Here is a 122,134-nt window from a genome sequence, read left to right as displayed (position 1 = left end):
CCTGGTAAAGTCCGCTACAGTATTCTAAACTTTTTGTCAGTGAAAAAAATCTCCATCGTCGATGCCGAAACGTCAATACTGCATGGTTACTGGTAAAGCTGACCTTCAAGTCTGGAAGAAATCATTCGAAAACGTCCCCAAATCTATATATCTATTTATCTCAATTTCTAGTAGGAATCACTCCAAGTTGGTATTTCACGAGTAGTTAGACATTTATATCATCTAAGTTTATTCCGAATTTCAGCTTAATCTGTTGTTGCAAATGCTAGTGTTACATCTTGAACTATATCCAAGGAAAATTTCGAAGAGGATTTTTTTCCGACCCGAACCCACGTGGATGGTTTTCAGCAAAGGCTACTACGCCGTAGGCGCTACGGTTGACCGATTTCGGCCCGGCAACACAATGACGAAAGGCATATTAGCACATTCATTAGTGTCCCTCGGCGTTACTTATCGTGGGTCTCGGTATCGACCAATGGAAGCCGGCGAAAGGGTGATACTTATCAATTAATAACTCGTGAAGGAGGCTTTTCTCCAAATTTTTACTGCACACCATAATGGATAGGAACCTAATTAATATCGTGAGGCATGAAAAAAAGATTGACAGATATTACAAACACCAGTGTTACACTAAAAATGCACGTAGACAGGCCTATATTTCAAATTTCAACGAAAAGTAATGAACATATCACAACGACTTTTAGCACATACTTGGATTATTATAAGGGAAATCAACCCCAAAAGTTGCATGAAGATACTGTCTTCCAAACCGGAGAAATTAATTTTCAAAGATTTTGCCCGCCAACATGAACATGTCTGTGTGCATGTAGTTTCATTAAAAATAAAGTGTTACGTAACCTTTAGTAATCGCCCTTCGCAATCACACTACTGTGTTACTGATGATGAACTTACAGTCTTTGAACATAAAAAGCCTGTGATCTGAGAAAACCAAACTTAGGAAGATGATGTATGAGTGGATTTGGTGTGGAATCGCCAACTTGTTTAACAAAAAATGAGGAAAAACGTTTTACGTATGCAAAGACATTCAAGGTGTGGACATAAACACGACACCAACCTATGGCGAAAAAAACAGACCGATGTGAACAAACAAAAAGGAAATGAATCAATAGTCCATCTGGGGATAGTTTACTGATCAGTTTTCGATAAATCAGCTGACCATGATGTTTGATTCACTCTTTGCGGTTCCATGTGTCAACATGTCAGAGGGGGAAAACGACCTTCCCTGGGCGTAGTACTTTTAAAGACCATGGTATTGAAGAATTAAGATATAAAACTGACATCCAAATTAAGACAACTGTCAAGAGTTTTCAAATGAATTAAAAAAATAACTGCAAATAAAAAACTAAAATATTGGCCACGAGTATTAGTATCTTGAAAATTCTAGAATGGCGAGGCCCTTCTGGTAAACATGTTTCTCCATTACAAATGGGATCATTATTGTGCTGCTGTCATTAATAATGCAGTTACTCCGGGGATGATACACAAAAAGAGTCACAATGTTATTACTGCCCTCCTTCTGACTCTCCTCCTTCTCGCCCAAATGTCAACCGAGTTTCAATAAAAAAAAACAATATAAATAAATGAACTTCTTTTCAATTATGAATGTATAGTTCAGTGAAGCGCAGTGCCGATATTAATGACAAAAAAGGGGGCGGCTATTTGGAGTTTGCTAAAACTGTAATTTCTTCTCATTGTCTCCTCTCTACAGGTTTCAGGCGGGCGAGCTACAATACCTAGGGCGCTTTTGAGGAATCCTTGGTTTCATTACCAGAAATAAATAAATAACAATAACAACAACAACAACAACAACAATAATAATAATATATAAAATATCGGTGTAGAGAGTTTACCCACTCCGAATAGCGCCCTCCTGTGTCCACCATGTCTAAAACAAAACATATCGTTTACAAAAATACCCCTTAATTATGACTTCAGACTATCTGCTATTTAAAATGAAATAATGGTTATAATCATGTAAAGACTACAAACATTTTTCATACAACGAATAAAAAAAAATAAGATAAGTACCAAAATCAAACTGGAATTAATCTAAATTGAAACGCTTCATAGGTGACGCTTTTTAGTTTCAAAGAAGTCTTCCCTTTCACCTTTGGAAAACGTCAAACGGGTCGTCATCATTTATAATTTAGTAACAGCGGGAAAGGTTCTCAAATAAACACATCCATTAACTGCGTGCCGTATGTCTCGTCTTCTCTGGCCACATTGTTTATTGATTTGAAATGAAGAGGAATAATGTTAATGCATCAGCACTCCATTTAGGCCTGAATAAAGAATCACTAAAAGCAATTGCTCTCGCATCTTTTTTGGCACCACAAAGTGCGCACGTGTACCTGGTTGATATAGTCTGGTACATGCAGAGACTTTGCATTTCAAGTTCAACTCACTTTTAACGATTGAAATCAAAGTGTCGGTGTTAAGAACAGCAGTGAGCAGCCATTGTAAAAGGTATATAAGAGGTCACCAATGGTCAAAATTTTCTTCCTCGCCTCCTGGCCTACTGTGTACAAACCAATGGGGGTCTTGACCAATATTGACCCAAGTAATAACCAGGCTGACAATGCATGTTACCATAGGAGGGTTAAGGTTACACACACCAAAACCTCGTCTTGTATAATTAACCAAAAACATAGCTTTACTATCCTGATGAACCACAGTCTTTAAACATGAAAAGCTTGTAATCTGAGCAAACCAAACTACAACTCTTTCTCCCAAAAGGGTTTTTCGCGGGTTTTTCGCCCCTCCCGTAATCAGCGAATACAATTATATTTTTTTCTTGATGTTACAAGATAGATCCAAATTCTTCGTGTTAACTGAATTCACCTTATAGTAAAGCCTGTTAGCGAGGTTGTTTCACACTGTACATGTAGTTATAATAGTTTTACAATATAGTGTATTTATACTATTTGCTAAACAATTATGCATTAGTCAAATAATGCTTTTATCCCATTGTATTGTATTTGTAATGTATTGTATTTGTTTATATACATGTTTGTAGTCATTTTGTTATTGTATGCAAGGCCTCAATGGAAACCAGTTTTAAACTGTTTGGGCAAACCCTGGGTAATAAATACATAAATAAACTTGATGTATGGGTTTATATGGTCTGGAACCTACAACTTGTAGGGAATAAACGAGGAAAACGCTTTACGTATGCTTAGACATTGAAGGTGTCGAGCTGGGCTGGAAAATGTTTGCTTGTGTAATTTGATGTACAAATAACGTAATTGTTATTCAAAACGGAATGCACACCCTGGCCAATGAAAAAAAGTTTCGTTGAATTAAACAGGGATCGAAGACGTGTGAATGAACACTTGGCCAAAGTCTTGGGAACACTACTTTGTAATTTGTCAACTTAAGCGCTGAGAGGTAATAATCATCCACTCTGAGAATGTTCAATGATTGACACAAACACTGCAAGTACATGTATACAAAACAGAATGACGTTTTCACTATTTTATCTCTCAGTGTTCTATTTCTTATTCATATAGTCGATCAAAAGTGCACCTCAAAAGTGCAAAGGAACTGTAGCCCAGAAGCATGTAGAGAAAGAAAAACGTCAAAGAAGCGAAAATTACTGAATGATGTTCCAGGGAAAGCCACAGAAATTAGGCAAATTAGGCAATGCCAGGCTAAATGGGATTCCAACCCGGGTCACTTCTTTAAAAAAAAAACACGTTGCCTTCTGATACGACGCCAATTGAAGTGAAACTGCTTCAGTCTGTACCATAGAGGCTTAGAGCTATCAATATAGCTCTATGGTCTGTACCCTATCACCATATTGCGTGCGTTCGTTCAGCTCACCCGGGTCGACACGCGGGTCAGCCCCGTGTCGTTCGATTAGCTCTGACGTCATTCTCGGGGCTCACCCGACCCGGGTCAGCCACAAGCAGACCCAACCTAGTCCCCAGTGCTTACTTTGTTTTCAACAGTAAACCCTGGATATGAACCTTTCTTACTGTATCCTGATTCAATACCGCAATTGGCTAGTAATGGATTTATGTCGTGTAGTTGGTGTTGTTATTTCCAACGTGCATTTCGTGTTTTCAAGATCATTGTAAATATAACCTCCACGCCTTCTCAAAAATACTCTTTTCCTTTCCAATTTGCTCATATTAATATGAAATGTGATATATGCATTTTGGCAGGATAAGATTGTAACATTTTAACTTCGAAAACAATCGTGTTTTCGTAACGCACGGTGCGACGAATTGATTGTGTTTTTATACCAGACACCGCATACAGAAACAAAAGCTAATGTAACACACAGGCAGCCTGAGGCAGGCACCAGACTATTCCTCATTTGCATACGTGTGCAAAAATGATGCAAATGATCCAATACCAGGGTGAGAGAGTAGGTAGACGCGTACTGCTCAACACCCTGAAGACGAGGTTGCCACAGACCGGCCTACTCGAGGAGCAGGGTCACTGGTGGAAGTACGTCACGCCTGCGTAGTGTTCATTCCCCAAAACGGACAAATGTGGTGGCCGGACAGCGGAAATCTCAAGTGAACTTAAAAGTTGACTTTATTTGAAGTCTAAAGGTAATCATTTATTGAGTTCATTGCGACTATAAGTTTGAGGCTATACAAATAAATTTCAGCCCAACTTTGTTGAAAGTTTTGCAAAAGCAGTAAATCTCTTGCTAAGACCCAATCCGAAACGGGCCGTTTGTCAGTGGCTCTGGATTGCGGCTATGGATGACCCGTCTGCCTTTACCCGTGTCGCGACCCGGGTGAGCTGAACGAACGCACCCATTAACAAAAAAAAAACTAATGACAGTTTTTCTTTAATGCAATCTGGCAGCAATGAATATTGTGGAATTTTTCGGTGAGACTAGTTGAAAGATAGTAATTCTTAGCTTTTCATACTTTCCATAAAACACGTCCACCCCTTAAATATGGGTGCATTTGTAATTTTACAAGTAAACTTACTGGCGCTGTATCTCACGAGCGAAAAGTGAACCGTGCGCTATGGCGTTAACAAACTTTAGTCCCTTGAGGGCGCATTTCTTTTGTTTACTATGCATGTGCGCTACATATGATGCAACATTTGAGACCAGGTTCACAGACCGCATGTCATGTAGTATACACTACACGCTACACACTTTTCACAGACCGCACGTCGTGTAGATACACTACACGCTACACACTACTGAGCACCCGAAACATCCCTCCTTGCTCTCATGCCAGAATTGGTTTCTTGCAACGTACACCTACAGATACAGATACAGATATAATATTAATTGGAACTAGTTTCCGCCACAGTGCCAAAGCTTTGATGTCTACAGCATCGACACAGTGATAAGGAGGTCTACATCATCTACACAGTGGTTAAGAGGTCTACAGCATCTACACAGTGGTTAAGAGATCTACAGCATCTACACAGTGGTTAAGAGATCTACAGCATCTACACAGTGGTTAAACACATTGTTTTCCGAGTAGAATTTGATTGTTGGCGTATTCCTTAAAAATCAAGGAATGTCATCTACTAGTGGAAAGGTAAATAAGGGTAGGTCTAGTATAAAATACTGTAAAATAGGCCCAGTTCAGTTGCTGGCATGCATGGGGTCGAGGGCACATTGCGCGTACCATATGCGGTGGCGGATCTATATCTCACAGTGGTTAATATTATCGCAGTGGCTATTGTTACGGCAGCCGTAACGCATTTCCCATTTTCTATCGTTACGGTAGACTGCAACTTTTATAAAAACATGACAAGAAAATATAAAATTAGAAGGAAAAAAGTGAATTTGAACATTATGATATTCGAACTTTATTTCCCTTTTAAAAAAAATCCTCCAAAGCCTCAGGTTAGAAAAGGAAAAAAATTCGAGTGCAAAATTGAGATTCGAACCCGCAACCTCGCGGTGCAAAATCCTACCCTCTATCGACTGAGCTGTCGCACTGCTCGCTAAAACGTGTGGAAACAAATAATTATATACCTGCGTGCGTATCAAACAAGTATCGTAGAGGGCGCTAAACAATGACTGCCGTAACGATAGCCACTTCGTAATATTATAAAGGGTGGAAGTTCGGGACGCCCTGCTAGCTCCTAGGTGGGTCTGGGGCGTGCCCCCGGAAAATGTTGAAGTCTATGATGAATGCTTTCTCCTGTATTTTAAAAGCAAGCATTGTCAGATAATAATATACATTTGACTGTTTAGGAATGTTAGCATGATATAATTTTTCATGTTTTTGCCCCTAGTACTACTAGTAGTACATGTACTAGTAAGTATCATAGTCAGCAGCTGAACCCGGGGTATGGGGAGGGGGCTCTAGATCTGTGGAAAGAAGTTATATCCTTACACCACTTTTTTCCATCAAATATCTCAATGAAGGTCAGTCAAAAAATATTGCAACTTAGACATCAATCTGGAACTGAGAAACATTTCCAATTTTGTTTGGAAATACTTTGAAAATGGTCTTGACTCTCCATAGACTTTGTACACAACCGCTGAAGTGGCATTTGGATACTACATTCTTTCCAGATCTTATGTTTCTTTTTTTTAATATTGGGACATATAATGAAATAGGTTAAGGAACTAGACAACATGGACAAGGCAACAAAAGAAGATCCCAGATGTCCACGCCCGCATATAATTTTTTTCTCACGGTTATAAATATCTAAAAAAAAATGTTCGATAGTAAAAAAAAAAAGAATTTTAATCGTGCATTGGTAAATGTTCCTTTTTGTTGCCTGCTGTAGCGTGGGAAAAGGGAAGTTCATCTCTCAAAGGCTTTGACGTATGTGCTTCGACATAACGCAGTGGAACTAGGTTTTGATATAGACTCAGGTAGGAACAAGTTTAAATATTCCATTTCTTCATTCTGTGTCTGATACAAGGGCGGATCCAGAGAGGTTGCTGCCGGAATTTGATTTGATTTGATTTGATTTGAAATTATTCAACCATAGCAGCCAAAAGCTGAATTGCGGTTAAATTTCATTAAAAAAACATTAAGAAAGTTGCTCATAAAAAACAAAATGATGAATAAAAATAGTAAGGACAAACATTGAACATTAAGTTAAACTAAATCATGTGAAGATTAAAATGTGTTACTGCACCAGGCAGATTTACAGGGATCAAATTCAAGATGAATCACTGTTCGTAAAATGCATACTGCTAAAGAGAAAAAAAAACACTGTAAAAAAAACCTTTTGAAAAAAAATTTGGTCACTGCCATGGGTGGGGGGGGGGGGGGGGGAGGGCGCCCCTCTGCACCCCCCTCTGTGATGATCACTAAGTGAGCTAAACTTGATCCTATAATTCCAGTTTCCTGATTTGGACTATTTGTGCATGGTAATATAACTTCACTCAATAAATTTGCACAAGAAAGGACTGTTAGAGGGCAGTATGATCATTTGTGTATTGTATAAATGAAAGTTGGGCAAGGAAAGAAAAATGATTTTCAATACAATCAACATATTTATAGCAAATTTGCACCTCAAGAAGCCTTGATAAATAACACAATGGCTAAATTTTTGCCTCATTTGATTTTATTGACAACAAAATTTGTTATCAATGATGAATTTTCCTGAGCTGTAACTTTGTTAATTGTGACTTTTTTAAGTTTTAAGCATTTGAAAATACTCATGTTTATGGACATTTTTTTTTTCATTTTGCAACTTTATTTCCTTCCCCCCCCCCCTCTTTTTTCATAAGGGGGTTTCATCAATGTTGAGGATCTCTTGTCCCACTCGATGTTTAGGCAGTTCACCCTGGACGACATCAAGACAGTAGTTACCGACAACGACAAACAACGCTTCTCACTCCGTGAGCATCCTGATTCTGGGAAACTTCAGATCTGTGCGAATCAGGGACATTCCTTCTCGGTTGGTGTCCACTCTTTGGAATCCAGATTGACTCAGACCATCACATAGGGTGCAACCAAGTAAATAAATCCCCTTATGCCAGTGATAAATCCCCATACTTCAAAATTCATTTAAAAATACTCAGAACTCACACACGTGTTCATCAGGCTGCACATAAAAATGATTGACAACAATGTCGTCTTTTATTTTCCATTCAATTTTTGGTGCGTTGACCAGTTACTTTTTATTTTCTCACCCAAAGAAGACCACCCCTAAAACGAATAATTTCCCAAACTGGAAAAGTATACATGCATTTTGAAAGAGGATCTCTCCAGGCCTCCACAACATGGCTAAATAGCGCCACTTTCGGACCCAAATGCATCAGAAATTCTCAGAATTGGAAGCCCCAAGTCCAGGTCTTCAATCCCCCAATTTCAGCTCTCTAATATAATTTCAATGTATAACAGTCATTCATGAGACACACAACTTTATTCAAAGGGCCAAGGAAAAAATTGATTGCCAGATAACAATAAGGTGGTTAAGTACTTTTGTAATTTTTTGGGTTTTTTTCCAAGCATTTGTAAAGTTAACATGTAAATCAACTGTTCATTCTGCATTTGTTGTACTGTTCAAGGCATCACTGCAGTACAGTGCAACAAGGCTACACTGCCGACCAATAATAATAATACTAAAACATGTAGGCTTAGGTCCTTAAAAACTAGGTTTGGGGCAGCACAATATTATTTTTCGAATAACAATATTTAGGTTCTGCGTAATTTTCTAGGCTGGGTGGGCAACCAGAAACACACATTTTTTTTTCTTGGCCCGGTTGCTTTTATTACAGAGCTATATCAGAGAGAGTCACAGATGTAAGTCACAGATTCAAGATGCAGACTCGCGTCGGTGATTGAAGTAACAGACTAAAGTCTCAGACACTAGGCAGAGACTTGAAATGGCGTTTGCATTCTATACTTTACAAATCCTGAAAAGAATATAATGAATACGTGAAAGAGTTTTGATGTATAATCTTAACTGCAGTTGCCTGACTTGGAGTTAGCAGCCATCACTGATGCAGCCCAGTATCCGACAGTCGTTCATGGGACTTATCTGAAGAACTGGGAGGCCATTAAAAATCAGGTAAATGTTCTAAAATGAGAGAATAACAGATGACCACATTGATAGAATATCAGTACCATTGTTTAATTGATGGATTTTGTTTATTTTGGAAAAACAGCATGAGATGAGACATTGGGCTCTGCAGTCGAGCAAAAACATGTTTGGAAATATGATTATCTGGCAGTATACAAATAATGAATGTTTGTGAGTGCAATGGTAAGAATACTTTCATTCAGTGACAGATGGAATGTTCCATTCCACGAGGTGAAGCCGAGTGGAATGGAACATTCCATCTGTCACTGAATGAATTTATTCTTTCCATTGCACGAATGTGAAACATTCATTATTTGTTTACAACACCTGAAAAAATCTTCATCATCTGACTTGTCAGAGCCACCAAAAGTGTGACCGTGAAATAGAACTTCTATTTCAACGGTGTGGCCACGGACTGCGTTGGGACGAATAATTCAATGACACGTGATCAACAACCCACCAATCAGATGACGGGGATTTCTTCAGTCATTGTATAAAAGGTACCAATTAACACCGTTGAAGCCGTCTGTAGCGGATACCGTGTGTTTGTGTAATGATGTATGCAACCTCTGTCAGCTGCCAAAATTTCCTTGGTGTTATCAAAGTAGGGGATAGCATTTATTCTCATAAAGTTCTTGGGGAAGTGCCCGCCCAACCCTCCAAGAACCTACATGATTTGGCCACCAATGACCTTATCTACAAGGAAATTATCTTGTCATCCCAGGTCGAAATAAAATAGAGAAAAAATATATTTATTTCCTATTGAAAATACATTTTTTAAAAATCTTTTTTTTTCCATTGTATTTCGACACCCCCAAAAATAGCGACAAAATAGAATAGTGAAAAAATGTCTTTTAAAAAAATACAGGTAAAATAGAGGTAAAATAGGTTGCTTTTTTTAAAAAATAGCATGCTATTTAAAAAAAATTATGCTATTTTTAAAAAATACAAAATGGCGTCTGTCCAAACAACTGTTATAATACGTGGACATCCCATGTTAATAGTACACATGTCCTTGTGGACAATATAGGCATCTTTAGCAGTCCTCAATGAAGTGAGCAAGCAATATGACTGCATAAGAATGGAATAATTGAGAAAAAAATTCATGTCTATTACCATGAACAGTTATAATGCTGTGACAACACAGTGTCCACACAATTAAACATACACATACATCATGCACCATCAAGTTATTAAAACAGTTTAGTTCAACATGCTACGGTTGTGCGTGATTTTTCAGCAAAATACAGCTTGAAACGGTACAAGAATGTTACTCATAATTGTCCTGGAAAATCTACTAACCATGTGGTGCACTTGTCACTCCATTACAGTGATTTGGATGCATTTTAACCCCAGATATACTTGCCCCCATTGCACACATCTCTACTGCAGCTGTGCTTCACAAACGGCTCTCAGAATGCAACTGACAAAATTCAAACTTGCCACACACACAGGATGTTTATCTGGTATGCAAATTAAGTGCTTGGCCTTCAGATTGTGTTGTACTGAGCATATGTCTACAAAATAGCAAAAAAATAGTCCATGGTTCTCATAAACATGTGTAAGTGTCCAGAAAATAGACGAAAAATAGACTGCGGACCACACAAAAATGTCTAAGTCTCCAAAAATAGTCATAAAATATCGTGCAGTTTTAAAAATAGAAATAAAATAGAGTGGCAACATGTACTCATTTTGACGTAATAGAAATAAAATATATTTTGTTCCTATTTTCTAGGAGAAAATAGCTTAAAAATGTATTTTCAATAGGAAAAACATAGGATTTTGCCAGAAATTTTCTATGAGGGATTGATAGATACTAGTTTGTATCCATTTCCTTTTCTGTTTTTTGTAAGGGTTTGAGTCGCATGAACAGGACCCATGTCCATTTTGCGCAGGGTGAACCAGGGGAAAGTGGAGTGATCAGTGGTAAGTATTGACGAATGGTGTATTGTCATATCAGGGAGCAGAACACCTCAAATATTTGTGACAGACTGCCTGTAACTAACTAAATAAGTACATATGTATGGCACAATAATGTGAAGGTGTTTTTATCAGTGAATTGGATTTGGGTTGCTTGAATTTGGTTGGACCAATTTTGTTGGGTTTTCAAAAAGTGTTCACTAAGATTTAGGGGCCTATTCGAAACCCTTTTCTCAAGTGACCAGCGAACAGCGCGTGTGGAGTGCAGCTGGACGAAAAATCAAGATGGCAACCGTCATATTAAAACACCGAATGAAAAGAAGGGAAAACTAATTATCTTACAAAAAAACATTAATCCCGGAACAGCTAAAAAAATTGGCAAAGACAAACCCACTCCACGATCACGTACAATTTTATTTTTTATCATTAATACTCCTGCACTGAATGAGTGCTTTCAATTTCATACACAGAAAATAACGCAATTTGCGGAAGCGGCCTAAGTCCGCCATCTTTGTTCTTGACGTTCCTCATCTACTCCCCAATAAAGTGAGGAGTGAAAATCCTGTTCGCGAACACTGTTGGCATGTTGGTTCTCGTCATTCGAAAACCTGTTCTTGTGTTCATTTAACACGAGAATGGGGTTTTGAATACGCCCATGAGGTACACTGTATGAAGGGGTTTATGTCAAAGAGCAACGTTAAGGCCAAAAAAAAAAGTCTCCGGTTTCTGGTATGGAGCTTGTCCAAAAAGTGGTGCGGCGACGCGGCTTTTTTTTTTTTTTTTACCTGACTTTTTTGCTTTAAATGTCGACTGATGACTGCAAATGGTGCCCGACTAAACTTAGTGCAAATATATGGGAGTCCAGAGAGGCCACATAAAGCTTATTCTCGATCATAACCCCATCTAAAAACACGTTAAAATTGTGCAGCAGCAGGATTCCAGTCAAACCAGTGAGTTTGGCGGTTTTGAGACATCATCTTTCATTGAAAAATTTTTTTTTTCATTTTGCCGACGCGCATGGCTACGGCGACGCGCGCGCATACCAGAAACCGGAGACTTTTTTGGGGGGCCTAATCTACCAAGTCCATGAAAGTTTATGAAAAATTCTAGCAGTGTTATTTGTTAACAAAGGTGATCATGTATAATTATTTTGATCGAAGTTTCTGAAAACTAAGGCAATGTACATGTATGTTTATTATTTGCCATTCGCTATCCTCACAATAGAAACATACACCTAATGTGCACTTCAAATGTTTCATGTACAAATACTGTAGTTTATGCCATAAAAAAAAATAACTCGGTCTCTGGTCAGCACGCGCGTCGATTTTAATGATGCGCGTCAACCTTTTTTTTCCCAAAATGTTCCGCGGTAGCACCAAGGAATGGGAAATTGCACCAAGGCAAATGATCGAGGGCACCAAGGCAAATTATGGAGGACAGCAATGTACATGAGGACACAAAAAAAAGCAAAATAGTACCCCACCTTGTCCGTACAATCCAAGCTTGAAAAAAAAAAAAAGCCGCGTCGCCGCATCAATTCCGGAACTTTGGCCTGACCAGAGACCGAGTATTTTCTTTTTTTGCCTTAAGTGGATGATTTATTTTGATTGTATTTGCTTGCCAGGAATGAGGCGGTCCTGTGATCTGATGATTTTCCTGGACCTTGAAAAAGCATTGAAAGGTAGGCTGCTTTAAGATGCCCCACCACAATATGCTGTACTTTAAAACTGATGTACGCGTAATTGGCTTTTACTATTCATAAGATGGAATTTGCGTTGGGGTGATGTAAATCAATGTTAGGTTTTGCCCTTCACCGACGTACAAACACTGTATACTCAGTGTGTTACCTCCCTTGTGAAAGTTGAAAAAACTCTAATCTAAAACTCTAAAGTAATTGTTTTTAAATGGCTGTATATTTCTAAGAATTTCTTTTCATTGCACCCACAATTTTAATAATAACAAAAAAATGCAGCTCTAAAATTTGTTTGTCTTGATGAGAAATTGGAACGTTCTGGCACACTAAAATATTTATAATTTAAATGCTATTTCCCAGGTTTGCAGCATTGCTAATGTTGCAAGCATTGTGACTTTGGGCGTGATCCCTGGCTACATGGCATATGTGGGTTAATGGCATCTGACTAGCACCCCTTGAACAAAGACATTGACATAAGTGGGGAACTGCCAACATAAGGCTGGATAGCTCAGTTGGTAGAGCACCGGAATCCCGCTCCAGTCAATTTCTTTGTTCAATTTTGAAGAAAAAAAAAATTGATTTAAATAAGCAAAATTCAGGACATTTTTTTTACTGGCTGTCAAGTTTATTTACAGCTACACGAGAAAAACCTATAATACATATGTAAAATAAAATAACTGAGACTCATAACCCTAAGTGAAAACAAACAAACTCAAGGTACCTGTGTAGGCCTATGTCATAATTTTATACTGTTTTGCAAAGTATCAAATTAGACACAACAAATGCTGACAAAAAAATGGTACATGGTAACAGATCAGCATAGAATGTCCGACGCACAGTACAACCCTTAAATTCACCCCTTGGTAAAATTTCACCCAGGAAGTTAGATTTGAGACAGCAACTTTGTAAGACATCGTGACAGAAGTTACTTCGTAATCACAGCAACAATCACTTACATAAGGAAGACAGGTGTATTTCCACTTTAAACATTTTAAAGGGGACTTTAATTATGACCTGTTGTCTTGTCTTTGCAGAGGGTTTGTCATTTTTTCTATCCAAAAACGGAGTTATCCTGTGTCCAGGAGACCAAAATGGTTTCATTCATCCCAGGTACTTCAAGCAAGTCATACAGACTCGACCACGTGAGTGTCAGTTAATTATTTCAATGTAAAGGCATATAGGATCATGTGCATTTTGTTTGTTTCCGATAATAACACCAGTGAAAATCTAAAGAAGAATGTTGAAAACCTAACCTGTTGAACTTTCAGCTCGGTGGATGTTACACTTTTCGAGGAAAAAGTGAAAACCCCTGCACAACCTTGGTTTGTCTTTATAATTCCTTACTTCCAAAAATCAGCCAATTGACTGATCGTTGGAAATCACCCACACTTCTTGATTTCCTTAAATGACAGCAAGCCAGATGGAATAATTTCATAGGGTGTTTATTACCAGTATGATCTTAAATCCAAATATACTTTTTCAAAATAATTCAATAGGTTGCTTTTCTGATAAATGCCAATGATCCTATATGCCCTTAAAGCAACAATGACATTTTGGACCAGTGTTTCACAAAATCAGACATCATTCATGTATCATTAACAACTGTAAATGTCATCAATAAATGTTTAATTACTTGTACACCCAAACGTGTGTTCACCGTCGATCGTGGACGTACTATTGTCCCTCTTTTGTTTGTACTGTAACTTTTTAGGAAGACTCCCATAGGTTTTGTACACCACCCCAATCGCGGACGTATGCTGGGAATCGTGGACGATATTGTTCTCTTTTGTTCTCTGGTATTTTTCGTCCACGGTTTGAAAAGATGAACACGTACACTCATACAAGTTGATTGAGCAGAAATATGATGCACAGATAACTTAATACTGTTAAGAAATAAACACCAATTTGTTTCCTTTGTTGACACAATCCTGAACAAAAATACACAACTTGACACACTGTATCGTTTCTGAAGTCGTGACACCAGTCAAGAATCTATAACCTAGATGTTGAGAATCTAATATCATATTCAACTTGATTTCAAGCTTTGAGTGGTGGAGTAGAGAGTGGGGGCTTGCATTTGCTTCACCTAATAATCTCTTCAGGAGAAAAAGCAGTGACGACATAAAACTCAGATCCTGTCAACATTTTGAAAAGAATGTGCAAGTCATTATTCAGACATGTCAGAAGGGCAGAACATTATCCTAATAACTTATTATCCACTTCGCGTCTGATGACGTTTTAACATGATCTGGCTGTTTCTACATACAGGCACAGCTGACGGGTTAAAATGTCAAGAGTGCCTCGACTTGCCTCCGGGTGATGTCTAAACTCGCTAATCCACCATTTGTTTTGTACACACACACAAAGTCCGAGAAGTCTGTGGAGGCAGACTGTGTGTTGTACTTGAACTTGGCCACTGTGCACTGCCTGTTGTGATACAATTTACGCTGAAAAATTTAATTGAAAAATATGAGGTTGCGGTAAGAAATATCCGCATACAAATACCGTTGAAATGACTCTTGCGAATCATTAGTTGTGGTGTTTGGCTGTAATAGTGTACATCAAAAGTTGGCTGCTACATTGTATATCATGCCTTTTTTTTGACAATAAAAATGTTCAGCAAAAATAACCCCGGCACAAACTGATTAGGAAGATGTCACGTTGTTACCGCAGACTGATATACTAACAATGTACTAACTTTGTGATGTAACCTTTGTGTGTTTGTCATAGGCCGTGTGATGCCTCTCTGAGAAGCTCTGGGCTGGGTCTCATCATTTGGATTGTAACCATGCACCATACGGAGCAAAATGTGGTTTATCCACAGCAGCAGCGAAGTAGCCACTAAGACCACACACTGTAACTGGTTAGCACAATAAGTAAAGACCTTTTGGTCCACTATAAAGCTAAAATGATTTAGACTCAGAAAGTTATACAATATGCATGATTTACATGTATGTCAAAACCTGAAGATGGTAGGGCACAGTTAGGAAAGTACATTTTGAACACAAATTTAGAGATTTCAATCACATAATGTAAGGTTTTGCATTTATATTAATCACCAAGGAAAAGAAAGTAAAGTCTGTGCCGAGCCAGTATGGCCCATCAGGCTCTCCTGTATCTCCGGTTTCTTAGACATGAAACAACTGAGAATATTTCCATGCCCCCTGGATGGGATGCCACTCTGTAGATCTGCCATAGGTCTGACTGTGTTACTTGTTGGACTCTGGTACGATGTCTTGCTTCCACAGGAACTCTGGCAGATAAGCAGAAGCTCCGTCACAACTCTTGGCACAGGTGTAGATGAGGAGTGTACCCCAGTCTATGCTGGCCTCCAGACTGTCAACATCTAGGTGTATTAAGAGTTGAGGCATCACCTAGACCACACAAAACAAATGGGTACAATAACTGGTATGAAGAGCACATAAGATGGCTAAGCCATCTGGTTATGGACAAGTAAAACAAAGGGGGGTGTCTGGCTAAAACTCTGGCTAAAAATTAAAAAATAAAAACAATTAGGTAGGTGATATGAGACATATAACATTTATCACTTTCTGTGCAAACCAAAGTAAAAGAGTATCAAAGGTTCATGCATATAAACATTTATAGACAAGGTTCAATGACATTTATAGAAAAGAGAGTATATTTTCTGCAATTTTTTTGAGAGAGCCAATGTAGCGTGGCTCGAGTTTGCTTACAAAAAGTACGAGAGTCCATGATGCACTGCTGCGAGCACCAGATTTTACTTAAACTTGAATTGCTTTCCTCATTCTCAAGCAAGGTAAATTTAGCAGGACAACTCACTGCTTTTGATTATCTTAATTGGAATAGCCAAAAAAAAGATGTTTTAAATCTATTTAAATTCACTTAAATGTATTTTCTGTTGTAAAGCCCCAATTCGGATAGAATGGGCATTAATTTAGATGCTATCTGAGGCTTTGGAGAGTGAAGAGTATAACTTGAGAAAGTTGCCTAAAAAGAGAAAGTGGTTCTGAGAAAGAAACTAGCCTACATTTGTAAATGTTTTCATATCAATCCAGAATGTGCCCAAAAAAAAAAATTCAACACCTTCTGTTCCTCTAAGAACCACTTACTATTTTCGAGTCAAACTTTGAAATGTATTATATGGATATATTTTTACCCAGGAATAAATAAAAGTTTATTATTTTTTAAAGAAAATAGATGAATGTGGGTTTGTTTTTAATAGTCTTGTCTCTGACTTGTGCTGTGGCTGTTTTACCTGAAATTCAAAGTGTCTTTCAGAACCACAGCTACTGCAGGGTGGGATGTCTTGTTGCTGTGGCTGATTCTCGCATGATATCAGAAGCGGCTGGCCTCCAAGCTGATACCTGATGACCTGTGGGGATATAAAGGGCATTGCTTTCCAGAAATGTCATGGTTTGGGATTGAGGAAGGAACAAAAGTATGGCGCTAACTGGACAATAGACCTTGCCCATTAAAGCAGAGTTATAGGACATTGGTTTTGTAATGCTTGCATAGGCATGAGTAAATCTCTTGTGCATCATTGTTACTGAATTAAAATGACAAAGAACACCCGCTAAGGTACCTGCAATGCACAAGTTTCATTAGTTAAAATGTTCATAACACAGACTCCCTAGCAGCGTAGGCTAGAGTCGTCAGTCCCCAAGATGGCAATATTCTGTTCACACACATTTTGGATCTCTGTCAAACTTTAGCAAGTATAGTTGGAGGAGTTATCAGATTAGAACATAGGCCTTGCCATCTGTAAGTTGCCAAAGTCAAATTTGAATGAGTGATGTATACAAGCACTTCAGAATCTATAAATGTTCAAGAAGTTGGACTACAACAGATTTAGAGGATAGTCGTGATCACTGTGTATAAGATTACTTAACAATTGTCACACCTGAAGAAGTGTTAGTGCTTATCAAGAGCCCATTATATTTTGTTGAATGTAAGTACATGCAATTATGTCTTAACAATGGCATCTCCATTTTTTCTGTATTGATTAATACAATACCAGAGTGGGACCTTGGGTGCAGAAAAAACATGCAAAACAAAATCAGGCCAACTTAACTCATTCCTTAGCTGACAAAATTCTCAAACATTTTCATGAGGCGAAGACAAAATCCTCAGTATTTCACCAGCCAAGTATGAGGTCTCAATTCAATTTTTAAAGGATATTTTTCTTCAATGTTTCTCACCTGAGAGTGAAGCCAAGTAATTTCCATTTGAAGCCTAAGACTAGACTGGTACATGTCCAATTGTTTGAGGAGATTGACGTTTCAGTAGTCTGGTAAAATGACTAGGGAAATGTGTAGAAATAGAGATTAGGTACCAGATGTTTCTTTTGACACAGTTAAGTTGATGCAGTACTAAAGGGTTGTTGGACTTGTTGTTTCATGTTGCTTTTCACTTGTTGTTTTTCTTTTGTTGCATGTTTTTTCTATCTTTACTTTTACAGTACCTGATCTGGCTCATGATCAGTGCGCTTCTTGAACTTGGCAAACTGTCGGTCTTCCTTGCTCTCACTCAGTGCCATCTTCTCAAGTTCTGCCACGTTGATTTCACTTTTGTCTCCGGTGTCATCCTGAACATGGCTTTCCTCTTTCCCACCATCATCCATGTCTTCGTGATGGTAGTCTTCTGACTCTGTAACCAGCTCAAACTCTGGAAAAAGGATCTGTTTGCATCCATTGGCTATAGAACCTGTAAAAAAAAAAGCAATTTATATCAAAATTAATTTCACTTACAAGTTACAATGAAAGAAGGTTGTACTGGAAACCCAACTAACAATGCATGGTTACAAAAACATAAAAATTAAGTGTGGAAAGAATTCCATTCCTTGACATCATTTGACACCCTGTGCACAAACCCTATGAGACTGGTCTTGAAAAATGTAAGTGTTTTCTTAAATGCATCCATATTTTCCCAGCTAAAATTTGACTTTTTAGGACATGTTATCGCTTTCTGACATGTCTGATGGCTGATGATAGGTCATTGCAGGAAAGAATTAGTGATGTCAATGTATGGAATTCTTTCCATTAGTATTTCACACTTTTCTTCTAACTGGCATTAGTTTAGATAGTTAATTTTCCTTCTTTCTTTCTTTTTTGCAATAAACTGTTCAGTTCTTGTTTTATTCTATTTATTTATTTTTTTATAAATAAATATACATGTATACTAAATGGTACCTGTTGAGCCACACTCTTTTCTATGCCCAGCTTTCCAGTCAATTAGCTGATGCTCCCGGCAGCAGTAGCTTTTCATATGGCACTTTGCACATTTCTTTCCTCCGAAACAGCCGCACACTGCACACAAACTATCATCGGTTACGTCACCACCACTACTATTGCAGTCTTTTCCTTCTCCTAGAGGAACGTCCTCATCTGGTGGCTCATAATCATAAAATTCATTCTCTCTGGGCAGCTGGCTTCTGAAAACAACGAAAGCTGCGTTGTCAGAGTGTTTGTGACAAGTCGGATCTCTGCAGCAAAAGATAAACAATGTCCTGTGGAAACACGTGCCCTGTTCGGTAATGGGGCAATACACTTGCATCAGAAATACGCAAACAGCGCCACACTTCCTACAGTTAAGCTTCTCACTGGTTGGGATATCCGTCATCGATAACCAAGCAGGCTTACCACCTACTTTACTTGGGAAAAACTGTCTGGAGAGTCGCCAGTTTTCAGTCCTTTCTACGAAGCCCAAAGTGGTTTCCTTGCAGGCCCTGGGCGCCGCCATCTTGTTTGGCACGGGGATTTAAATTGGCTCTTTCATAAAAGTTGAATTTTGAGGAACTGAACTCTACATTAAACACATGTTAATAATTGGAAATTTTCTCATCATTACTAATTACTCTTAAAAAAAATCCAGCATACAAGCGTTATAGGTAAAGTTTCACTAATTGAAGAAAAGAAACCGTTTTATAGAAGTCTATGGTCCTTATAGGGCGCCCTCATGTTGTTGTTGTGAACAAGTTTTGCCCTCAATTTTCCAGTGTAGCAAAAAAACTAGCAAGCTTTGATTCTTTGGAAATTTGTCGGAGTTATCGAGGCCTTCATATTAAAAACTATGAGTGCTCAATCAAACGAATCATGGAGGATGAATTCACCAGAATTAATACAGCAGGTATGTACATGTACTTTTACTTTTTGGTAGGAAAGTTGTGGACATGAGAAATGTTTTGGAATCGGAATCATCCGCTCGCAATTGTTGCCATTTTCTGTTTGTTTACACCTGATTGGGTGTGTGACTCATTTCTTCCTTTTATTTAACTAGGCACTGCACGTTTACTATTTTATAATACAAGTACAACTTACAAGGAAAATTCTTGACCATACATTACTAATTGTCAGGCCTGTAGGCATCATTTATAAAAAAAAAAATTATAGTTTAACATCAGGCATTTCAGGTGTAAATAAAAAGTCCCAACAAAATTGGCAGTGTAACGTTATTAATTGATAGTGGATATTTTGCCGGAGGTAATGACGGCAAACTAACGATTACTAAAGGTTTGCCGGCGGCAATCCATATCAACAGAGGGCGCTGTACTCTTTAAAATAGGGCTGAATTACATGTATTAAATTCCCACCAAAAGTTGTGTAGCACGTTTGGTGTAGTGGTTAAGCAAAGGCTCTAGTAAGCGCAGCGGGATGACTCGCGTTCGAATCCAACCGCACCACATTTTTAAGTTTTTTTGTCTCATCCCCAAATAAATAAGAATATTCTTCTTTTATTATTTTAACATGTCTCAAACATTTTTTGCAGAGTATTACATTTTCTTTTTCAGATTTGTGGCTCTGGAGGATTTTTTTTAAAAGGGAAATAAAGTCCGAAATTATAAAATGGTCTGAATCCCATCTTGTGAATACGAGGTAACAACGATAATTTTGGCATGGAGCCAGACTAAAACTTGTCACCGGAAAATGTTTAAGTACAAAAAAACAGTAACTGCGCATGTTCAGTGCATATCCGGCAAACTAACGTTTACTAAAGGTTTGCCGTCTCCGGCAAAATATACACTGCCTTATTAATTTGACCATGGCAGTGTAACGTTATTAATTTGTCCCCGATTGTTTATATTCTTAGGAAAGAATTCCATATATGGACGTCACTTGACACCGGTGTACAAACTCTATGACGCTGGTCTGAAAAATTCTGTGTTTTCTCACTAAATGCTTCAATATTTTCCATGCTAAATTTGACTTTTTAGGACATGTTATCACTTTCTGATGGCTGATGGGTCATTGCAGGGAAAAAATAGTGACGTCCGTATATGGAAATCTTTCCTTTACTTCATTTACAACAATGTACTAGTATTGTACTACCATACCGGCAATGAACTGAACATGTGCAGTGACTGTTTTGGGGGACTGAGAATTTGTTACCGTGACGAACTTCGGAAAGAATGTTGCAACCTGACGCCACTTTTTTCTTCACATATCATCTCAATGACATGATCTTTGGAGTTATAATGGTTGGGATATTGTGAAGTGAATGTCCTCATTCCTGCAAGAAAACAACATTTCCTCTTTTTTCTGGCCTCTCCTACATAAAAAAGTGTGTCCTATATTATACATCATAGCCAGTGATGTTGAAAAGCAACAGGAATATCATTGAAGCAGGCTGGGGTTTTGATTGATTTTTTTTTCTCAAATGACAACAAAATGCAAAACCACTGCTCCCTTTGCAATGCATCGTGAATGCACAAAACTGTGTTAATTCACATAGCATCAACTAGAAATTTGGGTGGCCAAATCAAAATTTCTACCCAAAATACTATTCAAAATTACAAAAACTTGGGTCACTTGAACCATGGAGGCCTTGCTTGAACATAAGATTGATTAAGGTAGCTGAGATATTTTGAACAGATAAAAACACTATAAGAGCTACATGTAAGGAACAGGGCCCTTCAAGTTGCAATCGCCAACAGTTGCCACAGGTCAGCTACAACCATGACAACCTTGATTCATCCCCAATGCCTGAAAGGTGTTGTGATCAGAAGATTAGATACACCTAGACAGAAAATATTTTCAAAAAAAAACACATGAGTTTTTAATTGTTCCTTGAGATGGGCTGTTTCTGTGTTTCTGTAACAAATTGATAAGAACAGTGCAACGTTTTATTACTCAATGCCTCCGAAATAACTATTTATCAATTAAACTACAAACATGTTCTTGACACTACAGATGGCACTGCTGGCCTGGCTGAACAAAAAAGAGGATGGTGATTCGTTCTACAAGTTGGTCTCCACAGCCAGGGTGTGGTATGAACTATACCAGCGGGTCAGCCACAGTGATGAGATTGATGCTTATAAGGCAAGTACAGAAAGTGAAAGAATGTAGGAATACCGTAATTTCCTGCGGATAAGACGCGTCTTATCTGACTTTCTAGACCACAAAAACATCGCTGCGCCTTATCTACAGGTGCGCCTTATCTGGTGTCGCTTGAGTTCAAAGTGACGGTCTTTGTGTGAAGAATTCTTTCAATGCCGCAATCAATAATGCGGTCAACCAAGGCTCAACTCTCCAGACATTGTGACCGTATTTTCATTCCGACAATGCCGCGATGTGTTGATCCCCAATGATCGTGCTTTCATTCCAACAATGCCGCAATGCGTTGATCCCCCTTAGTGATCGTGCTTTCGTTCCAACAATGCCGTCATACAAACGTTTTTCTTTGTGGCCGTTTTTTCATTCCGAAAATGCTGCAATCAGAATTACTTAAACGTTTGGAAATCGCATTCACTCAAGTTCTATTGTGTGAACGTTGAGGGTGTTTATTGTACAGGATATCTTCGAAGTCTGCTTTAGACTTAGGATAATATGAAGTACTAATGTTTATTTGTTGCACTTTCGTTTGTTTCATTATTTTATTAGTAAGATATCAAATAAGTTTAATGATCTTGAAAACAAAACTAACACTAAGAGAAGCGATGTATTAAACAAATATCTTATGAACGTGATTAACAAATTATAGGTTTGAAATAAAGGAAAAGAACTTTAAATACAAAAAAACATTACAACAATTTTTTAAAAATATAAAAAATCATTTTTGTTACGTCTCCCCCGGTGTGACGGGATTATTTTCGTATGGTATATACATATAGGCGACGCTAGTTTTTGTATTAGTCACCGGTAGAGGGCGCAACATCTGGCTCGGAGGGACTGGGCAAGTCTACGAATCTGATCCAGCGTGCGTGTTGCAATATCTTCAGACAGCGCGTGGACCATCGTTTCTGGCCGCTGATTGGGCCGCACTGCATTAACAAAAGGCCAAGGAAGGCCAGGATCGGAAACCGCAAGCAAGCATGCACAGCGCGCGTTGGCTGAATGGATGAAGGTCGGTATCAATTTACATTGGTCTTTTCTTCATGGCTCTACATGTGACCAGCCAATGTGGTTACGGTTTAATTCATCCTCTGAATAGTGTGATCGTTCTAAGGCAACACAATGGCCCCTTTGTGGCGATGTACCGACACCGGGTGACGCCTGGTGTTCTTCTGTGTGCGGTCAAACATGCGTCTTATGCGGCGGTGCGCCTTATCTGTTGGCGTTTGAATTTTTTGGGGGTGATTTTAGGGACCTGCGCCTTATCCGCCGCGCGCCTTATCCGCAGGAAATTACGGTAGTTTCATTGCGGTACCTGCTGCTAATTCTGATTCAAACCAGCCAGCTGACCCCGGCAAGCTCAGTGGTCGAGTGGTAAGACGTCTACATCAGTAAGTAGGAGGACGTGGGTTAGAGTCCCACCCAAGTGATTTATTTTTACAATCACTCAGGGGCAACACTGAGTATACAGTGTTTATAAAAAAAAAACCATATTGAACTGTCCACATAGCAGTGTGGCTCAATCAATCATCTTGACAAGTGTTTATTACACCTGAAATACCATTTCGTATTATTTTTATCTCTTGATGTTTGGGATGCAAAAGTGTAGTTAACTTTTTGAACGTTGACTCTGTGCACATCTTTACCTCAGTTTGTAAAACTGCATACATGTTTCAAATAAACCATTATTGAATGCAAATAATTTACCTGTACAGTGTAACCATACATTTCTCTTGAAATTCAAATTGCCAAACGTTAGTGCCAAAATAAGACACATCAAACATAGAAAAGCTGGTCCCAGAGTGCACAAATCCTATTCAATGGATTCAAACTTGAAGTCTTTTGATGCATCTGGTCTACACAGTGGGCCGGATGTAGCCCGTTCATTTGTGTTACCGGGTAATCCTACACGATAGCACTGCCCAGCTCACTTCACCGGTCTAAGCCAGTCAAAGTCACAAGTGGCAGTCACATGTCAGTGAGACTGGTATGAAGAGGTGACTAGGCCGCCCTCTGAGACCAGCACAAATCGGCACTTGGTTAATTTCGTCTTTCCGTTATTTATACAGGCGGAGACTATCTTGGCGATTGCAAGCTATGTGAAGACCCACCCTCGTGCATCTCAAGATGAAATGGCCAAAGAGATCGGCAAACAGATCCAGACATTTGCTGCCAAGGTAGAGGCCCTATGAGAGATCTTCTCTGGATGTGTTTGTATATAAAACAGTAGTACTGCATAGAGTCCTTCAATTTGTATTATTTGATGTCTTTTTTTATGTCCTTTGCCTGAGACCCTAGTCTATGACTTCGGTTGAATAAGGCTGCCAGATGTATGAATTGGTAAACAAGACTAGATTCTTTAGATCAGAACTTTTTTTAACGAACCAGGGCCTTTTCAACATACCTGGCTGCTACACCACACACCTCAGTAAAATCAGGCTTGGAAATAACTTAAATTCTAGAATAACTATAGACATGTACGATGTATATTATGCTTGGGCCTATCTTGATTTGTAAGAACTTAAATAATCAGTATTGCCTTCTGCATATTCTTGAAAACATTGACGTGGCTATTTGTAATATGCATGCATTGTTAGAATGTATGTTAACACATCCAGAATGGTTACATGAAGAAGCATTGATTCAGTGGCTTGTGAATGCATTAGTCAGTTGATGTGCTTATTATTGGTGAATTTGTGTGAAGCCAAGATCAATATGGAAATAAATGATAACCTCTTAAATCATTCAAAGCATTGCAACTACCTTTAGTTGGGCTGCTGCTCAAAAGTCCTATCAACAAGAACCTGATCGCAAGGTTTTGCTTTAAATTATTCAAATGAGCGTGCTAGTGATTGATTACATTATTACATATATCTCTTTCTTGTGATATTTTGTCCATAATATATAAATAATTTTATCTTTTGTTGACATTCACATAATATACATGTACATGTATGGCATGTTGTGTTAATTGTTGTGTGGGCTTTTTTGGGGGGGGGGGTGGAGTTTTTACTATTGTTTGTGTAAAAAAAAATCAAGTTGTATTTATTGTGAAAAAAGTAATCTCCCTTGCATCAAAGGGACTTAAACTTTTTAATGTTTTAGAACCAATAGTCTTGATGCAAGACATCCTTAGGAGTGCAAAAGTTACTGTACAGGCTGGCAGTAGCAGCCCGAAAAAGAGTTCCATAGCTGGACATCACTTGACACCCTGTGCACAAACCCTGTCAGACTGGTCTGAAAAATTCCAAGTGTTTTCTCAGTGTCTGCTAAATTTGACTTTTTAGCCAGGACATGTTATTGCTTTCTGACGGGTGATAGGTCAATGCAGGGGAAATTTAGTGATGTCCATGTATGGAATTCTCCCCGCAGCCAGTGCATGTCTTGAAATTACTGCACCAAGGACGTCTTGACTATTTGAGTTTAACATCCCAATATATATGATAATTAAAATTTTGTTAAACTGTCTTAAGCTTAAATCAACATGGGAGTTTATTTCCATAACGCGAAATACCCATTTGAAAAAAGGTGAAAATTTTGTAGAGTTTTGGAAACTTTAAAGAATAAACAAATTTCTACAGTAGAATGCCACTATAACTGTTTCATTTTGCCAACGCGCATGGCTACGGCGACACGCCTGCATTCCAGAAACCGGAGACTTTTTGGGGGCCTTAATAGTGCTTGTTTGTTATAGTGCTTGTGCATTGTAATAATAGAATTTACTATTTCAGGAGCCACAGGGGATGTTCATTATAGCCAAACGTTCATTATAGCGGTGTTCGTTACAGCGGCATTTCACTGTAGCAGCTGTTTCTAATCTTAATTTTTCACTTTATTATATTCTCAAATTGTGTGTAACTGTATAACAGCCAAGAGAGGGCGGCATTCTAAAAAGTTACAAATGGCATTTATCACGTTTTTGGAAATATGGTCTTCACATTTAATTGGTATTTTCAGTCATTCACATCAAATGTTAAACAGTGAAAGTTGACATCGAGGGACCATTACAAACATTTGTTTAAAACCAAAGACATTGCGTTCTTGCTTGGGACATACATGTAGTCAAAAAGCGGTTTACATGTATTCAACACTGTTTTCTCAAGCACTGTGTCTATAACTCCCATGAGTTTGAATAGTCAATGATTCAACTTTTAAGCTTACATGTAGACCTTAATGTAAAAAAAAAATAATTGTTGAGGTTATGGTTTGGTTTGTACATGTAATTGAGCGCACAGACGCCGCCACATTAAAAAAATGTAGTGTTATTTTGCAAGTTTATATTGCTGTAATTCTTTATATTTAATTGTTCAATATTCTAATATGTTATATGTATGAAACTGAACTAGTTTCTAGTATTGTATATTATTAATTATATATGCTGACAGAAAGCAAAATTAAAACAAATACAAGCAAATTTCAAATCAAGTGAACATTTTGTGTCGATACATATCCAGAATTGATTTGGTTTGTGTTTGAATTTTTCCGTAAAACTACACTGGCTTGTCAATCAGCTTTTATAATTTCATCAACAAAGTGGTATCCAGAATAACAAATTCTTTTGTTTTTATCGCTTGGTGATTTATTTCTCTCTAAATATACTGTACAAATCAAGAATAGTATCTTACAAGTGAATACAGGTAGAATCATAGAAAAAGTACAAAAGCAGAGTGCCTTTAAAAATAATAATTCAGTAATAAGTTGTAATTGCCTAACTAAAATTAACGATTGTCACAAAGACCATCTTCATCACGAACAGATACGAGGCAAAGTCAAGTCCAACACATAAAGAAATGAACACATTTACAACGGTAAATAATGCAGTGAATTTCAGTAACTTTGTCTTTGGTCTACATCTACATGTACATATGACGATAAGCATTTTATACATGCCACCTTTATGGCTTTTTTTTTCCTAAATGTAATTTCTTGAAAATGGAACCAATATGGCACACGTATATTAAAAACATGGAGAACAAAAAAAGTAAGGCTTTTTCTTTGTAATGGAAATAGCAAACAACATGTGGAAAGATAGAATACCTTTGAAAATTCACCTTAAGTACTTATAATCCCCCCCCCCCCAAAAAAGAGCAATTTGACAACTTAACAAAAAATATCCAGATCCAAATATAATGCTGTTTGGAATTCTACTTTTGCCCAAAATGGAAGCACTTGAATATAAAGATATAACGTCCCTGCACTTCTCTAGTTTCACCCGAAAAATATAAATTGCCATTTATGTAGCAATTTAAAAGTTATTCACTTTTGAATGAGACACCAAATAAAAGCAATCAGCCCATTTTTAATGATGACTTTACTAACTTCCAATTATTCAGCTCTCACAGCTGACGGTTGCCAGCTAACTATCAGAATTTGCAATCTAGGCAGTGAAAACCAGTCTACTTGCAACACAGATCTGTTTGTGGGCAAATGCAATTCAAAATAAAAGATGGTTCAGATTATAATTAATATAAAACAAACAAGTGAAGAGAAGTGCAAGGACTTTACATCTTTATGGATGGCATCATACATTTAATCACTTAAATTCCTTTTCGAATAAATATTTTTGTTTTAAATTGAAATTTAGTTACTGTTTGAGTTCTACTGTTGATCTTTTACAAAAAATATTGGTTTTAAAATTCTACTCTACAATTGCAATATTCATTAACGCAAACACTGAGATGTTGAGATGTCATGACGCCATTACCATGGTTACTGTTGTTTAGAAAAACCCTCTTCCTCCAATACATGCAGATAAAAAAATTAATAAATAAGTATATTATTTACACATTAAGTGGGTGTTTTTTTAAACAATAGCCGAGAATGTTTCACTAAAAAAAAAATGTGTCAAAAGTGCATTTAAGTACTTGGGTAGTTTCAGGGATTTTTATGGCAGGACAAATTCTAGGTGAAACTTATCCCTATCTTACTACATATTCATTACAGAGAAAATAGACCAGATTTGAAAAGAAAAGCATAGTTCATTTTTTCACAAGTGCTTTTGTGGACACAAACTGTGGCGTTTTGGGGGGGTTTGTGTCAATTTTTTTTTAGTCTCACGATTTGACTGTGGTGATATGTATGTGGCCTATTTTCGAGTAGTATAATAGGGGTGTAAATGCCGTCAAAATAATCCGTCCCCCCCCCCCCCCCGAAAAAATTTCCCCCCAAAAAAATAATCCGCGGCCAAAAATTTTGAGCAAATTTTTTTTTTTTCAAATTTCTAAAAACAGTCTGTCTTCCCATCTCAGCGCAATCACGTCATGAATTGGCATTTGCATTCACTATTTGCTCAAAGTGCGAACTAGCCTTAAAAGCTTGTCATTCAATGGAAAAATTCAGCAAATGGGGGTAACCTCCAATTAGTGCAAGCTGTGACAATAATGACCATCTCCTTTATTAAGTAACAATAATATTACCCCTGAAGTGTTGCCATGCTGTGGGAACAAAAATAGCTTAAACCGTGGGAAAAAATATCTCTGTAACTCTACAAATCTCTGAACAGATTTATATTCTCGCTGAATGAGCACATAACATTTCTAGAAAATATATTTACAAATAATTTGTTTCATTAATTTATTAACATAAAACAAGTACTTATGTAAAATGAAAACAAAATTAAATTGATAACTTTAAACAAACACTTTTACGAATGTGAATATTCCACAAATAAAACTACCCTCCGTTTCCAACAAAAATTATTCAGGAGTGAATACATATCATATTCCAATGTGTTAAGGTAGAAAAGAGCACTAAGCATGATATGTCATGCATCTCGATTAATATATTCTGATGTCGATGAGGAATGTTTCAAGAAAATAGATCTCGCGAATTTGATAAGGCAATGTAAGAAGTGTCCACCAATGAAACCCTACATTTCACCACATCACGAAACACTATAACAATATGGTGACCCTTCTGCCGAATATTGACAAAATGGTAAAATAAAAATTAAAATGACAAAGCTGATAATATATGACAACCAACTGGTTCTTCGCAGAACCACACAACTCAAAAGAGACACTATTCACATGGTTTTACCGCAAACCTTCCATTCTTTATATGACACAACCATATCGTCGGTTGCACCATGAACCGACGTATCGCATTTTTTTGTGTTTCGAGAAAAAACAATTTAAAGTTGGTCATTATTTTGTAGGCTCATTCCATATACTCCCTGTGTAAGAATTCAAACTGTTTCGTTTTTGCTATTAACATATACTGTAGGTTGAACTTTATTGCATGCAATCCGTGTGCATCTGAGTTGCTTAGTTTTTGAGAAATTCAGTTCTAAAGTTATTCGTCACTTCGTGAAACAGATTTTTATCATGTTTATCGTATGTCATACAACGCGCGTAATAGTGGCCGTGTGCCAGATACGGAGATAACTCAGTTCGTGAAACGCTAAATTCCAATTTTTCATGTCAACGCTCCTTTGTGATGTCATAGCACTATGGGAATTAGCGTGTAAAGTGGCGTATCAGGATAAGCCACTTCGTGGTGCACCATTTTTCATTTTTTAGAGATACGCCACACAGTCTAATTAGCGTTCTTAGTTAATTAGAACTCCGATCGGAATAAAACTTTCTGAGAATGAGCACTTTGATGAAATAATAACGTTAATGACAAAAACTCAATTTGGCAAAAAATCGAGAAACGCCGGTTCGTGGTGCGACCGACGATATAAGCAAATGCTTGAACATTCAAAGTCTGTGAGGTCCATGAGGATTGTTGGAGTAGGGAGGATCTAGCAGTGGAGGTAGGTGGATAGATAGTTCCAGCTGAAGTCAGAGTTTTTGGAATTAGTTTTTAAGTTTAGCTTCAGCAAGTATAAACAAAACTTATAAGACTGTCATTGAACCCAAATACTCTACACTGATATGTATCGAACATGGCAAATGTCAAAAGCATCATGCAGTGAAAATGTGTGTTCTTGTTAGATAGCTGGCATGAGAGACTTTTAACATGTTTAAGGTTTAAATTTAGAAAAGAAAACACTTAATAACGAAATAACTTTCAAGTATGAACATTTTGAAGTGCAATTATTCACAGGGTTCAATAATGTTTTTGAGTAGTCTAATGCTTGGACATCGAGTTCAGCATTTGTAAGTTGCATTAACATGTAAATAGAACATGCATTTTTTTAAAAGTGAGTGTCTTAGTATCAAACATTGACTAGTCGCAGACCCCAGTGTTTTAGTCATCAATTTTCCATTTCCATCAATTTTCCATAAATGGTAATGCTTTGGTATCTTTCACGGAACCTCTTTACCACTCTGGACCCGGTAAGCCCAGTCAGGAAACAAAATAAACACAAAAAAATACGGCATTACCCGCCTCGTAGTTCCTAGACAATGTGCCCAGCAGTACTGGAGTCCCATAAAATCTCACCAGTTCTCATCTCACTTGCACACTCAATAGATACACGTATCCTACAGAGTGTTTATTCTTTCTTTTCACTTAATCCATTGGTATGACGTCACACTATTGTTAAAAGTGTGGATTCGGATCTAGGAATCTCTTACACTGGTCACAAAGTGTGGATTCGGAACTGGGAATCTTTAGTAAAGTGTGGATTCGGAATTATGAATCCACACTTTGAACACATCGGACAATTGTTCTCCATAATAAGCATGAATAGGACCATCTGCGTGAAAATTACCAATGCATCTTCACTGTCAGATTCTCCGCCGTCACTGCAAAATCTACTTTTAGTCAGAAAGAAATCGTCGTCTGAACTATCCATTTTGACGTAAGGAGCCTATACACACAAAATGACTTGGTTGTACGGATGTGTGGCGATGCACATGCTAAACACGCCAGGAAAAAAATGTTGCAACCTGACGCCACTTCCGCGCTTGTGTACAAAGTCTATGGAGAGTCATTTCAAGCATTTCCTAACAAAATTGGAAACATTTCTCAGTCCCAGATTCATGTCTTATCATCATTTTTGCAACAAATGACCTTCATTGAGATGATATATGAAGAAAAAGTGCCGTCAGGTTGCAACATTCTTTCCAATACTTCTGTTGACGCAATGGTTTAAGTCGAAGAATACACTCGCAAGTGTGGATTCTTAATTTACGAATTAACTTGTCGCTTCGCGCCTCGTGAATTCTTAAATTACGAATCCACACTTTCTCGTGCATTCTCCTTAACTTAAACAGGCTCTTCTCAATATAATACCTAAACTTGTACTCATACTGCGTCTGTTCTGTCACGTCTTCAGCAGACAAGCGAGTTGATGGAATTTCAGACTGCGATAAGACAGAATCTCAGTGATGTTTGAGGCCCTTGGAGGAGATTTCCCACCGCTGTGTCCTCCTCGATGGGTCGCACGTTGTCATAAAAAGCTCTTTACTAGTTGCCCTGTGATCTAGACACAAATTTTGGTCTGTGATATAAACTGCTTGAGTATCCTGACAGAATAGGAAAAAAGTAGAAAGGAGAGGAAAAAAGAGATAAAATACATACATGTAAGCATTTATTAATACAATCCTTATTGGGCTTTCAAAAATTAGCACGCATGCTAAAAAATCCCAATCTATATTCAATTATATAATTGCACTGACCAGATTTGTTTTTAATAACAGATCATATAATCAGGTTTTGGGCAATTTTCACATAGATAAAAACACTTCAGACAGCTGTATCAAAGATACATGTTAATTGCCTGCTTCTTGTGACTGACTTGTGACTGACTTGTGTTCAACTTGTGACTAACTTATGATCAACTTGCGACTGACTTGCGATCAAGTTGTGACTGACTTGTGATAAGCTTGTGACTGACTTGTGATAACCTTGTTACTGACTTGTGATCAACTTGTGACTGACTTGTGATCAAGTTGTGACTGACTTGTGTTCAACCTGTGACGGACTTGTGATCAACTTGTGATCAAGTTGTGACTGACTTGTGTTCAACCTGTGACGGACTTGTGACGGACTTGTGATCAACTTGTGATCAACTTGTGATCAAGTTGTGACTGACTTGTGTTCAACCTGTGACGGACTTGTGACTGACTTGTGATCAACTTGTGACTGACTTGTGTTCAACTTGTGACTGACTTGTGATCAACACGTGACTGACTTGTGACTGACTTGTGATCAACTTGTGACTGACTTGTGTTCAACTTGTGACTGACTTGTGATCAACACGTGACTGACTTGTGACTGACTTGTGATCAACTTGTGACTGACTTGTGATCAACTCGTGACTGACTTGTGATTGATATAATTACAAAGAATGGAAAGCATTACGTACTGTATTATAAGCCCAATTGTACTTGGTTGTATCGCACCGTCGTAACCTGATATCTGAGGAGGCTTTGTAGGCACACTGGTCGTGAATACGGAACTGTCCATCTTCCGTCATTCTAAAGAGTTGGTTCCCACCGGCTCCATGGCAGTACGACATGCCTATCTTGCCACCATCCTTCTGGCCCATGGAGTCTACGCATAGACGGGCACTAGCTGTTTTAACCTGCATAGAACAAGTTTTTGAGGGGGAGTTTTCAAACAAATCACATGAGAGGCAGCCATAACTTGGTTTCTTGCTTGCTGGCGACAATACTTGTTGATAACTTGACGAGTGGCCATAAGCCATCTTGCCATGACCTTGAAATACAACATGGACACAGTTCAAAGGCAAAAGTGGCATTGAATAACTTAGTAGAAGCAAAATTGAATATATGTGAGACTGTAAAACAAATCAAAGCTGAAAATAATGCTTCTGTTTTAGCCTCTGAAGAAGAACTTGCTAAGTTCGCAACGTCAGGCCACATTAATTTTAAGATTCTGAAAATAATGCGACGACTTGTATCGGACGATTTTGTTTTTCCCCCTCAAGCTCATTGGTCAAGTGGTTGAGACATCTGCACTAGAAAGCAAGAGGTCATGGTTTCGAGTCCCACCCAAGCAAGTGTGTGATGTTTTTCTCGCAAGCTCTCAAAAGCACTGTGTATACAGGGATGTAAGTCTCTACGACATTTTGCAGAAAATGTGAGCGATACAAAATAGTGTATGGGTCGATCTATAAATTCAGGTCTCCAAAGTGTAAAAGTTTTCCTGTCCCTGTTACCTTGATTCTTTGTAATTTTCCCTTCAATTATCATTAAGAATGACGTCAAATAAGTTGGAGAACGACTGCATTAAGGAGTACATGTGAATTATACAATCCTAGATGTCAGATGTAACTGGGACAGGAAAAAAAGTGGACCCCAAATTTATAGAATGACCCTCAGTGAAAAGTGCACTTCTTTGAGCAATTAAATTTTCCATATTTTTCCAGACAACTGAGGCCACTGGTGCTGTGGTGTCATTTCAGGAAGACATTGTTCAGTTGAGGGGTTTTCTGTGCACCCAAAATTTGCTCATTAACAACATTTGTGAGAAGGGGTTGCTCATTGGCTTACTACCTTGTACACAACAACAAATCACCAAAGAAAAGAAGATTTATGACGGCAAAATATTCAAAATTCTAGCAACTTTTTGTGCTGAAATAGCTGCAACATTGAGGTTCCTGCCTGGAATGACATCACAGTTTTGCTCATGAATATGGAAATTCGCATCAGCATAAAAATCAAAAAGGCACCAAAATACACTTGAAAATGGCAAAATGAAAATTGAAAATAAGGTTAAATGGACACAAAGGTGAATGTTCAAGGAGAGAATTTAAAAAAATGACATTGTATGAGCCCTTTGAGGTCCCACAAGGACCAACCTACCTCTCCCCAATGCGTATTAGCGGACGGCAGGGGATACTTGTCCACGATGTCCGGTGCGATCTCAGACATATACCAGGAGAAGGACCGGCATTTCATCTTACGCCGGAACGCCAGCTGCTTCTCCAGATCACCCGCCGAGACCAACATGGCTTCTGGCTTACTGCGGTAGAAATACTCCTTGTAGTCGTCAAACCAGACTTCTACGACTCGCTTCAGATTCTGGATGGAGAGGCATCAAGTCAGAAAATACAGTAGAATGCAATTTTGGAGGGGGAAAACGTATATTATTTCAGAAATCCACAGAGAATGTTATTGAAGTTTGTTGTAATTTTGCAGAGGTTGTCTTTCTACTGTAAAGTAATTGCTGGAAATTTATTATGCACTGTTTCAGTTCTATCAAATTAATTCAGTGCTCGGAGAGTTAACCGCTACCTGATGCCCATAGTACCCAGCCTACAAGATGTTGTTCCGTAGAATACGCAACGTAGGACCGCAGGATCATTTGCAGGTTCTTCAATTATTATTATTTTTTTTGGAAGCAAACAATATTGTGCATAACAACTACCATGCTGGGTGGCTACTATACATTATGAGAAAACAGAGAAAAGATACGCACAATTCCTTGAGTCTCGTAACTGGATTCCGTTGCTAATGCATGTATTAGAGTTTTTTAGAGACTTTTTAAAACCACCATCAATTATTGTTTTCTTCCAAATGATACCATTTGAGGCTGAATAAGTTCTCAGGGTATTTGGCACTATCCATTTCCTAGTTATTGCCAATGTTCCACGTGCCTTTAAATTAATGACGTCGATAGTGTAACATTTATCCCAAATTCAATTTGGCTTTGGAACTTTGTGTGTGATGCAAACACAATGAGATTTTCAACAAATCTAAAAAAAAAATATAAATCAAAACTTTCCTCAGCAATATTTTGTTTCCAATCCGTTTGTTTTTTACTCTCAACCCACGTCTTCCCGAAGTTAATAATTACATTAGACGATCTGGGAGGACAGTTTTCTGGCATAGGATATTATATATCGATAGGAAAATCCGACAAATCAGGAATAAGTTTGTGAGCTTTTTAGACACTTTAAAAAGAAGATCATGTTTTAAAGTACAGCGTGTCTCAAACAATGTAGCAGTCAAACAACATTTTTCTGAGGAAACTAACTTTTGGGGGGGGGGGGGGTAAAAAATTACCATGAGATGATACAGTGTTTCATTACCCTTGACAGGATTTTTGTTGTGTGTGATTTGGACCTTTTGTTTAAAAGTTACGGCAAAGCTTGTAAAGACTGTCAAAATCTGGTATCTAACGGCATCTAACAAAAAGCATTCACACACCTTCTTGGTATGTGAATGCCTTTCATTAGATACCAGATAATCTGAAAAGTGGCCCAACTTGGAATTCAAGTCCTTTCATTAATTAGCTGTATCTCTGGACTGGGGTGTCCAAATGAGACGGGATAAAGACCATTGTGCAGAGTATTTACTACACCTTCAGACTCTACAGATAAGTTTTGCAAAAAGAGAGTGCTGGTATTTTAATATTTATGAATTGACAGCTAAAATTTTATTGACACACGCTGTATAGAAAGAAAATGGCTTTAAATGAAACCCGAGCTACATGTGCACAGACAGGCAGAGAAATGTGTCGACTATTGACTAGTGCAGAAATAACCACCATGGGAAGCCATGTGATATTGACGTTAATTAAATCAGACAAGATGGGGATGGTATTGAATGTCAATGAAAGGTCTGGTACCTGTACCCGTGTAGAGTCTGGATGAATACCAATAGCCCATGTGTATGAATTGGTCAGGATGCTCAGTGGGGGTGTATAATGTGCATGAATGTTGAAAATATTGACTGGCAATGAGGGCACTAATGAAGAGCTACATGTATGCACCCAAAGGGATTTCAAGTGACCACAAAGAGGAATAAGGTCCTCTTGTGGTCACTTGGAAATTGTCTTGATCAGCATCAAGATGAAATATAGAAAGCTGAAATATAGAAAGCTGCCATTTTTCACTGTACTCAAGAGATGGACCTAATGCCATAACATTAATTTAGTATGTGGGCAATTCCACGCAAAAGTGGACAAGGCTGAACAGTGAAAACTTTATGAAATCTTCCAAAATACAAGCCAGATCACAACCTCCGATGCGGTATAAAATAAAAGGGGCAACAAGACCTTTCATATGAGTGATGTGGTAGTAAGATGGAATATGGTTAACTGTATATTGTTTTGTAGAAAGAAAAAAAACAGTTTTGAGAGTTAAATTAAGGATTTTAGATAATGTTGGCACCTTGTTATTTACATGGCACGCACAAGTTTTATTGTGAGTGTTTGTTTTTAAGGCAGAGAGAAAGGTTCATGTTTTATGAGAAAAGAGTTTCATTATGTTGCAGTTCATCAAACTCATACTTTATGCTGTGTTAGAAACCATGAAGAGGAAGTAACGTGAGTGACGTAATGCGAGTGACGGTAATCTAATGTTCCTTGCATCTAAATACACACTGATTTGATTCAAAACAGGTTTTTATATCTAGCTACGTGGGTTGAATAAAAGGTACATGTATAACAATGCATAGAGCTATATTAAATTACTAGAGCGCTAACTCGCCATTCTGCGCGCGGAGACGCTTTGAAGCCGTCCTGGGCGCAGACATTTTGAATTCATGTGCGTATTTGTAGAACACAATGAAATTAGATGGATTGAATTTTGAAAGTGTACTCTACATGCAACGCGCAAGTAGAACACATGCAAACAACTTAAGTGCGTCATTGACGATTCAAAAAACGTGACAGCAAAAAGCATCTGCAGCGAATACGCGCACGGGTTGCACTGTTTGCGTAGAGCAAAATGAAACTCTCATTTGCTGATCGTGCGTTTCGGTTTTGGGCGTATTGGCTTCGATAACGCACCGGTATGGAATACAAACGCAAATATGCAAATAGCCATACAAAAGCCGTACAAAATTTCTAGGTCTCCATAGGTTTGTGCACAAACATGGATGGGCCCAGCAGGCATTACTTTGTACACAAAGTTAGCGCTCTAGTAATTTAATATAGCTCTATGTAACAATGTTACTTCTGCATTGCAGACTACAGTTTGAGGAGACTTTAACTACGAAATTGCACAAAAATTTTCCTTTTTTTTGTCATGTGAGTGATGACCAACAAAAACTCATGTGGGGCCGGTTGAATGATTCTTTCCGTTTTTGAGTACACCCGACCCCAAGGTTGTTGTATGGCTGTTTGATTCAGCTTGATCAAATACTTATGAAGCAGTGAGAGGTCAAAGTAGCGTCATGACATATAAATGTAATGTGAGGGATGGTGAAGGCGCACCTATTGTATAGATGTACACACCGCAGCTCTATGGTATGTAACAATTCTTGCATGTTCTACCACTAATTAGACACAATTCAGTTAAAGGTACAGTCCATCATTTGTAACTTGTGCATTTTGTTCGTTTGAAGCAACAAACGAGGTCCAAATCTTGAGAAGGGTGATAAACAACTAACCTGACAAAGTTCAGCTCAGCTTCAGCTGTATATTTCGAGAAAAAAAAAACATTCTAGGATCTCTATTTCAAATAAAAAATTACTCAATCATGTTTTGAATTGGGCCTGAATTAAGCGTCCGAGACAGCGTGGGTGTAGCTATGCGATGTCGCGCACTAAACCGACGAATTATAGTAACCGCGTTTCAACACTTGCGCTTACTTCGCCGAATAAAAAAACAAACTTCTAACGGAAATTGCATTCTTTCGTAGATTTCTTCAAAATGACAGCATGCCAGAAAGAATATCTTCACAGGGAATTTAGTCCCCTTACTATCTTTCACCCAAGAATGTTTTCCAACAACAATTACGTCAGTTTCTTTTTGGATAGCTGCAAATGATGGACTGTAGCTTTTTAAGTCAATGACATTTAGCCTACAAGACCTACACATCAGCTTACTACACTACACCACACCACCACCATTTCATTCACTATAAGCTACATGTGTGTAAAAATTAGCTCTGTGAAAAGTATTGGTTTTAGGATGAAAACAGAGTGAATGGTGTGTTACGACGAAAGATAGAGCTCCATGTATCCACCACAATACATGTAGATGTCTTACCCTCTCGCTTATCATCATCATGCTACCGTTTGGTGCCGAGTACGGTACCTTACCGTGAATTCTGTACACGTGACCAACGCGCGAGCAGGGCACCCACAAAAGTGAGCCCCCGCACATCCACAACTGTAGCAACACAGAGCAAAATAAAAACAAATCTGATTAAAGATTTTTTGGGGGGAGGTTTCATGCTTCATCTTACCCTTTCGCTTAACATCATCATGCTCCCATTAGGAGAGGAGTATGGTACCCTGCCAAGGATTCTATAGACATGGCCCACCCTGGAGCAAGGGACCCAGATGAGAGAACCACCACACATCCATATCTGGAGGACAGGAATCACACTGACAAGATGAAGGTATGGGGGGAACGACACAATATCAAAGGAACAAACTATGTGACGTATGACCTTTTGCAACTTGTTTTTCACTAACCTGGAGTGCTTACACTTACGCAAACGCTGCGAACAATGCTGACGTTTGCCATGGATGGCAACGTGTGCGCAGTGGGACCGACTTGTTTGCCACCAACTTTGCTGAACGTTAGCAATAAAGGCTAACTGTTTTCCCGAGTCATTCACTATGTTTTCCAAGATGGCCGACTCACACATCAAAAATATATTAGAAATTCATATAATGACTGGCGAAATTTCACTTCAAGTCGCAATTAGTTAACAAAGATTTGATTAGCTGCTAGCTACACAATGACACTTATAGTACTGGACACTGCCATTTTTTGCTGCATAGTCATGATAGTATACAAATATTGACTGCTTCAAGTGGTGTAGTAAAACTAGCCTCCCTTGGTGATCCATGAAGTATTTTATTTGGCCCGAGGTGAAGCCGAGGGAAAATAGAATGCTCCATGGATCACCGAGGGAGGCTAGTTTTACTACACCAAGAGATAAAGCAGTCAATATTTGTTTTATAACACCTCTCCCACAGATTCTGCTTGATTTTAAGCGATTACTGATTAATTAAATATAAATTAATACAATATAACGTCGTGTGCCCGGCAGAAGGTTTTACAATTACCCCGGTATAACTTTGGGTAGCTAATTACGAGGAAGTTCACACAAAAACTATGACTGAAGTGGAGCTCAGTAAAAATGACTTCTGTTTGACAGCACCCACTGTACAAGTACAGTACCTTGAAGGAGAGTTCGAAGTTTTCACCTCCCCAGATCTCCAGTCCATCATCGTAGGTTCCGAGCTCAAAGAAAAACTCCCGTCCCATCGCAAACAGGCCTCCCGCCATTGCAGGGGACCTTACAAATCAAGAAAAAGATATGTACAAAATTTGACGACTTGTTGAGCATTTATTTATTTATTTATTTCTTATTTTAACTGGGTAGCCAATTCAGTGGAATCCCCTGGTCTCCCATGGGGCCCAGTAAAGAGAAGACAATGTGAAGACATTACAGTTTTAGATGTGGGAGGAAAAGCCCAGAAGAGTATTCTGAGGAAAACCCACGGAATCAGGCAGGGACTGAAAACCCAATCCACATATTGGCCCAGGCGGGAATCGAACCCGGGTCACAGTGGTGGAAGGCGAGGAAAGTACCGCTACGCCAACCTGACTCCCCAAGGATTATCAAGTACAAACAAAAAAGTTGTAAATACGGTACCACTGATTTATATGCCTCAATTTCGTGTCTAAGATTTACCTGTAGGGCTCTGTCTCATACTTTCTCCGTTTTCGCTCAAACTCCGGGAGGGGGAAGTGTTTCCAGTACAGGCTCCAGTCAAACCCGCCTCTGTCCTGATCCCCAGTGCCTTGTGGGTACACCTTGTAGTTCTGATTGTCAATCACGTCAATGACAGGGCACACTGCTGTTGTCCTGTAAAACAAATGGGGGGAAAAGACCTTTAAATGACCATGCTGTGTCCACTGAACATGCTGAAACTACCAATATTTTATCAAAGCAGCACTTTCTCACAGCTGTTTTATCATCTACTGGGTTTTGGATTTCGATCTGCTGATGAACTGGAAACCTTGGATATCTCGTAGTAAGAGTTAGCGTAGTTATAGCCCAGGTTGGACTCCTCCGTTGTGTACACGCAACGGAGTCCAGGGTGTGAACTTCTGCTGCTACAGCAAAAAAAATTACGATTTGTTTTTTTCATATTGTTATCTGATGGAGGAAGCTGAAATTTCGATTGCATATTCATTGTGTCCAGAATAAAGATGCTCGGTTTAGAAAAAGTAAATATATCTGTGGGCAATGTGTTAACAGAAAATAAATTGCAGATCCACGCTTTCGTTGTAAACATTTTCAGTACTAACTTCCCGTGTGAAAACTTACATATGTACGCGTATTGTGCAACACAGTTGCTACATGTGGGGTGTGCATGCCCACGTGTAAGTCTTCACACAGAAAGTTCGTACTGAAAATGTTTACGAAGAAAGCGTGGATCTGCAATTTATTTTCTGTATTACAATGTAAACACGTTGCCCATGGACACACGAAATATTTCCTTTTTCTAAACCGAGCATCTTTGTAATTCTGGAAACAATGCATGTAAAGGAATTTTCAGCTACCTCCATCAGGTAAAAATATGAAGAAAAAAAATTGTTGTATTTTTTTTCGCTATGGCACCAAATTTCATACATGTACCCTGGACGTCAGTGGTAATGTAATTAATACTTAGTCAAACCTGGGCTAGGGTAGTTAAAACATTTGTTGCAGCAAATTCATCATTATTTTGTTTCTACGTAGCAGTCAGCGCTGCTACAAGTAATCATTTTTGTCTGAAGTAGAACGGTATTTCTTTTTTATTATGGTACACTAAAGCAATTTTCTTTATGTTGCACATGTACATGTACATGTATGAATAAATAAAGAATTAGAGAGTATACATGTAATGACATCATCATCATCTGCGAAATAGTAATTACTGCAGCCCGGCAACACTCATCATTCATTGCTCAAGGTTATAATTGGCTCAAACAAAAGGGCCGTAAAACCTTTCATCATCAAATACCACTTACAACTCATTATCAATAATTGAACCCATTAGTCCCTGCACAGCCATAAAGCACCCCGCCTGTTCCTCCTTATACAATGTACTGCCCTAAACCACTCAACCCTTGATGATTTTATGTATTCATTAAGGAGTAAATGCAGTGTAGTACAATGTAATACAAAAGCTGAAGGGTTAATAATGATGCAATTTCTACCTTTCTTCAATTTGTGCATGAACCGAGTGCGCAAGTGCAAAAAACCAACTACCTGAATCGTTGCACCACCTTTTTCAATTTAATAGATCCATAGATGATTATAATACTAGGTCCTCATCCAAATTGCATATACCTCAAGTCAGAACAACTCTTTCTCAACACACCATTTCTTTCTCTGGACCAAAAAACTGGAATTACCTTGCACCATCTATAACTAATTGCCCTTCAAGTAATACATTCAAATATAAACTAAACACATTCCTACTCAGAGTGCCTGATTCATTATAACGTTAAGTTGATTTAGCCGTTATTGAAATATTGTTTAGTGTTGTGTCTACTTTGTTTAACTGTTACATATTTAACATTTGTTATTATTTCTAAATTCTATAATTAGTGTTGTTTGTCTTGTTTTGTGAATTGTATTGTTGGGCACACCCACCACCAGCTTCGGCTCCACAGAATATAGGCTACATACATGTATACCCGAAAAAATGACGGAAATGTCTTCGAGCATTCCACAACCTTTTTAAATGTACATTAAATTAACAGCAATAAGACTTCCTACATGTACAAAAATGTACATGCAGCTTGTCGTCGTCTCTCTTTTTCTTCTTCTTTTTTCACTTTTTTTTTTTTTTTTGCTTTTCTAGGGGGAGCCTTCTTGCCCCTCCCCCTCCTGACGACACCCATGGTAATACTACTGACCTATTGCCGTTTGTGAGTTGGCCACGCCCCTTAGACAACCCAATGGAATTTTTGTACACTAAGTTTTGTTGGTCTACGATGATGCACGATCCGCGTCAATTGTATATCATATAATTGGACAATATATCACAAGCTGTGTTGGCCCATTGTGTAGGCCAAATGCATGAAACGACCCCCAGTGAATAGTCATTCTGAATCAATTGAATACCATTTGGGACCGGCTCTGGGACCGGCTTTACTAGACTTGCCCTGTCTTGTTTAATCTTTTACACGACAGACATATGTAATCTATACATGGAGATCTAACCATTTATATGTGTTTGGTACCGGTATACTGCCATCATCAAAACCTCAACTCATCAAAACACGCCTCATATACAGAGTGAGTCAAAAAAAGCGGAACCCAAACCCCAAAAATTATATTCCATATTTAAAAAAATATGTAGCACCAAAAATAATAATGGCTGGAAAGCCAATTTCATAAGCTACTTTTGGATGAAACAATTACTGAAATTGGTCAATCCGTTCAAAAATATTTAAACACAATGACCCTAAAACCTGTCTCGTCCAAAAAAAAGCGATTTCAACAATCGTCGTCACAATTGTCTTCAATCATCACCAGCGATGAAATCTTAGTTTAAACGTTATCAATATGCAACAAAGTCCTTTTGAAGGCCCGTCTTTTAAAAAAAGTTGCCTAACCAGGGTTGTTAATTAAATTATTGTGTGCTACAGTTAGTGACAGTTGTTGAAACAAGTATTCTGTGTCATTTTCTTTGTTGTTCCAAACAGTCAAAACACCCAATAAATTGCTTTTTTGGACGAGGCAGGTTTTAGGGTCATTGCGTTTAAATGGTGATATTCTTTGAACTGATTATACAATTTCAGTAATGTTTTGATCTAAAAGTAGCTTTTGAAATTGGCTTTCCAGTCATTATTATTGTTGGTGCTATACATTTTTTTTTTAAATGAAATATATTTTGGGGGTTTGGGTTCCACTTTTTTTGACTCACCCTGTACATGTAGTACGTATGCTGATTGATCCATATTCTCCCTTACCGGTATCTAATTTGTTCACGGTACACAGGGTCTTCACTTTCCAGCGGCAAACCCATGCATTGTCAATACCAATAACCACGAGCGCAATCAGCAGTTCACCTCAGACAGCTTCACAGACCGACACCCTCGATCACTTGCCAGGAGAGCTCCGTGGCAAATGTTAAATGGCGCAGAACACAGAAATAATAAATAACCCCGGGCCGAGACGATTATTTTCCTTTTGCAGTCAGGCGGTATTGCAATGTACCTGCCTGGCTCCTAGATATTAAAGAATTCCCTGAGTATTTAGGTAAGCATACAAGATGTGCCCCTAGATATTTGTCTTGGATGTTTTGATCTGGGCTGTGCATGTACGACAAAAAAGTCACCGGTTTCACGAAGGGACGGGCATGTCAATTTGAAAGAGAAACATGTTTGAGATCATCGCAAGAGTGCAAAATGTACCATAATGCGTAGATGCATATGATTCTCCCTGCCCCCACATGTAGACCCCCACATGATTCTTAGAGAGCTTAGTTTTCTAGTGAGCCCAATAATAATAATTGAAACTGTGGTTAATTTGATAAAAGTACCAGCAAAGATGCGCCTCTCTTCTTGAAAGGAAAAATTCCAGTTGACCATCTTTTGTGTTTTGCCATAGGAAAGAGGCGTGCATGTTTACGCTCACGTCTGAAAATGTATAAAATGCCCCCGTCTAGTGATGAAAATGGAAATCTCACATTCTACATGTACTTCCACGCCTTTTTTTGTTATTTTGTGCACAGCATGTTAGCATCTCTTCGTGAAAAGGCAAAATGCAATTACGGAGATGTCGGCTCCTTACAACAGTAACGTTATTAAGACATAACATGTACGTGTACGCCAGTTTTGCATCAGAAAGCAAGTCAGAATTGTTGAAGTGCGATGTTTTCAAGCCAAAAACCTACAAAAATCTAAATAGAAAAAAATTACACTTTTGACATGCCCGTCCTTCAAGAGGGTGACGAAGAGTGCAATTCTGGTGTATTCCAGTGTTATCCCGACACTTACTTACTCACACGTACAATGTACATGTATGATAGGGAAATGAGGACTAACAGAAAACTGAAGGCTTGCATAGTAGTCAGATTGTACCTTTTTTACAATTTTTAAATTAGTAGAGAAAGAGAATACTTTGAAGAAAAAAAAACTATTCTTAACTTATTCCCCTGAAGTTGTAGTTCTAACTAATTACACTTAAAAGGGAATATACATCATTTGGTTTTGCTGTAATTTTCAGAAATGGATGGAATTGGGGGGTTGGAAATATATAGCAAATATAGTCATGATAGTTACACTGACTTTTTAGAGGTTTTGGGTTCGAAAATGCTATAAAAACCAAGAAAAACAATCATTTTCCTGTAGTCTGGTTCCCTGACTCCATTTAAGAAGAAACAGAGCAGTTTACATACATTGGGGAATTGTAAGGTCAGGGAACCAGTCTAGCTGGCTAATACCCCTTCATAGGTGTGTAATCGATTGCAAACAAGTGCGATGGTCAATTGGGGCCAGTATTTGAAAAAAAGCCAGTGTTTTCCAACGCTGGTCGGCCGACCAGCATTGGAAATTGATACAAAAATACCACTTTTCTTGAAAATGACAGTATACCAGGTGCCATGATTTTACAGGATGCTTTACACTGTCATTCACTAACAGTCCAGCAAGGTATTTCAAAATGATTTGGTAGTTTTATTTTTTGATGTTTGCAAATGTTGTATTTTCCCTTTAACTGTCTTCCAAAATGCTTATAAGCACTTGTGAGTCAATTCTGTAAAAGAAGTGCACCGGTAAACCAAGCACATAAACATAAACCCTATCAATCCAACAACAAATATTAGTTTCAATTTAACCCTGGAAATAGCTCCATGATCTAGCATTACCTTATTCGAAAGATTTCTAATCCATCCCACCAAGTGACAATTGATATGTCAAGCTACTTTAAACTGCTTGATCATACCCCTCACCTAATCACACAATCAACAGGGTTCGAAATTAGCGGTAGCCCGCTAGCCAAATGCTAGTCAAAGCAGCGGCGGGCTAGTCAATTATTCCTTAAGTAGCCCAGCTGGCGAGTCAAAAAAATTATTGAGATACGGCAAAGATGAGCGGACAGGAAGAAATAAATCATGAAATTCAGAAAGAAAACCTCATCAATTTGTGTCTAACTTTATCAACTGTTTTGAAATGTTAAATCATTAGATCTGTTTAATAAAAACACTAGCAAAATTGCCTCATAATTGAGCCTGAAAATACGTCATTTTGTATTTGAGCTAAAAAAAAATGCGGGCTAGTGAAAATGCCTGTGGGCTAGTTAAGGGTCTGTTTCAGTAGCCCAGCGGGCTAGTGAACAAAAAAGTTAAGGTCGAACCCTGCAATCAACCGTTTATCTTACACATCATCGGGGCTGTGGTACCCATTTCTAGATCCATACCAGCTACGTACATGTAGCTGAGCCCAACAAGTGTGGTGGTCAAGTGTTTAAGAATCTGCACAAGTACCCAGTACTAACTATCTACATGTAGGATAGAATTTCACGTCAGGGAGATGAATTGCGAGAAAAAACTACAAAGCTTACTCGGGTTGGACTCGAACCCACACCCTCCTGCTTACTAGTGCAGACGTCACAAGTACATAATGTAATGTACAAAGGAAGTTGTTGCCTCTGATCCAACCCAAGCGGCCTTGAATAGACCATTATCATGCTGCGGCCATCGTGACATTTTCCCATTCAAATCAACGTAACCAAAGCGAGGCTGGAAGGAAAAATAGTCTGGTTCCTTTTTGCACAAAAAACATTATCATTCAGTACTATTATTGGATACAGGGAACACGACTAAAATGGTGGCAGCATGATAAAAGTCTATTACAGGGCTTATAAAATAGAACTCATGAAGGGCAAAGCAAACTTAAACATAGATTCCCCCACCCCCCCCCCCAGCCAAAAAGAAAACAAATTAAAATCCACCATGCAAGTACTGTAAACAAGAGATGACATGGATTTTATCATCCCAATTCCATTCAACACCTTTCTCCTCCTTTCACCAGCCACCTATCCTCTCCCCCCCCCCCCCCCCTTACTGATCCTAATTCCTCCTCACCTATTGACAGCGATAGGTGCGAGCAGCGGCGGCAGCCAATTAATGCCAACCTCACAGTGTGCGTCCAACCACAGCAGAACGTCCCCTGTGGCCGCCTTAGCTCCGATGATGCGCGTCCTGATCAGACCTTCCCGACGCTTGTTGTGGATGACTTTGACTTTACCCTTGAACTGCGGAGACGTCGCATAGTCATCCAGTTTCCTTTTTAAATGCTCTGAATATTAAAAAAAAAGATGAATTCCCAAATGTTGGATGTTTAAAATGGGTTGCTAGGTGATGATGTTAAGGATTTGTCATGGATATGGGAGCTGTGGTGTATTGAGTCAGCAAAGAACTCAATTATTCAATATATTTTGTCTGTGCTCTTCAACAAATTGGAATTTTTTTCAGATGATTTTCAAAATACAAGATTTTTTTTTCCTCACTAACTTTCAATTTGTATGTTCTATTTCAACGGAAAATACTACTTTTTTCTATTTTTATATTTTAACCTTCTGAAAATATAGTCCGCTTTAATTCAAAATCTGGAAAGTAACTACTCTTTAAACAAACGTAGGTGGAAGATTTTTTGTTCTGATGTCTCATTCAAAAGTGAATAACTTATGAATTGCTAGAAAAGTAGCAATTTTACAAATATAATCTATTTTACGGGGTGAAACGTGAAAATAGCACAGGAAGAGAAACTTTGAATGAATTTGGGTTTTTTCTATTTAGGGGACTTTTAGTCTGTGTTGCTATTATGCCTCTTACAAGATCTGTACAAAGTTGGTCTGAACTACCATCAGGCTGCAAATATTTCAAATTTGAAAATATAATAACGGAACAGAGTGTTTGGTTTGGTGTGTCATTTAAAAGTGAATAACTCTTGTATCGGAAAAATAGCCACTTCAAAAAAATTTGGAGCAAGACTCATGATAACAAGTACATGTACCAAGTGGTACAACCCACGACGGTTCCACGAACCGTACAACCGCGAATTTTGCCATGCAATAGGGCGTGACCTAATAATGACCAAATTTGATGCATGCGCATCAGTGTCACAAAGCTGCAGGTATTCCATAGAAACTCACTGGCAAAGCTGTGATACACGCGTGGCATGGAACAGTATCATACACCCTGAGTAAACTGTCCAGCAACCAACCAACCCACCCATCCACCCACACAAGTGTGCATTTGCGTGCAATCGGGGACCCCCTATTGTCCCTCTTTTGTTTGTACTCTGACTTTTTAGGAAGACCTCTCATATGTTTTGTACACAAATCGAAATTGGGGACCTCTCAGGAATCGGGGACCCTATTGTCCTCTATTGTTCAATGTCCCCTATTGAATGCAGAAACAAACTCATCAACCCACAAACCAACCAACATAAGCAGCTCAAGCCCACAGCGTGTTTCACACCGCAGTGGGAAAAATGGGTGGACAGTATCCCCAAACAAACGAACCTACATGTACATGTACATGTTGACAGTATCGCATCACGGACAAGAAACTGTTAATAAAATGCAGCATTGTGTTCATTTCAGCCATGACGTTCTTCATTCAGTTCTTCATGGACAGCATTCATTTAAATTTAGGCGAGTGGAATAGAACATCAAATTATCAATCCAAAAGTCTAGAGTCTATATGGCAATGCTGTACAATGTACATTAAGATTTGCAATATTGTGTATATTATGACATTATTTCAGCCACCCCACCCCGCCAAAACTCCCCTTGAATGTACCAGTATCATTATTAGCATGAGGAAAATCTTGAATTTTACAAGATAATACTTTCGAACACATCCATGTCTGATTAATTCAGTGCACTTATGGGGAAGTGCATTTAGGCATGCAGGCTGTCACGAAAAAGAGTGGTTGATTGAAACATTGGCATGCATGACAAACCGGCGTGATCAATCTCGCTGAGGATTTTAGGAGGACCCGCAAAGTTCAGGCTTTTCCCTGGGAAAAAAAAAACAGCACGCAGCAATAACTGATAGCTTCACTAGGGACGGCTGTCATTTGCTTCTGGCTAAGCTTTCACAATCCTAGTACAGATTTCAATTGAAATGCCTGACGACGCTAAGCCTAATTTCCTGTATACAGCATACGAGTTGACCTCAAAAACAGGCGAGATGTTATGAGGCTTCCGGGCACATCGTACATGTTTGTATATGAGCTACAACATGTGCAATGTCCTTTATTTGTTTTACATGTATTTTGTGTCCTGACTGGGCTTATTTGGTTAAGGGTAAGAAATAAGTTCGGTGACAAAAAATACAAAGCATTACAATTGACAAATTTTGAAATATTGCCAACTGACACAGTGACTGATGACCATAATAAAATGCAACATGTTGAGCTCAACTCCATGTCAATGGATCATGCACAATACTATTAGGTGAAGCCAAACACAGAAAAGTCCAGTGGTTTCCACTAAATAAAATAATAAATAAACAAATAATCAGTGAACAGAAAAGTCAGCGTTCAGTACCAAGATGTTCACATAAAAAAGTGGACATGAACTGGTGAGACTTGCACGTTCTACTCTGCTTATCCACTTCTCTGTCAAAATCCAATGGATGTTTTGATCAATTAATTAATTAATTGGGCAAATGAAAGATCCACGAAATAATCAAAAGGGGATTTGAGGGTCGCTGAGGGCTTGAGAGCAATGTAGGGTCTATGGCATGTGTTTGTAATGTATTTGCCTAAAAGGCAGCCCTTAAAATACCAATTTTGTTTCTACATGTACATGTATATAAACATTTATACATGTAGGTAAAACCTCAGGAATTTCAGATTTCAAAAGGGATTTTTTTTAAATCCTGACATCAGGAACAATCCTGAGGAAAAAAAACTTTTGAAATCAGGGGGAAATCCTGATAAAGAAATTCTGAAATCAGAAAAAAAACACCTGAGAGAAAAATCCTGAAATCGGGAAAAATCCTGAGAGAAAAAAATTGGGGAAAAGTCCTGACAAAAAAATCCCAGAAAACAAGAAAATTCCTGAAAAAAATCCTAAAATCAGGAAAATTCCTGAGAAATTTCACCCCTATGTTCATTAATACAATCTTTCCAACTAAGTTTTGACCCAATTAAGAAGTAGCGCAATTGTTTACAAAAATTCAAACAAAAGAGTAAATTTTGGAAATAAGTATCCATTTAATCTCATCAGCAGTATTAGATTGAATTGATAGAATAGAGTCACAGCCAAATACAGCAGCAACATTAACATTTCAATTATAATTATGTCCAACAGTCAAACACTACAAACCATATTTTCAGAATTATTCAAGCATTATAACGAATTTTGAAGTGGACATTTTTTTTTCATTAATTTGGTGGGAAAATTGTAAATGCTCTACTGTAACAGGTGTTTTTTATTACCACATTATGGCCGTATGAGGGTTTTATCAATAAGTGCATACTTCACTTCAGATCAACTGAAAAAAATCTATACCTCTAAAGCCATCAAGGTTTGAGCCACCTTTTTTCAATGTCCTATTAAAATTTGATCAAGGCAATTATATTTTTGTTGTTTTAAGTTTCCAATTTCGGAAATTTTGTCTTTTCTCTCATACATGTCAAACTGGCAATTTAATGGCAGTCCTGGTGCAGCTTCTTAACTATTAACAAACATGTTGTCTTACGATATCAAGTAATAAAAAAATTGTTCATTCGCCTAAAGAATAAGTTTTCAAAGTATTTGCGACCATCACACCACAAAATTGGAAAAAAATTATAAAGGTTTGGAAAGCACTCTCTGTGGAGGTCGGTTTATACTGTACATCACGCAAAAGTGAAATTTTAGGTAAGACTTGAGCAAATTTTATGATGTCATAAACTGAAGTTTTATTGTGATGCTTGCCATAAACATTACAAATTGGCTTCACACTGAAACTGGCTTGAAGGATGAATCGGCCAGTACTGTTTACAATGTAGGTACAATGTATGTAAGAGGTACTGTCAGTCAGCAAATAAGCAATTGGGCTGATGATCAGCAATTGGGTAAATGATCAGTGATAGAGCTAATGATCAGCAATCGGGCCAATGATTAGCAATTGGGCTGAAAGTCAGCAATTGGGCTGGCAATCAGCGTTTGGGCTGATGATCAGTGACTGAGCTGATGATCAACAATTTGGCCAATGGTCAGCGATTGGGCTGAAAGTCAGCAATTGGGCTGGCAATCAGCGTTTGGGCTGATGATCAGTGACTGAGCTGATGATCAACAATTGGGCCAATGGTCAGCGATTGGGCTGAAAGTCAGCAATTGGGCTGGCAATCAGCGTTTAAGCTGATGATCAGTGATTGGGCTGATGATCAGCAATAGGGCCACTGATCAGCAATTGGGCTGATAGTTATCAAATGGGCTGACGGTGGGCAATTTGGTTGATGATCAGCATTGGGTTGACCATCAGCAAGTGGGCCACTGATCAGCAACTTGGCTGATAATCAGCGACTGTGGATGATGATCAGCAGTTGGGCTGATGATCAGCGATTGGGTGGACGATCAGCAGTTGGGCTGATGCTACGGGCCCTGCCATGATTTAAAGGGGTCTTCTCCTCACCTTTAGTGCTGAAATCGTCCACCATGATGATCTCATGCAGTAGTTCTGGGGGTGATCTGTTCATGACGCTGTGTACAGTCCTCAGTAGCGTAGACCAGCCTTCATTGTGAAAGACTATGATGACACTGGTGGTAGGCAACTTCTCCGGGTAGTGCCAGTATTTGCATCTGAACAAGTCATTTGAAATCATGGTTCTCAAAAATAGATACATTCCCTTAATACAAAGTGGAGGATTGGAAAGTTTGCCTTTCTAATCCTTACATGTATACATGTAGTTGTGAAACACGCTATACATTCAGCTGACGGGAATTGTAATTTGCAACATCACAGACATTACATGTACATATGAGAGTTTTTTAATGTACTTTGGGAGCTCGGTGAATAAACCTGAAAATATATCTTTCAACTCTTAAATACATCCATCATCTACATGTAGTAGGCCTAATGGTCAAGGAGATTATACACTACAAGTTTTGAATCATTTCTCTGAATCATTGATATCGTAAATAACGTCTCTGTCACAGACATTGCTAGTTTCTGCAGACATCGTCCTGCACTTGTTTGAATTTTGCATTTCATTTTTTTGTAAGTTGGTCGGCAGAGCGGTCTTGTCACGCTTCTTTTCGAAGCCTATAAACAGCGCAGCAAATGCAGAATGATAAGAGAATTCACACATTTAGTACTGTTAACTATTATGCAAAAAATGTTTTTAAAAAAATGTATCTACATGTACCATTTAATCTCAACCTTATTTTTCCTGACAACCGTTAGAAAAGGTTTAAAGCAAAAAAAATTACCCAATCTCCCACCCTTTATTTTGCCAACTAAATATGAAAAAAAAAATTGGCCTCATCATCAATGTGAATAAAACACTGGAGTAATAGTTTCTTCATCACTATACTGATGATTTCATCAATTACTGAACTGTGACTCAGGTAAAAATAATCAGCCTCCAAAATAGAAAACGGGCAAACAAAAATGATGCCCAACAAGTTTATTTTTCCACTTCAAAGCCAATAGACAAGGGCATGTTCAACGTATGTATAATTTACACAATCCTCCATGCCCTACATGTATTTCCAAATTTACGTGCATTTAATGAAGGTGGCTGGCAGGTGTAGAAAAGCAATCAAACCTCAGGTGTGCATGTACTATAAACCACCATAGGGTGTTTGGAAATATTAAATGAACGTGGAATCCACTAGTAACTCTGGACGCGCAAACGTGCGACGAAGCCGAAAATCTAATAAGACAGATTTTTTCAAGTTCATTATTTAATCAATTTGCCAAGAGGTTGCATGTACTGAAGCTGGTGGAGATTACCGGCTGGGCCACCGTTTTGCTTTATATTTGCTCCTGCACAGAAAAAAATATTGCTCTTAAACATTGAAAAATTAAATATGGTTTTTGCAAAGTGCTGATGCTTCATTGATAACCAGCTTACATGTATTCTAATGTTCGTGATGGGCCGAATGACCAATGCACTATCAGTGAAATGTCATTCACACAGAGCATCTCAGTGTATTACAGGTCAAGCAGATGATGTACAGGGAAAAAACACATTCACTTCAGGCACGTCAGGTTGTTTTGTTATTCAGGAAAGAAATCTAACCATTACCTGTTTTCTTAGAGCTTGAAGCTCATCAAACTATCATGTTGGATGTACAATGAAGCCTAAAGAGAATTGATGTGAAAAAAATTTCGAACTCTAAAACACAGGTTGCAAGAATGTCACAATGTCTTCATACAGCGATATGAAGATGAATTTCAAACATGAACTTCAGACATACATGTGTAAGTGTTCCTCATTTCAAATGCCAAATGTATACTGTACATGTATGTACAGTCTACAGTGTACATAAGATTCATGCAGTTGACTTGGAATGACTTACTGTGAATTCCTGAGATCTGGTATATTCCTGTCCAGGGATATCTTATCACTCACGAACTGGTTGAAGCCATATTCCTTGATACTCCTCTCAATCGCTTCTTGCTCCTTTGGCCCGGTTCGGACCGGTATCCCGTTTTCCCCGGGACCAGTCTTACGAGATGCCTGTTCTGGCTCATAGTTTCCTAGGGATGATTTCAGCGAAGCTCCCTGCTGAACGGAGCCAAAGTTATGGGCTGCCTTGTGTATGGGAGGCCGGTCGATGCCAACCCCTTGCACATCAAGGGCCAAATCGGCAATTTTCTATGGACGACAAGAATAAACAGCAATAACATGAATTTCAACACTCAGATGACTTTTCAATAAAATATACTGCAATTGAAAAGATTGTTAAATTCCAATCTCTTGATTTAACACAGGTTCAATCCCAAACAGAGACTATGTACATGCAGGAACAACTGATACACTGTATGTGTCCCGACAGGTACATATACATTGTACATGTACGTACATTGTACGGCTAATGAGGGCTCGGCGTAGGTTTACAGTGTTTTTGTGGGTAGTGTGGATCATGAAACCGGGTACCTGATTGAGAAAACACGGGTGTCCGTGTACCCGCCACCCCCAAATTCAAATCTCAGAAGTTGCTGTTCAGATTGTTCATAAAGGTCTGTACGATAATACTACATGTACCACTATGTACCATGTTGGTGCGTCAATATTATACAGCAAGATACAAGTGTGTACAGTGAGCTTTATATACAAAACTGCAACTTTCGCAAGCGTCATAAATGTGAAATTATATGTTTTGTTTTCCCATGAGGCATGCTTTTCATTTGAAATTTGCCACAAATGGCATCAAAACCTTTCTTTTTTTATTGTCTGAGAAGTTACTAAGTAATACATAAATGTATGTAAAGTTGGTTATCTAGATGGGTACTCGATTCGATAATCTGGAATCGCTTCCTGACATCCACGGTCGGGTTCTCAGGTACCCGGGATCCGATGCACAGCCCTAGCTCAGTAACTACACTTTTTTGACAATGATGGTGAACAAATTGATGCATGTGAATGGAGCACTGAGCACACAATTATATTCCAACTAAAAAGTAAAATGCCATTTGCACTGTACAATCATACATGTACCTCTTGCCAATATTTGAGGAAAGGATTTGGAACACACCCAAGCAGGACATACAGTGAAAACTGGTGCTAATGATAAAGTGTCTGCAACTATTGCATACTTTGCATGTATTTGTAACCTCATGATCATCGCTCTATGACATATAAATTTGAAAGGGCTTCAAGTCCCATGCGAAGTAATAACTAGTGGCTGGGATGTATGCATCTTCTTCAACCATCAACCCTGCAAAATCCTCCAGAGCCTCGTGATGGAGTTGGAAGAATCTGGGAGGATCAGGGTTTAAGAAACATTTCATCACTCATTCTCACATTCTAATCCTAATTTGGAAAAAAAAGTCGAATTCACACATCTCGAGTACACTTTGCTTCCAATTTTTTGTGACGTTAAACCACTATTCAAGGCCCATGCTGTCGTCAACACAAAAATTGCAATGGTACGATTTTTGCCCATTCATCATGTTCATGTCAGCACCTCTTGGTACCGTATTTTGATTAAGAATCAATTTGGGAAAGAATTTACTTCGCAAAATTTACTGAAAATACATACATGCACACGCATACACTTATCATTGAACATGCTTTCTGATAAATAGACTTTGACTGTTCAAAGCACAATTGTCAGTTCTCACAAATTACACGCATGTCAACAAATCTGGCTACTCCAGGACATAAAATGAATTTAAACCTGAAGTACTCATCATAGCCAGTGCTGCAGTATCAGCAGCTGCACATTTATTTAATTATCTCCCCAGATACCCCTGCCTTATTGATTTTGAAGATAGGTGTATGCACAATGAACACATGTGTTCTTTGCAAGGAAATGAGGAAATATACGCAACAGATAAATTTACGTGGCTTTTAGTGCATGCTGGCTTAAATATTGTAGTCAGTTCAATGTTCAAGTTTAAAAAAATAACCTGTGTCATGGAGGCTTCCTGAATGTTTTCCACAACTACATTGGATATGAGTACTGGATATTCATGAGTACAAACACAAAAGAATTTCAGCTGATATTTTCTGCGAAATAAGTGTAACTAATATGGATGTTTCTCATGTATTCAATTTGAAAAGAAAAGTGTGGCAGTGTGATATTGCAAAAAAAGAAAAAAAAATATTCAACAATTGGTGGCACCGATAATAATTTTTGAGTTGACAATGACAGATACATCAATTTTGACCCATTTGTGTTTTCACCTCTTTGGATGTATACATTTTTCCAGTACATTAACAATTTTTGACCAACTCTCAAAACAAATTAATTAAGACTTCATCAATTGTAGGGTTTTGTTCTTCTTTTCTCTTTTTCATTTTTGTGTCTTTTTCTTTACCTTTTTTTTCAGTAAATTTGCCAGATCCACCACCGCAAACATCAGTAGAGTTGAAAGATTACACACATTTTGCATTGTCTTAAAAACAGGGATATTAAGACAAATGCTGTGAAAACATTGGGGAAGAATTCCACACATGGACATCACTAAAAAATTTCCCTGCAGTGACCTTCATGTATCAGCCATCAGAAAGCGATAACACCTCCTAAAAAGTCAACTTTGGCAGGGAAAATATTGAGGCATTTACTGAGAAAACACTTGGAATATTTCATACCAGTCTCATAGGGTTTGTGCACAGGGTGTCAAGTGATGTCCAGGTATGGAACTCTTTCCAAATTTGTGATGTTGCAAAATGAATAAATTTGCAATGACTTAGAAGAAAGTTGTCCAACAGTTGTAACAGAAATCCATGATGAATCAGATATTTGCAATGTCAAAAAATGTGCATCTTAAATGCCACCATACATGCCATAAAAATCAGAATTGCCAAATTTTGAACGGAACACATCATCAGCCTGAAAAAAGAACATCCCTTTCCATCCAAAGCATTATTCAAAAACTCCACTGATATCTGAGATTGCATACATACATGACATACATCTGGTAGTTTTTCGGCTGTTTTGGGATGAAGTCTGACGATTTTGTTAACTTGTGTTATGAGCAATTTCATGTTTCAATTAGGCATCATTTGTCCTAAGATCCTTATGACCTTATCCCAAATCATTTAAACATTCAAATATTAAAAAATAAAACTGCTGTTTCTATTTTTACAGTAGCGAACCATGAGTGAATAACCAAATGATTCTCAATCCTTTCTGTACCTCCCCTTGATAAAATCCTCAAGAGCCATGATAAATCAGAAGAGACGATGCAAAGAAGAAGTAGATCTTAATAAAACACAATAAAACTTTTTAAACGATGAAAATGTTTTGTAAACTAAAATAATTCTCCTCATGGAGGATTGAACATGTGTGACCTGTAACAGTAGCCACTTGGCACTTTGTTTTGATTAGAAAATTTCAAAACTAAACACAATGACTATCGTTGTGGCAGTCAACCTTCTGGTTCTCTGACCCGACATTAGACAATATTCAACGTCAGGATCTCTGGCTCTTGGAACCAGACTATCAACCGAGGGTTTTCAGATTATATTTCCCTTTAAAAAATCTTCAAAGCCAAGAATAACGAAGAAAAAATGAAATCTATTTCAATAAAAAAGTAGGATTTGAATTTTGATTGAAAACATAAAAGTAAGGCAGTGGATATTTTGCCGGAGACGGCAAACCTTTAGTAAACGTTAGTTTGCCGGATATGCACTGAACATGCGCAGTTACTGTTTTTTTGTACTTTCATAACATTTTCCGGTGACAAATTTTAGTCTGGCCAATATTATCGTTGTCACCTTGTATTCACAAGATGGGATTCAGACCATTTTATAATTTCGGACTTCATTTCCCTTTTAAAAAAAATCCTCCAGAGCCACAAATCTGAAGAAAAAAAATGTAATACTCTGCAATAAAATGTTTGAGACATGTTAAAATAATAAAAGAAGAATATTCTGATTTATTTGGGGATGGGAAAAAAAAATTTAAAAAGGTGGCGGGGATCGGAATCGAACCCGAGACATCCCGCTTACTACTACTAGAGCCTTTGATTAACCACTACACCAAACATGCCAAATGTGCTACACAATTTTTGATGGGAATTTAATACATCTTATAATTCAGCCCTATCTTAAAGAGTACAGCGCCCTCTGTTGATATGGATTGCCGCCGGCAAACCTTTAGTAAACGTTAGTTTGCCGTCATTACCTCCGGCAAAATATCCACTATCTAAAACTAAAAGTAAATAAACCTGTTATTTGTTAGTAATACTTGTTATTGTTAAAATGTTAAGAACAAAAACAATTCTGCAACTCTAGTAATTATTCACAAAATGTTCAGTATTCTTTATGATAACAAAATGTTGACATTTTTCTCCTATCCAAATGTCCGCAACATACCATTCTGTTTCCGCCGCCGCCGCCACCGCCACCGTCCGGGTCCGGCTGTTTATTCGCATCCTCTCCGCTTCCCGACATCTCACCGGCCATCAAGAAAGTTTTCACCATGAAAACAATCACCACCGTCACACTGACCACCAGTATACATTTTTTAGTTTTGAATCGAGCCATTTTTAGTTAGTAGTACTTTCACGGATCGCGAACGAATCTCATCTCACTCTCAGTTCGGTGGGAGAACTGAGCGGGGGCTAGTTGACACGTTGTGCCCCACTTTCACTGATCGATATTTCACTGTATTTTTTACACTGATTGTTTACATCAGCTGACTGACTGAACATAAAATGCAAAACACCAATGACAAATCTAGAAGGGATTCAGGGAACTATACTACTGTAAAAGCAAAGAAAGCCGAGTCTAAACCGGGCAATTTTGGCTACGACTTTCACGGGTTTTTTTGCCATTGAGACACGATGTTGTAAGCCATAGCCTTTTAATATAAAATTGACGGTTTTTAAATTCAACAGAGGGCGCTAGATAAAAATTTACTTTACTCATACCGTGCAACCGTGCCTGGGGTTTTCTTATTTCAGAACAAAATCTGCCTGCTCAATTTAGACAAGCCGGGTTTTTTGAGATTCCAATTATCATTCAAGTGTATTCAGTTTCAAAAGATAAAAGATTCGAAATTGGACAGTTCGTTATTGTTTTATAGAGAACATCTGCAGCAATGAAACTAGGCCTAGTACAAATTGTGGGAGAAAACAGCCCCCTCCTTCTCCCCCCCCCCCCCCCCCCTGAAAAAAATTCCTCCCCTAATACAAATGAAACCCCCAATTTCGAATTACCTAAAGGAAAACACCTGAACTACATATCCTCTTATATTTTATTCACATGTATGTCAGACAACTATTAAAACTTTCATCATGAGAGGTAAAATTCCAATTGTTTTGTAAAGGCCCCCCCCCCCCCGCAATAATATGAAACGGGGGTTCCAAAAACCTGTTAAAGTTTTCCCTTAATAACATGGTGCTAGCTGTCCAATTAATGCTTTCATAGGATCCCACACCCCATTACATAACTTATTCATTCTTGCAAAACATTCTTCTTCACTGCAAAATCAGTTGTAATTTGTTGACCATACCCAGTGCTAGGCTTCCCAAATCCAAGGGTAGGGTTGTGTACTTCTAGGGGGACATCTGGGGTTGCATCAATTTTTCAAGGGGGGGGGGGCACTGAAGACGAGTCTACCCGATGTTCCCCAATACCTATTTTCCCCAAAATCCTTAGGGTTAGGGGTTAGGGTTAGATGGTTAGGGTTGGGGAACATAGCCAAGGTATTGGGGAACATGGATACTGGGCAACATAGGTATATGCATCCCTAAGAGCGTCAACCGATATTTTGTTTTTGGTACTTGGTACTTGGTTGGTGGTCCTCCTTTCTGTAATTGATTAGTACAACTTTGGCCAACTTAAAGACAAAGAACCAAGCCTACAAAAATCTGGTTTGCATTCAAGTGCTAGCCTTTTATTTATAATAAGGTTGCCAATTGTTTCTGCAACATCAATGAGCACCATTTTCAACAAAATCTTTGATCTTCAGCTAGTTTCCATAAACCACAAGGATAATTAGTTGTCAGCAATTCACAAAATCTGAAAACAGAACTTCAGAAAGAAATTTGGTTCTCAGTGATCCCTTGCAACATCATTTCTTCAAAATCTAAATAATAACACTTGTAATAATACTGAACTTCAACAAATGCTAAGGAAATTATTTCCAAAATTAAACGCAATTAAGTTGTAACCCTTATTAGAAATGGACATTGAACATACTGGGCAAAATCATCAATAAAATAATGAATGGTAAATATATTTACTTTTTTCACTTCTTGGGTTCTGAAAAAAATTATTAATTTTCCTATTTTAATACTACGTATTGCATGATCAGAACTTAAGCTTTATTGAAAAATGTCTTTAACTTAAAAAAACGTATTGAAAAGAATTATGAAAACAACTGATGTAATGAACTGATTAGTAATGAGTGATTCTGAATGACTAGACATGCAATATTTGCAGTAATATCGACCATAGGCCTATTACCTGTGACTTCATGCCCATCACTGGGCTGTCAGTTACTGACCAACCAAAACAACACTGAATGTTTTTCCTCAAGTTTCTCCCAATGAAATTCGTACAAGAATTTTTGACCACTTTCAACACCCCCAAGTTCGAGGGGCACACCACATGCGCATACTGGTTTGAGTGCGTAGATTTTCTTTTTAAATTTTGCACAAACCAGTAGCGTCTTCGCACAAGCATCAGGCGCAGCGGGTGATGCGTTTGAATGTCCCTGCCAGTGGTCTCCGGTAGACGGAAAAGGAGGCCATCTAGAACGATGTGCGTCATACCTTATTGTTAGAATTCCCACTTGCTTTGTTTACGTAACGTTACAAAGCCAACAGTGGGAATTATTTCGAGTAAACTTTGAAGCACGTTGTTCTAGATGGCCTCCTTTCCCATCTAGTGGTACTGGTTTCCCCCATCTCTCCCTTTGTAACCTGTAGAGGGGGTACTTGTGCACCGAGTCCATACTGCACAGAAGTGTCCATGAAACCTATGCATAGACCATTTGCACTGCGGCCATCTTTGAAGCGTGTGCTTCTGTTCAACAGGGATACGCATGAGTAAACCTCTTGCGTATTCATTGTTGTATATCAAAATGTACCTCAAACATGGCTGAATGCAATGGATCTACATGTATATAGCATACATGCACAATGGTCTCTGTCAATGTAGCAATTAACTTATCTTTGTCATTTACTGTTACTTATCTTTGTCATTTACTGTTATGTTTTGTTTATCTATTAAGTACTTTATATGTTTTCATTATGAAGTTATGAAATAAACTAGATTGATTGATGATTGAACATTCTCGGTGGAGGAAATCTAAAATCGCAGCGTTGGGAAAAGCAAAGGGTGGGGAACTCTTCTGCAATGGTAGAGGAAGATGTACGTAAAATGGTTCTGTGCGTGTGCTAGTAGTGGGAGCACCACGCTCAGGTATGCCTAGTGAGACCACTATGAGCTCAGTGCACAAATACCCCCTCTATGGTTTACAAAGGGACAGCTGAGGGAGACCACCGGGACATTTGAATGCGTTGTTGATTATTACGAGCAAATGTTATGGGTGTTTGCAGATTCAGAAGAAAATGGGTCATGCAAGCTGCTGTACTCTTCTGCAGTACGAACTAGTGTGCACAGGCAAAACATCCCTCACGAAGTGCCATCTCTTGTATCATGCTTGGAGTCCAACGGCATTAAAGTTTTCCTGGTCAAAGTCAGTGTAACAGCAAACATGCAATTGTTGTGTTCTAAAATCCATTCTAAAATATGTTAACTTTATCTTCTTTGCACTGATGTTTCTGTTACATAAAAGCATATTCCATAAACTTAAATTAACTTAGATTTTCATTTAAATAATTCATTTACAATACTTCACTGATGATGAGAGACAATCTCACTGGCAAAACAAGAATTGACAATGCAGGTAAACGGTTTTTTTTTGTTTTAAAGTTTAAAACCAATCCATTACCTACTTAGTCATTGTTTTATAAATGTCTGCTTGTAATTAATATAAAATATTTAAAGTAAATGGCACAAATACTGTGTACATATGTACGTGTACAAATTCGACTTGCATTTTATGAATTCTTACAAGTGCTTTAATTTCAAACAATAATTTAAAGGGCTCATGCATTGTCATGCGGCAATTTTTTTATTGCTATTCTTGAAAATGATGTGTCGCATTTAACCTTATTTTGCCATTTTCAAGGGTATTTTTGTGCCTTTTTTGTTTTTATGCTGATGCAAATTTCCATATTCATGAGCAAAAGTGTGAGGTCATTTTAGGCAGAACCTCAATGTTACAGTTATTTCAGCACCACAAGTTGCCAGAATTTTTGATATTTTCTGCTGTTGTAAATTTTCTTTTCTTTGGTGATTTTCGTCAGTACCGTACATGGCAGTAAGCCAATGAGCAAAAATTTCTTACAGATGTTTTCAATGAGCAAATTTTTTAAACAGTGGCTTCCTGAAATTACATCACAGCAACAGTGCCCTCAGTTGTCCGGAAAAGTATGGAAAATTTTGAATGTTTAAAGAAGTGCACTTTTCAATTAAATCGACCAAAAAGGGATGTCAAATAGTTTTCATGCATTCAAGAGGACAATGTTGCACAGAAAATGTTCCTAAGAAAAACTTTTTGCATCTATGGACCCTGAACACTTTAATGTTGGTGTCATTAGGAATTCTAATTTACATAAATATCAAATATATGTTATTATTTTCTTTTGACAAACTTTGTGCTTATTATTGAACTCAAATGTAACAAGTTGCCTGGATTTCGAATTTCCGATTGAAGCATTCCCACTAGACATTCTGATAAGATTGCTGAGTAATTGCACTTTGGCCAAATCAGATTCACAACAGCATTGTTATTAATACAAAATACGCATACAGTGTACATGTACAAGGATACACTTCTATTCACCCAGTAAAAAGTTTCTTTTGAATATTTAGTCTACTGATACGATGCAAACATTTTCTTTATTTAACAGCGGTTAACATGAACTACGCACTGCTTGTCACACAATACAAAAATAGAATACAACCTTTTTGAGCATTACAGCTTCGACCATTACGTTAACCTACATTGAACTGTTTCCTTGTCCTTCATAATTCATGTATTTCCTGAGTGAAAATTCAGGCATGTTTAGGTTTACACACATACATGTACACTGTACACTGGGAGGTGTATACATGTACCAGTAGATGAAGACAACAATTGTATAGTTAGTTTTTCTTTTCCTTTTTTCATATGATATACAGTGTAACAATCCTCATTCAAATGTAGGAAACGTGGCAGGGCAAGACACAGCCATAACATGACACAAAGTCCGTGACGAAGACTCGTTATATGCTTCATGCATATTTTGTCAAATACATATTTTGTAGTCCAACACAACACTGGTGTTTAACACTTGGTCTGGACAGGGCCATTGCGTCCACATGTTTGTTAATATAATGCACGTTCAAATTGTTCACGCGTCTTGCACTGAAGGGTTTTAAATATCGCTTGCACTACCGCCCCGGCAAACTACTGGCAATATTCTTGTTAAGTCTAATTGAAGTTCATGCCACACAGCTCAGCAGTTAGTGCTTCTCACTCATTAACAAGCATGCCAGGTTGTTGGTTCCAATAAACATTTTGGGATGATTGCACGGACATCCAACAATTCAACACAGTGATAGTCTGTTAGACATACAATACTCTGTAAACATACAGACACAGAAGTCCTTAAAGCGCTTTGGTTACGTTGAGATTGTAAACTTTTCTTGTTTTTAACAGGATCAAGGTTTCCTTCATTCACAAGAATCTGTGATACCCTGCAAATTATTCCCTTGACAATGTATGTCACTGCAGTGGTTTGACCATCACCTGCAGTACAACGTTATCATTCACCAAAAAGCGGGAATTCGGTGATGACAGCTCGTCCACCGAAACCTTCTTGTCCAGATCCGAGTCAGCAGTATACCTCGACTTTGTGAAGTTCTTCTTTCCAGAAACAGAAACCAGGACGCCCTCCTTATTCACCATTGAGATCATGTATTCCATGGGCCGCGGCAGATCAAGCACCACGTTGGAGTAGAGCACGACGCGGAAGTCCTCGTTATTTGTGGACGAACCCTTCGGGTATATCTTCAACTCCCAGTCCCAGCTCGTGTGAGGGTAGGAGGAGGAGCGCGTGGAAAACCTGGGCATGACTTCCGAGAGTCTTCCAAAGTGGGAGTATCCCGACAGAACAATGCGTTTGTCCCAGCGGAGGTCGGTGTAATTCCTTAGCAGGAAGTTGGAGGAGGTGAAATCCTTATTGTTGGACCTGGCCTCCAGGTTGATAGCATTGAACTTGTAGGCCTGAAGGAGGTAGGGTACAAACATCTCCGGATTCTGCTCCACCACGCGGTGTTTCTCAAGTTGCTCCAGTTGCTCTGGGGTCATCATGGGAAATCGGATGTACTGGATGAACTGCTGCAGTAACTCCTTCTGTTTGCTCTGCCGCTCAGGATGCTTGGGCGAATCGATCCACTTGACCAGGGCGCGGAACAGGGTCAGCTCATTGCGGATGGTCAGGTCTGAGCTCTTCAGGAACTGGGTCAGCTGTTCAATGTCCAGTGCCAGCCACTCCACGCTCCATTCAGGCAGGGACATGATGTCATCGGCCTTGGGAGACAGGGCTGCAATGCAAGAGGTGACGAGACAGTGGTGGTAGCATTTGGTGGCATACTGGTACCAGACATGAAACACGTCTTTGAGGGGTAGCTTCGGGATGATGCTCCTGGTGGCAAAGTTGATGCAGACTTTTCGTAGATCGCTGACGTTGTACTTGTCGGCAAGCATGAGGATGGGCAAGGTATTCTCCACGGTGAGGACAATGTGACAGCTGTACAGAAACTTGAGAAATGCCTCAAAGACATCGCAGCACTCCGGCTCCTCAACTAGCTCCACTTCCTGCATCAAAATGAGAACACACAAGACATGATTATAAGGAGGTTTCATTTAAACTTTGGTTTACACAAAAGAGCATCCTGCTTTATAAACAACGAGGCTTTGTCTCGCCCACGGGGGGAGGGGGCTTTGCTGTCTTGCCCGTAAAGAGAGGCGGCATTGACCGCTTCACGATCAAGCGCCCGCTTCGCAGTTAAGTGACCACTTGGCGGTCAAGCGACCGCTTTGAGATCAAGCGCCCAGTTCGCAGTCGGGCAACTTGTGAACAACTTGTGAACACACTAACACACGACCTTTCTTCTTTATACCGGTAAAATAGCAGTGATTTACGATGCATTGCAAGGAAAGCAGTTGACACTTCTCTTTTTTTTTCTCTTTGAGTACGTACATATAGTTACATGTTGTTGCCTTAATTACACCAAATTATAATCTCCAATGGGGCCAATTTGAGCTTACCTGTATGTACATAAACGCTTGCCATTTGGACATCCCATTTCCCCCAAAAACTTTGGAACATACCTTTTTGTTTTTCTTGTGGTCAGTTTTGTTTTTTTAATGCCCTTATGTTAAATTCTCATCATTCAATTTGCTTACTTTGTTTGTACATGTGTACAAACTGATACACTGAAATACATTTAAATTCATAATTTGTAAAACTAAGAAAATGTCTTTTTTTGTGCAAATAGTGTAACAATTTTCCTGTCCCCGTTACGTATAAATTGTATCGTTTTAAAGAATGATTCAAAATGGTTTTTAGTTTGTTGGGTAGTTTGCTATTCATAATCACTCCTGGAGGATGACTGCATTACCGTGATTACAGGAGTGCATCCAGGAGTACAAATTCATAGATGATAGATGTAACAGGGACAGGAAAAAGTGGATCCCAAATGTATAGAGTGGTATCAAATTTATAGAATGTCATCATTTACATGTACAAATGTAAAAGAATGAAATTTAAAACTACATACATGTACCGTATACCACAGTAGGATATGTCCCATTATTTTTATATAGTCAGAGGCATTGATTTCACAAACTACCGGTACCAGTATTTCAATTGATTTCATGTCCCTAATGTTCATGAGCATAACCTTATTTTGGTGAAATTCGGCAACTCCAAGTGCCTTTGTTTGCTGAAACTTCAAACGTTTCCTGTAAGTACAGACACAAGGAGATGCAGAGTTTAATGTCAGACTGCCTATAATTGTACATGTGAAGGTCACAGGAGGACGATCATAAGTGTGTAGTCATCACTCTTGGCACAAAGCCAACTTGTGACACAGAAGAATAACATCCTACTCGGCTACCAAGAAGTCTTCCCAATCATCATCTTCGTTACTGTCCTCATCCTTATGGGTGATTTCCCAACCCACAGGGCAGTAAGGTCAAACACAGTGTCACAACATCCCGGGGGGGGGGGGCATAAATGATAAATTGTTGGTCTTATCATCCACACTGGAGACTAGATGTTACCACAAACCGGAATAACAAGACATACCGGGTAATAGTTCATGATATCTGTGGTTGTTGCACAAATTCACCAGCCGATTTCAACCAAAATTCTTATCAAAGAAGACAAGTGATGGATGATGGAGTATTAGGAGTATACATCATACCTTGGCATTAATTGTTTTTGTTATACCATGTATTAGCATAGGGCAAGGGTCCTTGCTCTATGGTATTAGGTTGTAACATTTCATTAGTCCTGAAATGTTTACAATGTATGTGAAGTACCAGTACAGAAAAAGTTCATGTATGACAATCTGATGGACTCTGCTGAGTACATGTACATCACCCCATGTTACCCGGGTACCGGTACATCAACTTTTATCATTCTCAAAGACTTTAAAACATTTTCATCCCCGCTGTTTTGTACATGACACAGCTCAAAAAGACCCAAACAATTTACAGTGAAATAACTGCAATTTGCATTCTGTTTCCCTTTGCCATGTCATGACTACATGTATAATTTTAAGTGCAGTTTTTGCAATCAGATTTTTGTTCAATTTCTAGTGCCAAGTTTTCCTTGAAACTTCAATAATGCTGAGCATAATATACATACCGGTATGTTAACGAAATTGCTTGATGAAGTTTCAAAATGTGATTTTGAAATGTCTCACTGGCAAAATGATTGCGAATGCTGCCGTACATGTATGTACTTTGCATTCAGCAATAACATGGATGAGAAACCTGGCTCCTGGCCAGATCAGTGATGCAGGGGAAAAATTGCATCTTGAGATGTACTGCACTGGCAGCCATCTGGTTTTCAGTTTTATTTAAATGTACCATTAGATGAGCGTGTACAATGACTTGGATGTAAAATATGTGTACATGTGTATCAGAATGTTGTAAGTTATGTACATGTTCCAATTACATGTAACATCTCAAAGAGAAGTGCAATGAACACGTAAATTGTAGGTATTTGCCAACAAAAACATGGGTCACAAACATAAATGCACATGTATGCATCATCACAAGATGTATTTAAATGGATTATTAATCAATACTCTACGATGTTTTATTGGCTATTGATAGCATGTGGGTTAAACGTTACATACAACCTATTATCCCCCTGGTTCCTAGTGTACAACAGGTCCCTGAAAATCAACCAAATTATGATATGATTTCACCTCTGCTATGTCTACAAAAATCATTTTATTGTGAAAAAAAGATTGACTCGACTAAATCATCCGTTTAAAAAGACCACAGGTTCTTTAACATTCCTATGCAAACATACATTCTGTGCCAAGTTGTCCTTGCAGTCAAAATCAATCACGTGACTGTTAACAACCCGTCAGAATTCCCAGCCCACATAAAGCAGGACTGACTGCCTTGGACTGCTTAAGTAACTTGAAATGTTTTGACCCCACGAGAGTGATAAAACAGCTGTGACCACAACTTGCCTGCTTTGTCTGTTGACCAAATGACTAGACATGGTACTTGCTTGACATGTGATCTGACTGCTGGTGACTAGCCTTTGTTAAAAGTATAGCAGGGGAACTTGTACTTGTAGAAGTGAGTTTTGACTGTCTGTGACTGCTTAAATAGCAGGAGGGTTAATGTACACATGTACATTGTATAAGTACACGAAAGTTAATATGTACTGTACAAGCTATAGGATATGGACAAACCTGATGCTCACAGAAATATTTTTTTTAAACATTCCCTCAGAGGGGTGTACCGGTATATTCTTATATGAGCTACATGTAGTGAGAAGCTGGGGACTTCCTGTTATTGGTACATGTACATTCCATCTTGAGCCAATCGGAGAAGATGAATCATATGTACCGGTATGATGCATGCATGTACCAGAAACACTGCAGGAGCTTTGTGGCAGAGTCGCATTTCATTTTGATAAAGATACCTAGAATCATTTGCTTCTTCTGCAGTTTTTTTTAGGCAACAAAATTTCTCAAAATCTATACAGTACGGTGTATATGTACATGTATATTTTAACAACTAATGCTATGTACATGTCAGATTTTAACCAGCCAACCGATCCCGTTAGCTCGGTGGTCGAGTGGTAAGACATCTGCACTAGAAAGCAGGAGGTCGTTGGTTTGAGTCCCACCTGAGTGATTTTTTCCCAACTTTCACTCGGGAGGTAACACACTGAGTATACAGTGTCTATACGTCGGTGAAGGGCAAAACCTAATTTGAATTGAATCAAGGAAAGAGGACACATTGTTGTTTCACATGATCTTTAACTTATTAGAAAATTAGATTTTTTATAATCTACATTTACACCTTGGCTTCCTTTTTTTTGATACGCCCTTTTTACACATGGGCGTTGCGAGGGGGGGGGGGGGGGTAAGGGGGCACTCCCCCCCCCCCCTCCAGAAAAAAAGCAAAAAAAAAAAAAGAAAAGGAAATTAACAAAACAAAAAAAAACAAGGAAAAAGAGGTCCGAAGCCACATAATTTGAGGGGGAGGATAAGGAATTTTGGGGAAAGATTTGCTTTGCCCCCCCCCCCCCGAAAAAAATCATGGCGACGCCCATGCCTTTACAGTACAATGCTGACTGGAATTTTTACTCACCATCTTATTAGGGTCGGTCCACTCTGAGCTGAACATTCTCTCAAAGACCTCACTGGACCGCACCAGGATCAACTTGTGGGCGCTGTAGCATTCGAACCCCACCCTCAGCTTGATGTCGCTCAGCAGCGCGTTGTTGAAGAAGCGGGCCATGTCGCCCAGGGTCTGACGCTCGTTGCCGTAACAGTCCTTACCGCTGGGCGGAAGGCTCTCGTCCGTGTCCTCTTCCTTTGCTGAGACGGTGATAGGGGCTTGGAGTTGGCTTGCGGCTGCCATGTAGAGGGCCTGGATTGGGGGGATGTCATTCGGCGCTGCACCCCCACCTGGAGGACCTGCTTGCATCATTCTGTAGCCCTGGGTACGAGGATCTGCCTGTGGTAGTACATGAGATAAAAGGTCAGGAACAAAGAGATGATGTGAACCGACTCTTTGGAAAAATACCTGAACTTTTTTAGGTTTAAAACACCATCAATAATGCAACAGGGGATGCCAACAATTGTACATGTACCTGGTATAGCAGGGCCCAAATATTATTAAATGGTTGTCCAAGAATATTTTGCTAGAGTGGCAACTGTTACTTTCAGGGATGTAATACATGTAGATATACATTAACAGGGGGATGCCTTTTCCAAAATGTGCGCATTAATTATCCTTGCAGTTGGATCTGATATAAACTTGCAAGTCTCCTATCCAATTTCTTTAACAAGAGCAGCTGAAAAACCTACTATTTAGGTCAAAGATGATGGCTGAAAATATTGTCAAAATATATGCCCTGCAAAAATGATCAGTCAGTCAGTCAGTGAGATGGTTACAATGAAGACTGTAGGGTGGCCTTTTTGGGACCAGCAAAATAGACTGTTGATGGACCATTTCACCTGTAATGTCATGACTGTCAGTTGCTGACAAGCAAATTATCCATCCATAACTAAAGTCAACACTTCCAAGCCAACGCCAATTTCAAGTGACAAACACACAGTGAAGAGTAGAATAGTTGCTTACTCCAACTGAAAGTCAGTGTCAAGTGAAAGTCTGCCATGATCTAATGATAAACCCATTACTTTTTAATCAACGCTTCATTACACGGGGGTAGAAGTCAATTGCCAAGAATCTGACTCTTTTCACCATTAGCCATCAATTAAAGAGTCTTCAGAAATAAGAGACCTTGACAGTATGGTTACTGATTATCACACTGAGTAGTGAATTTTTGTATATACATGTAATTACACAAAAGGAGCCTCCATCGCCTCCTTTTTTTCAGTCACAAAATCTTAAATGCATGATGCATGCACTGCTAATGCAGAACTCCAGATGTTCACCGATGCAGTTACACACGTAGAGTGGTCATCGATTCTCGAATTAAACCAAATTTTGGAGGCTTGAAAACAACCCTCTTTTTATGTCATACTATAATTATTCTCCCAGCAAACATTCTCAGATTTTCTGCAAAAAGAATCCTAGCCTTGAAATTCAGACTTCAAATATTTTGCAGTTTCAAGTCATCGGTGTTTTTCTTGTCGACGTCTGTTTCCAACATGACTACAGTAGCTTCAACGCAAATGATGACGGACTTCGGTTTTTATGCCTCTCCATTGAATGCATCCATGCCATCTGAAACTGAGGCCAGAGATTACGTAACGGAAACCGATGTTATACGCCTCATCTTTCTCATCATAGAAACTGCTCTACTCCTTACGCTGAACCCACTTTGTCTCCTGGCTCTAAGCCATGACGGCTGCCGATCTGGGAGTGGGGATTTTTGGGGCCATCCCAATGACTCTTTCAGTGATTAATGGGACTTGGCCATTGGGGCAAGCATTGTGTGGAATGCAGTCATTTCTGTTTATCTCCTGTGCCCTAGGATCCCTCCTTTCACTGCTCTTGCTATCTGTAGACAGGTACATATCTGTTGTGTACGCGCTCCGTTATTATTCCTTAGTGACGGTGAAGCGAGCCCGAATTGCGGTATGTACTGCATGGGCGGTTGTCTTGGGCATAGTGACAGGACGTGGTCTTCTCACAGATTGGCAAGTCAGATACAGTGACAGTACACTGGGGTGTGATTTTTACCTCAAGGGCGTGAATTTGGAACTCTACCTGCAAGTTATCGGCATGCTCATGGTGCTCAGCTGTATGTTGACACTTGCTGTTGTGTACACCAGACTTTTCCTGATTTCGCGCCAGCATGCACGACGCATTCACGTTGACAACCAGCCTGCTGGACAGGGAAACCGACTCGCGAGGCCTGCTACCAAGACTCTGCACACCATGCTGCTCATTGCATTAAGTGCACTTTTTTTCAATCTTCTGCCCATCATATACTTGTCATTTCAAATTCAGAACAATGCAACGCTGTCGTTCTTTCTGGCTGTGCTACCCATACTGACAAACAGTTGGGTAAACGTTGTCATCTATTACCTCAAGAATGCGGAAATTCGCCGAGCGACAGTCAATCTCCTTGTATCATGCTACAACTTTTGCAAACGGTGCCCACACTTCAATACAAACTAAGGAACTCGAAAGACAGATTTAAACAAGAATCCATCGTTTTCAGCTCAAAAGCAACTTATAAGTCTCAATTTGCTGTAACACCTGTGTGATGGTGAGTCACTTTTGTGACTCACCATCAAACGGTGATGGGGTGATCTGATGAGCCGGTTAAATTGGACAGGTGTGCTCTGGGCTTTAGGTTAGACTTAAACAAGTCTATTTCACAAGTGAGAGAGAGTCAGTCAGTTTGATGAAGACTGTATCATGACCCTCTGGGACCAGCAAAAAGCTTATCAATCTATGGACCATTTCACCTGTTATGTCATAACTGTCAGTTGCTAAGTAAGTTGCCTGTCCATAATGTCCCTCATATTGCACTGCGCTAAGTCAACACTTCCACGCCAATGCCAATTTCGTGTGACAAACACACAGTGAAGAGTAGAATAGTTGCTGCCCCCAAAGGAAAGTCAATATCAAGTGACAGTCTGACATGGCCTGATAAACCCAATGCTACTTTTTAATCAATGCTTCATTACACGGATTTCATTTTGGCTAGAATCTGACTCTTTTCATCTTAACCATCAATCAAAAGTCTACAGAATGCAATAAGAGACTTGGCAGTACGATAACAGAGCCACACCTTTTTTTTTAAGTCCCCAAATCACAGTGTAATGCATCATGCGTGTATACTGTTAATGCAGAACTCCTTTGTAGAGTGGTCGTCGGTTCTCGAATTAAACCAAATGTTCGGGGCTTGAATTGTGCATCAAACCAGCTAAGACTTCTCCACATCGCACATATTTCGTCATCCCTTTTATTGTTCTCTCAGCACACTGTCAGATTCTCAGCCAAAATAAACCCTGCCTTGAAATTCAGACTTCAAATATTTTGCAGTTTCAAGTCATCATCAGCGTTCTGTTTCCAGCATGACTGCAGTAGCTTCAACGCATACGTCAATGGACTTGGGATTTTACAATGCTTCTCCATTCAATGCATCTATTACACCAGAAACTGGAACCAGTGATTACCTTACCGACGTTATACGCCTCATCTTTCTCATCACAGAAACTGCTCTACTCCTGACACTGAACCCACTTTGTCTCCTGGCTCTAAGCCATGTCCACGACACGGTCCAAGACACCACCAAAGTGTTTCTCCGCTCCATGACGGCTGCTGATCTGGGGGCGGGGATTTTCGGGGCCATCCCAATGACACTTTCGGTGATTTATGGAACTTGGCCGTTGGGGCAAGCATTGTGTGGAATGCAGTCATTTCTGTTCACCTCCTGTGCCCTAGGATCCCTCCTTTCACTGCTCTTGCTATCTGTAGACAGGTACATATCTGTTGTGTATGCGCTCCGTTATTTTTCCTTAGTGACAGTGAAGCGAGCCCGAATTGCAGTCGGTGCTGCATGGGCAGTTGCCTTGTGCATAGTGACAGGAAGTGCTCTTCTCACAGATTGGCAAGTCATATACACTGGCCTTACACTGGGGTGTGCTTTTTACGTCAAGGGCGTGAATTCATACCTCTACCTGCAAGTTATCCTCACGTTCATTTTGCTCAGCTGTATGTTGACACTTGCTGTTGTGTACACCAGACTTTTCCTGATTTCGCGCCAGCACGCACGACGCATTCATGTCGACAACCAGCCTGCTGGACAGGGAAACCGACTCGCGAGGCCTGCTACCAAGACTCTGCACACCATGCTGCACATTGCTTTGTCTGCACTTTTTTTCAATCTTCTGCCCCTCATATCCTTCATTTTTCGACTTTATGATAATGCGATGATGACCTTTTTTCTGGCTGTGCTACCCGTTCTGACAAACAGTTGGGTAAATGTCGTCATCTATTACCTCAGGAATGTGGAAATTCGCCGAGCGACAGTCAATCTTCTGGTATCATGCTACAAATTTTGCAAACGCTGCCCACACTTCAATACAAACTGAGGTATTTAAACGACAGATTCAAACAAGAATCAATAGTTTTCAGCTCAAAAGCAACTGATATTTCTCAATTTGCTGTGACATCCTGTGATGGTGAGTCACTTTTGTGAGTTTGTGTGGCTCCAAGAAGTACCTATGGAAACCCAATTCTTTTCAAACTATTTCAGAATTTCAAACTGTATTTTCAGATTCGTAAGAAAAAGGCTTATTTTTTCAAGTTCATCAATAACGGAACAATTCTTTGTGGGATTCATTCTGTTATAAAACGTGTAATCAAAACTTGTGCATCTTATTCAAACATCAAACACAGTTTGTGGTAAAGACAGTTTACGGTGAATCATATGCAAGATGTACAAACATGTAATCGTCAACAGAAGTGACAAAGGATGTCAATTTTCTGCAACATTTGCCATGGTTGCCCGACTGATTTATCTATGTTTTTCCTCTCAGGTAGGTAAATCATCTTATTCTCTACGTAAGAGATTTTTGATTCAGAGGACCGTCTGATACATTTCTTCTGATTTGTAATAAGTGGTTGGTGTATTTGAGTCCGTCTAAGCCTCTGTGTTACAATGTACATGTCAGATAATTGATATCAATTAACAAAATTATTCTTTTGGTGTTTTGAAAACCAAGTTTTTGGGATGTTGTATTTCCAGTCTATATTGGTGTTGTAATTTCATTAACGCCACAAATTTCATAGTAAAGAATGAAATAATTTCTTAAAATGATAAATGCTGTTACATGTATATGCAAGTTTTGCCATCACCTGCAATTACATGGAATTACTGAGATTGTTTTTATTGTTGTACAATGTATGTACGTAGGCTGAACTGGTGGAAAACACTGTAATTCCATCAGCCAGAGTTGTGGTCACGTCCACCACTAGTTAATAATAGTCTGAACCCAGACTCAAACGGCAGGCCATGACAGGCCTTTTAAAGTCTGGCCAGGGCACTGATTGTCATACATGTACCTACCAGTATGGCACAGGGGACAACCTCATTTACATATTCTGAAGAAAAATTACCTTAAATATTCTGAAGAATTTTTTTTTAATGGAATATTGTATCATTTTCCAACAATGGTTCAGCTGAACTGCCCCCAACTGACCAAATTTAGTACATGTATGTAATTGGTTGCATATCCGTGAATGGGCGCAAGCCATCTAGTCTGGTTCCCTGACCTAACAATTCCCTGAGGTCTATAAATTGTTCTGTTTCTTCTGAAGCATCAGATCAGGAAACTAGACTACAAGAACAGCATTTTTTTGTCTGGCATTCATGAACACAAAACTTTAAACAGGTCAGTGGAACGATATTTGCTATCAAATTCTAGATCTAACCCTCAAATCTGTCCAATGCTAATAAATTACAGCAAAAGCAAATATTGTATGAGGAGGGGTCTACGTATTCATCTGATTGGGCTAAAGCCCGGCGCACACTTTTCAGATTTTACCAGTTCACCGAATCATCGGGCCATCTCAGATGTGTGCTGAAAATTTGGTGATCTGACCGTACACTGGTCAACCAGGTGAACATGGTGAAATGAAACTTTTTGATTTTGGTCACATCCGATTTCACCGGATCCGATGTCACCGGACAGGTGTGCAGGCAGCACTCCCGATTTCACCAGAGCAATATTTATGTTAGCCAATCAGATTCAAGAAGTAAGTTGCATGAATCAAACTTGACGGCTGCCTTTTTGTCATCATGTGAGTGGTCGTCATGTGACTCATCTCCTTGTGACCATTATAGAACAGAATCTGCATGTGTGCGGTTAACTTTGCGGTCTTACCGCAACGGTGACAAAATCGTACTGGTGATGGGGTGATCCAGTGAACCAGTGAAACCGGACAGGTGTGCTCCGGGCTTAAGGTTAGACTTAAACAAGTCTATTTCACAAGTGAGAGAGAGTCAGTCAGTTTGATAGGTACAAAGACTGTAGGATGGCTCTCTGGGACCAGCAAAAAGCTTATCTACATGTACAGTGTACATGTACATGTACGGACCATTTCACCTGTAATGACCTGTCAGTTGCTGACAAGCAAATTATCCGTCCACAATGTTCCTCATATTGCACTGCGCTTAGTCAACACTTCCAAGCCTACGCAAATTTCATGTGACAACCACTCGGCATGCTCAGTGAAGAGAATACTGGGGGTAGTCATGGTAGTTGCTTAATACTCCAAATGAAAGTCCATATCAAGTGACAGTCTGACATGGTCTGATAAACCCATTACTTTTTAATCAATGCTTCATTACACGGCGGATGTCACTTTGGCTAGAATCTGACTTTTTTCATCATAAGCCATCAATCAAGAGTCAACAGGATCCAATAACAAGAGACCTGGCAGTTTACCGAGCCACACCTTTTTTTTTTTAAGTTAAAAAACCACAGTGTAATGCAACATGCACATGAACCAGTACATGTACCGGTACTGCTAATGCAGAACTCCAGATGCTCACCACTGCCGTTGTAGCGTGGTCGTCGGCTCTCAAATTAAACCAAATGCTCGGGGCTTGAATTGTGCATCAAACCAGCTAAGACTTCTCCACATCGCACATATTTCGTCGTCCTTTTTATTGTTCTCTCAGCACACTGTCAGATTCTCAGCCAAAACAATCCCTGCCTTAAAATTCAGACTTCAATAGCAGTTCCAAGTCGTCAGCGTTCTGTTTCCAGCATGACTGCAGTAACTTCAACACATACGACGATGGACTTGGGATTTTACAATGCTTCTCCATTCAATGCATCCATGACACCAGAAACTGAAACCAGTGATTACCTTACCGACGTTATACGCCTCATCTTTCTCATCACAGAAACTGCTCTACTCCTGACACTGAACCCACTTTGTCTCCTGGCTCTAAGCCAAGTCCAGGACACGGTCCAAGACACCACCAAAGTGTTTCTCCGCTCCATGACGGCCGCTGATTTGGGGGTGGGGATTTTCGGGGCCATCCCAATGACACTTTCGGTGATTTATGGGACTTGGCCATTGGGGCAAGCATTGTGTGGAATGCAGTCATTTCTGTTCACCTCCTGTTCCCTAGGATCCCTTCTTTCACTGCTCTTGCTATCTGTAGACAGGTACATATCTGTTGTGTATGCGCTCCGTTATTTTTCCTTAGTGACAGTGAAGCGAGCCCGAATTGCAGTCGGTGCTGCATGGGCAATTGCCTTGTGCATAGTGACAGGAAGTGCTCTTCTCACAGACTGGCAAGTCATATACACTGATCATACACTGGGGTGTGCTTTTTACGTCAAAGGCGTGAATTTATACCTCTACCTGGAAGTTATCTGCACGCTCATTTTGCTCAGCTGTATGTTGACACTTGCTGTTGTGTACACCAGACTTTTCCTGATTTCGCGCCAGCACGCACGCCGCATTCATGTCGACAACCAGCCTGCTGGACAGGGAAACCGACTCGCGAGGCCTGCTACCAAGACTCTGCACACCATGCTGCTCATTGCTTTGACTGCACTTTTTTTCAATCTTCTGCCCATCATATTCTTCATTTTTCGACTTTCTGATAATGCGATGACGACCTTTTTTATGGTTGTGCTACCCGTTCTGACAAACAGTTGGGTAAATGTCGTCATCTATTACCTCAGGAATGTGGAAATTCGCCGAGCGACAGTCAATCTTCTGGTATCATGCTACAAATTTTGCAAACGCTGCCCACACTTCAATACAAACTGAGGTATTTAAACGACAGATTCAAACAAGAATCAATAGTTTTCAGCTCAAAAGCAACTGATATTTCTCAATTTGCTGTGACATCCTGTGATGGTGAGTCACTTTTGTGAGTTTGTGTGGCTCCAAGAAGTACCTATGGAAACCCAATTCTGTTCAAACTATTTCAGAATTTCAAACTGTATTTTCAGATTCCTAAGAAAAAGGCTTATTTTTTCAAGTTCATCAATAACGGAACAATTCTTTGTGAGATTCATTCTGTTATAAAACGTGTAATCAAAACTTGTGCATCTTATTCAAACATCAAACACAGTTTGTGGTAAAGACAGTTTACGGTGAATCATATGCAAGATGTACAAACATGTAATCGTCAACAGAAGTGACAAAGGATGTCAATTTTCTGCAACACTTGCCATGGTTGCCCGACTGATTTATCTATGTTTTTCCTCTCCGGTAGGTAAATCATCTTATTCTCTACGTAAGAGATTTTTGATTCAGAGGACCGTCTGATACATTTCTCCTGTTTTGTAATAAGTGGTTGGTGTATTTGAGTCCGTCTAAGCCTCTGTGTTACAATGTACATGTCAGATATTTGATATCAATTAACAAAATTATTCTTTTGTGTTTTGAAAACCAAGTTTTTGGGATGTTGTATTTCCAGTCTATATTGGTGTTGTAATTTCATTAACGCCACAAATTTCTTAGTAAAGGATGAAATAATTTCTTAAAATGATAAATGCTGTTACATGTATATGCAAGTTTTGCCATCACCTGCAATTACATGGAATTACTGAGATTGTTTTTATTGTTGTACAATGTATGTACGTAGGCTGAACTGGTGGAAAACACTGTAATTCCATCAGCCAGAGTTGTGGTCACGTCCACCACTAGTTAATAATAGTCTGAACCCAGACTCAAACGGCAGGCCATGACAGGCCTTTTAAAGTCTGGCCAGGGCACTGATTGTCATACATGTACCTACCAGTATGGCACAGGGGACAACCTAATTTACATATTCTGAAGAACAATTACCTTAAATATTCTGAAGAATTTTTTTTTAATGGAATTTTGTATCATTTTCCAACATTGGTTCAGCTGGACTGCCCCCAATTGACCAAATTTAGTACATGTATGTAATTGGTTGCATATCCGTGAATGGGTGCAAGCCATTTAGTCTGGTTCCCTGACCTAACAATTCCCTGAGGTCTATAAATTGTTCTGTCTCTTCTGAAGCATCAGATCAGGAAACTAGACTACAAGAACAGAATTTTTTTATGTCTGGCATCCATGAACACAAAACTTTAAACAGGTCAGTGGAACGATATTTGCTATAAACTTCTAGATCTAACCCTCAAATCTGTCCAATTCTAATAAATTACACCAAAAGCAAATATTGTATGAGGAGGGGTCTACGTATTCATCTGATTGGGCTAAAGCCTGGCGCACACTTTTCAGATTTTACCAGTTCACCGAATCATCGGGCCATCTCAGATGTGTGCTGAAAATTTGGTGATCTGACCTTATACATGTACCTGTCGACCGGGTGAACATGGTGAAATGAAACATTTTTGATTTTGGTCACATCCGATTCCACCGGATCCGATGTCACCGGACAGGTGTGCAGGGAGCACTCCGATTTCACCAGAGCAATATTTATGTTAACCAATCAGATTCATGAAGTAAGTCGCACGAATCAAACTTGACGGCTGCCATTTTGTCATCATGTGACTGGTCATCATGTGACTGGTCATCATGTGACTGGTCATCATGTGACTGGTCATCATGTGACTGGTCATCATGTGACTGGTCATCATGTGACTGGTCATCATGTGACTGGTCATCATGTGACTGGTCATCATGTGACTGGTCATCATGTGACTGGTCATCATGTGACTGGTCATCATGTGACTGGTCATCATGTGACTGGTCATCATGTGACTGGTCATCATGTGACTGGTCATCATGTGACTGGTCATCATGTGACTGGTCATCATGTGACTGGTCATCATGTGACTGGTCATCACGTGACTGGTCATCATGTGACTGGTCATCATGTGACCATTATAGAACAAAATCGGGCATGTGTGCAGGTAACTTTGCGGTCTCCAACCGCAACGGTGAAAAAATCGTATCGGTGATGGGGTGATCCAGTGAACCGGTAAAACCGGACAGGTGTGCTCTGGGCTTCAGGTTAGACTTACATGTAAACAAGTCTATTCAAAAGTGAGAGAGTCAGTCAGTTTGATAGTTACAAAGACTGTAGGATGGCTCTCTGGGACCAGCAAAAAGCTTATCTACATGTACGGACAATTTCACCTGTAATGTCCTGTCAGTTGCTGACAAGCAAATTATCCGTCCACAATGTTCCTCATATTGCACTGCGCTTAGTCAACACTTCCAAGCCAACGCAAATTTCATGAGACAAACACTCAGTGAAGAGAATACTTGGGGTAGTCATGGTAGTTGCTTAATACTCCAAATGAAAGTCCATATCAAGTGACAGTCTGACATGGTCTGATAAACCCAATGTTACTTTTTAATCAATGCTTCATTACACGGCGGATGTCACTTTGGCTAGAATCTGACTTTTTTCATCATTAGCCATCAATCAAGAGTCAACAGGATCCAATAATAAGAGACCTGGCAGTTTACCAAGCCACCCCTTTTTTTTTGAAGTTACAAAACCACAGTCAGTGTAATGCAACATGCACATGAACCAGTACATGTACCGGTACTGCTAATGCAGAACTCCAGATGCTCACCACTGCCGTTGTAGCGTGGTCGTCGGCTCTCAAATTAAACCAAATGCTCGGGGCTTGAATTGTGCATCAAACCAGCTAAGACTTCTCCACATCGCACATATTTCGTCGTCCTTTTTATTGTTCTCTCAGCACAGTCAGATTCTCAGCCAAAATAATCCCTGCCTTGAAATTCAGACTTCAACAGCAGTTCCAAGTCGTCAGCGTTCTGTTTCCAGCATGACTGCAGTAACTTCAACCCATACGACGATGGACTTGGGATTTTACAATGCTTCTCCATTCAATGCATCCATGACACCAGAAACTGGAACCAGTGATTACCTTACCGACGTTATACGCCTCATCTTTCTCATCATAGAAACTGCTCTACTCCTGACACTGAACCCACTTTGTCTCCTGGCTCTAAGCCATGTCCACGACACGGTCCAAGACACCACCAAAGTGTTTCTCCGCTCCATGACGGCTGCTGATCTGGGGGTCGGGATTTTCGGGGCCATCCCAATGACTCTTTCAGTGATTCATGGGACTTGGCCATTGGGGCAAGCATTGTGTGGGATGCAGTCATTTCTGTTCACCTCCTGTGTGCTAGGATCCCTCCTTTCACTGCTCTTGCTATCTGTAGACAGGTACATATCTGTTGTGTATGCGCTCCGTTATTTTTCCTTAGTGACAGTGAAGCGAGCCCGAATTGCAGTCGGTACTGCATGGGCAATTGTCTTGTGCATAATGACAGGAAGTGGTCTACTCACTGATTGGCAAGTCATATACGATGATCGTTCACTAGGGTGCTTGTTTTATAAAGAGGGCGTGCGTTCACATATCTACCTGGAAGTTATCTGCACGCTCATTTTGCTCAGCTGTATGTTGACACTTGCTGTTGTGTACACCAGACTTTTCCTGATTTCGCGCCAGCACGCATGACGCATTCACGTTGACAACCAGCCTGCTGGACAGGGAAACCGACTCGCGAGGCCTGCTACCAAGACTCTGCACACCATGCTGCTCATTGCTTTGTCTGCACTTTTTTTCAATCTTCTGCCCCTCATATCCTTCATTTTTCGACTTTATGATAATGCGATGATGACCTTTTTTCTGGCTGTGCTACTCGTACTAACAAACAGTTGGGTAAATGTCGTCATCTATTACCTCAGGAATGCGGAAATTCGCCAAGCGACAATCCATCTTCTGGTATCATGCTATAAATTTTGCAAACGGTGCCCACACTTCAATACAAACTGAGGAATTTAAATGACAGATTCAAACAAGAATCCATCATTTTCAGCTAAAAAAGCAACTGATAAGTCTCAATAGGCCTGAGACGTAATGACGGCACGCTTTGTTTACATGTGCGCTTTCTATGTGGGAGACGGGGACGTCCCCTCCTCATCTGGCGCCCCGACTTCGCTCCCATAGGAAATCACATATGTTAACAAAGCCATTACGTCAGGTCTCAGGTTTATTTGCTGTGTTGGTTGGTGAATGTGATGATGATGTCTGTTGTGAGTTTGTGTGGCTCAAAAGCAAGTGATAATTCTCAATTTGCTGTGACATCCTGTGATGGTGAGTCACTTTTGTGAGTTTGTGTGGCTCCAAGAAGTACCTGTGGAAACCCAATTCTGTTCAAACTATTTCAGAATTTCAAACTGTATTTTCAGATTCGTAAGAAAAAGGCTTATTTTTTCAAGTTCATCAATAACGGAACAATTCTTTGTGGGATTCATTCTGTTATAAAACGTGTCATCAAAACTTGTGCATCTTATTCAAACATCAAACACAGTCCGGTAGGTTAAGTGACGATTTTGCCAGTACCCTTCAAAAGGGAAATATGACCTTTTGATAGTGTAACCGAAAAAATTCAAATTGTAAGCAACGTACCGGTAGAGTAAGAAAGCATATTTGACCTTGCAACGTACAACAAAACAGGCATATGTGCTCTCATATGGGTAAATATTACCCCCTAATGAGTAAACATTGCCCAATGTTGCCTAAAGAACGTTCTCGAAATAGACAGTAACATTCAAGATGGCGGTTAGTGGACTTAATGAACGTGCTGCGAGATTGGGTTTCAAAATCACCGATTCCTTTATGTAGAAGTAATCATTTACTTTTCAGCATGTACTGATTAATAAAATACGTCACTGAGAAAACGTGGGCAGTATGAGGTACTTACAACATTGGATATTTGTGACAAATATGTCGATGATTGAATTTCAATGTCGCGATGTGTGTTGTGTGTATAATCGTATACGTACGAGCACAAAATGTACATGACATTTGTAACAATCAAACACGGTCAGTCTCTTGGCCTGCATGACAGCACTATTTGTTAGCAGAGCATCCATGTTTGGGGGGAGGGGGGGGTTCAGGTGATTGGTAATTGTTAATAAATTATGCAGAAATGTTGACAGATCGAGCCCCACCCCCCCCCCCCCCACCCCCTACCCCCTGCCCCTAGGGGTCAAAAGAAAGGGTGATCATTTGTTGGGTACAATTTTGACGCAACACCATTGGGTAAGAATTTTGACTCAATGTTGGGTAAACGTTTTACGCAGGAATTGAGTAAAATTTGACGCAACTCCTGTTGCGTAGCGTTTTAAATGTTTTACCCCGCCAACGACCATGTTCCCTTTTTACCAACACAAAGAGAACAATTTTACGCAACATTGGGTGCTTTTTTCTAAGAGTGTAGACTACAATTGACAGCTGCTATTTTGTCATCATGTGACTGGTCATCATGTGACTCATCTCCTTGTGACCGCTATAGACTGGAATCGGCATGTGTGCGGTTAACTTTGCGGTCTAACCGCGACGGTGAAAAATTTGTTACTGGAGATGGGGTGATCCAGTGAACCGGTAAAACCGGACAGGTGTGCTCTGGGTTTAAAGTTAGACTTAAACAAGTCTATTTCACAAGTAAGAGAGAGTCAGTCAATTTGATAGGTACTCAAAGACTGCAGGATGGCTCTCTGGGACCAGCAAAAAGCTTATCTACATGTACGGACCATTTCACCTGTAAGGTCCTGTCAGTTGCTGACAAGCAAATTATCCGTCCACAATGTTCCTCATATTGCACTGCGCTTAGTCAACACTTCCAAGCCTACGCAAATTTCATGTGACAAGCACTCAGTGAAGAGTAGAATACTGGGGGTAGTCATGGTAGTTGCTTAATATTGCAAATGAAAGTCCATATCAAGTGACAGTCTGACATGGTCTGATAAACCCAATGTTACTTTTTAATCAATGCTTCATTACACGGCGGATGTCACTTTGGCTAGAATCAGACTTTTTGCATCATTAGCCATCAATCAAGAGTCAACAGGATCCAATAATAAGAGACCTGGCAGTTTACCAAGCCACCCCTTTTTTTTTGAAGTTACAAAACCACAGTCAGTGTAATGCAACATGCACATGAACCAGTACATGTACCGGTACTGCTAATGCAGAACTCCAGATGCTCACCACTGCCGTTGTAGCGTGGTCGTCGGCTCTCAAATTAAACCAAATGCTCGGGGCTTGAATTGTGCATCAAACCAGCTAAGACTTCTCCACATCGCACATATGTCGTCGTCCTTTTTATTGTTCTCTCCACATACTATCAGATTCTCAGTCAAAATAATCCCGGCCTTGAAATTCAGACTTCAAATATTAAGCAGTTCCAAGTCGTCAGTATCATGGATTTGGGATTTTACAATGCCTCTCCATTCAATACATCCATGACACCAAAAACTGAAACCAGTGATTACCTTACCGACGTTATACGCCTCATCTTTCTCATCACAGAAACTGCTCTACTCCTGACACTGAACCCACTTTGTCTCCTGGCTCTAAGCCATGTCCACGACACGGTCCAAGACACCACGAAAGTGTTTCTCCGCTCCATGACGGCTGCTGATCTGGGGGTCGGGATTTTCGGGGCCATCCCAATGACTCTTTCAGTGATTCATGGGACTTGGCCATTGGGGCAAGCATTGTGTGGAATGCAGTCATTTCTGTTCACCTCCTGTTCCCTAGGATCCCTTCTTTCACTGCTCTTGCTATCTGTAGACAGGTACATATCTGTGGTGTATGCGCTCCGTTATTTTTCCTTAGTGACAGTGAAGCGAGCCCGAATTGCAGTCGGCACTGCATGGGCGGTTGCCTTGTGCATAGTGACAGGAAGTGGTCTTCTCACAGATTGGCAAGTCATATACACTGGCCATTCACTGGGGTGCGCTTTTTACAAGGGCGTGAATTCATACCTCTACATGGAAGTTATCTGCACGCTCATTTTGCTCAGCTGTATGTTGACACTTGCTGTTGTGTACACCAGGCTTTTCCTGATTTCACACCAGCACGCACGACGCATTCATGTCGACAACCAGCCTGCTGGACAGGGAAACCGACTCGCGAGGCCTGCTACCAAGACTCTGCACACCATGCTGCTCATTGCTTTGTCTGCACTTTTTTTCAATCTTCTGCCCATCATATTCTTCATTTTTCGACTTTCTAATAATGCAATAATGACCTTTTTTATGGCTGTGCTACCCGTTCTGACAAACAGTTGGGTAAATGTCGTCATCTATTACCTCAGGAATGTGGAAATTCGCCAAGCGACAATCCATCTTCTGGTATCATGCTACAAATTTTGCAAACGGTGCCCACACTTCACTACAAACTGAGGAATTTAAACAACAGATTTAAACAAGAATCCATCGTTTTCAGCTCAAAAGCAACTGATAAGTCTCAATTTGCTGTGACATCCTGCGATGGTGAGTCACTTTTGTGAGTTTGTGTAGCTCCAAGAAGTACCTGTGGAAACCCAATTCTTTTCAAACTATTTCAGAATTTCAAACTGCATTTTCAGACACTTAATGCAAACATTCTTAGTGGGATTCCTTCGGTTATTTGCGTTATCAAAATTTGTGTATGCAATCTTATCAAACATCATTCCAACATAATGTGTGGTACTAGTTCATGGTGAATATTCAAGATGTAATCGTCAACGGAAGTGACAAGGGATGTCCATTTTCTGCAACATTTGCCACGGTTACCTACCTAAATTAACTATATTTTCCTCCTACATGTACATTACAGGTGGGTAAATCGTCTTATTCTCTGTTTGTGACTTTTAAGTCAGTGGAAAATCTCACAAATTTCTCCTATTTTGTAAAAAGTGGTTTGGCGTACATGTACATGTATGTTACGTCGTTTAATTCCGTGTAGCTTCAGATATTTAATTATACTGCAAGCAATCCACAAAACTTAATTTTTCCTTCTTTTTTTTTTGAAAACCAAACGATTGACTTTTGTATTTGTATACATTGGTGTTGTAATTTCATTAATGCAACACACACAAATTTAATGAAAGGTGATATAATTTTGTAAAATGATAACAAAAGCTGAATATGCAGATTTTGCAATCACCTGCAATTACATGGAATTACTGAGATTTTTTCAATTACATGGAATTACTGAGATTTTTTCATCGTTGTATATTGGCTGAACTGGCGCAAAACACTCAGTGATTTTGTCAGGCAGAGTTGAAGTCAGGGACACCACAAGTTAATAGTCCCAGACTCAAAAAAGGCAGGCCATGGCGGGCCTTTTCAAGTCTGATACAGGCCAGCGCATTGATTGTCAGGTTCACATGTAGGGGTCAACCTCATTTAAATACGTATCTACACGCATACTAATAGGGCGCTGCGTTAATCGTGACGCAGAGTGTACAGGAGAAGTAAGCCAATCAAACTGCAGGGCATGTGGCACAGCCAAGATGCAACGCTACCAATAAGATAATAGAAACATGCTGAGGCCGTTGCCTGTCTTCATTATGAGGTCTGTTCTCACTTAGTCCTAAGTTTCTTGGAGGTGAATTGGGTTTTCATCATTTTCTTGAGAGAAAAGCATCCATTGATGAATCACAAGCTTGAGCCATGGTCTTTAATTTTTTAGCAGATTCACTGATTAATTATGCAAGACAACCGCAAAATCTAGAGGTCAAGCTCTAGATTTTGACCAATTAGTGGGTGCTTTCTATATCGGGTCTTCGGTCATTCACCCATTGTCGCATCATAGACATGAATAAAAAAACCTAGACACAGCATTACAAAGGCTGTGGTCATGTCCTCTGTATTATGTTACACGAAATGCACCCCGCTGTTGTTATACATGTATTACAAAACACTGCATTCGAATTGATCAATCAAATATTTAGTCCTGATTTGGGAATGAAATGACGTCATGATTTAGTAAAGTCGACTCCGATTGGCTGAGGCGCGAGATCGCATAAATCTGCATGCTTGATCAGACGCTACACAGACACTGGCTCGGTGGATAATGGGTGATACTCCTGGACTGAAGTTTTTCTTGCTTTCAAAAAATTCTGACAAAACCCCTTGATTATGTCAATGATGAAGTTTAGAAAAAATGAATTGGGAAATTCCACACAATAAACTTATGCTTTTGTTGTACAACTATGTTACCAGTTTTGTTAGAAATTGGAAGCTACGGTAATTTCAGTTGTAAATAAGATTTTTTTCACAAACAACAGCATCAAATTACCAGTAATATCTGTGCCAAATTAGGTGAACAAATCAATGTATTTAATATTCATGGAATGTGAAGAAAAACACATTTGTCTAAGAAGATGATATTTTTGTGTAAGTGGGGCCCAAATTTTACAACATTCCAAAGTGGATGACCAAATATATTTTGCTAGAATGGTGACTGTAACATTCTGGTTTGACTTTTGATATTGGACCAAAGCTCTCAAAATAATCAAGCATGTAACAGGGGGATGCCACTTCCAAAATCTACATATCAATTCTTACAGTTGGATCAGAAATTAACTGGCAAGTCTCTTTTATCCAATTTTTTCTCTAACAAGATTAGCTCAAAAAAATTTACAATTCAGGACAAAGATGATAGCTAAAAATATTGTAAAAAAAAAAAATTGTAAAAAAAACTGTTAAAATGACCTTAAATGGGACGTCACATGTTACATCATTAAACCTCATTTTTGAGGTGCAAACTTATTTATGATTCATATATAAATGTACTATTTAGAATACCGGTATATTTGAAACTTTGTACATCTTCAAACAATTAAATGTAGGAAGAAATCATTTCATATGCACAATTTTAACTGTTTATTTTTAATATTTTACTTTTGGTTGTCACACTTTTGCTCATTTTTTTAGAATCTGAGAGATAACATTTTACAATAAACAAATATTGAGTGGCTCAGAGTGAAATGGGAGGAATATTATCGCAAGGTAAAATCTGGACTTTTCCATTTCACGAGACGAAGCCGAGTGAACTGGAAAAGTCCAGATTTTACCGAGCGATAATATTCCTCCCATTTCACAATTTAAAGTCACTCAATATTTGTTTTATATAACTGACATGTACCGTAGATCCTTGTCATTTGATATATTTGAACTTTTATTTCAATACAAAATTGGTGGAAAATGTACTTCTCTCTTCCAAACCACCTCTTCACGAAAATGTTTGAACCCAACTCTGTAGCGCTGGCTCTTTGGAACAATACGCGCTAGCACACAAATTGCACACACATACTGCGTCATGGAACAAGAACTGTTGAATAGTATTTCCCATTCCCCATGGGCGAATGGGACTTTTTGAGCCCCGGCGTGAATGGGAGCAATAACAAATGTCAGGTAATTTGAGTTCCACCAATCAAATGACAAGGATCTAAAAGATCGTCTATGGACCATAAAACCCATAGAGTCATGACTGTCAGTTGCTCCATATAGAGCTACTGTACATTGCTGACAAGCAAATTATCTGTCCATAATTTTCCACATATTTGCACTACGCTTTATCATGTTTATAGTAAACACTTCCGAGCCGAGGCGAATTTCTAGTGACAAAAACGCAGTGAAGAGTAGAATAGTTGCTGCCTCTAAATGACAGTCAATATCAAGTGAAGGTCTCGCACGATCAGATAAACCCATTACTTTTTAATCAATGCTTTTAATCAAATTGGACACCATTGGTGGATCTGTGCTATATCCCCTGATCACGCTGCACACTATAAATCGATCGTACAGCCACCGATCGATCGCGCTATGTCACACCTCCAGGACTTCTTTTTTGTCACGCTACTTCAGGGCTACTTCAAAATATCCCGACCGACCGATCTTTAATTTGTTTTGGCCTTACTGATCAACTTGCTAGTAAATGTATACACGTGTAAGGTGCCGCACCCTTTTAAAGTCACAAAATCACAGTGTAATGCATGATGCATGTACTGCTAATGCAGAACGCCAGATTTTCAGGACTGCGATTGTACAGTGGTCGTCGGTTCTCGAATTATAGGCCTACCAATTTTTGGGGCTTGAATTGTGCATCAAAACCAGCTGAGACTTCTCCACATCACCCATTTTTTGTCGCCCTTTTATTGTTCTCTCAGCACACTGTCAGATTTTCTGTCAACATAATCCTTGACTTGAAATTCAGACTTCAAATACTCTGCAGTTTCATGATCAAGTCATTAGTGTTTTTTCTGCTGACTTCTGCTTCCAGCATGACTACAGTAGCTTCAACGCAAGCGACGATGGACTTGGGATTTTACAATGCCTCTCCATTCAATGCATCCATGACGCCGGAAACTGGGACCAGGGATGTCCTCACTGACGTTTTGAAACTCATCTTTCTCATCATAGAAACTGCTCTACTCTTAACACTGAACCCCCTTTGTCTCCTGGCTCTAAGCCGTGTCCATGACACGGTCCAAGACACCACCAAAGTGTTTCTCCGCTCCATGACGGCTGCCGATCTGGGGGTGGGGATTTTCGGGGCCATCCCAATGACACTTTCGGTGATTTATGGGACTTGGCCATTGGGGCAAGCATTGTGTGGAATGCAGTCATTTCTGTTCACCTCCTGTTCCCTAGGATCCCTTCTTTCACTGCTCTTGCTATCTGTAGACAGGTACATATCTGTTGTGTATGCGCTCCGTTATTTTTCCTTAGTGACAGTGAAGCGAGCCCGAATTGCAGTCGGTACTGCATGGGCAGTTGCCTTGTGCATAGTGACAGGACATGGTCTTCTCACTGATTGGCAAGCCATACATGATGGTCGTTCACTGGGGTGCTTGTTTTATAAAGAGGGCGTGCGTTCGTATCTCTACCTGCAAGTTATCGGCATGCTCATGATGCTCAGCTGTATGTTGACACTTGCTGTTGTGTACACCAGACTTTTCCTGATTTCACACCAGCATGCACGACGCATTCACGTTGACAACCAGCCTGCTGGACAGGGAAACCGACTCGCGAGGCCTGCTACCAAGACTCTGCACACCATGCTGCTCATTGCATTAAGTGCACTTTTCTTCAATCTTCTGCCCATCATATACGTGTCATTTCAACTTCAGGACAATGCAATGCTGTTGTTCTTTCTGGCTGTGCTACCCTTACTGACAAACAGTTGGGTAAATGTCGTCATCTATTACCTCAGGAATGCGGAAATTCGCCAAGCGACAGTCAATCTTCTGGTATCATGCTACAAATTTTGCAAACGGTGCCCACACTTCAATACAAACTAAGGAACTCGAATGACAGATTTAAACAAGAATCAATAGTTTTCAGCTCAAAAGCAACTGATAATTCTCAATTTGCTGTGACATCCTGTGATGGTGAGTCACTTTTGTGAGTTTGTGTGGCTCCAAAAAGTACCTACAATGGAAACCCAATTCTTTTCAAAGTACTTCAAAATTTCAAACTGAGTTTTCAGACACTTATTATGTAAAAATTCTTTGCGGGATTACTTCACTTATTTGTGTAATCAAAATTTGCGTATGCAATCTTATAATTAGTAGTAATGACTGGTTTTAGTTTACAGTGAATTTTATGTGCAAGATGTACGGTAATTGTTAAAAGAAGTGACAAAGGATGTAAGTTTGTTTCTGCAACATTTGCCACGGTTACCTACATTTTCCTATATACCGGGTAACTACACCGTATATAGAAAAATTCTTATTAACTATATTAACTCTATTTTCCTCCTACATTACAGATGAGTAAATCTTCTTTTTCTCTGTTTGAGACTTTTAAGCCGGAGGACAATCTCATAAATTTCTCCTATTTTGTAAAAAGTGGTTTTGTGTTGTTAGGCCATTTAAGTCCATCTTATTTCAGATATTTTATTATACTGCACGTAATTCTTTTGTGTTTTGAAAACCAAACGATTGACTTTTGTAGGCCTATATTGGTGTTGTTATTTCATTAATGCCACACACAAAATTTAATGAAAGGTGAATTAAAGGGAAAATACAACATTTGCAAACATCAAAAAATAAAACTACCAAATCATTTTGAAATACCTTGCTGGACTGTTAGTGAATGACAGTGTAAAGCATCCTGTAAAATCGTGGCACCTGGTATACTGTCATTTTCAAGAAAAGTGCTATTTTTGTATCAATTTCCAACGCTGATCAGCCAATCAGCGTTGGAAAAAACTGGCTTTTTTCAAATACTGGCCCCAATTGACCATCGCACTTGTTTGCAATCGATTTATAACAAACACTATGAACGGGTACAAGCCAGCTAGACTGGTTCCCTGACCTTACAATTCCCCAATGTATATAAACTGCTCTGTTTCTTCTTCAATGGAGGCAGGGAAGGGCAGGGAACCAGACTACAGGAAAATGATTGTTTTTCTTGGTTTTTATAGCATTTTTGAACCCAAAACCTCAAAAAAGTCGGTGTAACTATATTTGCTATATATTTCCAACCCCCCAATTCTATCCATTTCTGAAAATTACAGCAAAAGCGAATGATGTATATTCCCTTTAATTTTGTAAAATGATAACAAATATTCAGTATGCAGGTTTTGCAAACAGCTGCAAATACAGGTACATGTACATCAAGGGCAGATCCAGAACACAATTGTTTTTTTATTCACAAGCAACAAGGGAGAGTCAGTCAGTCAGTCAGGGAGTCAGTCAGTGAGATACATGTACAGAGAATGCTGGAACCAGCAAATAGGACTGTCTGTGGACAATAAAACCCGTATTTATTAGTCCCGATTTCATCAAACTCTTCATAACTTACGATGCATCGCAGCAATGCAACGCGTCGCATCTCTACGATGCGTCGCAGCTGCGACGCATCCTGCGATCCATTTCACAAAACACATCGTAAGTGTGACGCGTCGTAGGTGTATTCATAGCACAACTCGGTGACTGTTTTATGTATTAAGTCAGCGTACAGTAAATAGTCGTCTGATATTCAGCAAAGAGTCGTCGGATCTCAGCTCGAAATTTGTTAAAACGTAAAACAAAATGGCGGCCGTGCGATGCAATTTTGAAGGAAAACAAACTCTCATTGGACTGTATACCGTAGCTACTTTGAAATTTCAATTCTAATACATGTACTCTGGTCTAATTCATAATCAGTCCATGAATTTTCTATAACTTACAACTTTACACACATTGCCTCGGTATTATAATCTCGTTTATGTAATGTTTATGGCATATAACTGGCTTAGAAAATTACTCTTCTGATTTTGTGATGACTACTAGACACGCCCTAACTTGCAACACGTTTTAAGCCGTTGTCAAGGAACTTACGACACGTCAACACATCGCAACCTTCGTGAAATGGATGATACGACGCGTCGCAAGTTGCGACGTGTTACACGTCGTAACTCGAGTTGCGACGCGTCGCAGCGCTTAGTGAAATCAGGTGCTGACTGTCGGTTGCTGACAAGCAAATTATCTGTCCATAATTTGCCTCATATTGCACTACACTTACACATGTAGTCAACACTTCCCAGCCCAGGCGCATTTCTAGTGACAAAAACGCAGTGAAGAGTAGAATAGTTGCTGCCTCTAAATGACAGTCAATATCAAGTGAAGGTCCGACAAACCCATTACTTTTTAATCAATGCTTCATAACACAGCAGAGTCATTTTGACTCTTTACACCATAAGCCATCGATCAAGAGTCCCCGGGATTCAATAAGAGACCTTGGCAATATGATTAGGCCAACAAAAAAAGGCTGTGTTTCCAGTAACCCGACCGACCGTAAAAACAAATTGGCTGTACGTAGAGTCAGCGATTAATATTTTATTTTTCTAGCATGAAAAAAAAGGAATACATAAATTTATCAATCATGTCAATAGAAAAAAGTCTAAACATTTGTGAAAATGTATTTGGAACTCAAATTGCCATAAACGAAACACTTGCTATAGCGTTAGGTAAGTCATATGATCATCCTTGACGGCCTGGCGTATGTACCTGGCGTATGTACCGGTACATGTATTTCCAGGCGAAGCGGCAAACTAAACATGGCCTTAACTTGCGCAATCATCGGTTGCTGTAGCCTTATAACCAACAGCCATCAGCGATTTGCTGCCATAAAAGGATCTGGAAGTTGTGGGAAATCATGCTGTCCTTATGTTCTGCTTGACGACACGATGTGCATTTCCTGTTCCGCGGAAGAAAATGGGCCATGGACATGATGGAATTGTGTTTTTATACCGATCTAAAGGCGCTGTCACACTGTAACTTCCATGCCGGGCGTTCATATTGTGTTGTTGAAATTCTTAAAAATGTAACAAAATGCCATATGAAGACGCAGGATTCATGGCACCAGTGGCTTGCAATGCGTCTCTGTGAAGTCCACCGGAAGTCTAAGACGTCCGTGTGGCGTTCTATAGCGTCCTTGTGGTGTTCTCTCTGAGTTCCATTGAAGACCAATAAGAGGTCTGCGCGGCATCCTCTGCGTCCTCGCTGTGTCCTCATGGCGTCCAATAAGTTCGTACGACGTTCTTGGAGTTCTTATCGCACGCTAATAAAACGTACGTGTGACGTCAGCAGCCAGGAGCGCGGCGTATATAAACACTCAGGCCAAAACGGGCGATAGTCATTGAGTCTACACATTTTGAACGGCATAGACGCAGGAGATGCGCAGTCCTGATGCATGCACATCCATGGAGTTCTAGAGACGTCACTCCCGTCTGCCTGCACATTGCCATTACGTCACGGCCGTTCGCGAGGAGTTCGCGCAGAGTCCTTACCGTGTTCTGGTCAAAACGCCAAGGCGCGGCGTTTGTTTTGTGCATGTCCAAAACGAACGTGACAGTTTGGCGTTCAGTGAAGTCCTCGGAGTCCCTCTGAGATCCTTATCAATGAGTCCCCATGCCGTAATCAGCGTTCTCACTGCATTTTAGTCAATTTTCTTGGTCGCGATACGAACTCCATACAAGAACGTGACAGTGTGACAGGCCCTTAAGCAAGATGAAGATCAATTTTTAATCAATTTTTACAAACATGAAAGTATAAAAAGTCATTATAAGGACATTATCCTAAACAATTTAACCATGTCCTGGGTTTTGTGTACATTTTTAATGAAATAAAGAATGATCTACATTGTACAATGTACAAATACGGTACCTCAGTGGAAATACCGGTACAAATGTACCGGGTACATGTACAGGGGCAATTCCACACCAAAGTGGACATGACACCAAAAAATTCAAATGCATGTGACTTAAACAAATTTGGCATCAAATGAAAGCTAAAAGTCTATATTTTCAAGATTTGAAGTCGGAATTTTATTTTTGACACATTTTGGTACCAAAAAATAGGATTACGTAATAATCCTGTTTTAATCCTAAAAATATGATTAACAGTGATATGAAAGTATTCTACCAATACACACACAAAACTATGTACTAATGCCATCAATTTCTGTAATCTGGTAATGAGAAAGTATTGGTCATGAAAAACCGACTGAAACATTTTTTTTACATTTTGCGTAATTTGTTTCGCTTCAGTGACTTCTAATATTTCAGCCTTCGAAAATGTCCTTCCGTTACCGAAAATATACAGATATTTTTAATTTATTTTTCAAACTTGCAGTATGAATGCAATGAAAGTTATTGTGTAAAGCAAGTTTAGGTAGGCCTTCAATATGACATTATAACTGACACTTCTACTTCTCGTTTTTTAATTACAATTAATTAAATCACGTCCTTCCGTTACCAAATTGGTAACAGAAGGACGGTAACGGAAGGACAACTGGTATTTTTATCAAATGTTACGACATTTGTGCTCATGTTTGAACAATGAAAATCACTGGCAATACATGCATGTATAATGAGCATAGAAAGGACATTTATGTGACCCACCTTCACAAAAGCGGGATAAGCAGGGCAAGGTGTTCATTACAAAAGATGGCACAGGCATGTACAACATGTACTATGTACTATGTACATGTACATGTATGTCGATGTACCGGTACCAGTACTTGTACATGTATGGAATTGTTGCAGAAAATCAAATCATAAAGTTGCTGCCATCACCATTCATGAACAATATAGAGAAAGATACAATTTCTGTGAAGTCATTCCAGAAGCAAATTAAGTCAAAAAAATGAAATGGCAGAAAGTACCGGTACTATTGGGCACTTTCATTCAATTTACATATGTGTAAGACATGTGAGTTGCAATTTTTGACAAATTATGCCTACAATAAGTTAACAACTTCAGTTTGGATGTTTATTTATAGTTAATTATTGGTACTACTCTAAATCATAATAATTTGATTTCAAACATTGAATTTAGAGTTCAATTAAAAGCAACACTTAAAACATTTTTATAAAGCATAATGATTCTAAAGCCATTAGTTCTCAGTAGATGTTTTTAACTTAAATGTACATGTAGGCTGGTCGCCCCCCCCCCCCTCCCCCCCCCCCCCTTTTAGGTAAACCGCTGATTCTACCGGTGTTATTATTAAAAGTTGTTGGTGAACATGTAACCAATATACTCAAGTGTTCAAATACCGTGTGGCTGGGTTTGAAGTCTATTTCTGTAGTAGTCTTGTGTTCGTGAATTACATGTATGTGCTTTTGGTTGTTTTTGTTTTTCATTTAGTATCATTAATTAGCAGTCACCTATCTTTATCTCAATAGTTTCTTGGGTTTAATTATTTATGCCAGGTCTGCATACTGTTGATTTCACATTCAGTTACACATTTCAGCAATTTGTTTCACTTGTATAATAAGTGTAAATTCACATTTTGTTCATGCTATAATTGAGTAAACCTTTTGTCCTTCCGTTACCGTCCTTCCGTTACCAAATTATAATCCACTTAAGACGTTGTAATTATATTACCGAAACACTTAAATTCAAATGAAAGGTGGTATAGTATAGATAAAGCTTCAGGGATTCCATTTCCTACCTTTAAAATAAAATTGCCCCATAAAATTCACAGAGTTTACGCAAAACACGTGTAAGTTGGAAAACCCCTGTCCGTTTTACTGTCCTTCCATTACCGACCTCAATAATATTCATAATTCATGAACGAGAGGTACACGTGTATTCATGCCACCCAAAAGTGTGGAAAATGAAAGTAGCATTATAGCAATACAATTGTGACATTTGTTTGCTGTAACTACATTTGTATTAATGAACAGTGTCTGTGATACACACATTTGAAATTTTGTTTCATGAGTGAAAACGTCCTTCCGTTACCGTGGAATTGCCCTACATGTACGGTATAAACACTGGCATGTTGCACATGTATTATTTTCATATAATGTGAACTTCATACCACATGAAAAAAAAATGCTAACAAAAAAATCCTGACCGACCGACAATTAATTTTTTGGCAAACGTAACATTTAATTTTGCTGGCCTTACTGATCAATTTGCCAATAAATGTACACGAGCAAGGTGCCGCACCCCTTTTAACAGTTTAAAGTCAGGAGATCGCAGTGTAATGCATGATGTATGTACTGCTAATGCAGAACGCCAGATTTTCACGATTGCGATTGTAGAGTGGTCGTCGGTTCTCGAATTACACCAATTTTCGGGGCTTGAATTGTGCATCAAATCAGCTGAGACTTCTCCACATCACCCATTTTTTGTCGTCCTTTTATTGTTCTCACAGCACACTGTCAGATTTTCTGTCAACATAATCCTTGCCTTGAAATTCAGACTTCAAATATTCTGCAGTTTCATGATCAAGTCATCTGTGCTTTTTCTGCTGACTTCTGCTTCCAGCATGACTGCAGTACATGTAGCTTCAACGCAAGCGACGATGGACTTGGGTTTTTTCAATGCCTCTCCATTCAATGCATCCATGACACCGGAAACTGGGACCGAGGATGACCTCACTGACGTTTTGAAACTCATCTTTCTCATCATAGAAACTGCTCTACTCCTAACACTGAACCCCCTTTGTCTCCTGGCTCTAAGCCGTGTCCACGACACGGTCCAAGACACCACCAAAGTGTTTCTCCGCTCAATGACGGCCGCTGATTTGGGGGTGGGGATTTTCGGGGCCATCCCAATGACACTTTCGGTGATTTATGGCACTTGGCCGTTGGGGCAAGCATTGTGTGGGATGCAGTCATTTCTGGCCACCTCCTGTACCTTAGGATCCCTTCTTTCACTGCTCTTGCTATCTGCAGACAGGTACATATCTGTTGTGTATGCGCTCCGTTATCATTCCTTAGTGACAGTGAAGCGAGCCCGAATCGCAGCTTGCACTGCATGGACAGTTGTCTTTTGCATTGTGACAGGGTATGGTCTACTCACTGATTGGCAAGCCATATACGATGGTCGATCACTGGGGTGCGCTTTTTATAATGAGGGAGTAAATTCATACCTCTACCTTCAAATTATCTGCACGTTCATTTTGCTCAGCTGTATGTTGACACTTGCTGTCGTGTACACCAGGCTTTTCCTGATTTCGCGCCAGCACGCACGACGCATTCACGTTGACAACCAGCCTGCTGGACAGGGAAACCGACTCGCGAGGCCTGCTACCAAGACTCTGCACACCATGCTGCTCATTGCTTTGTCTGCACTTTTTTTTAATCTACTGCCCCTCATATTCTTCATTTTTCGACTTTATGACAATGCAATGACAATCCTCTTTCTGGTTGTGCTACCCATACTGACAAACAGTTGGGTAAACGTTGTCATCTATTGCCTAAGGAATGCGGAAATTCGTAGAGCGACAGTCAATCTTCTGGCATCATGCTACAAATTTTGCAAACGGTGCCCACACTTCAATACAAACTGAGGAACTGGAAAGACAGCTTTCAGCTCAAAAGCAACTGATTAGTCTCAATGTGCTGTGACATCCTGTGATGGTGAGTCTTTTTTGTGGGTTGTGTGGCTCCAAGAAGTACCCACAGAAACCCAATTCTTTTCAATATACACTTGTACATGTATTTCAGACTGCATCAGACTGCATCAGACTGCATCAGACTCACAAGAAAAAGGTTTACTTTTTGGAAGTTAGTGCTGGATGATACGACAATATTGCCGCGATACCATATACATGAAAAAAAATGCTGCAATGCCGTTACGTACCCCAGTACGTAAATCAAAACCTAAGCCAAATCTCAGGATGGCTCCTGGCAATTTTAGAAATGTATAATGCAAAAATAGCACGAGCAGCTAGTACCATGCAACGGTGCACGGACAAAGAAAGGAATAAAATCTTGCTGGTCCCATTTGCACTACATGTATGTACCAATTTGATAACAATCGCGTAACACCAGTGATTTTCCAGAAAAGTAAGCACGTCGGCAAACTTCAACACAGCCAGTGGTGTGTTAACACATCTCCTGTCGATCGATGTACATGTAATAATGTGTTCGTAAACGTAAGCACACAATGTTTACCGCTGCTGCTTTTGCATCTAGTACAGGACAGAAAAATGTATTGTCACACCAAATTGTGGATCTGATTGGCCAGAAGAATCCAAAATAATTCGGGCTTCATCTGCAGCAGGCAAGATGGCTTAACGTGCATTGCACCGCATCAGGAGGTACGTAATGCATTAGGCCGAAGAAAAAAAACCCAGATTAAACGAACAATTCAAACCTTCGTCGCCATAAATTGACAGTTTAAAGAGGCAAAAATTAAGTTAATAAAATCAAACCATACGTCATCGTAAAATTCACTGTCCGGTATACACAAGGGTTATGCACTATCCAATGTTAATTGTCGATCGTCTGTTGTTGTGAATATTCAACAAACTGTCTGTACCTTGTGTCATTATTTTAATCGGTAAATTTATGTTTTTCATGTTCAACAACCTTATCCTTTCCTTTAAACGAGTGCTTTTCGGTAGCATTCCCGACAACAAGGACTAACTGCCATCTTGATTACCTTACCCATTATCAATTTGCATTTAAACCAATTTTTCATATTGATGCAATAAAATTGACCCCAGAGCTGAAAAAAGTCCATATGAGGAGAGGACTACACATGTACCGGTACGTGTCATACATTGTAATTATAAATGCTAAGTTAAGTTGGACCAGATACAAGTAGCAAACACGTGCTGCGGTCAGCATGCGTAAGCTGTCAAGCACGGGCTTTTTCATGAAGAGGAGTTTATTTATTTTAGCCTGCTTAGCGAGACGTGAAGCGTGCATTTAGGACTCTGTTAAATATGGACTCAAACTCCTTACTTTCTCTTGTACATAAATCGAAATAAGTTTTTCATTTCTTCAAAGCGTATTTTACTTTTTTTAGACATATTTATTGATTTTGTTATCTAGGCTTGCTATTTACTAGATTTCTTTTATTTATGGATGTATTCTCAAAAGGAGTATGGAATAAATGTCCTCTGGAATTGAATTGAATTGAATTGTAGTATTGGGCATGCCTAACTATGATAATCAGGAGAGGGACCGGTCACATGAGAGGGTTTAACCAATAATAGGCTAAAGAGTTTGATTTTCATAGGAGTCCGATTTTCATATGACACCGGCCCCAGGCGAAGGGCCGCACAGCGCGGCCGGGTGACAGGCAAGCTCGTTCAAGGGCATGCAAACATGGCAAAGGTACATGTACATGTACATCCCAACGGAGGGACGTACCGGTACTTATGAATTCAGCCGCAGGTCATGGGAACGCATGGAGAACCAGTACGTGACCAATAAACTTTACTTATCGAAACGAACCAAGCTGTATTTGAAGCTGAGAGAGCTTTCTATGTTGGCCCTTCAAGAAGATGGCCAAGTGGTAATCCTAACCCTACAGTCACCTGTTACTACCTGGGTGCACTCCGCTAGCTACATGTACATGCACCCAAGTCTTGTGATTCTACACAAACGAGCAAGCTCCGGCCGTCCTACTAAAGTGCGTTAACAAGCGTCAACAAGCCTCAATGGTCGTCAACGAGCATCAACAAATTTTGTATATGCTTTTGAACATTAAAAGTAGCTTTATATGGTAGAAAAAGCAATAAAGAACATCTTCTGCATATCAATTCAAGTTAAAATTATTCAAAAACTTACTTGGCAACCAGACAGAAGGTGTAATTCACCGTAGGAAGACCAAAAACAACCTTGAGAAGGACGTTTGGTAAGGAAAGAAAGCTTGGAGGACGTAGAATGATGCCAAGGGATGGGCACAGGACAGAAACAAATGGAAACCGAGCATGATGGCCGTAAGAGGATACGAAAGGTAATTTTCCTCATATTGCACTGCGCTAAGTCAATAATTGCAGGCCCATGTGTATTTCACGTGACAAACGCACAGTGAAGATCAGTTTCTTCCTCCAAATGAAAGTTGGTATCAAGTGTCTAATAAACTAATAACTTTTTCATAGCTTCATTATTTTTGTTGATGTCATTTTTATTAGAATCTGACTCATTTTACCAATCAAGCATCAACAGGATTGATCATCAAACTTAGCAGTAAATGTAAATATAAGGAGCCACACCTCATGCAGAACTTCACATGTTCACCACTGCGGTTGTAGAGCAGTCGTTGGTCCTCGAATTAAACCAAATATTTGAGGCTTGCATTGTACATCAAACCAGCTGAGACTTCTCCACGTCACCCATTTTTGTTGTCCTATTGTTCTCTCATCTCTCAGCAAACTGCCAGCTTTTCTGTAAAAAAAGAATCCTAGCTTTGAAATCCAGCCTTTTAAATACATTCCGAGTCATCAGTGTTTTTCCTGTAGACTTCTGCTTCCAGCATGACTGCAGTAGCTTCAACGCAAGCGACGATGGACTTGGGATTTTACAATGCCTCTCCATTCAATGCATCCATGACGCCGGAAACTGGGACCAGGGATGTCCTCACTGACGTTTTGAAACTCATCTTTCTCATCATAGAAACTGCTCTACTCCTAACACTGAACCCCCTTTGTCTCCTGGCTCTAAGCCATGTCCACGACACGGTCCAAGACACCACCAAAGTGTTTCTCCGCTCCATGACGGCTGCTGATTTGGGGGTGGGCATTTTCGGGGCCATCCCAATGACACTTTCGGTGATTTATGGGACTTGGCCATTGGGGCAAGCATTGTGTGGGATGCAGTCATTTCTGTTCACCTCCTGTTCCCTAGGATCCCTCCTTTCACTGCTCTTGCTATCTGTAGACAGGTACATATCTGTTATGTATGCGCTCCGTTACCACTCCTTAGTGACAGTGAAGCGAGCCCGAATTGCAGTCGGTACTGCATGGGCAGTTGCCTTGTGCATAGTGACAGGACATGGTCTACTCACTGATTGGCAAGCCATACATGATGTTCGTTCACTGGGGTGCTTGTTTTATAAAGAGGGCGTGCGTTCGTTTCTCTACCTGCAAGTTATCGGCATGCTCATGATGCTCAGCTGTATGTTGACACTTGCTGTTGTGTACACCAGACTTTTCCTGATTTCCCGCCAGCATGCACGAAGCATTCACGTTGACAACCAGCCTGCTGGACAGGGAAACCGACTTGCGAGGCCTGCTACCAAGACTCTGCACACCATGCTGCTCATTGCATTAAGTGCACTTTTCTTCAATCTTCTGCCCATCATATACGTGTCATTTCAACTTCAGGACAATGCAATGCTGTTGTTCTTTCTGGCTGTGCTACCCTTACTGACAAACAGTTGGGTAAATGTCGTCATCTATTACCTCAGGAATGCGGAAATTCGCCAAGTGACAGTCAATCTTCTGGTATCATGCTACAAATTTTGCAAACGGTGCCCACACTTCAATACAAACTAAGGAACTCGAATGACAGATTTAAACAAGAATCAATAGTTTTCAGCTCAAAAGCAACTGATAATTCTCAATTTGCTGTGACATCCTGTGATGGTGAGTCACTTTTGTGAGTTTGTGTGGCTCCAAAAAGTACCTACAATGGAAACCCAATTCTTTTCAAAGTACTTCAAAATTTCAAACTGAGTTTTCAGACACTTATTATGTAAAAATTCTTTGCGGGATTACTTCACTTATTTGTGTAATCAAAATTTGCATATGCAATCTTATAATTAGTAGTTATGACTGGTTTTAGTTTACAGTGAATTTTATGTGCAAGATGTACGGTAATTGTTAAAAGAAGTGACAAAGGATGTAAGTTTGTTTCTGCAACATTTGCCACGGTTACCTACATTTTCCTATATACCGGGTAACTACACCGTATATAGAAAAATTCTTATTAACTATATTAACTCTATTTTCCTCCTACATTACAGATGAGTAAATCTTCTTTTTCTCTGTTTGAGACTTTTAAGCCGGAGGACAATCTCATAAATTTCTCCTATTTTGTAAAAAGTGGTTTTGTGTTGTTAGGCCATTTAAGTCCATCTTATTTCAGATATTTAATTATACTGCACGTAATTCTTTTGCACGTAATTCTTTTGTGTTTTGAAAACCAAACGATTGACTTTTGTAGGCCTATATTGGTGTTGTTATTTCATTAATGCCACACACAAAATTTAATGAAAGGTGAATTAAAGGGAAAATACAACATTTGCAAACATCAAAAAATAAAACTACCAAATCATTTTGAAATACCTTGCTGGACTGTTAGTGAATGACAGTGTAAAGCATCCTGTAAAATCGTGGCACCTGGTATACTGTCATTTTCAAGAAAAGTGCTATTTTTGTATCAATTTCCAACGCTGATCAGCCAATCAGCGTTGGAAAAAACTGGCTTTTTTCAAATACTGGCCCCAATTGACCATCGCACTTGTTTGCAATCGATTTATAACAAACACTATGAACGGGTACAAGCCAGCTAGACTGGTTCCCTGACCTTACAATTCCCCAATGTATGTAAACTGCTCTGTTTCTTCTTCAATGGAGGCAGGGAAGGGCAGGGAACCAGACTACAGGAAAATGATTGTTTTTCTTGGTTTTTATAGCATTTTTTAACCCAAAACCTCAAAAAAGTCGGTGTAACTATATTTGCTATATATTTCCAACCCCCCAATTCTATCCATTTCTGAAAATTACAGCAAAAGCGAATGATGTATATTCCCTTTAATTTTGTAAAATGATAACAAATATTCAGTATGCAGGTTTTGCAATCAGCTGCAAATACAGGTACCGGTTCATGTACATCAAGGGCAGATCCAGAACACAATTGTTTTTTTATTCACAAGCAACAAGGGAGAGTCAGTCAGTCAGTCAGGCAGTCAGTCAGTGAGATACATGTACAGAGAATGCTGGGACCAGCAAATAGGACTGTCTGTGGACAATAAAACCCGTATTTATTAGTCCAGCACCCGATTTCATCAAACTCTTCATAACTTACGATGCATCGCAGCAATGCGACGCGTCGCATCTCTACGATGCGTCGCAGCTGCGACGCATCCTGCGATCCATTTCACAAAACACATCGTAAGTGTGACGCGTCGTAGGTGTATTCATAGCACAACTCGGTGACTGTTTTATGTATTAAGTCAGCGTACAGTAAATAGTCGTCTGATATTCAGCAAAGAGTCGTCGGATCTCAGCTCGAAATTTGTTAAAACGTAAAACAAAATGGCGGCCGTGCGATGCAATTTTGAAGGAAAACAAGCTCTCATTGGACTGTATACCGTAGCTACTTTGAAATTTCAATTCTAATACATGTACTCTGGTCTAATTCATAATCAGTCCATGAATTTTCTATAACTTACAACTTTACACACATTGCCTCGGTATTATAATCTTGTTTATGTAATGTTTATGGCATATAACTGGCTTAGAAAATTACTCTTCTGATTTTGTGACGACTACTAGACACGCCGTAACTTGCGACACGTTTTAAGCCGTTGTCAAGGAACTTACGACACGTCAACACATCGCAACCTTCGTGAAATGGATGATACGACGCGTTACACGTCGTAACTCGAGTTGCAACGCGTCGCAGCGCTTAGTGAAATCAGGTGCTGACTGTCGGTTGCTGACAAGCAAATTATCTGTCCATAATTTTCCTCATATTGCACTACACTTACACATGTAGTCAACACTTCCCAGCCCAGGCGTATTTCTAGTGACAAAAACGCAGTGAGGAGTAGAATAGTTGCTGCCTCTAAATGACAGTCAATATCAAGTGAAAGTCTCGCACGATCCGACAAACCCATTACTTTTAATCAATGCTTCACAACACAGCAGAGTCATTTTGACTCTTTACACCATAAGCCATCGATCAAGAGTCCACAGGATTCAATAAGAGACCTTGGTAATATGACTAGGCCAACAAAAAAAAGGCTGTGTTTCCAGTAACATGACCGAACGTAAAAACAAAGTGGCTGTACATGTACGTAGAGTCAGCGATTAATATTTTATTTTTCTAGCATGAAAAAAAAGGAATAAATAAATTTATCAATCATTTCTATAAAAAAAAATCTAAACATTTGTGAAAATGTATTTGAACACAAATTGCCATTTAAACGAAACACTTGCTATAGCGTTACGTAAGTCATAGGATCATCCTCGATGGCCTGGCGTATGTACCGGTAGTCACGTCGGGGTCCTGAGGGCTAGACACAGACAAACCATGTGCCTTGTCTCTCCTGCAGTGCGTGTATTTTGTTGATCACAGGTTTCCCAACTCCCAAGCCACATGCGCGTACAGGGGTTGAAAAGTTACCCAACTGGACCCTCCAACGCATGCCATTATGTGCCTTAAGAAAATGGCATATGTTTTTTGCACGGCCCTCCAATATCTGCCATGTCATTTCAAGGGTAACTGGACAGGCACTCCAATACATGCCACAGAGAACAATGAGAGTCCTCTGATAACAAAGTGAGTGCCCCCAGCTGGTCAGTATCAGGCAGCCTCCAGGGCCTCCAACTCCTGCCAATTGGATCCTTCACTGTTAAGACAAACTATCTGCCAATAAACTGCAGCTGGAGGGCATTGGCATAACCAACTGACATGCAGTAAACTACCCTCAGAGAGTAAGGGTTAACATGACCAATTAATTAGATGGTAGATTTTGTTTCTCCAGTTTTTGACATTTATTTTGGTAAAGCATATTTTCTTACTTGATTTTGTCATTCAATATGTCATTCTAGATCAGTACAATGAAATGACAACCACATTGCACCAACACAGTTGCTGCGTAGCCAGCTTGAAATTGCAGTACATGTGGCACTTTTGGTTTGTAGAGTGTAGGTATGGCCTCATTTGCGCGCAAAATAGCTAAATGCAGCGCCTGTTGAAAAAGTCATGAATATGCATGATGGACGCATTGTATTCAGCTTGGGATTGGATTGACAGTGGAAATCGACGAGTGGATCGGCGTTACGCATGAGGACGTCGTGACTGTAGATATTCATGACTTTTTTTCTATTGGACACCATTGGTGGATCTGCGCTATCCCCTGATCACGCTGCACACTATCAGTCGATTGCACAGCCACCGTTCGATCGTGCTACGGACTATGTCACCTCCAGGACCTTTTTTTTGTCACCCTACTTCATGGCTCTGGAAGGATTTCTTTGCAAAGAAGAAGACACTATTTGTCCCAGATTTCATACAGGATTGACTTATTGTGCAATGTCATTTCTGCATGATCCAGTGAAAGCACACTGATCGCTCCCATGAAAAGTACGGCTGCCAGACTTCATGGTTCAACGTGAATGACAGCGGGGGAGGCAGGGACCAGGCTGAAACTACATGTACATGTAGAAGGAGATCATCGATCAGATCGCACGTACATGTACAATGTACACATGTATTTCCAGGCGAAGCAGCAAACTAAACATGGCCTTAACCTGCGCAATCATCGGTTGCTGTAGCCTTATAACCAACAGCCATCAGCGATTTGCTGCCATAAAAGGATCTGGAAGTTGTGGGAAATCATGCCGTCCTTATGTTCTGCTTGATGACACGATGTGCATTTCCTGTTGCGCGGAAGAAAATGGGCCATGGACATGATGGAATTGTGTTTTTATACCGATCTAAAGGCCCTGTCACACTGTAACTTCCATGCCGGGCGTTCATATTGTGTTGTTGAAATTCTGAAAAATGTAACAAAATGCCATATGAAGACGCAGGATTCATGGCACCAGTGGCTTGCAATGCGTCTCTGTGAAGTCCACCGGAAGTCTAAGACGTCCCTGTGGCGTTCTATAGCGTCCTTGTGGTGTTCTCTATGAGTTCCATTGAAGACCAATAAGAGGTCTGTGCGGCATCCTCTGCGTCCTCGCTGTGTCCTCATGGCGTCCAATAAGTTCATACCACGTTCTTGGAGTTCTTATCGCACGCTAATAAAACGTATAAGTGACGTCAGCAGCCAGGAGCGCGGCGTATATAAACACTCAGGCCAAAACGGGCGATAGTCATTGAGTCTACACATTTTGAACGGCAAAGACGCAGGAGATGCGCAGTCCTGATGCATGCACATCCGTGGAGTTCTCGAGGCGTCACTCCCGTCTGCCTGCACGTTGCCATACGTCACGGCCGTTCGCGAGGAGTTCGCGCACAGTCCTTACCGTGTTCTGGTCAAAACGCCAAGGCGCGGCGTTTGTTTTGTGCATGTCCAAAATGAACGTGACAGTTTGGCGTTCAGTGAAGTCCTCGGAGTCCCTCTGAAGTCCTCTACTAGTATCAATGAGCCCCATGCCGTAATCAGTGTTCTCACTGCATTTTAGTCAATTTTCTTGGTCGCGATACGAACTCCATACAAGAACGTGACAGTGTGACAGGCCCTTAAGCAAGATGAAGATAAGCTTAATCAATTTTTACAAACATGAAAGTATAACAAGTCATTATAAAGACATTATCCTAAACAATTTCACCATGTCCTGGGTTTTGTGTACATTTTTAATGAAATAAAGAATGATCTACAATGTACAGTATATACATTGTAAATACGGTACCTCAGTGGAAATACCGGTACAAACGTACCGGGTACATGTACAGGGCAATTCCACACCAAACAAAGTGGACATGACACCAAAAAATTCAAATGCATGCGTCAAATGAAAGCTACGTAAATGTCTATATTTTCCAGATTTGAAGTCGGAATTTTATTTTTGACACATTTTGGTACCAAAAAATAGGATTACGTAATAATCCTGTTTTAATCCTAAAAATGTGATTAATAGTGATATGAAAGTATTCTACCAATAAACACACAAAAATATGTACTAATGCCATCAATTTCTGTAATCTGGTAATGAGAAAGTATTGGTCATGAAAAACCGACTGAAACATTTTTTTTTACGTTTTGCGTAATTTGTTTCGCTTCAGTGACCTCTAATATTTCAGCCTTCGAAAATGTCCTTCCGTTACCGAAAATATACATATTTTTAATTTATTTTTCAAACTTGCAGTATGAATGCAATGAAAGTTATTGTGTAAAGCAAGTTTAGATAGGCCTTCAATATCATGAATATGACAGTATAACTGACACTTCTACTTCTCGTTTTTTTAATTACAATTAATTAAATCACGTCCTTCCATTACCAAATTGGTAACAGAAAGACGGTAATGTAAGGACAACTGGTATTTTTATCAAATGTTACTACATTTTTGCTCATGTTTAAAAAATGAAAATCACTGCAAATGTATGCATGTATAATGAGCATAGAAAGGACATTTATGTGACCCGCCTTCACAAAAGCGGGATAAGCAGGGCAAGGTGTTCATTACAAAAGATGGCACAGGCATACAACATGTACTATGTACATGTACATGTATGTCGATGTACCGGTACTCATACATACATAGAATTGTTGCAGAAAATCAAATCATAAAGTTGCTGCCATCACCATTCATGGACAATAGAGAAAGATACAATTTCTGTGAAGCCATATTCCAGAAGCAAATTAAGTCAAAAATGAGATGGCAGAAAGTACCGGTTCTATTGGGCACTTTCATTCATTTTACATGATGTGTAAGACATGTGAGTTGCAATTTTTGACAAATTATGCCTACAATAAGTTAACAACTTCAGTTTGGATGTTTATAAGTTAATTATTGGTACTACTCTAAATCATTATAATTTGATTTCAAACATTGAATTTAGAGTTCAATTGAAAGCAACACTTAAAACATTTTTATAAAGCATAATGATTCTAAAGCCATTAGTTCTACCAGTAGATGTTTTTAACTTAAATGTACATGTAGGCTGGTCGCCCCCTCCCCCCCCCCCCCCCTTTTAGGTAAACCGCTGAACCTACCGGTATTATTATTAAAAGTTGTTGGTGAACATGTAACCAATATACTCAAGTGTTCAAATACCATGTGGCTGGGTTTGAGTCTATTTCTGTAGTAGATTTGTGTTCGTGAATTATGTGCTTTTGGTTGTTTTTGTTTTTCATTTAGTATCATTAATTAGCAGTCACCTATCTTTTTTGTTCATGCTATAATTGAGTAAACCTTTTGTCCTTCCGTTACCGTCCTTCCGTTACCAAATTATAATCCACTTACGTGTAAGACGTTGTAATTATATTACCGAAACACTTAAATTCAAATGAAAGGTGGTATAGTATACATGTAGATAAAGCTTCAGGGATTCCATTTCCTACCTTTAAAATAAAATTGCCCCATAAAATTCACAAAGTTTATGCAAAACACGTGTAAGTTGGAAAACCCTTGTCCGTTTTACTGTCCTTCCATTACCGACCTCAATAATATTCATAATTCATGAACGAGAGGTACACGTGTATTCATGCCCCCCAAAAGTGTGGAAAATGAAAGTAGCATTATAGCAATACAATTGTGACATTTGTTTGCTGTAACTATGAACAGTGTCTGTGATACACACATTTGAAATTTTGTTTCATGAGTGAAAACGTCCTTCCGTTACCATGGAATTGCCCTACATGTATAAACACTGGAAGTTTGCACATGTATTATTTTCATATAATGTGAACTTCATACCACATGAAAAAAAAAATGCTAAAAAAAAAATACTGACCGACCGACCATTAATTTTTTTGGCAAACACATCATTTAATTTTGTTGGCCTTACCGTACTGATCAATTTGCCAATAAATGTACAGGAGCAAGGTGCCGCACCCCTTTTAACAGTTTAAAGTCAGGGGATCGCAGTGTAATGCATGATGTATGCACTGCTAATGCAGAACGCCAGATTTTCACGACTGCGATTGTAGAGTGGTCGTCGGTTCTCGAATTACACCAATTTTCGGGGCTTGAATTGTGCATCAAATCAGCTGAGACTTCTCCACATCACCCATTTTTTGTCGTCCTTTTATTGTTCTCACAGCACACTGTCAGATTTTCTGTCAACATAATCCTTGCCTTGAAATTCAGACTTCAAATATTCTGCAGTTTCATGATCAAGTCATCTGTGCTTTTTCTGCTGACTTCTGCTTCCAGCATGACTGCAGTACATGTAGCTTCAACACAAGCGACGATGGACTTGGGTTTTTTCAATGCCTCTCCATTCAATGCATCCATGACACCGGAAACTGGGACCGAGGATGACCTCACTGACGTTTTGAAACTCATCTTTCTCATCATAGAAACTGCTCTACTCCTAACACTGAACCCCCTTTGTCTCCTGGCTCTAAGCCGTGTCCACGACACGGTCCAAGACACCACCAAAGTGTTTCTCCGCTCAATGACGGCCGCTGATTTGGGGGTGGGGATTTTCGGGGCCATCCCAATGACACTTTCGGTGATTTATGGCACTTGGCCATTGGGGCAAGCATTGTGTGGGATGCAGTCATTTCTGGCCACCTCCTGTACCTTAGGATCCCTCCTTTCGTTGCTTTTGCTATCTGCAGACAGGTACATATCTGTTGTGTATGCGCTCCGTTATCATTCTTTAGTGACGGTGAAGCGAGCCCGAATCGCGGCCTGCACTGCATGGACAGTTGTCTTTTGCATTGTGACAGGGTACATGTATGGTCTACTCACTGATTGGCAAGCCATATACGATGTTCGTTCACTAGGGTGCGCTTTTTATAATGAGGGAGTAAATTCATACCTCTACCTTCAAGTTATCTACACGTTCATTTTGCTCAGCAGTATGCTGACACTTGCTGTTGTGTACACCAGACTTTTCCTGATTTCGCGCCAGCACGCACGACGCATTCACGTTGACAACCAGCCTGCTGGACAGGGTAACCGACTCGTGAGGCCTGCTACCAAGACTCTGCACACCATGCTGCTCATTGCTTTGACAGCACTTTTTTTCAATCTTCTGCCCCTCATATTCTTCATTTTTCGACTTTATGACAATGCAATGACGATCCTCTTTCTGGTTGTGCTTCCCACACTGACAAACAGTTGGGTAAACGTTGTCATCTATTGCCTCAGGAATGCGGAAATTCGCCAAGCGACAGTCAATCTCCTTGTATCATGCTACAAATTTTGCAAATGGTGCCCACACTTCAATCCAAACTAAGGAACTGGAAAGACAGCTTTCAGCTCAAAATCAACTGATTAGTCTCAATGTGCTGTGACATCCTGTGATGGTGAGTCACTTTTGTGGGTTGTGTGGCTCCAAGAAGTACCCACAGAAACCCAATTCTTTTCAATATACACTTGTACATGTATTTCAGAATTTCAGACTGCATCAGACTCACAAGAAAAAGGTTTACTTTTTGAAAATTAGTGCTGGACGATACGACAATATCGCCGTGATACCACATACATGAAAAAAAATGCTGCAATGCCGTTACGTACGTAAATCAAAACCTAAGCCAAATCTCAGGGTGGCTCCTGGCAATTTTAGAAATGTATAATGCAAAAATAGCACGAGCAGCTAGTACCATGCAACGGTACACGGACAAAGAAAGGAATAAAATCTTGCTGGTCCCATTTGCACTATGTACCAATTTGATAACAACCGCGTAACACCAGTGATTTTCCAGAAAAGTAAGCACGTCGGCAAACTTCAACACAGCCAGTCGTGTGTTAACACATCTCCTGTCGATCGATGTATATGTAATAATGTGTTCGTAAACGTAAGCACACAATGTTTACCGCGGCTGCTTTTGCATCTAGTACAGGACAGAAAAATGTATTGTCACACCAAATTGCGGATCTGATTGGCCAGAAGAATTCAAAATAATTTGGGCTTCATCTGCAGCAGGCAAGATGGCTTAACGTGCATTGCACCGCATCAGCAGGTACGTAATGCATTAGGCCGAAGAAAAAAAACCCAGATTAAACGAACAATTCAAACCTTCGTCGCCATAAATTGACAGTTTAAAGAGGCAAAAATTAAGTTAATAAAATCAAACCATACGTCATCGTAAAATTCACCGTCCGGTATACACAAGGGTTATGCATTATCAAATGTCAATTGTCGATCGTCTTTCGTTGTGAATATTCAACAAACTGTCTGTATCTTGTGTCATTATTTTAATCGGTAAATTTATGTTTTTCATGTTCAACAACCTTATCCTTTCCTTTAAACGAGTGCTTTTCGGTAGCATTCCCGACAACAAGGACTAACTGCCATCTTGATTACCTTACCCATTATCAATTTGCATTTAAACCAATTTTTCATATTGATGCAATAAAAATGACCCCCGAGCTGAAAAAAGTCCATATGAGGAGAGGACTACACATGTACCGATACGTACCGGTATCATAATTATAAATGCTAAGTTAAGTTGGACCAGATACAAGTAGCAAACACGTGCTGCGGTCAGCATGCGTAAGCTGTCAAGCACGGGCTTTTCATGAAGAGGAGGAGCCTATATATTTTAGCCTGCTTAGCGAGACGGGAAGCATGCATTTAGGACTCTGTTAAATATGGACTCAAACTCCTTACTTTCTCTTGTACATAAATCGAAATAAGTTTATCATTTCTTCAAAGCGTATTTTACTTTTTTTAGACATATTTATTGATTTTGTTATCTAAGCTTGCTATTTACTAGATTTCTTTTATTTATGGATGTATCTCAAAAGGAGTATGGAATAAATGTCCTCTGGAATTAAGTTGAATTGAATTGTAGTATTGGGCATGCCTACGTAACTATGATAATCAGGAGAGGGACCGGTCACGTGAGAGGGGTTAACCAATAATAGGCTAAAGAGTTTGATTTTCATAGGAGTCAGATTTTCATATGACACCGGCCCCAGGCGAAGGGCCGCACAGCGCGGCCGGGTGACAGGCAAGCTCGTCCAAGGGCATGCAAACATGGCAAAGGTACATGTACATGTACATGTACGTCCCAACGGAGGGACGTACCGGTACTTACATGACTTATGAATTCAGCCGCAGGTCATGATGGAGAATGAGTTACCAGTACGTGACCAATAAACTTCACTTATCGAAACGAACCAAGCTGTATTTGAAGCTGAGAGAGCTTTCTATGTTGGCCCTTCAAGAAGATGGCCAAGTGGTAATCCTAACCCTACGATCACCTGTTACTACCTAGGTGCACTCCGCTAGCTACCCAAGTCTTGTGATTCTACACAAACGAGCAAGCTCCGGCCCAGTCCAGTGAGACTACTCGAGCAAGGTGTACCATATACCCAAGGGACTGCTCACCAAGTGACCTGGGGGTTACACACCTTCACAACCGTCTACAAATTTAAGGGATGTACCCACATTTTTAAAGTTAATAAATTGGTCTTAAAGAACTAAAAAAGTTAACCATATTGTAAAGTTGAAGTGATTTGGAAGTTGATTTACTGAGTGTTTGTAACACTTTTATTTTGAGTTAGAAGAAAGTTTGATTTTGATTTCTGATTGTGATATTAGAAAAGTTGTCCATATTCCTTGATTTTGGAAGTCGCATTCTTACAACTGTCTGTGACTACATGTATTCAGACAGCAGGAGGGTTAGTAGAGAAGAACTTACATTGTAACAATCTCACCCAAACGACAAGAGTAAGCCAGGAAGTCAAATGCATACACGTACATGTATTTTAACCCTAACGTTCAAGAATCGATCAAAATCCACACCGCTGTTTTGGAGTATTTCAATGGATTCAGGATACCTCCATGTTGAAAAAGTTGGGGATTTTGATGGATTCAGTACAGTAAGCCAAGCAGTACGGCAGATTTTGATGGATTCAGGATACCTCCATATATTGAGCAGTTGGGGGACTTTAATGGATTCAGGATCTCATCAGTTTAACCCTTGGCTATATGTTTGGTGTGTACGAGGTACCAGTATACCAGTATGTACTACACTGGTGGATTCTGATGGACTCACTGGTGGATTTTGACTTGGATTTTGGCAGAGTCAGCATACTTTCTAGTAGAAGTGCTCAAGCGGTTAGGGTTAAGGAAGGAACATGACCACCATTGTACCGGGTATGACTGCCCTTACTTGGCAACCAGACATGCCAGACAGAAGGTGTAATTTACCGTAGGAAGACCAAAAACAACCTTGAGAAGGACGTTTGGTAAGGAAAGAAAGCTTGGAGGATGTAGAATGATGCCAAGGGATGGGCACAGGACAGAATCAAATGGAAACCGAGCATGATGGCCGTAAGAGGATACGAAAGGTAATTTTCCTCATATTGCACTGCGCTAAGTCAATAATTGCAGGCCCATGTGTATTTCACGTGACAAACGCGCAGTAAAGAGTAGATCAGTTTCTTCCTCCAAATGAAAGTTGGTATCAAGTGTCTAATCAACTCATAACTTTTTCAAAGCTTCATTATTTTTGTTGATGTCATTTTGATTAGAATCTGACTCATTTTACCAATCAAGCATCATCAGGATTGATCATCAAACCTAGCAGTAAATGTAAATATAAGGAGCCACACCTCATGCAAAACTTCACATGTTCACCACTGCGGTTGTAGAGCAGTCGTTGGTCCTCGAACTAAACCAAATATTTGAGGCTTGCATTGTACATCAAACCAGCTGAGACTTCTTCACATCACCCATTTTTTGTTGTCCTATTGTTCTCTCATCTCTCAGCAAACTGCCAGCTTTTCTGTAAAGAAAAGAATCCTAGCTTTGAAATTCAGCCTTTTAAATACATTCCGAGTATCAGTGTTTTTCTTGTTCACTTCTCTGCTTCCAGCATGACTGCAGTAGCTTCAACGCAAGCGACGATGGACTTGGGTTTTTACAATGCCTCTCCATTCAATGCATCCATGACACCGGAAACTGGGACCGAGGATGACCTCACTGACGTTTTGAAACTCATCTTTCTCATCATAGAAACCACTCTACTCTTAACACTGAACCCACTTTGTCTCCTGGCTCTAAGCCATGTCCATGACACGGTCCAAGACACCACCAAAGTGTTTCTCCGCTCCATGACAGCCGCCGATTTGGGGGTGGGCATTTTCGGGGCCATCCCGATGATAATTTCAGTGATTTATGGGACATGGCCATTGGGGCAAGCATTGTGTGGAATGCAGTCATTTCTGTTCCACTTCTGTACCCTAGGATCCCTCCTTTCACTGCTCTTGCTATCCATAGACAGGTACATATCCGTGGTGTATGCGCTCCGTTACCACTCCTTAGTGACAGTGAAGCGAGCCCGAATCGTGGCTAGTACTGCATGGGTGGTTGTCTTGTGCACGGCGACAGGAGAAGGTCTTCTCACAGACTGGCAAGTCAGATACAATGACCGTACACTGGGATGCATGTTTTATAATGAGGGCGTGTTTCCGTACCTCTACCTGCGAGTTATCTACACGTTCATTTTGCTCAGCTGTATGTTGACACTTGTGGCTGTGTACACCAGACTTTTCCTGATTTCGCGCCAGCACGCACGCCTCATTCACATCAACAACCAGCCTGCTGGACAGGGAAATCGACTCGCGAGGCCTGCTACCAAGACTCTGCACACCATGCTGCTCATTGCTTTGTCTGCACTTTTTTTCAATCTTCTGCCCATCATATTCTTCATTTTTCGACTTTCTAAATATACCACATTGACCCTCTTTCTGGTTGTGCTACCCGTTCTGACAAACAGTTGGGTAAACGTTGTCATCTATTACCTCAGGAATGCAGAAATTCGTCGAGCGACAGTCAATCTTCTGGTATCATGCTACAAATTTTGCAAACAGTGCCCACACTTCAATACAAACTAAGGAACTCCAACAACAGATTTAAAAACAGAAATTCATCTTATTCCCCACAGAAGTAACTTACATGTACATGTACGAGTCTTAATTTGCTGTGACACTGTGTGATAGTTAATCAAAATTGTGACTTTGTTTGGCAACCCAATTCTTTTCAATGTATTTCCGAGTTTCACATTTTCAGAACCTTAAGAAAAAGTTTACTTTCTAAAAGTTCATTAATGCAACCAGTCTTTGTGAGCTTTGTTAGGCCAAAAAAAAATAATAGTTCTGCTTCCAGTTACCCTACCTACCGTACCCTACCGGTATTTTGACAGCCCCTACCCTAATTTTTTTTGGGGGGTGGGAAATTGAGGGGAAAAAAATGAAACCATCAATTACTACCTTTTTCCCTTGACTTCACCCAGACACTTCCATATGATCATACACAAAAAAAATTGCAAAAAATTTCTTACCTACCGGTACCTACCGTATTTTCAAATGCCATCCCGTGCATAATTGGAAACTGAAGTATTTTGGGGTTTTTTGGCCTTATGTTATTGTGCAATCAAAGTGTGTACATGCTGTCTCATTTAAGCGAAATGGCTGGTACATGTACCGGTAGTTGACTGTGACTTACGAAAGATGTACAAATATGTAATTGTTGTGTTGTATGTCTGTATTTAGACTAAAATGGTGGGAAAAAAAACATTTTGTGTTAAATGATGAAGTTTTAAAAAGATGAATTCTTAAACTGCACACAATGAACTCAAATCAACTCATGTTTTTGCTGTACAGCTTTATTTCTAGTTTTGTTTGAAATTGTGACCTATGTAACTACATGTACAACTTAAATAAGATTTGTTCACAATAGCTCAATCACTATAGTATCGGTATGCATCTAATCACCAGTAATGTACCGGTACATGTATATGGTCAAATTAAGTGAATAAATCAATGAATTTGTTTGAGGTTTGAGATATATTTGTGATTTTCACCAACTCATTATTCATGATGAAATAATGTTGTGGTATGCACATACATGTATCTGAAGCACTTTATACCAAAGGTCTCAAAGCACATTGTGCTCTTAATCACAGGTACCAATTTATACTCTTGGGAGGAGAGAGGCAATTGTAGTAAAGTGTCTTGCCCAAGAACACAAGCACCATGTTCCCCGTCAGGGTTCGAACCCACGTACCATGTCACATGAGTCGAACACCATAACCATTAGGCCATAGCACTCCAGTAGGCCCTACACATACACTCAACCAAAAAAGAAAGTCCCCCCCCCCAATACTTTTTTTTATCTATCTCAAAAACTAGTACTGGGCACATCTTGCTCAAACTACCGGTACGACTGATCAGTGCAGAAATTCCTTAGCAATCCAGCCATACTCTTTGGTTGGCCCAAAACAGTGATAATGTGTAAAAAATTATGCAATTCATGACAAATGGTACCGAAAAAAGTTGCACTTTTGTATGCATGCAAGGTGATTGTGAACCACAACTTGCACGTATAGGCCCTACAAAAGTGCAGCTGTTTTCGGTATCGTTTGTCACAAATTGCATAAGTTCGTACACATTATCACTGTTTTGGACCAAATAGAGAGTATGGCTGGATTGCTAAGGAATTTCTGTACTGGTTAGTCGTTATTTGAGCAAGAGGTGCTCAGTATTTTTTAGTTCTAAGGCAAAAAAGTATTGGAAGGGGGGACTTTTGGTTGAGTGTAGATACACATGTACTACATGTATCCACTTTATTATAAGGCCATACTTTGTTATTTTTAGGATTATGGATTTTTTTTTTTTTTTTTTTTTTTTTTTAAGGAGGCAATGTAGGAGGATTACAGGTGTAAATTAAATTCATCTATCATCTGAGTAATCTTAGTATTTGTTTCAAGACGTTTTTTTTTTTATTTTTCAATAATACACGTACATGTACGTGTATCTCCAATATGAAGAATAGTTGATATCGCTTATTCCTCATACATGTACAACATAACAGCTAAAGGCAGCGCTTGATATCAAGGAAGCCCAAATGATAAGACAGTTCGGTCACAACTTTAATTTAATTTAATTCAGTATAAATTCAATTTAATTTAGCTTCTTTTTAATTTTATTTTAAAACACGTAGTCATTTTCTTTATGTGGTTTCTTTAAAGTCTTAAGATTTTAATTTTTTTATTTTAATTGACTTTTATTACTTCAATTTAATTAAATTTTATTGAATTCATTTTTTTGTTGTTAACCATTTTGTCAGGAGAGCTCCTCGACAGAGACTTTGTCTCTTTTGGGTGATCCTTCTGGAGATGCTAGGTTCTTTTTGTTTTCTGTTGTTGCCCTTGTTTTTTTTGTTTGTCTTGGTTTTACTGTTTATCCCGAGAAATAAAGTAAATGTAAATGACTCTTCCAGTGTGGACAAAAACTCTGGACATTGACGGATCGCAACAAAAAAGCCAAATTCATAAAATCATAACTAAAAATCGTCATAATTTCTGTTATCTCTGGGTGTACATGTAGGCCTACTGCCCAAGAATTAATGAAATCAGACAGTATTCCGGGGGGGGGGGAAAAATGGCCTAATTGACAACATGCTCTCAAGGGTACTAGCTTACATGACATGAGTGCATTTCTATGGTCCTTTGTCCATACACAATACAGGAGACAAACCACACAACTGACAGAAACCTCCCCTTGAACTGGTTTTTTGTTTTTTGGTCATACTGAATACAAAAGAGTCTGAATACAATCACAAACATACATGTACACGTTTTTGAGTCACACACTTGAGTGACAGCACCAGCAAAACATTCATATAGGCCTATGTGAACCTACGTGTATATGCACGGGGTACATGTACATATACCATGTATACATGTGTACACATGTACATGTACTTATGTATCATGTACAATGTACATGTACAGTACAAATGGAAAAAAAAAAACTTGCACAAATGTGAAACACCCAAAAATGCAGTGAGTATAGGCCTGAAACATACAAACATGTACAGTGTTCGGTACATGTATGTGCACTTATATTACTATACCTCATACATATTCATGATCGAGAGCCGAACGTTCACTGGTCAATTCACCATCACGTGCCAGATGTTATTCTTGCTGTTTACCAAACGCGCGCGCGAGGATTCACGCACATTGTAAATACGCATGCGTAGTAGACTGTCGCATGGGTTACCCGTGCGACAGTCTACTACGCATGCGCTTTACAGAGCAATCAAGGAACTGTCGCACGGGTGCAGTACGCACGCGCGAACATCGCCCAGGAGAGATGCATGGTTGCATGGTTCGCGTAAATGTTAATTTCCAGAGCTCAATGATGCCGTACTGGAGAAAATTTATAGACCGTGTAAAGATGTCTCCTGTACAAAAGAAAGTTGTACACATTGCAAACATTTGTATTTACAACTGTAGTAACTGTATTATATTGCAAACGAACCGAACTAGTAATTGAAGTTGAATTTTTTGGTGAGCTGTACAAGTTTCCCCGAATTTTCTTTTAGGTGCATAATAATGAAACAAAATTCGGCAACTGAATATGTATGAGGTATAGTAAAACAAATATAACATGGTTTATTTCGGGTGGACAGTCGATATTAGAAGTTGACAAACTAGTTCCCTCGGCTTCGCCTCGGGAACTAGTTTGCCAACTTCCAATACCTCGGGGAGCGAATATCGACTGTCCACCCTCTAACCATGTTATATTTGTATAATACACATCCAGTACCAGCACCATTCATGTTTTTTGGGAAGTCCCCGTTCAACTATTAACCCTCCTAGGCAAACATAATTTCTGTGCCAAGTTGTCCTTTCAGTCAAAATCAATCAGGCGACTGTGTTCATCAGTTAAGAATTCCCAGCCTATCTTAAAGCAAGATTGACTGGCCGTGACTGTTTAACTTGATGCAGCTTTGCTTTGGCTGTGGGAAATTGATAATGTGGGAAATTGATAAGCCAGCTGTGCCCACAACTTGCCTACTTTTAATTGTCTGTTCATGGTCTGTTGACTGAGTTTGACTAGACACAGTGCTTGCTTGACATATGATCTGACTGCTGGTGACTAAAAGTATAGCGGGGGAAGTGGATGGAAATTTTGACTGTCTGTGACTGTTTACATAGCAGGTGGGTTGATAAAAATGTAACACTGCTGTACTATCATGAACACTTGAGCAGTAATGTCTGAAATCATACCATACATGTACAAATCTCACTTCGGCAACGCGCACCATCGCATATGGTGACAATTTGACATCTCAATTTCAACACAGGTTGTTCAAATGAACGCCCAAGCCTGTGAATGAACACAGTGCACTGTCACTATGGTGCAGCACGCACATCTGGTTGCTATTTTTAACCAGTGAATGCAGGAGAAAAACATGTGTGGAGCCAAACAGCTCATGACCACATGACATTAGTTTTCATCCTGCAAGTTACAAAAATTACAATAACTGCCGACAATGTGTGGAATCCAGTAACAGATGAATGATGCACAAAATATCAAAGGAACATGGCTTGAAAGTAAAACAATTTTGCAAATATTACGAGGCACAATTGTATGTACATGTACTCACCATAATATGAAGCACTACACTGACACATAACACCGCGGCAGCTTATGATAATGTTACCCAGCTGTCATGTGGTAACGTTATTTCTATTGGGCAAAGACAAAATAGAACACTGTTGTAAGTACGTCTGGTCACTTTGCCAAAATATGTGAAAGTGTTTATTCAAACATCATAATAAACAAACAATGTACAAGAAAAAGGTTAAGTCAGTTTCCTAAATAACAACACTTTAAATCAGTATGGCCAAAACTATCAAACTTATAGGGGAAACTTAACTTAATAATCTCATGGCCACAACTACCAGAACTCTTATCTGCCATCTTAAAGATAAACACACTACTCAGGCTGGCCAGCACCCTTGTTGCTATAGCAACAGACTTTCCACTGTATGGCTCAACTCCAGCCAAGTCAATGGCCTGGGGCATACTACTGCTCCCCCAGTGCTACCCTTACTGTGTGACAGGTGGTCTTTCCATACTACACACACAAGCACATCATTGTTCTAGCTAGCCTAATTAGTATTCACTCTCCACAACGTGGCAAGGCCATGCTTTGGCTTATCTATATACACTCAGTGCTTGCAATGGAAGTTTCCTTGGCTAAATTGTGAAACTTACATTCAATGTCATAATCTACTAGCACAGTTTACTATAAAACATACATGGTCCAGTTTCTTAAATAAATGAAATCCAAGTTATCAACTTCACAAACTTTCACCAAACTTTCCTCAAATCCAGGAAACTTAGTGAAACTTTCCATGAATAACTGAAGTGAATAACTAAAGTTCAGTTGCTAAAAACTAATCAAACTTATATCATCTTAAATCTCATCCAAAGTTACATAAAAGTGAATATACAAACAATAATGAAAATATCTAAGCATCATAAAACAAACTTCAATCTTGTCAATCTCTAGATAACTTGGCAAAAGAGTAAAGTTGACAAATTCAAAGAACAAATTGCCTTCAACCAATTGATCAACTCAAGTCATTGATTGTATCCTCCAAGTAAATGAAAATGTGAACAACAGAAATAAAGGAACCTAGATGTGAATAAAAAGAAAGAAACATTTGTACATACCTATTGGGCAAAGACAAAATAGAACACTGTTGTAAGTACGTCTGGTCACTTTGCCAAAATATGTGAAAGTGACCAGGCACACTCACATGCACTCTGTGTTGTCTTTGGCCAATTCCAATTTTTTATGGGGGTGTTACTTTCTACAAAAACTTCACTCTGGAGGGGTTTTACTACAGAGGGGTTCTACAACACTCCCCTCCAAAAAGAAATGTCATCACGACATTTTATCGGTCCAACATTGGTCTATATACAGTTCTTTGGAGAATCCTGTTTCCAAACAGTATCATGGTGGACAGCGCACTACAGTCATGGGAACTACAGTCCATTCGCGCAGGAACGTCCTGCCATCCAGATGAGTTTTCCCAGTAGCTCCTCTGGTGCCGGGATGAGATCCAGTGGAGGGGATCAAGCTCCATGGATATCTCGTCCTAGGTCTCACAGACCAATCAGGTAAATGGACTGGTATCTCAACATTGTTGGGTTGTAGTGCGAACTTGGTATTCATGTGCACGCTCATCTTCTGAAGAGAGTACTCCTGGTCCTTGCAGACTCTCCTTCCGCTCATTGTGCAACACGATTACTGTCTCTCGTCATCTGTCTTGCAACACCATGTCTCCGCATTGATGGTCGCTATACTACAGCTTATGGTCTCACTTGCCCAGGCTCCATCCAGTAAGGTGAAGGATTCCATGGCTAGTAAGGCTCTTGCACTGGATGCTGCCAAAAGGGTTGTCCAGGATAGAATGGATGAAAGAACTGCTGTTGTGACGGGACTTGTGCAACTGGCTGCTGGGGGTACTGATGAGCCATTGGTACCATAGTAGGGACTGCCACTGAGTTCAGCATGGTTGGTTGAAAAGATGGTGTCCCAAGCCTGTCATAAGTTAACACCGTTGGAGGGTGTCTGTCGCGAAGGGGTCGATGAATCTCCTCATCACCTGCATCTTGGGTTATGCCACTCACGTGATGTTCCATACTATCCAGCATTGGAGATGGTCCTACCTCTGTCATGGCTGACGTTGTAGTAGGTTGGGCAGATGGCACAGTTGGTGTAGTTGTTTCTACTCCTTCCTGGGGCTGAAGCATATCTGTACCCTCACCTGCATCAGTGGCTGGAAACTGCAAGTCACCGTGTTCCGAAAGTGCTGCATCCGCTGGGGGGACTGTTGAGACGGCTTGAGGGTACTTTGTTGTCGCTCCTTCTGCATAGCTGACTTTAGAAGGGTGGATTACGATGACTGGTAGATCATCGTCCTCATCCTCACTCTCTGCAGGTGGCGGATGTACGGCTTGGCTCTCATCAGGTGGAGTGTTGTTGAGTTGTCTGGGAGCAGTTTTGGGCTGTCTAGGCTGAGATTGCTGGGGTGAGGTATGAGTACCAACTTGACTGTTGTCCCCACTGATGAAGTCGCATGGCAACAGTAAGTTCCGGTGCAGTACCCTGCTCCTGCCCTGACCACTCTCGGGTTGGACCTCATAGACTGGGATGTCTTCACCCTTCTGGGTGACAACTCGGTAGATCCTGTCTTCCCAGTACGCTCGGAGCTTGGACGGGCCCTCGGCTCTTGCCAAATTCCTAACAAGAACTCGATCACCTGGGGCTAGGATGGTACTCCGTGCTCTCCGGTCATAGTAAGCCTTGCTGCGCTGTCCTGTCTGGTGTGAATTTTGGGCTGCTACCTTGTAGGCTTCTCGCATCTCGTTCTGCCAGCGTTGCGAATATTCTCGGCTGGTGACGCCATGTCCCTCTCGTCTTTCAAACCCAAAAGCCAGGTCGATTGGAAGGCGAGGATGTCTACCGTACAAGAGGTAAAACGGCGAGTACTCGGTGGTCTCATGTTTTGTGCAGTTGTAAGCGTGCACCATCTTGTTAACGGCAGACTTCCAGTCACTCTTCTGTGTCTCAGGGAGGGTCCTCAACATCCCAAGTAAAGTCCTGTTGAAGCGTTCAACTTGACCGTTTCCTTGGGGGTGGTATGGTGTCGTGCGGGAATTCGTTATGCCAGAGTATTCTTGCAGCCTGGCAAAGAGATGGTTCTCGAACTCACGCCCTTGGTCGTGGTGAAGCCTCTTAGGGAACCCGAACTTCAGGATGAAATCACTGAAGATAATGTCCGCTGCTGTCTTCCCGCTTTTGTTCCTAGTTGGGTACGCTTGGGCGAATCTGGTGAAATGATCCACCACCACCAGGATGTACTCAAACCCGCCCTTGCTCCGCTCCAGGTGGACATAATCGATGGAGACAAGCTCGAACGGTTGCGTTGTGGTGATGTTGACAAGGGGCGCTCTGGTTTGTTTGGCTGGCTTCTTCTGGATAATGCATCGGCACACTTTTGTGATGTAGTGTTCGATTTCAGCTGCCATGTGAGGCCAGTAAAACCGCTCCCGAGCAAGATGGATTACTCTTTCTGGCCCAAGGTGCCCAGCATGATCATGCAGCTCGGTGTAGACCAGTTGCTTGAACTTCTGAGGTAGGACGAGTTGTGTGCGCACACCAGTCTTCCGCCAGAGGATTCCGTCACCGTCTACCTGGAGCTTTCCCCACTCGTGTAGAAGTGATATGACTGTCGGTGCCTCACCTTTCCGTTCTTTGCGTGTTGGCAACCTTCCCAAGGTCCTGTAGTGTAGTACCCTTTTGATGCCAGGGTCATCCTCTTGAGCCAACTTGATTTCCTGCTTAGTGAACTGCTGAATGGGTGTCTGTACTGTTCCTGTGGTGGAGTCTTGGACGGAGAGTGCATGTGCCCAAGCTGTCTGGCCATTACACTGAGCTGTAATCCCTTGACCCGTTGCCTTCATCACATCTGGGGATACCGCCTCGGTGTGGACACTTTCCAGGTGCTCAACACTCTGTGGGATACGGGACAAGGTGTCTGCATCGCCATTGGCTCTACCCGGTCGGTACTTGATCTCCAAGTTGAAGTCAGCTAACTCGGCAACCCAACGATGCCCTGTGGCATTCAGTTTGGCTGTGGTGAGGACATAGGTTAAGGGGTTATTATCTGTGTATACTGTGGTGTGTTGGGCGTAGTACAGGTAGTCACGGAAATGTTCCGTCACCGCCCATTTGAGGGCAAGAAACTCGAGCTTCCCGGAATGCATGTGGTAGTTTTTCTCGGCTGCTGTTAGCGTCCGGGAACCATACCCGATGACTCGTAGTTTCCCATCTTGCTTCTGATACAGGACCGCACCGAGTCCATCTTGGGATGCATCGGTGTGTAGGACAAAGGGGAGAGAGAAGTTGGGATAAGCCATTACCGGGGGTCGCTGCAAACAGTCGAGGATAGACTCCAGGGCATCCTGATGGATTGTCTCCCATCTTATCGGTTCATTCTTTCGTCTGTGGGACCTGCTCTGTTTGCCCTTCAGGTTCTTGCGTTGATGGTGGTTTTTGGGAGCACATTGAGTCTCAGGTTGGCCTTGTTTCAGCAGATCGTACAACACTTTAGCACGTTTGGAGAAATTAGGCACATAGCGTCGGTAGTAGCCAAGAAGACCAAGGATTTGTTGGACCTCAGTGATGGTTGTTGGTCGTTTCTGCCTCAGGGCCTCAAGTGCCGACGTCTCCTTTGGATCCATGCTATGGCCATCCGCTGAAACTATACGTCCTAGGTACTTTACTTGTGGTTGGAAGAGGGAACACTTGGCTGGTCTTAACTTCATACCATGCTCCTGCATGCGACGGAGAACTTTTCTCACCCTCTCGACGTGGTCTTCAAAACTTGTACTATAAATCAGAACATCGTCGAGGTAAACCATGCAGATCTCGTTGTTCATCTCATCAAGGCAGGACTCCATGTATCGCTGATACACGGCTGGTGCATTCTTGAGCCCAAATGGTATACGAAGCCATTCATGAAGACCCCAGGGAGTCACGAAGGCCGTTAGATGACGGCTGTCCTCTGTCATGAAACCCTGGTGATATGCCTTGCCTTGATCTAGGGTGGAAAACCAGCGATTGCCTCCTAAGCTATCAAGCATATCTTGTATGCGTGGGATGGGCTGTCTGTCAGTGATGGTCTTCAGATTGAGCTGTCTGTGGTCCACACACAGTCTCAGGGATCCATCTTTCTTTC

The 122,134-nt window shown here is 39.8% G+C and overlaps 5 protein-coding genes across 8 annotated transcripts; 2 read left to right on the top strand and 3 right to left on the bottom strand.

Annotated features, from left to right (window-relative positions):
• The first annotated feature begins 5,463 nt into the window (after nt 1-5,463).
• LOC119744490 (tRNA 2'-phosphotransferase 1-like) lies at nt 5,464-15,771 on the top strand. Of its 3 annotated transcripts, XM_038220428.1 has the most exons (8): nt 5,464-5,540; nt 6,748-6,835; nt 7,703-7,872; nt 8,890-8,988; nt 10,854-10,926; nt 12,545-12,601; nt 13,648-13,755; nt 15,344-15,771. In XM_038220428.1, exons 1-8 carry the CDS (start codon nt 5,520-5,522, stop codon nt 15,361-15,363), a joined length of 636 nt encoding a protein of 211 aa, XP_038076356.1. In that variant the 5' UTR covers nt 5,464-5,519; the 3' UTR covers nt 15,364-15,771. The 3 variants fall into 3 exon arrangements, with proteins under 3 accessions (XP_038076356.1, XP_038076355.1, XP_038076358.1); XM_038220427.1 differs by lacking the exon at nt 15,344-15,771 and having other exon boundaries at nt 13,648-13,803; XM_038220430.1 differs by lacking the exons at nt 12,545-12,601; nt 15,344-15,771 and having other exon boundaries at nt 13,648-13,803.
• On the bottom strand, nt 14,425-19,365 carry LOC119744489 (programmed cell death protein 2-like). The gene is made up of 4 exons (XM_038220426.1): nt 18,784-19,365; nt 18,057-18,298; nt 16,851-16,967; nt 14,425-15,987 (listed from the first exon to the last, which is right to left on the bottom strand). Exons 1-4 carry the CDS (start codon nt 19,331-19,333, stop codon nt 15,823-15,825), a joined length of 1,074 nt encoding a protein of 357 aa, XP_038076354.1. The 5' UTR covers nt 19,334-19,365; the 3' UTR covers nt 14,425-15,822.
• Nucleotides 19,366-19,564: 199 nt separating this feature from the next.
• LOC119744488 lies at nt 19,565-26,351 on the top strand. The gene is made up of 3 exons (XM_038220425.1): nt 19,565-19,720; nt 21,781-21,909; nt 23,991-26,351. Exons 1-3 carry the CDS (start codon nt 19,664-19,666, stop codon nt 24,111-24,113), a joined length of 309 nt encoding a protein of 102 aa, XP_038076353.1. The 5' UTR covers nt 19,565-19,663; the 3' UTR covers nt 24,114-26,351.
• A 4,598-nt stretch (nt 26,352-30,949) lies between these two features.
• LOC119744937 (N-acetylgalactosaminyltransferase 7-like) lies at nt 30,950-57,210 on the bottom strand. Of its 2 annotated transcripts, none has more exons than XM_038221157.1 (10): nt 56,746-57,210; nt 52,277-52,575; nt 50,385-50,551; nt 45,834-46,047; nt 39,440-39,613; nt 38,923-39,040; nt 37,777-37,899; nt 33,642-33,860; nt 32,180-32,398; nt 30,950-31,337 (listed from the first exon to the last, which is right to left on the bottom strand). In XM_038221157.1, exons 1-10 carry the CDS (start codon nt 56,914-56,916, stop codon nt 31,194-31,196), a joined length of 1,848 nt encoding a protein of 615 aa, XP_038077085.1. In that variant the 5' UTR covers nt 56,917-57,210; the 3' UTR covers nt 30,950-31,193. The 2 variants fall into 2 exon arrangements, with proteins under 2 accessions (XP_038077085.1, XP_038077086.1); XM_038221158.1 differs by lacking the exon at nt 37,777-37,899 and adding an exon at nt 37,976-38,098 and having other exon boundaries at nt 31,194-31,337; nt 56,746-56,916.
• Nucleotides 57,211-61,010: 3,800 nt separating this feature from the next.
• LOC119745186 (BTB/POZ domain-containing protein 17-like) lies at nt 61,011-67,795 on the bottom strand (the record flags this gene model as incomplete). The annotated part of the gene is made up of 2 exons (XM_038221410.1): nt 61,011-63,310; nt 67,346-67,795. Coding segments are annotated over 2 exons (1,545 nt in total), but the record flags the coding sequence as incomplete, so codon positions are not given.
• Nucleotides 67,796-122,134: the final 54,339 nt, after the last annotated feature.

The sequence above is a fragment of the Patiria miniata genome, unplaced genomic scaffold (genome assembly GCF_015706575.1).
Source record: "Patiria miniata isolate m_02_andy unplaced genomic scaffold, ASM1570657v1 HiC_scaffold_7, whole genome shotgun sequence".
Lineage (NCBI taxonomy): Eukaryota > Metazoa > Echinodermata > Asteroidea > Valvatida > Asterinidae > Patiria > Patiria miniata.
This window is presented reverse-complemented; position numbering and strand designations above follow the sequence as displayed.

Coding starts and splice junctions, on each gene's coding strand:
- LOC119744490 (XM_038220427.1), top strand. CDS start 5,520: ATGTCATCTACTAGTGGAAAG. Junction 5,541..6,747: donor TGTCATCTACTAGTGGAAAG/GTAAATAAGGGT, acceptor TGCCTGCTGTAG/CGTGGGAAAAGGGAAGTTCA. Junction 10,927..12,544: donor GGAAAGTGGAGTGATCAGTG/GTAAGTATTGAC, acceptor TTTGCTTGCCAG/GAATGAGGCGGTCCTGTGAT.
- LOC119744937 (XM_038221157.1), bottom strand. CDS start 56,916: ATGGCTCGATTCAAAACTAAAAAATGTATACTGGTGGTCAGTGTGACG. Junction 52,576..56,745: donor GCGGCGGCGGAAACAGAATG/GTATGTTGCGGA, acceptor TGTCGTCCATAG/AAAATTGCCGATTTGGCCCT. Junction 31,338..32,179: donor ACAATTGGGCTTATAATACA/GTACGTAATGCT, acceptor CTATTCTGTCAG/GATACTCAAGCAGTTTATAT.
- LOC119744489 (XM_038220426.1), bottom strand. CDS start 19,333: ATGGCGGCGCCCAGGGCCTGCAAGGAAACCACTTTGGGCTTCGTAGAA. Junction 18,299..18,783: donor AAAAGAGTGTGGCTCAACAG/GTACCATTTAGT, acceptor TTTTTTTTACAG/GTTCTATAGCCAATGGATGC. Junction 15,988..16,850: donor AAAGACACTTTGAATTTCAG/GTAAAACAGCCA, acceptor TGTGTGGTCTAG/GTGATGCCTCAACTCTTAAT.
- LOC119744488 (XM_038220425.1), top strand. CDS start 19,664: ATGAGTGCTCAATCAAACGAATCATGGAGGATGAATTCACCAGAATTA. Junction 19,721..21,780: donor CACCAGAATTAATACAGCAG/GTATGTACATGT, acceptor TTGACACTACAG/ATGGCACTGCTGGCCTGGCT. Junction 21,910..23,990: donor ATGAGATTGATGCTTATAAG/GCAAGTACAGAA, acceptor TTATTTATACAG/GCGGAGACTATCTTGGCGAT.